At 39.3% G+C, this 144,179-nt stretch overlaps 2 protein-coding genes and 1 long non-coding RNA gene across 4 annotated transcripts; 1 reads left to right on the top strand and 2 right to left on the bottom strand.

Moving 5' to 3' along the window:
* Positions 1-17,999: 17,999 nt before the first annotated feature.
* Positions 18,000-31,425, bottom strand: LOC116787107. Its single transcript, XR_004357171.1, has 3 exons — positions 31,286-31,425; positions 18,898-19,057; positions 18,000-18,052 (listed from the first exon to the last, which is right to left on the bottom strand). It is a non-coding gene; the product is annotated as an uncharacterized LOC116787107 (long non-coding RNA).
* A 13,372-nt stretch (positions 31,426-44,797) lies between these two features.
* Positions 44,798-109,136, top strand: LRRK2 (leucine rich repeat kinase 2). Its single transcript, XM_032688374.1, has 51 exons — positions 44,798-45,000; positions 45,106-45,191; positions 49,378-49,484; positions 52,690-52,778; positions 54,044-54,178; positions 55,738-55,872; positions 59,099-59,230; positions 61,717-61,836; positions 62,953-63,077; positions 63,616-63,695; positions 64,493-64,599; positions 66,205-66,334; positions 66,899-67,023; positions 68,428-68,561; positions 70,186-70,330; positions 70,818-70,957; positions 72,298-72,426; positions 72,512-72,682; positions 74,439-74,694; positions 74,903-75,091; positions 76,510-76,631; positions 77,362-77,431; positions 77,881-78,101; positions 78,638-78,888; positions 80,049-80,197; positions 81,870-81,963; positions 83,090-83,276; positions 83,661-83,842; positions 84,333-84,562; positions 85,579-85,706; positions 86,961-87,179; positions 87,908-88,109; positions 88,720-88,808; positions 89,379-89,566; positions 90,432-90,586; positions 91,572-91,718; positions 91,873-92,064; positions 92,787-92,933; positions 93,226-93,326; positions 93,502-93,692; positions 94,518-94,678; positions 95,471-95,641; positions 97,435-97,535; positions 98,155-98,349; positions 99,330-99,523; positions 99,806-99,878; positions 100,670-100,854; positions 101,653-101,805; positions 102,538-102,746; positions 105,374-105,448; positions 107,385-109,136. The coding sequence occupies exons 1-51, from the start codon at positions 44,835-44,837 to the stop codon at positions 107,504-107,506; spliced, it is 7,605 nt and encodes a 2,534-aa protein (XP_032544265.1). The 5' UTR covers positions 44,798-44,834; the 3' UTR covers positions 107,507-109,136.
* A 6,789-nt stretch (positions 109,137-115,925) lies between these two features.
* On the bottom strand, positions 115,926-140,347 carry ERGIC2 (ERGIC and golgi 2). Of its 2 annotated transcripts, none has more exons than XM_032688411.1 (14): positions 140,238-140,347; positions 134,863-135,008; positions 131,974-132,082; positions 130,492-130,538; positions 129,432-129,502; positions 128,650-128,690; positions 127,783-127,884; positions 126,178-126,273; positions 125,356-125,411; positions 124,297-124,395; positions 123,032-123,129; positions 119,634-119,796; positions 118,697-118,776; positions 115,926-117,904 (listed from the first exon to the last, which is right to left on the bottom strand). In XM_032688411.1, exons 2-14 carry the CDS (start codon positions 134,966-134,968, stop codon positions 117,839-117,841), a joined length of 1,134 nt encoding a protein of 377 aa, XP_032544302.1. In that variant the 5' UTR covers positions 134,969-135,008; positions 140,238-140,347; the 3' UTR covers positions 115,926-117,838. The 2 variants fall into 2 exon arrangements, with proteins under 2 accessions (XP_032544302.1, XP_032544301.1); XM_032688410.1 differs by lacking the exon at positions 140,238-140,347 and adding an exon at positions 137,072-137,187.
* Positions 140,348-144,179: the final 3,832 nt, after the last annotated feature.

The raw sequence follows: 144,179 nt of genomic DNA, 5'->3' as shown, positions 1-144,179 counted from the left end.
AGGACTTTGGGTGGAACACCATAATTATTTTAGAAAACTGACTAATCTCATTTTAAGTCCCTAGACAGTGCAGGTGTGCCAGCAAATTTGCCTCTCATGTAGAAATCTTCATCTGCTAGATTGCAGCTTCCAAGTGGAAACTTCACCTGCAAGCTATTATGCTTTTGTCTAAAACACTGAGAAGTTTGTCACTTGTCATTCCCATCAGCATTTATACAACATCATCAATCACCTTCAAAGATTAAGAGATCATACTTCTTAAATTTCATATTGATTTATTTTGCAGCTTCTTATTTCTTCTGGCTTTTATCATGGGCAATGACACAGTTTTCAGTCAATATACAGGGCCGTATTTCTTCATGGATAAATGTTTCTCCAGTGCTTACATTTCTGTCTTAAGATGACACTGAAAACATGTTGGGAGTCAGTATAGCCAAGAAGTTGTGAATGGGTACGTACCTATAACAAAATTTTAAAATAATATGTAACTGAAGTAAGATAGTAAAAGCATGAGGATCAAGCGGCCCTAAACAGGTGTTCTTGAGCATCTATCCAGCAGTTTGAATGTCTATTGAAGAAACAGAGTGTGCCCATGACATTGAATATCACACCATCATGCCCAGTAAGAGGCACCTGACTGTAAAACTTCTTCTTGTGTCCTTCACTTCACCATTTATAACAGTTATTTTGAATGAGAAGACTAAAAAAGAACCAACAAGAGTTCAGGGGCAACATTTTTGTAATTAGGAATCAGCACTCAGATTTGAAGCCTTGAACCTCTACCATCACAACTGGCAGCCTTCAAAACTAGCTGTGCTGGCTGGTTGTTAACACAGCAGTCCAGTATGGAGCTCTGGCTGCTCCCAGGGGCTGGGAGGGTGACAGCTCAAGACAGTGCCCAAAGGCAGGCAGGCAACAGACATAGGGCCTACTTGTAAGTTTGGCTTGGCTTTAGGGGTAAGAAGGATGTGCTACACCTATAATCTATACCTTTGCCTTAAAGAAGATCCGTTCCACACTGTATCATTTTCCTTCACCTCATTTGGTACAGCTGCTGTGATTGGCAGGCTGGGAACAGGGGAAGCTGAGCACTTGCGAGACGTGCAGCACTCCTGTGCAGTTGCTAAAATTATCAAAGGGACCGAAAGAAAGAGAATGGAAATAGCAGTTAACATCTTATAGTTCCCCAAATGCTGATCAGCATCCTGTGTGACGCAGAAGAGACGGTCCTGAAGCCCAGTGCATCTCCCCTGCTGGACATCAAAACCCTGTTGCAAACTGAAGCATTATGAGGGCTTCTAAAGGAAAGGCAGCAACGACCCTTGGAACTTATATGTCTTGTTGATACTGATATTCTCATCTTCACTCCTCTTCCTCCAGTTTCCTTAATAAATGGTTTAAAATATTCAGTGTTTGAACATACAAAGCATTACATTTACACTGAAGTCACTAGGATTATCCTTTTGTCCAGCCAGAGCTTCAGCAAGGGCTCCCTGGTAACAAGCTTTCAGACAGCAGAGAACTCTACCCACAGGATACAAACAAAAGCACCTTCATGGTACATAAACCATCTTCCTAAAGAAGACTTTGCAGTGTGTTCAGAAGGCAGAGATCTGGCTCTTGCACAGAAGCTGAGGGATCTATTTCAAATCATAGGACTCTTGACCTGCTGATGTACAATCCCTTTTAAAGCAGGTAATTTCTAACTCACTACTTTGAATCTTATTTTGATAAACAACTCAAAGAAGGTGATTTCACAGAGAAACAGCCTCTGTTTGGTTTGCATTCTCTCCAGCTATTCAGAGCTAGCACTTTGCTGAACTTACAGTTTACACACTTCTTAAACTTGCTCAGCTTCTTTTAGGCAGCTATTAGTGACAATTAGTCCTTGTCAGCCTCAGGCATAGACACAACACCTACCATGCATCCAGATGCTTCCTTGTGCCTTTGTAGGCATTTCTACCTCCCACAAGAGGCTGACAGACACAAACACTGCTCACATCACATACCTACAAAAATGCCTCAGGAGGAAAAATAGGCTCTCAAGTAACATGTTTGCAGTTTGTGAATAGTGAACTACACAAAGAGAAATATCAAGTATAAAAGAAAAGCCATGTTTCTTCTCCCATTTTCAATTTAATTTTTCTTCAAAGGAAAACTTTACAAAGATTGCATTCTCTTAAGTATGTCCCATGAGATATGGATTGTCTATTTCAACCCAAAATTGTACACTGCCTCCTAATTGCCTCATCTTCTGAACATTAAGAGCCCAGAGAAATAGAGGCAATAATGTGCAACTCCCTCATGTCCCTCATTTCCTGGAAATGCAGGAAGACTACTGGTGAGAGAAGGGGATGTCCTGAAGGTCTTATAGGAGCCAGCGGTTGATCCCCTACAGGCAAATGTCCCGTGGAGGTAATGCCGGTGACACAAGGAGCACACCAGCCAGGCATCTTCATCCCAGGGCTTCAGGGCCTGGGTCTCCCTCTGGATGCTCCTGTATGCTTCTCCATTGCAGTACACCTTCCAAGACCCAATACTGCCTGGTCTTTTGCCATTTGCTATATTAATATGAGCATTTCTGTAGAGGGGGTCCTACAAAAGCAAAGGCTGGTTTGATGTGGGGTTGAAAATGTCTGTTCAAAGAAGGGTAAATGTTCTGATGAATGTTAACATAAGTACTATCCTCCCAACACAACCTAGCTCCATAAAGGAACTCCTATCACCCCATCCAGGTGTGCACAGACATCTGGGTAAGAATAACAGACTTTTCTTCCTCGAGAGACATCTTTCTCTGTAACCACATGGAGGGTCACAGAGAAAGCTCCCCCCTCTCCAGTACATGCAGGAGTTAAGCTTTCCCATCCCTGTGAGCGTAGCCATCACTGTGCGCTGCTGGAGGGACAGCCAATCTGGAGACCAGAATTGGAGCCCCTTCCAGATTTTCTGGAGCAAACTCCCATAGAGCCAATAGCTTCTTTAGCACCAGCTTGATGAATGCCTCTTGAGAAGGAATACAATAGGGCAAAAGGCAGCATCTGGTAGCGGCTCATCCTTTAGTACGTTGCTGTAAATGATAGCAAAGAGGGGCCCAGGAAACATCGTTGGGAGCTTGATATTTATTTCATTTTTTTCTGACAAGAGGCAGGTATCAAGGATAGGTCTCTCTTTGAAGCAATCTGCTGTAGCATTTTAAATGCAGCCTGGGATCATGAGCTGCAGCCTGGTTAGTAGCTAGCAACTGGAAAGAGCACACTTTTAACTTTGCAAACATGTAGGTCTCAAACTGAGAAGAGCCATCACATTAATTCAGAAACTTAGAACTGAAAAATAGTAATGATGTTTGAGGTACTGCATGAAGCCCAGTACAGGCAACAGCTTCTGAATGTCCACCCTTAGAAGAAGTTGGAACCAAACCAGTGGGTTTTAAGATGCATTCAGACCCTCTTTTCCTGTCATATTTACATAGGATGAAATTTCACAACATCAATGCCCACAATGAAACAAAGAATAACTTTTCAAATAACCACTTACTAAAAAGCAGTTCAAGCCTCCCCACTGCTCTTGCCTCAGCCTGTTTCCCAAATTGGAAAGGACCATTCCCAGCATCTGCATCCATGCCTTCAACATGGGCAGAATTAGACCATGGCAGGGAGTGGAAGAGAAAAAACAGAAAGGATCATTTGGCACAAAGAATCACAGGAACTCCTTATTCAGCTCTACTAAGAGTGATATTCTAGATTTGCAGTAATATAGATCTATGAAAAAGTTGCTTTTGTAAATAAAATATCCATAGCTATTTGTGGATAAGTGTTAATGAAAATCTTGCAGCAGTGACTGGGTATCTTTAGGTTTCAGTTTCTGGTCACATAAACTAATTCAGCCTTACTAGTTGCTTCTCAAAATCTGACAGTCTCAAAAGTGATTGATATTAAAGTGAATTGCTAATGTGGAAAACAGCCTGTGATGCAAAGGAATTAAACATTTCATAAAAGAAAAATGTGGAAATCAAAATAATGGTGAGATTTAATGTACAGTCAAATATTCATTGCCAGAAATAAGAAATTCCCTCCCTAACCAGCAGTATGGACAACAACCAGGCAAGAGCCACTACAAAGAGGATTCTGGGGAGTCTTTCCCTGTACCTCTGTGACTGTGCTAACATAGCCCATGGGGGATCACCCTGGTCACTAACCTCTCTGTGGGGAAGGGTAGTCAGCCTCTGGCTGGCAGGAATAAACCCTATTTGCAGCTTTTCAAAAGGAGCACGAGTTCACATACTGGAGTCAGAATCATTTCCAGGGCATTTCAGGGACCTGTGCTTATTTCATTTCTGGGAAGTACCATCAAGACCTGGCCTCAAGATCAGGAAGATGCAAAAGGAAAATGGCTGGGACAGGGATTTGCACATTGCAGCACGGAACAGCCGATGATGCAGTTTGTCTTCTGTACCCAGATGGGCAGTAAAGTAAGACACAAGGCACCATTCTGCCTCCGTGCAAAACCTTGCCAAGCTCTCATCTCAAGCACAGATATTCTCTACATATCAGGAAGGAAACAGCAAAGGGAGGTGTCTCAGTTTGAAGAGACTGGAATGTTTGTTAAAGAGGATGAGTTATGAGACAGACCAAACTCCTCTCTCTCAGCAATTGTAAATTCAAAAATTAAGGGGGTTTAATCGAGGAAGTGTGGAAGAAAAGAAGAAATAACAAGTCTTTATTAAGAGATATTTGTATATTGGCAAGAACAGTAACAGAACATAAAAACAGCTAAACAATAGTCCTGTACCTAGAAGTTCCCTTCAAACAAAAGAAAAAGTCTGAATACTTCTCTGTCCTTTAGCGCAGTCCTAATCGTGGCCTGCAGGGGGCGCTGTTGGATCAATGGAGGTGCAGGGTCTGCAGTCCCCTGTGTTGGCCTGCAGGGGGCGCTGTTGGGCTCTGGCGGTCACCACACGGGCAGAGGGGTCTGAGGGGATGGTCTCGGGTCACGGGAGGAGCCGAAAAGAAGATGGGACACCCTTCCCCCAATAGAAGGAAGGGGAAAGGAAAGCAGTTCACCCCCAACAGGACTGTTGTTCTCAGTTGATGGCGCCCCAAAAGCTCTTCCTCTTCTCCCAGCGAGCACAGAGACTCTCTGATGAAAGCACAGCAGGTCCGGGCTGGAGACAAAAGACAGCTCACGGGCAAGTTGAGGCCAGCAGTCAGGGCTGACCAGGACTGGAAGCCAGAAAGACAGGCTTCCAGGCCTTCTCTCCAAATGCACCGAACATAGATCCTGTCTCCATCCCCGAAAGAGAAACCAGCCGTCTTACCCTCTCCCCCCCCAGACCAGCACCAGCCCCCCCTCCCAAAACTCCTCCCCTCTACCCCCAGCCCCTGATGGGCCATCAGCGAGGAATGCAGCCTGGCTAGCTAGTTCTTTTGTAAGGGTAATTAACTCCCTTCCCCCTTTCCATTCAAACTCCGTCTTTTCTACAGTGGGGGGGGCGGGGGAAAGAAAAATTCTGCTGAATTTCTAACCTATAACAGGAGGGAAGGAACACAGAAGGGCAACTAGAATGATGAAAATGAGAGATCAGCTGCTTTGCAAGGAGAACTAAAAATGCTGAGGGGGCACACAAGTAAAGCTTACAAAATCATGAAGCAGGGGAAAAATTACACTCATAAGTTATCCACCAAATCCTTCAAATATCAGAACTATAGATCACTCACTGAAAATAGCAGGGGATCAGTTTATAATGTATAAACTGCTTTTTCTTCCATAGGTTGTAGTGAACTTGTGGAATCTGTTGCCATAGAAAGCTGTAGAGGCAAAAGGTTAAAGCAGGTGTTGTACCAGATCCTGGTCCACAAAGAGTTGCTGAAGCAACAGATCAGGACTTTCCCCTCTAGCATCCCTCACACAGTGAATGTGGGGAGTGCAAGTGGAATGGATGGCAGAAAGCAGCTAGATTTGTGTGTTGTCCCTAAACAGCATTTCCGATTGCCACCATCAAACACTGGTCTGACCCCACAAGGCATTTCTTGCACTCTTGGAAACCCAATGAGATTTCCATCAGGCTTTGACTGATTCCTGCCCAGTACCCAATAATAGCATTTGTTTTACAAAACACTACTTTTTGGGGGTTTAGTACCTGAGAAAATACTGTATTAGGGCAGATAGCAAGTCCTCAAATAGTTGTTTGTGGCTTTCTTAAACTCGAGAGTTTTTGAAGTTATTACACCAAGAAAGTTCATCTGTAAAACAAGAAAAACAGACTAAGCTGACATTCAGGGTTACCTACTCTGCTCAAGACAAATCCGTGATGAAAGGTATGTTAATCCCACTGTGAAATATATTGCAGTAATATCACCCCAAATATACTCTCTGTCATTGCCCCCTCCTCATCTCAGTTTGCTACATGTTTCTCTTTTACCTGTTGTTTAAGAAAGTGGCTGACATGATCTTTCAACCAAGTCTACTTCTTTTGGGCTTTAAGCTAAGACCTAACTTAGACACAAGGTGAACCTTACCTTCTCGGTCCTATGCCATGAAATTGTTCTTCCATGAGTCCTTTCATCATCCAGTAGCCTTTGGGTTGAGTTTATTTTTTGTTATTTTTAAATTCTTTCTCTCACTCCTGTTTTTAGTAGTTGTTTGTCCTTTTCCAGCCTTGGTAGCCACAGGTTCCAGGCTTGTCAAACCCAAATAACTAGGCTGTCTGTACCACTACAGAAGCTCCTTTACCTTTTCCTTTCCATATGATCCTGTCATGATGCTTTTTCACAGACCTCTCCCAGCTATGTCTGCCTCGCTGAACCACAGGCTATGGCCAGAAGCTACTATTACTGTTCCAGATCAGGTGCTCCTTTGCCTCAGCAGCTATTAGTTTAGCCTAATGCAACCATATTTGCAACTTCATAAGGACAGCTCATGTTCTGATGCATGTTCCTTTGTGCCCAGAGATTTGCTTGTCTTCTTAACTGAATTTAGAGCCAGAGAAATATGTTTATAAATAATGTAATAAGTTAGAAATATATTTTATATTGAACTGAATTTGTATTTCACTCTCTGGTAATGTTTATTAAACACTAATTTTTATAAATATCATAAACCACACATGACATAAAAAGTAATAAAAATAGAGAGAAAGGAAAGTTAATATCTCAAATAAAATGTAAAGAAACACAATGCATATCCTTAATTCAATCTTATTATTTATTTCAAACTGCCCAAGAAGTCCACCCCAAATTGCCTACACTATTAGTTATTACTGAAAAAGTTGTTTTCTATTGTAACTATGGTGGCCACATCTGCAAACCTAGATTTGGAGTGAATGTTAATAATCAGTCCTGAAAGAAAGCGAGCTTAGTCACTCTCAGGGCTACTTGCAAATATGGAGATTAAACATGGCATTTATTAAAGAAGTATAGGGTTTTTTTCCTTTAAGCTCAGCGTCACAAGGAAAGTTTAATTCTACAGTTGACTTGTCTCAACAGAACATTATTAAAATTTCATAGTACATGAACCAAGAGATGCACTCAAGTCCTGACAGAGCAATGCTTGGTGTGAAAAGCAGTCAGGTTCTTAATAATATGGAGCCCCATGTGCTTTCCATAGTATGAAACCAACCCAGTAAGTGCTTCAACTTCCACAATTTTTTTTGGTAATAACATTCTGTTAATCCAATCATTTTATATTTACACTGTACAATACTATTTGTCAGATATTAGAAACTGGCTTTGAGAAACTGGCCTTTAATTGGGATTTTATTTTAATCACATGACATTTAAGAATAAAAGACGTGAAATAGTAATTTAAAGCAGCAGATGTGGCCATGCAGGAAAGCAAACCCTTTTTAAAAACTTAGCTGCCTAGTAAGAGCGTGGTCAGCTGTTCAGAAGTTTAAGCTAAAACAGCAAACTCAAGAAACCCAAAAACCCATCCTTCATTACCTACTTTAATGCACAGTCATAGCCTGAGCTAGTTTAAGTGCACAGGAATTATCCATGCAGCATAAATCTTTTCCATCTCATTCCAGAACCGATCAGTAAATGGAAAAAAAAAATCATTTTCTAATCAAGACTGCAAGATGATTCCAAATCAGGTTTAACACTTCTGGTATACCAACTGATGTGGGTAATGTTTGGCATAAGATAGCTCTTAGATTTTCACTTGCAGTTGTTTAATAGGTTTTCTTCTGCCACTGACAGATATTTTAGATTACTTTAATTTTAAGCCTTCAGCATATGCTATTAAGAAATAAGTCTGACAGCAGAGTAGCAAAGAAAAGATATGACAACCTTATGTTACACGTTAATGGAGATAGGTCTGAGGTCACAGCTTATTTTGTGCCCTCGTGCCCCTCAATGCAATGGTTCAGGAACACTGAAAGTAGAAAAACTGAAAGAAAAGAATATGGAATATGAAATGCAGGTCATGGTAGGATAATTCTTCTGGTTTTTTTCTCACCTTCATAACTATTTCAGCCATTTTGATGCCAGTTTGCCATCTATTACAGAACAGATGCAATTCACTGAGAGAATAAGGGCTATATGCTGCCAGTTAAGATGGAAGAAAAGGCCACAAGAGCCATTCTTGCATGGCTGTAAATCACAGGGCTTTGATATGAACTGTACAAGTCCCATCAAACATATGCTAGAAACCGTCTGTGTATGAAAGGAAACAGAATGAAGAAAGGAAAAAAATGTACTAGAACCTAAATTTCAGTGATCTCAATTACATTTTCATTTTAAAATTTCCTCTCATATGTCCAGTCAAACTATTTTGTAATACTAGAAAAGAATGCTAAAAATGGATAGTTTTCTGTCTACAATCAGTGGGTGAAAATATGAATATTGAATATCTAATTGGATTGTTCAAGATAACCTCTACATCAGCAAAATTAATTGTGTGTGATTAATCTAAGTCTGAGGAATAATAACAGCTGCACTCCAAGTTCTAACAATACAATTCATTTAACAGATTTACAATCTGTTGATAACACCTGAACCTAACAGCAACAACCAAAAATCAATGTGACTATTAATGATTCGAATTTGACCTGACAAGAATAGTATCTACATAGCATTCGAGAGACTATCAGTTAAATCATGCAATCAAAAAATTACCCAAAAGAAATAGTGTATTTCAGAATATGTTGTGTTAATGCATTGTAGACACCTTGCTGTTCTCTGTCAGACAAGTCCTGTGCGAAAGTACAGGCTTCACTATCTGTATGCAAGTAAAAATCCATCAGGTTATATATTTTGAATATCCCTGTACCAGACCTTAAATTGAGAGCAAAACATCTCAAGTGGAAAGGTGTAGCTTTTCTTTTAATACTTAATCCATCATTCTCTACGTGACATATGCAACATCTCCAAAAATACTGGAGTCTTTCACAACAGAAGGTTGATTTTTTACTTTATTTCCATGCACTTAATCAAAAGTCCCACCTGAGAACAGATTCACCAGAAACATTTCACGTGGCAATAGGAGCCAGAAAAAAAGCTCCTGCACAAATGCAAATAGGGCTGAGTGAAGCAGACACCCAAATTTAGGAATCTTGTAATTTTATCTACTTGGAAGTGATTGCTTTTACAACAGTCAGCATTCAACTGCAATTCAAACAGAAAGACTGTAAAAATATTTAGAGTGGTGACAGCTTCAGATTCAACAGATACAGGAATTCAATGTCTGTTTGAGATATGTGGTTGCAATTTCAGCTGTGATTGTTGATGTAGATAAGACTATTGCAAGCCAAATGTCATCTTACAAAAATTATGTCCAAAAGAGTTCATAAATATCTCAGTTCGCTCACCCAAATTGAATTATATCCTCTATGCAAATACTGCAGTTAGTAATGATGAAGATGCTTTCATCAGCTCACTGCTAAGGCAGTATACTTCTGTGCTCTCCATCACTTTACAATCTGCCTTTTAACCCTAACAGGACAAATAATGCTTGGCTGATAGGTAAAGGAATTAGCAAAGGAATTAATTTAAGAAACCACAGATTAACAATCGTCATCTGAAATCTTCCTAGATTTCAGATCTACACACATCTGGTACACATCTACACAATTTGTATTGGTACAAATTGTGTAGATGTGTACCAGAACTCAACTTGTCTACTGATTGAATGAGATTAAAGCCCTTCTGTTACAAACTGAGAGCTTCCTTTCCTTAACAGGATAGTAAGGAGGAAGCTGACAATATACTCTGCAATGTCCAGTACAGATAGGCTGCAGAATTAGTGTTATTTTAATCCTCCCTACACAAAACCACTCCATATGCATATGCACTCTGAAACATGTCTGGCTGGGAGCCCCCAGCTATCAGTATTCAGTGGGGTTCAACATATTCTTTAGGATAATTCGTATGACAATTCTTGCAACAAGTAACTTTGCAACAGCTCAGAAGGACTTTCAGTTTTCTTTCTCCTTTTTTAAACAAGTGATGGTGTTGTGGTTTACCCCTGGCCAGCAACCGAACTCCACACAGCTGCCTGCTCACTCCACACCAGTGGGATGGAGGAGGGAATCAGAAGAGTAGAAGTGAGAAAACTCGTGGGACTATTTAATGGGTAAAGCAAAAGCCATGCACACAAGCAAAGCAAAACAAGGAATTCATTCACCACCTCCTATGGGCAGGCAGGTGTTCAGCCATTCAGCCAGGAGAGCACAGCCCCATCACACTTAATGGTACTTAATGGTTACTGGGGAACACAAATGCCATTACTTCAACCATCCCCCCTTTCCTTCTTCTTTCTCTAGCTTTATATGCTGAGCATGACACCATACAGGATGGAATATCCCTTGGGTCAGTTGGGACCAGCTGTAACAGTTGTGTCCTCTCCTAACTTCTTGTGCACCTCCAGCCTCCACACTGGTGGGGTGGTATGAGAAGCAGAAGAGGTCTTGACTTTGCGTACGCACTGCACAGCAGTAACAAAAACATCTCTGTGTTATCAACCTTGTTTTCAGCACAAATCTAAAACATAGCCCCATACTAACTGCTATGAAGAAAAATAACTACCCCAGCCAAAACCAGCATAAATTGAAAACACAGAATTACTTTCCGAAATAGAAAACCTCAGAAAAAGTAATTACAGTTGATCTGAAAACATTGTAAATCAAAAGATTAAGAAGAATCTTTTCTCAAGTTTTCTTCGCTGTCCTGGTGAATTCAGATTAAGAAACAAAACCTCTTGCCTATCAGACAGTCAACTCTTCTATCCATAATAAATATGTTGTTTCATTATAAAGTAGCTTGGCAAGCAAAGGAATCCTACTTTGGCATATGTGGCCCTGAACACTACCAATCAGACAGACATGTCTCAGAGACAAAGACTTTTAATGCACCATCCCTGCAGTAACTTGAAAAGTAGATGCTTTCTCTTCTTGCTGAGTTTGGTTCCAGGACTGGATAATCCTGCTCAACTTTGGACTCCTTTCAAAGACTAGGAGGGACTCAGTGCCTCTCAAGGATAGAAGAAGAGGTATCATTCAAAGACTAAGGCTTAAATTCCCATTCTTTATCTCCCTACATAAGCAATGTTTTATCATAGCAACTTAGAAGGCTTCTAGGTAGGTGCAATGCTTCTTCAGCAGCAAGAAAGATGACGGGCTCTGAATACAGGCAGCCTGTTTTAGTGCTGTAAGCATGGTCCTTGTAGTGTACAAGCTATCCAAGTGGTCTGTGAGACCAATCTTCTAATGATCTGAAATATGATGAAAGTCAATCTTCATCCCATGCACTCCTTCAGCACCAGGTGCTGCATCACTTGACAGCTGGTATCCCACTCATTAGTGTGATCTGCTGTTGTCCTATGAGTCCACTCACTTGTCAAGATCCCTGGATCCTCTGTTATCTCAAGCATTTAATGATTGCATGCTATTTAAAACTGCTCTCTCAAGAGCACAGGAAAGTAGAAAATCATGACTCAAGATGATTAATTCACAAGGAAAATGTTTGAGTGGTACATTTAATTACCTAGACATTCTCAATTTATACCTATAGGGAAATAAAACCATAGTCAACACTTCCAAGAAATGAAAACTTTTCCTGGGTTTGTTCTTTTTTCCTTTCAGCTGATTTCAATTGCCAAAACATTCCAGTTTTCCCAAAGCTGGATAATTCTAGCACACTGTCAGCCAAAGTACCCACTACAATGCCAGTTTTTTTGATCAAACTCAAGAATAATTCAGCTGACACGTCAAGATTTTCACCAGCTTTAAGCCGAATGTTACTTCACTAAAACATGATTTTGCATCAAACTGAAAGCAATTGCTGCTGCCTTCTGTCAATAGTGTGATTTTAACACAGCAAAGTCAGTAACTACCTGTCCCCTAGTTTGACATAGAACAAGTAGAACTTGGCAAACTGAATTTGCCACTATGCTTCAACTATGTCATAGAAACTTTTAATATACTTCATAGAATCATAGAATGGATTGGGTTGGAAGGTTCCAACCCCTCTGCTGTGGACGGGACACCTTTCACTAGGCCACATTGCTCAGAGCTTTGTCCAGCCTAGCCTTGAATAGTTCCAGGGACGGGTCATTGTATTGGGTTTGCTTGGCCAGGTTTTGGTAGTGGGGAGCATTACAAGGGTGGCTTCTGTGAGAAGCTGCTGGAAGCTTCTCCCATGTTCAGAAGAGCCAATGCCAGCCAGTTTCAGGATGGACCTACTGCTGGCCAAGGCTGAGCCATTCAGGAATGATAGTAACGTCTCTGTGATAACATATTTAAGGAAAAAAATGTCCTCTCCTGCCCCCGTCAGAGGGAAAGGAAGCCTCAAGCACGGGCCACATGGTGAACTCTGGTTCTTTCTGTGTGACCAGGGGGAAGACATGAGGAAGTGGGATGGTGAACCCACCTCTAAGCTGGAAGCCCGGGTACGTGAACTGAGAGGGAAGAGAGCTGTTGAGAAGGGGTCACCCAAGAAGGCTGTCCACGTAGTTGCCTCAGAGACACAAGAAAGCAATGGGCAACCTCTCAGACATAAAAGGACTGAAATCAATTCCTTTTTATCCTGGTGAGGGGACCTCTGGTCTGGCATCACAAAGGTCAGATGGTGAATACTCTGACCAGGAACAGGAATAGAGAATCCCTGCCTTCAGCCAGGAGGAGGAAAGGGATAACTGGGCATACTGGACTGTGTGGATTCGATGGCCTGGCACATCAGATCCAAAGAGGTACAGAGCTTTGTAGATACTGGTGCACAGTGCACACTGATGTCATTAAGACACAGGAGTGCAGAACCCTTCTGGATGTCTGGAGTGATAGGGGGGTGCCAAGAGTTGCCTGTACTAGAGGCTGAAGTGAGTTTAACAGAGGACTGTAGCAGAGGCAAGGACCCAAACTGCATTGGAGGACACTCTGGCTAAGATAGGGACTCAAACCACAACAACTATAGTCATTGCCCCAGTAGTGAAAAAAAAAAATTGATAAGGCAAGCTACAGGTCCATATCAGTGATTAGTAAGGGAGGAAGAAGAGGAAGAAGGAGAATCAGGAGATGAGATTAAAAAGCTGGTCCTTCAACAAAGAAAATGAAAGGAGTGAGACAAATCAAACAGGAAACTAAAGTTAGTTGGTCCCTGACCTCATCAGAATTTGGGGACTTGTGGAAAGATTACAGCTGCCAGCCAGGTGAGCAGATTCCCACCTGGCTGCTTCGATGCTGGGATAATGGGGCTGATAGTCAGCAATTGGAAGGTCATGGAGCCCAGCAGCTGGGATCTCTTGCTAGAGATCAGGACACTGAAAGAAGAATTGGGAAAGAAGGAGCAATTTACAGTCTCTGGAGATGGCTCCTCTCAATTGTGAGGGCAAGATATCCATTTAAGGAAGATCTTATGAACTCCCCAGGAAAGTGGACCAATGCAGACAAAGGTATCCAGTACTTGAGAGAATTAGCAGTGCTGGAAATTGTTTATAGTAATCTAAGAAGTGGTAACACCCCTGAAGATCTAGAGGATGTCCCTTGCACAATGGCTATGGGAGGAGAGAGGGGTGGGGGGAAGGTGTTTTTAAGATTTATTTCATTTCTCATTCTCCTGCTTTGATTCTGTTAGTAATAAATTTAATTAATATCCCCACTTTGAGTCTGTTTTGCCTGTGATGGTGATCAGTGAGTGATCTCTGCGTTACATTTTCTCTTTTCTGTCCAGTTGCAGAGGGGAGTGAGAGAGTGGCTTTAGTGGGTACCCAGTATCCCACAGCTTCTCTGGGCAACCTGTTCCAGTGCCTCACCACCCTCACAGTAAAGAATTTCTTCCTAGTATCTAGTCTAAACCTACTCTCTTTCAGTTTGATGCCATTCCCCCTTGTCCTGTCACTACATGCCCTTGTAAAAATTCCCTCTCCATCTTTCTTGTAGGTGCCCTTCAGGTACTGGAAGGTCACAATTAGGTGATCCCTAAGCCTTCTCTTTTCCAGGATGAACAAACCCCTATATTTATATACAGTAGGGTAAATATTAATGTTATGTTACTTCAAAAGTACTACTCAGCAGTTATATGTCTTTGCTATAGTAAAATTTTGCTTTGCAAAGGAATTCAGAGCTGAGGAAGAATAATATAAAGTAGGTTAGAAGAATTCCCTCTCAGTTTGATTTAATAGCATACAAAGCTTAGGCTCTAACCACAATTAGTTAGCTATTATCCTTTAGAGTATACATTTGGTTTGAAAATATAAGATAAACAGAAAATAATTACACAGGTTTATGCAGCTCTTCGAGTTGTCTTGTCTGACTCTAATAAACCAAACATGCAACTGTTTTCCCCTGCAGCAGTATCACAAACAAGTACTCTAAAATCTGTTTATAGAAGACAGACATAAAAAGGAACAAGGAATAGCTCTTAAGGGGAAGCTTTCCAATCATTTTCCAATTAAAATCCTAGTTCAGAATGTAGATAATGAGAACACTAAGGCAAGATCTTAATTACTTTTTATTTCTGTAAAAATTGCAAGGTATTTTCAGTGTAATTGGTATATCTCTTCTACAATATTGTTCCAAAGGCACTAGGAGGAGCTCTAATTGTTCCCCAAAAGAGACTAATTACCAGCTAATAGCTATTAAAGTAGGTTCAGTTTACTGGGTTTGTTAATGCAGATTTTGCATAAAAGGTTCAAAATACATCCATAGCACAGAAACACAAGTTTATTACTGGAGTTAAAAAAGACCTCCTAGAGAACAAATGTTATCAGTGATTCTTGTTACTATGGTCTCTCTCTCTACATATTTATCTATCTATATCTGTTCACACTGTTCATCCTGTACACATACATTGTGTGTTCCCATCAGAAGTTGAGTGGTGATGGCTACAGGTGACTTGGCCTCCCAGGCTCATAACACATGCCTGAGTGGATACATAATGATGTACATATATTATATACCATTTTTTTTGTTTATTTTCAACAACACTATGCTGACCAGAGGTAAAAGGCAACACTTTGTAGAAACCCGGTTTGAGATAGGCATTTTAATAATGTCTTTAACTCATTAGACATGCATATTTAAGCTGGATGTGGTTAGGTACCAAAAACTGCATTACAGTTACCATAAGTTGTTACCTCTACACAGCCACAAACACCTCCTGTGGTTAGCAGTTTCCTCCTTGCAGCCCAAACATCACTATACAGACCACATCTACAGTGTCATGTCCACACTGCACTTGCAGTGCTCAGTATCCATTCTATGATCTCAGGTGTCTTCATCTCACCTGTGCACTTCCTTAGTACAACACATGCACTGCATGCACCATTTGCCTGCTCGTGTCACAGAAACAGACACCTAAAGGATGGCTCCTACCTCTGTGCAGCACTCTCTGCAATGACATCTGCACTCACTGATCTGACTTCTACATCCACTGCATTTGTTCCTTGTACTCCTGCCAGAGAGTCTCTGACATCTTCTCCTCCCAGTTTGTGGGCCTGGCTTTTTCCTGCAGATGGGATCACAAGAATTGCTCCACAGGTCCTAGGTTTTACTCCAGGTTAAGGACCTGAGCTGCCTATCAGGTACATGGGTCTGCTGTGGTAGGCCAGCTCACCTGAGCCATCACCATTCTATTTCTGATGGGAATGACTAATGCATACACAGTGGATGAACAACAGTGGGATCACAAGGTTCTGGATGTCAAAGAGCCTAAAATACGCTATTAGAACTAACACGCCCTTTCCTGGGACACCATACTGCTGGAGACAAGGGTTATCAACGCCCTCCAGAGTCATGCCATCACTAACTCATGAAAGAGAGTAGAGAAATCTGTGCACATCCACAATGAGCATCTTTGGTGGGGAAGACCGAGTAATTTGAATTTTGGCATCCCAAATATGTATAAAATAAGGTTGGGCAGGCCCTGCCAGCCAGGGACCCCTCAGCGTCATTGGGGCCATCAACAAGAACTGACTCCCACTTGTTATCTCCCATGAGGTTCCTACCAAGAACTCAGTTGCAAAGGTTACCTCCCCATCACACTTGGAAGACCACTGAGAAAGATGAATACAGCAGCTGCACTTGTGACACCAAGGTCTTTAAGAATTCCTCTCTTTACCGGAAAGGTAAAGTCAAGATCCTTCTCCCAGGCACAGACACCAGCCTACCCAAGGTTCAAACACCAGCCTAAGGCTTGGCAGATACTGTATGTCTCCCTCTAACATAATCATGCAAGTGCTCACTGATGCACTTCCATCAGCCTTGATCACTTGATCACCTTGACCAGTGTATGCATTTGTCAACCGACCACATTACGGCAAACCTTAAGGGACTGGGTGAATACCAACAGCCCCAATCCTGAGTGCATCCGCTTCCCCAAATATGCAGAAGTTCTGCAGTAGTCCCCAGGATAGTTTCCTAGAGGAAATTACTACAATTTCAAATTGAAAGGTCAGCACCATGAAGTGAAGAGCCATTTGTACACAACTCAAATGCTGAAAGAGGCAGTTGTCACAAGTATAAAAAAAAGGTTTCAGAGGTCCAGTTCCAGATGTAATTTGTACCTCGAAGATTAAAAACTCTGCAGCTGGCATTAGTAACAGTCCGGCAGCCACGAAAGCTGAACAGAATCCTGACAGTCCTGCAGAGATGATATTTCTGCCTACATTCAGAGGCAGAAGATATTGCTACACAGATCTGTGTTTAAGGAACTGAACTTTAAAAAAACAGTCTTGGCAGCTGTTATAGACAAGGCTGAGAGATCAGTGAGGTCAACATCTGCCCATGCAGCTTGAAGAGGTCAGCCCAGTCAATAACCCTAATTCTGAAAAAAAATCTCCTCTCCAGCTGTTGTACCACCCATTTTGGGAATTTACAGCACAGATCCAATCACCTCTACTTCAAAAGATGGGCTCTAAGACATCCCACCCTGTACCGAGTGTAAGAGAATCTTACAAGTGCAATGAAATGCCAACATCAGGGCATTTCAATGGCTGTATCATTCTAAGTGTATCCATTCAAAAGCTCAAGACAAACATTTTCTTTCTTCAGTCCAGCTGATGATCACTAAATGCTACTCCCTCAGCAATGTGGTTTTCCTGCATTCTACCTTCATCTTGACATCAGGTATCTCACCTCTGCATCTGCCTTCAGTATCCAGAAGGAATCTTCGCATGCATGAGTGACTTGGATGTTTCGTCCAATTCTGTGTTATCTCTATGTTTTTCTAATCTGCAACTTCTTTGGCTAGATAAGGCTACAGAGAGACTGTGGCTCCTGCTTCCACTCAGCTTGAGTGTCTTGATCATGCTCAACATTCCCCCAAATAAAGAGGAAAAATAAAGCTGCTAACATGCCACCTTGTCATACATCAAGGCAACATTCTCCTCCTCCTTTGCTACAAGTCCTTGAAGCAGTTAACTTGACAAATATCTACAAATTCAACTTTAACTACATTCAGTAGACACTACCCCAACCCACATTGTTCCAATAATTCTGAAAATATATGCGCAGGAGAAGTTAGTCCTCTTAGGCAAGTAAGCCTTTCTTTATGTACCTTGGAGTCAGTGGAGACAGTCCTTACAGTCTACTGATTTCACACTTGCAGATCTGTTTTTGCAGCATCTGGAAGAACATGGCCATCATCAGAAGTCAGGAGCTAGTACATGTCAATGAGTGATGCAAATTTTTATTTTGTCAGCTGAATTGTTATCTACGGTAGCACACAGTGAGGAAGCAGAGAAATGGTACTTCCCTAAAGAAATATTTCAGATGTTTTGGATGCTTGTGACACTGAGCAAGAGCTGGAGAAAGGGAATTAGAATCACTTTGTGGTGTCAGAGCTGTCACATAAAACTGAATTTCAGGCAGGGGAATTTAGGAATGGGAAAGATAAAGTGAGCTGTTTGCAGGCAGGTCAAAGGATAACACTCAGAATATCAACAGTATGAAACTGTAGAAAATTACAGCCTTTGCCTCCATCTGTCCAAACAGATTTCTGTGCTGAGTTTGGTTTTGGCAGGGAATAAAGAGCTTAGACAGAGACTCTAGTATTAAAACCTTTTCTCTTAAGTCCAGAGCTGCACTTGAAGTCTGTTGATGAGCAGAAGAGGATAGCCTTTCCCTCCAGAGCGTCATTGCATCACCCTTTGAAGCCAAAACTTGTTGTAGCTGGCAGTAACACAGTGCATACATACAAATAAAGCTAAAAAGGACAAAGAAATGAGTTTTCTGTGTTGACTACCCATGTCTTCAGTAATATCCAGGGACTCTACATGGTGAACTATTGAGTGGTTTGATGCTGTTTGACTTCAATAGCAATTTTAGCACTAGCATCACACTTATCAACTCCAACTTGAGCTGCTCAGCATCAGCTTGACTTGTTACATGTCAGTTATTTTCAAGCACTAGCAATAATCTCACACTACTTAGACTTGCTTCAGTGTTGCTTCTTTCCTCCTTCAACTTACCAGACAGAACTGCTTCCGGACTTCCATTTTAGATATTGGCTGGCCCAAACATCATGGCTTCTGTTCCTAAAAACCAATTAGATTCCACAGCATCATCACTGCAGGTTTTATCCTGATGTCTGGTGTGCAATATGGCACAAAGATGGCAGCACAAATCTGTCTGAAATCATATAACACCATAGAAGGTTTATATGAGTGCTACAAGGGTATGAATTACATAAAATATCTTTAAGAACAGCATAAAAGACAAAGTCTTCAAAATGGTCATCACAGCCTTGTAGGTGTTCTACCCTGGCCTCTCATGAACAATTTCATGTATCACTAAGTTCAACTGATGTAATGATGTAACTTTTTATTGATTTGCAGGGGGAAAAAAATTAGATTTTCAGACTATTTCATACTATGCATTAAGTATCAGCTGAATTTTGTCATTGACTGGCTTATGTTCATTAGTCTGTGCTATACACAGCTGCCACAAAATCATACTTGCTGAAAAGTTATGTAATTAGATTCTGTTCAAGCACTGCTGGGATTCTGGGTATCTTCACACTATCCTTTTCTTTTGTACAGTAGATAAAAACATTAAATAACTTCAAACTAGTGCTTGACCATTTATTTAGTATAAAACCATTGTTTTTCTATTTTTCCAGATTGTGGTGCCCTCTTTCATGTCACCAAGCTGTTAGCTTTTTCAATTTTGCATTGGGGTCTCCATAATAATATTTGTTCCATGCTGACATTGAAGTGCCAAGGCCTGAGACAGGCCAGAATTAACTTACAGATGAATCCTGTGCTGTCCCTACTTGATACAGAAAAATGGGTGAACCTTATACATAGCTTAGTTAGACTGCTTGTGCTAAATATGAACCTTATACATAGATTAGCTAGACTGCTTATGATAAGCATTATTATGCCAAACCATATATTTAAGGAACCTTTTGCTAAATTTTGTCTGTTAAACTGGATGCTTAAGAAATTGTGGTATACTCTTGTGACTGTCTGCAAGATATTTTAAGGACCTTTAGGAACCTCGCCCAACCGAGACCTGGGTTGTGGCCAAACCCTGGTCTTGGGTAATTGGGAAGACTGTCACCAGATGTTTTCCCATAACAAAATATACAAGTCATTCTGATGTGCCAATTCATCCCTATAAAAGCTGGAGCCCCTCACAGCAAAGATGGAGACCTCACCTATGAGTGGATGCACTGTGTAGGACTTCCCAGTTACCGGGAGTGGTTCTCCAACCCTTCGCTGTGATTGGGGCTCCCCAGTGAATGAAGTGGTCTGGATGATGGTAATGTATTAATGGGGTAACTGGTGATGTGTCTTTCTTAATCACTGTTCTTTGCTTATATAGTAATGTTTAGATGCATTACCTTGCTTAGTTTGTTTGTTGCCAAAATGGTGCATGTGCTAAGCTTATTGCCATATTAAATGCATTATTTTGGGTTTGTGTTGTCTTAACACTGCTAGTAAAGTAAGACCCTTCCCTCTGTTGCTGTCTGTGTCCTCTCTATCGCCCATCAGTTAGCAAAATAGGCATTAATACAAATGTTTTCTAGTTTGGAAAGGAAGAATTCAGTGACTTTTCAAAATATAGATAGAGACTGGGATATGCAGTTGAATGAAGTCTGTGTGAGGAAAGCAGAACAAAATAAAAGTATCCTTTTTTGATTTTATGTTCAGCAAGAGGCAATGCCCACCCATCACTGCCCAAGAATTTAGCTGCTCTAGGATCTGCCTCTTAGACATCCATAAAATTAATTACTTCTCCAGTGAGGCTGGATATACCATTGCTGCCTCTACTAAAGGTTATGTCCATTGTGTCTGAATCACACAATGCATCTGCATCGGCTTTGTATCTGTGTGTGCTCATGAGCTGAGATAGTCCTTCACAGGCTACATATCATACAGTTCTTATTCCCATACCTCCACAGGAACAAGACTCTCACATAGTTACCATCATTATATTGCCACTAGTCAGATATCAAAAGCCACACAGTCATTGAATAGCTGTACATTTCTAGCTTTATGCAAGCATTTGGAATCAATCCATTCAGCTGTGTCGTCCTTAACCAGCTATTAGCTCTGGAGAAGGTGCAAGAACCTGAACATGTCCATAACAAGCCATTAGCAAACTACAAAGCTACCTGATACTGTGTACACTATTCTTGCATAAGCAGGCAATTAACGTCAGTAGGAGAAAGTTTGAAAGCTTTCTATAAATAACACCAATGCTCCAGGAAGCAAGGATCAGAAAGTAAGTGCTCAAATGCATGTTCTGAATTCAACCACAAATACATTTCACCTTAACAGAGATGGAAGCCTCTGTACTGCTAGTACAAATGTCAGCCTTTTGTACTGATAGACTTTTACACCCACTTCTACCCCAGTGCATAGAGATCATTGATATTATTGACATTTCACATCCAGAAGGTGTTTTAGGCTTAGCCAGTTATACTCCAAATATCTCCTCACCCCTTCAGAAGAGTGGGGAGTGACTCAGTCAATAAGCAAAAGCTGTGGAGTTTCATGAAAGAAAGGATCACAAAATCAACAATACGGGGCTTAGGCATGGTCACCTCCAGCACTTACAGGTAAGGCAAAGCAGTTCCTGCAAAGCACCAATATGGAGAAATTCTCACAACCCTTTTTAGTAAGTCAGCATGCTGGGGTGCCTCACTGAAGTGCTTCTATGCTGATGCATACAGTAGGGGAATAAATGGGAAGAGTTATAGATTGCATGCAGTTACTGGACTGTTACAATGGTGGAATACATGCTCCATAGGAAGAACAAGCTGAGGAGACAAGGGAGAGGAGTTGCCCTTTACGGGAGAGAGGAGTTGGACTGCATAGAGTTCTGCCTGGGGATGGAAGATGGACCTGAAGGAACTGGCTGATGTAATTGTGAGGCTACTCTTTATAGTCTTTGACCAGAAAAATTGGGAGAAGTGCCTGAAGACCAGAGAAAAGCAAATGTCACTCATACCTTCAAGAAGGACCTAGCGAACTACAGGCCAGTCAGACTCAATTTGATCCCTTGGAAAGCAATGGAGCAGCTAACCCTGAAAGCCATTTTCAAGCACATGAAAGACAAGAATCATAAGGAAGAGTCAGCATGGATTCACCAAGCAGAAGTCATGCTTGACAAGCTGGATAACCTTCTATGATGAAATGACTGGTAGACAAGGGTAGAGCAGTGGATATAGTCTACCTAGACTTTAGCAAGGCTCCCAACACTGTCTGCCACAAGATTCTCACAGGGAAGCTGCTGAAACTTGAGCTGGATGAGCAGCCAGGAAAATGGAATGAAAACTGGCTGAATGGCCAGGCCCAGGAGGTGGTGATCAGTGGCATGAAGTCTAGCTGGAAGCCAGTAACTAGCAATGTATCCCAGGAATCAATACTAGGTTTAATCCTGTTTACTATCTCCAGTAATGATCTAGGTGGTGGTGCAGAGGGTACGCTCAGCCAGTTTGTATGACACAAAAGTGGGAGCAGGGCCAATATGCCAGAGTGGCATGCTGCCATCCCAAGGGACCTTAGCAAGCTGGAGAAATAGGCCAACCCAATGAAGTTGAGTAAGTGCAAAATCCTTAAGCTGAGGAGGAACAACCATATGCACCAGGACATGCCAGGGGCCACCCAACTGGAAAGGAGCTTTCTGAAAATGACCTGAAGGCAGCGTGCAAAGGGGACAGAGTCAGAGTGTGTAAAGGGGATACAGTCAGATTCTTTTCAGATGTGCCCAGGACCAGAAGCAATGGGCACAAGCTGAAACACAGGTGACATTGTTTGAATATCAGGAAACACTTTTTCACTATGAAGATGACTGAGCACTGGCACAGGTTGCCTGGAGGGGTGGTAGAATCTCCCTCCTTGAATACATGGTCGTAGTGCTGGGCAAGCAGCCCTAAGTGGCCCTGCTTGAGCAAGGTGGGTGTACCAGATGACTTCTAGAGGTCCCTTCCAATCTCAACTATTTTGTGATATTTATTGCTTCCTCCTCAGCTTAACTGAGCTATTGGGACTTTTTCTCATTGTGGTGATACCTTTCTTTTCCTCAGCTGCATAGACACTTTGGGACAAATTTGTCCCCAGCATTTGCTCAGTAAAGCCACAAGTATCAGATTATGGCATCACACAAATGAGTAGGAACAGATCTGCCAGATGGTAAGGTTTGATCTGAGCAGTGCAAGCTTTAGCGCTGCTTCCAGGAATTATTGTCTCAGGGACTTTCTGAGTCAGAAGCGAATCTTTGTACTTTACTGTCATTGACATATCTTTCTTCTATGAATTAATCCAATCATTTTTGGAACACATGTAAATCTTTAGCATCCACAATGTCCTGTGATGACCAGTTCCACAGCTGAATAGCATGTTATGATGAATTATATTTTGCATTTGGTTTAAACCTACCATCGGTTATGTGGCTTTGACACCCACTAATTCTTGAACAGAACGAGGATGCAAGAAGTTCCCTATTCAGTTTGTGCCATTCACAGCTTTATACAGGCATAACCCAGCCCGGTTCTCTCTTTGAGACTGAAGAGCCTGGATGAAGATTCAGCAAACTGTTCCTCACACAGGAATCATTCCATTACTTGGTCAGAAAATCAGCTACCTATTAGATAGAACATTTGCAGTGTAACTATGTTCTTCTTGAGATTAGAGGACCAATTATAAAATGTTCAAGATGTCAGTACACCATAGATTTATACAGCAATCTATCCATTTAGTGATGAACAGTTCAAGAAAGAAAAGAGCACAAGAAGAGGATGTTGCTGAGAGAGGATGATGTTAATTGCATCTAAGCTTCACAATGGAGCATGATGGCTTTAGAGCTGTGAATAAGCCTGGGAAATGCAACATTTCTACATAAGACAGTGAAAAGGACTCTTAGGACAGAAACAGCAGCTGCAAAGAGAGGAATAAGTAGCATCCAGAAAATTTGTTTTAACCATTCATGAGATAAGTCACAGCTACAGTGTTAATGTTCAAGACCATACAAACAAAAGTTACAGCTGAAATATTCAGTGACTTTTCAACTGTTTGTACAACAATATGTGAACATGTGAACAAAGACCAAGTGAACTTTTGGTCCTCCATGTAGAAAAAAAAATGTATTACAGTCCTATTTCATCAGCAAATATAACAAACAGGAGACCAAGAAACTTTATTCCTCAGTTACTTATTTTCAGAAGAAGCCAGAAAGACTTCAGATTTTTAGGAAGACCTAAACATCCTTGACTCTACCACAGTACACAGGCATGTGCCATTTACAAAAATGCTGGCTACTCCAGTGTGTAGCAGTATTGTGTTTGCTTAAAATTTGGCAACCACTCAAAATTTCCTTATTCTGATTCCAGAAGAATAGGTCTTCTCATAAAATTTCCACATTTCTTGTATTTTCAGATTGCTGCCTTCATCAGCTCTATGCTTCCACTGTTTGCCAGAGCAACTGAGGCCTGTAAAATATCATGTTAGCATGGAATAGCAGGAGTCACTGGATTTTCACGGTAACTATCTCCAAAACAAGCTCATATTATTCAAAGATGTATTCATCAGCAGGAAATGCAGACCTGACAGCAAACACATGGTGCATGAAGCTTTTCCAAATAAACAATGATTTTAATTTGCTAAAGATAGCTCAACATATTGTGGCAATATCAGGAAGCAATACTCACTCTGATTATTTTCAATAACATCTGTAAGCAATGTGCACACTGAGCATTTTTGCCCTAATGACTTTCAGGTCTAACACAAGAAGTAAAATAGAAACTGAAGATCTCAAAACAGAACCCCTCAGGTTCACCTCTGATGTTTACAGAGGAAGTGAAAAAACAATGCAAGATTGAACAACAAACACAAGGCCAAATAGAGGGATTATTGCAGTGAGTGTAGTGAGGTTGATAAATGAGGATGAATTCAATGAACTTTTTTGTTAACCCTCTCTGCACTAAGAGGATAATATGGATATGCTAACATGGGATGTTTAAGTTTCATTCATGAATTTTTCAATAAGCAAATAAAAAAGAAGGAACAATAATAATTTTGCCATCAAAAACAGACTTTACATATTTTTTTAAAATTCCTAAAGAAAAGGAAACTGACAGAAACAACATAATGTCAGATCATTGTGATCATAAATATTTTATTAAACTCTTCTTGCAGCCCTAGCCTTGTAAAACCTTGTACTTGAATACTGAAATTATTATTTTTTTGTAATAATGACTGAATTTAGTAATTATATGATTGTTATAGAGATTTGGACAATTTAAACTGTTAGTCTATAGCCCACCAGTTGTGCACACAACTGGTGCTCTGCTAAATAAGTTTCATTTGCAACAAAGAGATCTGTTGCATACTGATTTAATCTTAACAAGTTAAAACATATTTGTTTTCTGTGATTTCTGACTTCATATAGGGTGAATTGTGCCTGACTAACCTGGTGGCCTTCTACAACGGAGTGACTGAATCAGTGGACAAGGGAAGAGCAACTTATATATCTACCTTGACTTCTGAAAGGTCCTTGACAAGTCCCACACAACATCCATGCTTCTAAATTGAAGGTATGGACTCTTCTAAAAATAAGGAGTTGGCTGGATGGCCACATCCAAACAGTTGCAGTCAACAGCTCGATGTCCAACCCCAAATCAGTAACAAACAATGCCCTGGACGTGCCTGTGTCAGGACTGGCACTGTTCAATACCTCAATTAATGACACAGGCAATGGGATCGAGTGCACTCCCAGCAAGTCTGTGGATGACACCAAGCTGAGCAGTGCACTTGATATGCTTGAGAGAAGGGATACCCGGAGAGACTTTAACAGGCTTGAGGAATGAACCCATTTGAACCTCGTGAGGTTCAACAAGACCAAGTGCAAGGTCCTGCACCCAACTGAAGGCAATCACCAGTATCAATACAAACTGGTGAATAAACAGACTGAGAGCAGCCTTACAGGGAAGAAGTCAGGGGTACTGCTGGATTAAAATTTTGATATGACCTGGCAACGTGCATTTGCAGCCCAAAAACCCACTCATATCCTGGGCTGCATCAAAAGAAGCATGACCAGCAGATCAAAGGAGGCGATTCTCCTTCTCTACTCTGCTGAGACCCTACCTGGAGTACTGCATCCAGCTCCAGAGTGCCAGCACAAGAAAGACATGGACATGTTATTCTGGGTCCAGAGGCAAGCTGTGAAAATGATCAGTGGGCTGGAGCACCTCTGTTATGAAGAAAGGCTGAGAGAGGTGCAAAGCTGGGAAAAGACAATTTGTCAGGGTGACCTTATTACAGCCTTTCAATGTATAAAAGGGGACTTATAGGAAAGGGGGAGAGAGACTTTTTATCAGAGCCTCTAGTGACAGGACAAGGGACAATGAAGGTAGATTTAGATAATTTATAAGAAATATATCTTTATATACTTTTACTATGAAGGTAGTAAGACACTGAACAAGTTTCCCACACAAGTTTGGATGCTCCATTCCTGAAAGTGTTCAAAGCCAGCTTGGGCAGGGCTTTGAGCAGCCTGATCTCGTGGATGGCAGAGGGGTTGGACTAAATCATCTTTGACTAAATGATCTTTAAAGGTCCCTTCCAACCCAATTAATTCTATGATTCTAAGACAGGAACAAATACTGAAGGACTGGAACAAGGACAGATGTGAGGCAATGTCACTGCTGTAGAATCTATATCCTCTGGGCACAGAACGACTGATAGAGTTAGATCTCCCTATGGGTCTGTGCATCTACCAGAAGGTCACTTCTGGACCAGAGAGCATAAAAATCTGCATTCAATCATAGGCAGGCCAAGCACAGAGACACCTGGAAGGGAGGATGTGCTCTGCATATCACCCAGTGCAGTGTCAAATGCTTGTCCTCAGATCAGATGTGATAACCAAACCTTGAGCTATTTTCAAGTTAAATCTGGGCTGGCCTTTGAAAGCTTGAGCTTTCTGACAAACAGGGGTGAACTCCTCAATCCTGCAAGAGAAAGTATCCTTCCTTTTACCTTAGTGCTCTCTAACTGACCAAATAATTTTGGAATCCTTGTCCACAGGGCCATGGGTCAGAACTCACATATCCACAACCAAACAATTCACCACAGGATGTGCAGATATGTGTGTTTACAATGTTGCTATAAATATCTGCACAATTACAAATAAAAGTAATGAACTGCTATTTAAATCCAATCACTTCAGTGTTTTTGTCATCCTTTGGCCAATATCAGAGTAAATCACTGCCTGCAGGTAGTTTTGGATTATGATGTACCTGAAACAAGGTATATTTCATCCAGAAGTGTTTGTAAGTAGTTTATCTGGGGTTAGTTCTGTAAAATCAATCTGAATTTTAAGAATTTACTGAAGACTTTGACAGGAAAATGAGCAAGATTTACACGTGCCATGATCCAGATCTGGATCTGTAGTTAATGTTCCACTACAAATATTCTGCCCTATATACTTAATTTTCAAAAAATTCCATTTTTGGTGGAACTATGAGAAAGATAGCTAATTACAGTTTCTTAAATTAAACTAGCTCTGCAACAGATATTTTGGAGGAGTTGGCTATGATACATAATGCTTCATAGTCTCTCTTTATGACTCTGTCCAAAGTTAAAATCTGATTAATTGCACAGTAAAAACCTTGAACAATCTCCAGACAAACAGAAAATATGATATGCCAAAATTGGTTGAATCCAAAATCTTTCAGTGCACATATTTCAAAATAGCCCAAAGCACAATTTTTTACCAATAAAAAGACTAAATCAAATTATAATTGATCAAATAAGGACAAGACTTATCTACAGCCATTGACAACCACTGTGATCAAATGCAGAAAAGTAAAGCTATAATAGCAATACGGGGGATTTTAACTTTATTTCAGTGGGGCAAGCATTACAGTCACATGAAGAAATGTATTTGTAATAAGAGTGAAATCATTTTAGCTAATGAGTATTAAAATTAACTCTCAGCTTCAAAGACTTCTTAATCATGGCCAATACATTGACATAGTACCTTCTATCCACTGTTTTGTGGGAAAAGGTTAGCAAAATGCAACAGCAAGAAGCAGCACAAAACAAGGCTTTAATATGACGCATGTCAAAAAATGAACCAAAAATGAATAACTTAAAGATGGTGCAATACATTTGGAAACTCTGACAGACTGAAAAGCAATGCCATTCAGCAAGACTGGACCAAGATATTGTTGCCTGGCTGCTGACCCTGCAATTTGGGTGACTAGGTGAAAACTACACAGAACTGAGAAGCAATACTAAGTCTTTGAGTATAACATCAGCAGACATTAAGACTTTCTGAAATCTGTCAGCCACTAACACACATTAAGTCCATGTGAAAGAGGCTTTTTTTTTCAGTGATTTTCATAAATATCCTAGTAGCTCTTAAAACTTCAATTATTTTTGCTTCACTGATACTTTAAAAAGAGTTCTGGCAATAATAATTTTTACTAATCATCTAGTTCCAAAATCATTACTTATGCTCATTCTTACAGAATCACAGAATATGCTGAGATGGAACGGACCCATAAGGATCAATGAGTTCAACCCTTAGCCCTCCACAGGACCATTCCCAAAAGTCACACCATGTGCCTGAGACTATTGTCCAAATGCTTCTTGAACTCTGTCAGCCTTGTGACCACTTCTCTGGGGAGCCTGTTCCAGTGCCCAACCACTGCCCAAAAGGTGAAGAACCTCTTTCTAACATCCAGCCTAAACCTCCCCTGACACAACTTCAGGCTATTCCCTCAGCTCCTGTCACTGGTCACCACAGAGAAGAGATCAGTGCCTGTCCCTCCTCCTCACAAGGAATTTGTAACTGCAATGAGGTCTCCCCTCAGTCTCCTCTTCTCCAGGCTGAACAGACCAAGTGCCCTCAGCCGCTCCTCATACAGCTTCCCCTCAAGGCCCTTCACCATCTTTGTTGCCTTCCTTTGGACACTCTCTAAGAGCTCAATATCTTTCTTATATTGAGGTTACCCACATTGTCATGAAACAAAAAAATCCAAAAGCACATGGGTTGGACACAAGCCCTTACTGTGCATGACTGCTGAGAGATCAGGAATGAAATGCAAATAATTAATGAAAGCCTGAGAATTTTTAATCTACAACTAAGGGATGAGATTATCCAGCTGTGAGTTTGGGACTGACCTCTTTTAATAGAATGGATATATTTGAGATTTGGGCTTTGCAAATGAGCCATAACTAAGGAAAAGAAACTTCTGCTGTGAGAGGAGAGGATTATGGTGATTTGGCTGCTGTTCATGAGATCCTCTCCAGCACTGTACAATCTTTGGGGGGACTAAATTATTCTGGGATGAAAAAATGAGTTATTATTCTGAGAGTATTTATTTTATGGAAAGTACAACTGCTGGTCAATATATTGACAGCACAGGAACTTCTGGAATACTCTTGCAGTCTCCAAATACTTACTCCTGTCATTATACCCTCAACTCATGCATCTAAATATGGACTAATTTTAGCTTGATAATAGACACGTAGGGACAGTATTCATCAAAAAGCTGAGGCCATACATCAACAATAAGTCACACTTCACTTAGTGGAACAACACCTACTGGACAACAATGTATCCTCTGGAAGAACTAAAAACAGATCTATTAAACCTAAAAATATTTGTAGAAATTAGAAAGCTCATGTTTTATAATCACTGGCCAATAAGATATTTTTTCTGTAAACTGCCAAAGTAAATACTGAAGTAATATGAATAACTGTCTATATAAGGGTCAAGAATCTTCTTCCTTACTAAAACCAGTGTATTCAATCGACCAATAACTGAACAGACAGAGAGGGGGAAAATTACGTTGCTGGATTATGATTTATCTTGGTGCCACATTCTTAAATTCTGCTTCAGGGATTTACACTCATTTGCATCCCTATCTTTATTTGTGCTCTATAAAAGCTGACGACAGATAGACGTTATGGTACAATAAAAGAGACCCATAAAATTAAATTAAAAAAGACAGACAAAACTCTAGACACAGGCAAAATGCATCATACCTGTAAACCCACTGGTGCTGTATAGTATTAGCTCCAGTTATTAAGAAAGAAGTGAAATAATCCCAAGATGAGCAGTGCTACTCAGGTCAGACACAGTGCTGGCATCTATCTGGTGAGCAAAGCCACTTCTGCAGGCATTGTAGTGTACATGGGACTGTCTACACTATAAGAAAGTAGCATAAGTAGAGGTAGTACCTTCTAGCAGACCAAACATTATGAAGTTGACCATATTGCATAAACCAACAGCCCTATTATATCCTATTATATGCAGGGTCCATACATTTCAGCCACTCTGAAAGTGCTGATTCTTTCTTACTCATTTTCACATGCTCAGTGCTGTTTTATCTCAGCCACAGGGACCTCCTTTTTAAGCCTACATCACCTTGCTAGTTATCATGGCCAAGTGCTACATCCCCACAGATCAGCGGCTTCCTCTGGATCAGGTGGCCCTTAATCCTCCTCCTCCCAGCTCTCTTTAACATAACCTTGAAACCAGTGAACCAGAAATTTAGGTTTTATGTTGCACCTCCTGAGAAACCAGCAACAAGTCCCATTTACTAATTTTCCAGTTGTGTTTTTTTATTTAAAGGTCTGATCAGCTTTAGGAAAGCAAAATTCCAGCTCTTCAAGGAGCTAGTCAAGATGATCCCTGGGGAAACTGTCTTCAGGGTCATGGCAAATTTTTAAGGACATCTTCCATAGAGAACAAGAGTCAGGGATCCTCAGGGACAAGAAACTGGGCAAGGAAGGCAAGAGACCAGCATGTCTGAATCAGGACCTGCTGGTCAAACTAAAGGGCAAGAAGCATATGTGCAGGTAACAAAAGCAAGGACAGGTAACCTGGGAAGAATATAGGGACACAGTCTAGTTGCATAGGGATAGGGTGAGGAACGCCAAGGTGAAGCTGGAGCTGAACTTGGCAAGGGATGCAAAGAATAACAAGAAGGGGTTCTGTGTGTATGTTAGATGTGTATGTTAGTCAGAGAAAGAAGATCAAAGAAGGTGTATCCCCCGATAAGCAAGGCTGGCAAACTGGATAGCAGATGAGGAGAAGGCTCAGTCTTCAATGGCAACCTCTCTTCCCACATCTCTTAAGTGCATGGACTGTAAAAGGAGGACTGGGGAAGCAAAATGCTTCTCACTGTAAGTGAAGATCAGGTTCATGACCACCCGAGGAATCTGATTGTACCTAAGACTGCACCCGATCATTGTATCTGATGAGATACATTCCAGAATCCTGAAGGAATTGGCTGATAGTTGCCTGTGATATGGGAGGCAGGTGAAGTTCTAGCTACTGGAAAAAGGGAACATATCTACTACCTTTAAAAAGAGTAGAAAGGAGGACCCTGGGAATTACCAAGCTCTCAGCCTCACCTCTGTGCCTGGGAAGATCATGGAACAGATTCACCTAGAAGCTAAGGCACATGCACAATGGGAAGGTGATTCAGGACAGCACAGCTTCACCAAGGGCGAGTCCTGCCTGAGTAGCCCAGGGGCCTTCTGTGATGGAGTGACTATATCTGTGGACAACAGAAGGCTACAGATGATTCCCATGAGGCCTTAGAGATGATCCTTCATGACATCCTGGGTTGTAGGAGTCGGGTTTCAGGAAGGTGCCGAACAGCACCCTGGGAGATGTAGTTTCCCAAGTACTCCATCACATGGGCAGTGAGATACCCATGGTGATTGGTTGTTAAGGTCACGTGGTGTGACGTGTTAACCCCTATAAGCTGTTGTCCCATTTGAATAAAGAGGCTTTGGCAGTGAACCCCCAAGCTGGCTGGGTCCGTATGGTTTATTTACTTATTATATTAATAAGCTATACTGGGTGGACTGTTTGGTGGATAAGGAATTGGTTGGACTGTCACATCCAGAAGGTAGTGGTGAAGGGCTCAGTGTCCCGATGGACATCAGTGACAAGTGGTGTCCCTCAGTGGGTTCTGTACCAAGACCAGCATTATCTAATATCTTCATTAATGACATAGACAAAGGGATTGAGTGCACCCTCAGCAAATTTGCAGATGACACCAAGCTGAGTGGTGTGGTTGACACACCTGAAGGATGGGATGCCATTGAGAAGGAGCTGGACAGGTGCAAGAAATGGGCCCATGGGAATCCCATGAGGTTTAATAAGACCAAGTCCAAGGTGCTACACCTGGGTCAGGACAACCCCTGGTATCAATACTGGCTGGGGGATGGACAGATAAAGAGCAGCCCTGCCGAGGGGACTTGGGGATGCTGGAGGATGAGAGGCTGGACATGAGCCGGCAGTGTGAGCTCACAGGCCAGAAAGCCAAACGTGTCCTGGGCTGCATCAAAAGAAGGGTGGCCAGCAGGGTGAGGGAGGGGATTCTGCCCCTCTGCTCCACTCTGGTGAGACCCCACTTGGAGCACTGCATCCAGCTCTAGGGTCCCCAGCACAGGAAGGACATCAGCCTGTTGGAGCAAGTTGAGAGAAGGGCCACCAAGATGATTAGAGGAATGGAACACCTCTCCTAAAAGAACTGAGATTGTTCAGCCTGAAGAAGTTAAGGCTCTGGGGTGACCTAACTGCAGCTTTCCAGGACCTGAAGAGATCCCACAGAAAAGATGGAGAGGGACTTTTCACAAGGGCATATAGTGACAGGACAAGAGAAAAATCGCTTCAAAGTGAAAGAAGGCAGGTTTAGATTAGATATTAGGAAGAAATTCTTTACTGTGAGGGTGGTGAGGCACTGGAACAGGTTGCCCAGAGAAGCTGTGGATTTCCCACTCCTGGAAGTGTGCAAGCGGGATAGGGCTCTGAGCAACCTGGTCTAGTGGAATGTGTCCCTACCCATGGCCAGGAGAGTTGGAACTAGGTGATCTTCAGGGTCCTTTTCAACCCAAACCGTTCTATGATTCTATGAAGTGAAAGCTTTGTCCCTTTAACAGAAGCTGTTTAATCAGCTGGATACTGGCAGAAAACATCCTGAATATCATCTTCAGTTTCTAATTTGGAACCACAAAGTGCATCATCAGCTGTTCAGCAGGAAGGAGCTGAAAATTTACTTGGGCTTTAAACTACTCATTTGCTCTGCTAACATATAGACGTATGGCAAAGCAGTGCACCCCAAAGGATGACGAGAGGGGAAAAGCAGGCAGAAAGAAGATGAATTTCAGGAAAGATAAAGGGAAAGAACTCCAGGGACAGCTTTTCTTTTGAGCGAATCCAAGTCTTCTCTGGCCTTCCCTAAGAAAAACACAGTTTCAAGCAGCCTTAGTTTAACTTGGAGGATCCACAGAACCAAAGTATACCTAGACTGTATACTATTGTATTAGAAGCATACCCACCACTAGGTGTCAGCCCAATTTAAGATATGTACAAATTTCTTTAAATAAAATCTCGCTTTCGTTATACTTTAATCTTTTAACTATATAATGGAAATCTTCATGCATATTTATATAACACATGTACATTTATAACACTCAAGCTGACTTTAAGGAACATACCTAATGACAATTTCAGAAAAGCATGTCAAAAACCTTTTTGAAGCTGAAGCAGTACACCTGCTTTCACAAAGCTACATTTCATAGAATCATATAATCATTTAGATTGGAAAAATACTTTAAAACCATTGAGTCCAACCATTAACCCATCCCTGCCAAGTCCACCACTAAACCATATCCCTAAAGGCCACACCTACATGTCTTTTAAATACCTCGAGGGATGGTGGCTCCACCACTTCCCTGGGCAGCCTGTTCCAGGGCTTGACAACCCTTTCAGTGAAGAAATTTTCCCTAATATCCAATCTACAGCTTGAGGACATTTACTCTTGTCCTATCACTTGTTACCTGGGAGAAAAGACCGACCTCCACCTGGCTACAATCTCCTTTCAGGTAGTTGTACAGAGTGATAAGGTCTCCCCTGAACCTCCCTTCCTTCAGGCTAAACACCTCCAGTTCCCTCAGCTGTTCCTCATCAGACTTGTGCTCCAGACCCTTCACCATCTCCATGGCCCTTCTCTGGACACGCTCCAGCACCTCATTGTCTTTCTTGTAGTGAGGGGCCCAGAACTGAACACAAAATTTGAGGTGTGGCCTCACCAGTGCCCAGTACAAGGGGACGATCACTGCCCTGGTCCTGCTGGCCACTGTTGCTGATATAGGCCAGGATGCCACTGGCCTTCTTGTCCACCTGGGCACAGTGCTGGCTCATGTTCAGCTGGCTGTTGACCAGGACACCCAGGTCCTTTCCTGCTGAACAGCTTTCCAGCCCCTCTACCCCAAGCCTTCCATGGGGCTGTAGCATTCCATGGGGTTATTGATATCCTAGTGTAGGACCCGGCACTTGACCTTGTGGAACCTCATACAATTGGCTTTGGCCAGCTTCCTCTGCAGAGCCTTCCTATTGTCCAGCAGATCAACACTCCCACTTTGGCACCAGCTTGTTGCAAACTGACTGCAGATGCACTCGATTCCCTCATCTATCATTGATAAAGATATTAAACAGGACTAGCCCCCGTACAGAGCCAGAGGGAACCCTACTAGTGACAAGCCACCAGCTGAATGTAGCATTCACCACCACTCTCTGAGCCTGGCCATTCAGCCAGTTTTCTACCCAGCAAAGAGATGCCTGTCTGAGTCCAGGGGCTGTGAAGATTATGCACCTTCATGTACAGAGAACAGTGAACAAGCTTAGGCCTATGGACAGTACTTCATCTTTTTAAAATTTAAAGCCCTGACAGTTAAAACATGAGTTGAAAAGGTTAAGATAGAATATCTGCTCTGCCACTGTTTTCTGAAGCAATGAATCCATTAACACCACAGAGCCCCTGCTGGTTATGAGATAAAAGCAGATGGACAATTTATCAGCATTTTGTCCAGGAGAGAATCAAATAACTGTCATATCACTTCTGAACAGGTTCTGCCTGAGCACTTTCTGTCATTCAACTTAATACCACCCACTCTCCAACTGCAGGGTTAAAACAGACACAGTGGGGATATAACACAGGAAAAAAAAATATTCAAGGTATTATGCCTTCAGTCATAAATATGCACGGGATCTTCAAAGCAGACTTCAAAAACAAAAAAGGTGTTTATGAAGTCTCCTGTAATTAAATTTTCATTCTCCTCTCTAGGGAAAGTATGATGACACAAAACTGAATGTGGAAAAATGGACCTGACTGACATTGCTTTCTGTCAGAAAGAGCTTGCAAAGAAGAGTCCTCAGAGAATACCTAACACAGCATTTGAAGGCTCATCAGGTGATGTAAAGCACTGCAAATAAAATAATGGGAGAGCAGGAAGAGGGGGAAAACAACAACAAAAAAACCCCAAACCAACAACAAAAACAAACCACTCAGAACACCACCCGCCCCCCCGCAAAAAAACCCAAATTCATTCCCATTCACCCATCCCTGCAAAACAAAACAGAAAGAAAATCCAAAAAGAGTCTCCCCCAAAAAAGCCCAACAGAACTAGAAATGGTCCAGGGAAAAGAACTCTTCCAGAAAAACACCTTCCTCTCCAGCAATGCAGAAACAACAGCCTACAATCTTTCCTTGCACACAGCCTCCCTCTCCTGTCAAAAAGATGAAGCTTCAGTTCTGAAATAGGCTTGTATTACACTGCGACACACAGTCCTTTCACAGCTGACCCAGAGTCTCTCTCTGCTTCCTGGTATCTCACCCTAGCAGCATCCTAAAACATTCAAATCAGTGTCAACACCAAAGCTAGGAATGATGAAGAACTTAGGGAAACGCCACACAATTGATAGCAAAAGCCAATCAGAGATGGCTGATATCAAGGACAGACTGAATTAAAACATGAAGTAGAAAATTTTATTTCAAATATGATAACGGGTGTAGCCAAGAGGGGGAGAAGGGCCAAAGACAAGAAAATGATTTTCAGAAGAGACATCAGAGATGACCAAGAACAGAAGGCAAAAATGGCCCCTTTACAATCCCAAACAATCTGGAGCTCCAAGTGGGATTTCATTTCTAAACCTAATCCTAGGAATGGGATGAGCCTCATTGCCAGACGTGGGCATAATCCAGACAAAAAAATTTCTTGTGGGGCTTCAGGTGTGTCTTCTAGAAGCTTGCCCTTTCCTTTGGAGTCCCCTTTGCAGCCTTACTCCCACAGAACCTCTAGGATTTACCCTTCTGCTAACCCTAGGGATGGGCACAGACAGAGCTTTAAGCCATGTTCTCAGAGGTGTAAAGCTGTTGGCAGCCCAAGCCTTCCCTGGACAGTTCCCTTCAGCCCACACCAAGTGTAACTTGAGGCTTTCCTTTGCTCCTAACCCTAGCCCTTCTCTCAGCCTCAACCCTCAGACTCCAGCTCTGACTTAGATCAAGTAGGTCTTAGGAGAGAGGTCTTTTAGCAGCCTAAACCTTCTGTTGGTGCCCTCTTTGCACACATAGTCTAAATGAAGCCCTAGACTTTGTCCCTCTCCTAATTGTGTGCTATGAACAGGCATAAAGGTGGTCTAGTTAGGAGGAAAGGAAAGTTACTAAACAAAAGAAAATGTCTGCTGAAAAGTACTGACAGAGAAATGCCAGCCAGCCTGGGAAACAAGAACCAGCTGCTCTGCAAGGAGACCTGAGCCAGGAGCTGAGTGTGAGGCAGGCAGCAGTGACCTCCCCAGCAAGGACAAGGCAATTCAGTGCCAAATGGCATCCAGAGACAGATCTGGGCCAATACTGTCCAGTAATCACACAGTAAGTCCACAGTGGTAAGGCAGGTCCAAGGCCAAGCCAGGAAGCCAACCTGCAGGCCCAGGTCAGGATTAAGGAGCTTTCCTACACAGCTGTAATGCAGAAGATGCAGGGGTCAGCAGTAAAGCCTCAGCTTAAAAGTAGGTCCTAAGGGAAAGCTTCAAAGTGCTTTTCTGATGGGGTACTGGAGATCTTACAGATGTAGAACAGCTGAGCAGGACAAAATTGCTGAGAAATTGTGATGGTCAGGAAGATAATACTAAGTGACTGTACATGTTAGTACACACATACTCCTTCTGAGCAGAAAAAAGTCTGGGGGATTTTTTAAGTCAAATAAATATGTAACTCAAGCCCATCCTTTCCCTTATGAACATTACTTGAGTGTTAAAGATGTCAGAGAGGTAGGTGAGGCAATAAACTTTTGTAAGCATTGTTTATATATTGTGTGGTCACTTTCCCCAGCAGAATTATAGCCCACTGTGCACATGAATATGCAGTCCTAACTGCAGAACAATGTGCAGGTCTGGGAAATATTTACAGAGGCACAAGGCTTTGGCTATTACAAAACTGGGAATTTTTTTTTCACTAGCATCAATGCAAGTTTTAGGCGAAAAAGCTTCACCTGTGTAAAGACTGGAAGTGCACAATGTCCTATGAGCAGATCTGGTACAAAAGTCCAACACCAGTGCTTCATGTATGTGATCAAAGACTGAGAAGGAACACAGGGCTCCCTGTTCTATGACAAGATCTATACAGAAATGCATTGGTGTATATCAAATTACATTTTTGCTGGGTGGTCAAGCATGGCAATGGACTGTCCAGAAAGCCTTTAGTCCATGGAGATATTCAAAACCCAACTGGACATGGGCCTGAGCAACCTGCATTTAGTGACCCTGCCCTGAGCAAGAGTTGGACTAGGCAGCCTCCGGAATTCCTTGCCAACCTCAGCTCTTCTGTGATTTTGAGATTTATTATTGTTGAATATTGACTTGGTGATGAAATAACAAATGTTGAAGTCTGAAATAGGTGTATAAAACTCAATGGTCAACAAGAAAGCACTTCCAGATCCATTTTACATAGAGATAAAACTTAAGCTTAGTCACAAAATAGAAGTCACAATGCCACATTGTCTGGTTAGATATATGGGAATTAGCTGTAACAACTGAAAAAATATCAACGCAATATTAGTTAAATGTTAGTAAAAACATACAGCCTTCATAATAATTTCCTTTCTTCTTTGAGGTTATGCAAACTAAAAAAAAACAGAAGTAAAATTAACAGTTCAACTGTCACAAGAGGTCAGGTCACAACAGTCACAGATCTGTTGAACATATCAATATGAGCAATTGTGTTTACTTTGCTGACTGCCCCATAAATTCCACTAAAATCAATTTAGAATGAAGATCAGCAACAGAAGGGCAGTCTATTTCTCACCATCACCAACTCACAGTCCTGTCTGGACAAAGCCAGAAGCAACCTGCTGACAACTGCACACAGTTCTGTTCTGTGTACTCCAATATGATGTGAAACAAAAGATGAAAATCTTATTATCACCAACTGGTTTAAAATGACAATCTAATTTGGAATTTTGCCCATCCACTAATCATACAGTCATGTGCACTGTAGATTTTACTACCATTTATTACTGAGAAATGCAAAACTGCCTGATTAACTATTGTATTAGCTCTTCAGAAATTCTGTCATCTAACACAACCATACTGACAGATGTCAGGAATCTCAGCATTAAGAATTCTAAATTCGACAAACAAAAGCTTGTCATGTGTGGTCTGCAGCTGAACAGAAGGGAAGATAATTCAGATTGGAAGGGATGTTTCTAAGTCTCTAGTCCAAGCAGACTCCAGATTGACTGCTCCAGGCAGTCAGCTCTGAGGTTAGGCCAGTTTCATCAGGGCTTTATCCAGCCAAATTGTCAAAGCATCCAAAGACACAGACCTAACAACCTCTCCAGGCAACCTGCTGTACTGCCTGACTTGTCTCAGTGAAACAGTCATTCCTTATATCCAGTCTGAACCTCTCATTTCAGTTTATGCCTGCTGACCTTCATTCTCCTACCATACACCACCTACATCTCCTGGCTTCACCTCCTCAAAGGTACTGGAGGTTGCTCTTAGGTTCCCCCCACAGCTCCCTTTTTTGGGCTGCAGACATTCCTTCAGTCTCTCCTCACTGGGCAGGTCCTCCTAGTCCACAGCTATGTTGCTGGCCCAATGCTGAAAACAGATTTCACTTAGATTGACATGCTCAGTAACCTTCTACTGTGTGTTCATAACCCACCTGTAACACAGAGACCTATTTCACACTGTAAAGGTACAACAACCAAATAGTAAGGGGATCCAAACAAACATCAGTTTCTATTCCAGATATAAAAGGCAGAAGATAAATAGATTATGTGGAAGCAGGCATATGAAATCAGCAGAAAATAAAGAGCTTGTTTAACCACATTTGTAAATAACAGGAGTAAAAATAAACAAAGACTAATTACTTGCTTATGCAGACAATAGCTTCTTGCCCTCATGCCTTTAAAATTTTTGCTTCTGGACATCACAAGAAGGAGACTTGATATTTTTGGCATTGCACTTTGCCATTTGGGACTCTGGGGTAATTCTTCCTTATTCCAAACCTATAACCCCCAAAATATCTGAGAGGACATTTTGCTATGTTTCAACCAAGTTTGTGTTGCTCACAAGGAGTGTGTAATGGGAATTTTCTTTACTATGAGCAAGCTACCAGCTGAGAATGAAACACTGAAACTCCTAAGCTTTGTTTGGATCTGTGACCCTACTATATGCACCATTTTCTAGGGGGAAAACAAGCTTAGTCTGGGAAAAATTCCTCATTTATGTTAAGTATAGTTAATGCTTAATAGACACCTAGTGGTAGTCTCAAGTAAGATTAAGAAAACTTTAATGTTGCATTGTCACTAGTTAAACCCAGCCATCAGACTCATAAAAAAGATATTGCAGATGGTTAAAGTTGCTGTCTCTTCACTGAAGGCAAAATGAAAGAAAACTGAAGGTCAAGGAAGAATGGAATTCGCTACCTGGGAATAAAACTGCATAGCTCCCAAAAGGCTGAAGAGCAGCTCATCGTGGCAATGCTTTATAGAAGAACAGGAAGTAAAACAGTATCACTTTGATTAAAATTTATTGGGACTCTCACTTGCATAGGTACAGTCAGAACCAAAAGTGTGAGGCCAAATCCATATCACACATGAATCGGCTTCAGAAAGGGTCAATTCACCATATTGACAGGTTACTGAATATGAGTAACTAGTCACCTAGCATAAGCATACAAGGCTAGTACATGCAGACAGTTTCATCAACACTACCTCTTTTCTCCCAGAGAGGAATACCATAGGAAAACATGGGAACTATCATTCCCTCTGGGTCGGATGGCAAAGGACCACTATCATACATAACTTGTAAAAACACTAAGGTAAAATGGTATCAAGATCAAGCCTATGAATTTGTTTGCAAGATTATTAGGCTACTGTTTATGAATATGCTGAGCAGGACACTGTCCCTTTCTAGTCCTACAGCTGAGGACAGTAAGGAGGCACAGTTTAAACCAGATGTCAGACGGTCCCATGACCTGCAGTCCCTCATCCCATAGACCACACACTGACTCATTATCCCCATGCTCTCCTGTCCAGGCAGCACCAATAAACTTTTTGAAGGTTTTCTGAATTCTTACCCCCATCAACTACTACATGGAGATAAAAGAAAGTTCAGTTACAGCAGACTCAAATTTATCATTTCATTCACTTAGGAAGTTTCTGTGTGGGTCAATGTCTTCTCCATTTATGTGTGACATTATGCTAATTTCAAGAAAGTATAACAATATGCATTATGCATTGGATAATGAGGCCACGGAAATTGTTCTATCAAGCCAGAAGACTGGCTGATCTGGAATTATAGCCTGTGGCCAACAAGAAATGCTTCAGAGAAAAGAATAAAAAACCTTGAGTGAGACCGGAAAAACTGATTAAAAGTTCATTCCACAAAGCACAAATCTTTAGTTCTGGAAATTTTTTTGAGTATCCTGTGTTCCTTTAACTCTGCTGTACAGTTGTACTGTAAGGCAATGAGTCCTATTGCCCCACTAGGATATTATGAAGTCATTGTTCCCTTTTCATTCATATCACATACCTTGACTTTCAGTGTAGGGCTAGAGTAATAGCTGTGCTTAAGCAAATGAAAATAGGTAACATGCAGAGAAATAAGAATGTCCTGCAGGAACTGCTGTGAGGCAAAAACACAGTCCACACTGATGAAAAAAGTGATAGGAGATCAGAAAAAGGAATCAGAGTTGCTTCTAAGCATGAGTGGGTACCAAGCTACACAAACTTATGCAAAGAAAAATAACTGTTCAATGTTTACAAACTGGTAACAGTGAATACTAATACAACACGGAATTATAAATATATTTGCTTGTAGATTTGAGACTGAACGCAGAAGTCTTTGTATAACTTCATCTTTGCTAGCACTCATAGAGGTTTTTTTGATCTACACTTTACTCTGTCATAAGACTCTTCCCAAAAGTGTGGCTCCAATAAATATACCATCATAGTAAGAAAATTCCTTGCTGCTTTTATAAGGGAGATGCTGTGTTAATACTTAAGACACTGCCACCATCCATGCCTAAGCCACACCCCAAACCACACTGACTCAGTGAACAAAACACACAGATGATTCTGGCCACCATTTTCACTTCAATGTAGATGTTTAATATTTTTCTTCAGGTATCAGACTGACCTTAGAGAACACATTGTCCTCTTCAGGGGAGCTCATCTCCAATTCCTTCTTTCTCTACCAGATCATTGTAACGTGCACATCAGTTCCAGGGTGCCTACTTGAGGGTACAGTCATCAGTCTCCTGTGAAAGGCTGCAGCTCTCAGGATGAGATGATGCACACAAGTCACAATCCCAGCAAGCACTTTACATCCAACCACATTAGAGGTGCAGCCGCACTACAGCTTGTTCCAGTTCTCCAAAGGCATCATGGACTGCTGCAAATCTCACCACACCTTCCTAATACATCACTGTGGCCAAGAACCAACATTTGTTCACACAACTGCAAAATACTAGTGACATAACCCAGATGAAACAACAACCAGAAATCATCTGCAGGAACCATAACTTTATGTATAGCCAATGACCCATGTAGACCTCTGCACAAACTAGAATATTCTTGAAGGTGGTTTTAATGTGTCCAAAAGCAGCTATTTTGTGTTCTAGAAAAAAGCGGAACTAATTAAGGACTAATTAGCATTTCCTGAGCAATAAGTTAGACCAAAACCTTGTCATTTGTGTGAGTTCTAATAAATTTTTTACGACAGACTAAGATTTGGTTATCTTTTTTTTTTTTTTTAACACAGCACAAAATTCAGGTCCCACCAAAGCAAAACTGCTAAGAGTAACAAAACTGACTGGAATGTTTGCTTAAAGTTAGTAATCCTCACACCAACTATATGACACAAACTGTAACACAATACTAAAGCCAGTAAATCCAGTGTCAAATTCAGTGTCAAAGAACTGCAACTACAGGTGTCCCTAGCTGTAAATTATTAGAGTGCACTAAACATTTATTCATGAAAAGGAGGTTTTAGATTAATTTTTTAAGTCTATTCTTAAGTCCCATTTGAGTGTAAAATCAAAGTTAGCTTCACTAGAAGCAGAATTCATCTTCTGTATTTGTGGTACCACTTCCACAAGCTTTATACTTAAGCATGATGGGGAAAAATACTATTATATTCCACACCATTCCCATTTTGGGAAAACAGCTCTGTGGCCTTAGTGATGCAACTTTCTGTTAGCCTTCTTTGAGTGCTATGTTTTCCTGATATACTACATATTTATATCTATATAATACTACATATTTATAGATACTGCAAGATAACTCAAATTCATTCAGTTAGCAACTCCATCTTTCAAGACTTAGGGTACACAGCTGCTATCATTGCTTCTGCTGACTCCTATGAAATGTTAGATCCAGCAAATCACAAAGTCTTTGAGCCATTGCAAGGAGATGTATTGACAAGTCAGTCTACAATGAAAACCAAGCACCAGTTAGAGATGGAGCGTCCCTTTGTTGGTCTTAATGGTTAGACAGGACATTCACACTCACAGACGGAGCATTAGAAAGAGTGCAGAAATATATGGAACTTCCAGAGCAGAAAAATATTAAAGAGGTGCTACAGAGGTAAAGGGCTTTGCCCTTTTCCCATATTCTGATAAGAAAGACATTCAGACAATCACACTTTACTATCAGAGCTCAACCCTTCTGCCAAGACATCAAGACACCACCACTCAGTCTATCACTTCTAATCACTTCTACAGATAGGAATGATACCTTCACCAGATTTTCCCAGGAAAGTCCAAGAAAACTGGACGATATAGATGCTTACCAAGACTACCTTGTTCTTTCCACTTTCCTCTGATCTAATTAATGCACTGCAGAAGTGCATTAATTCCCAGATTCATAGGAACTTATCAGAATTTGGCATCCTCTCCAACCAGTCCTCCAGGGAACTACCACCTGCAGAGGAACGAAGCTTGGGAGACACATTACAAGTCTGGGGCTTGAGACTCCCAGTCTCAAGTAGCTGCTTCCTTTATTTTTTCAGACACCTCAGAAACACTAGCACAGTTTTTTGTTCTTTACCAACACAAACGGAAAGAGGAGAAAACATTAACCCAGGCCTCAAATTGTCTAGCTCAATTCAAGCGTTGAATCTACAATTTCAACGAATTATTTACTTGAGGAGCTACAAATGGTCCAAGACAGCATGCCAGCTGTCTACAGCACCATGGAACAAGCTGGGAGACTGCAATTACACAACATTTATTATAAAGGTGGGTAGAAGACACACATTGATGATTTCAGACATCTGTTGTTTCAGGCAGGAGTAACAGGGTAGAAGCAAAAAACGACCGTGTTTGACTGACTCTGGCTGGCCACCAGGTTACCATCAAAGCTGTTCTATCATTCCCCTCCTCAGCTGGACAGGAAAGAGGAAGCATAACAAAAGGCTTGTGGATCAAGATAAGGACAGGGAAAGATCACTCAGCAATCACCATCACAGGCCAAACAAACTCAACTTGGGTAAACTAATTTATTGCCAAACAAATTAGATTAGGGTAATGACAAATTAAAATGAAACCTTAAAACCCCTTTACCTCACCCTTTGAACCTTCTTCCATGGCTCAACTTCACTCCCTCCCACAGGATGCAGTCCTTCAGGGACAGACTGCTCCAGCACAGATCCCCTGTGGGGTCACAAGTCCTGCCAGCAAACCTGCTCCAGCATGGGCTCCTCTCTCCACAGGTCCTGACAGAAGCCTGACCCTGCATGGGCTTCCCATAGCATCACAACCTTCTTCAGGAATCTTCCTGCTCTGGCATGGGGTCTTCCCTGGGCTGCAGGGAGAAAGCGTGCCTCATCATGGGGTCTTCCCTGGGCTGCAGGGGGACAGCCTGCCTCCCCATGCGGTATCCCCTGGGCTGCAGGAAAATCTCTGCTCTGGTGCCTAGAGCACTTCCTCACGGGTCCTCTGCACTGACCTCGGTGCGTGAAGAAGACCGGGTATGTTCCTGTCACATATTCTCACTCCTCTCTTCCAGCTGCTATTGTGCAGACTTTAGGAAGAATAGATCAAGCATATGTGAAGCAATGAACATACGCAGGGAGAGAACCACCTCAATTCCAAGCAGCAATCCCTCAAATCTCAGCTTATCGATACCGCCAACAGTCCGGACGCTTTCATAGAGGGTATGTGCACTGCTGGGCGGACCCCGGGGTCCGGCTCGGCAGCTCTATTGGGCCGCTGTCTCGTCAGTCACCGGGAAGGGGGAGCTGTCGGCGGCTCTGTTCTCTTTGCCGGGCGCTTGCGCGATTCCCGCGGGCGTTTCCCGGGGGGCGCGCGCTCTGCCCGCGGGGCCGGCCCTGGGCCGCTGCCGTGTCCATGGAGCGGCGCCGTGGGAGGGGCCGGAGGCCGCGGCAGGGGCGGCTCGGCGGGGCCGGGTGACGGCGCTGCGGGCGCTGCAGAGCGGGACAGGCCCGCACCGCCCAGCCCAGCCCAGCCCAGCCCAGCCCAGCCCAGCCCAGCCCAGCCCAGCCCAGCCCAGCCCAGCCCAGCCTAGCCCAGCCCAGCCCAGCCGCGTCCCCGCGGACGGGCGGATGGGGTGAGGGCAGCGGCTCGGCCATGGCCAGCAGCGGCCCCGAGGAGGAGGAGGCGGCGGCGGCGGCGGGGGAGGAACAAGCCCTGAGGAAGCTGGTCGTCCGGCTCCAGAACGTCCAGGAGAGGAAGCGGCTGGAGACGCTGGTGCAGACCCTGAGCGACCTGCTGGAGCTGGCGGCCCGGCAGAGCGGTGAGCGCCCTGCCCTGCCCTGCCCTGCCCTGCCCGGTCCCGCCGAGTGCCGCCCGCCCGGCCGCCGCTGGTCTCTAACGCGATCTGTCTGTCTGTCCCCCACAGCTCCCCGGCTCTTCAGCGGCAAAAACGTCCACGTGCCCGTGCTGCTGGTGGTGGATCTGTACCCGGGAGCGGCGGGCGTGCAGCAGGTCAGGACCGGGCAGGGCGAGGGCCGGGGACGCTCCGCAGGATGCGCCGAGCGCTTCGGCCCCTTCCCGGGTTAGAAGTTGTTGTTCCGCTTGTTGATTTCTCCTTAACTTGCTTTCTCATGGGCCGCTTCTTGAAGTGTTGTGATCTGTAGAAGGGCGCTGTCACCGCTGGCATTTAAAGGGACCAAGTGCTCCAGGTCTTTGCAGACGCCACTTGGCTGCGTCTCTGTTTAAACTGCAAAAGGAGGCGAAGTAGAAAATAAAAATTAAGCGATGTGAATACTGTGTACTGTAGGCTTCTGAATTACCAAGAATGTTATCTAATATAACATTGACGTGTCAATATTGAATTTTGCCATGGTTAGACAAAGTTCCAAAAAGCAGAATTTTACAATATGTATTCATGTATGTGCAGCCCTATCCTAGAGACTTGTACTAGCCCAGCTTTTTAAAGGGAGGAGAGAATCTTTTAGCTAAGAGTAGGTTCTGCAGTTTAAGGTTCTGCCTGCTCCTGTAACTCAGCACTGGCCCATTTGGATTAGGTGTGGCACTTGCACGATTTTATGTTGTACTTATGGTACAGCTGCCAAACTTGTCATACAAAACAACTCCGTCCTGGCAAGCATTTATTAAATTTCTGACTATGATATGTTTAGAGGATGTTTATAAACTCCAGGCTTCTTTGCAACTCTTTTTTTTTTTATTATTATTATTAAGCCCATTTGTATGGTAACAGTATTTTTTAACATGTTTTGTTTTTTCAGTTCACCTAGGAGGCAAAACATAAATTACATTGCAAATGCCTCTTAAATATTTTTGTTTGGTTGGTTTTTTTTTTCTAATAGACCTTAGGTCAAGGTCAAAAGCTCAAAATTCAGATTAAAATATGAAGCTGTGTTTGTGTAGTGGTTAATCTGGAATAACAGTGATTTGAGGTTTTCTTTTGAGACTAAATATTTGTGCAGTGTCTGGAGTTTTTACTTATTTTACTATTCAATTGTCAGGTTGTTAAGAAATACAGAAAAATGAATCAGCAGTTATTTTCAAGATAAAGCATATTATATATATAGCAATTTACAAAACCTCTGCCCAGAAGTTTAGACTAGGAAGTAAAACATATGAAATCCAACCACACCAAGCAGTAGGTGTGAAATGACAGCACAAGACTCTCAGAATTGCATAAGGAAGATAGTGATTGTTTAATTTACGTTTTAACTGTGTTGAAATACCTCATTCCAAATTAATGCATTTAAAATTTATTATAATCTTCTATCTGCCTACATTTGCAGTCAAACAGTGTTTCAGTTTAGAAGTTCTGGCGCTCCTTTGCATTACTGTCTTGTATTGGAGTATGAAATTCATTGCCAGTGCAAAGCTCAAATCCTGTTCCTCATAAAAGGTCTTAGGCAACTCTTCCTTCACATTCAGTTCTGCTATTTACAAACATTCACAATATGTTAGCAGAGCTCTGTCTTCTTGCTTCATTCACTGCTATTTGTTTACAGTCTTTGTGAATACACAATTCTCACTTTACAGCAGTGATGAAGTAATGAGGTCCTGATTACAGTGAAGTCTCTTTGCACTACCTATGAATTTTCATTGAATAAATGAATTAAACAACCTCTTTTGCTTTCAGCATTGTAAAAAAATTGTCTCACATAAGAGAATAAAAGCAGTAAGAGACAGACCTGAAGCGAGAATTTTCTTTACCTACCCTCCTTAACTAGTTACAAAGCATAAGGTGGTGCTGCTGCTCCACTGACTTGTACAAAGTAGGTTTCCATAGCAGATCAATATTGCAATTACTAGTGCAAGTCAGACTGCAGGCATAAACCCTGCAAGCTTCTTCAGAAGTAGGAAGGTACTGGTCTGGAAAGTCAGTGGTGCTTGAAAGTAAAATAGGCGTCCTTAAGTAAATATGGTTGTTTTCTGCAGTTGCTTTGGCAATGACTGGAGCAGCTTAGAAACTCTACAGCAAAATAAGAGTACACTTGAGTAAAGAGCAGTCAACAGAGCTTTATTGTCTCACATAGAAGGGGTGACCTAATGTAGTATAAATTCATTGCGTGCTAGTAACAGAAGGGGGCTGATTTAAAAATAAAGAGTTTCAGTGCTGCCACCAAGTGTTTCTGTGGGACCTGTTTAAGTGTTTATAAGGACATCTTTATTTACTTTTCCCTCCTTCCCTGTAACCTTTAGGATTTCTATTATTTAAAAGACTCTGGCTTTCTTACATAGTTATTGAACAGCTAATAAGTTCTCTGTTATCTCAGGTTGTGATTGTAATATTGAAAAATAGACTACATATCAGCAGGGCAGATGTTTCCATTGGTCTTCTCTAGATCCACCATTTTTATAGTTGTCAATAGTTGTGAGTCCTAACAATCCAAATAAAAATGTTCAACGGGAATATGAATTTCATCAGAAACAGTTTTAATACAAAAAGGAATCTTCTAAAGTTATTAAGCAAGTTTTCATCAGTTAGGATGTCCAGAAGTGGGACACTTTTAAAAAAAAATCTTTTCTAAGAAACACACAGTTTGTGAATTAATAGTCACCTCTACAATGTTTCTGAGATTTGTACCTGACTGACTGTCACTGATAGACTTTTATCTTGGGGAGGACTGCTGCTTGGCAAGACTATTTGTTGTAGCTACATTTAGTCAGGGCTCAGTTATGCAGACTAGCCCTGTCATCCTGAATGTCCATAGTACATGTAGAGCAAGCCAGCTTGCTTTCCAAGGAAGCAAAGAGCATGGAAATTGGCTTGTGGTAAAGATCAGTCTGTAGGCATTAAGATTGCAATTTGACTCTGCAAATCTGAACTCAAACAGAAACAAAACTACTGCAGATAGCATGAGCATAGCCCATGTAAACAAGTACGTAAAAGACAAAAGCAGAATTCTGATTCCCAGGGAGCTACATCAGCTTTTTCCTACTCTCCAAAGCTGTCAGCTGTCTAGATTGAAGCCTCTGCTGTTCCTTTGGGTGACTCTACACTACCAAACCTGTAATTCCATGTCTCTAGTCTTACTGATTGCAGGGTTAGGGATCATGCACTTTCTGTGAACTTCACTGTTAAACTCTTTGAAGGTAGCCATTTACATTCCTGTTGTTGGCTGTCCCGTCTTTACTCCTTTGCTTTACATAACTCTTCAGTGGAAAACTGATCCAGTTACACATATAGTTTTTGTGCCATACTTATCTTCTGTTTTGACCCTATTCTTAAAGTACACAGGCCTGCTTCCACCTTTTTATTTATTTATTTATATGATCAAGGAAGCTTTTATGCCTTATTATAATTCTTCTTTGTAAAATCTGCTTCGTCTTGGCTTTTGACATTTCACTACTTCTCTTTCAATACAGAGCAGATTTCTTGCTCATCAGTTAATTATTTGCACAGATTTTGCTTACTGTGTCCTCACTGCAGCCCATTCGATCATATCAACCTGTAGGCATTCATAAGGCAGCAGCTTTCTCCAATACAGAAGATCAGAGAGGAACATTTTTAGGTTTGGCATTATTTACAGATGTTTGAAAGTCAAAGAATTTGCATAGAATGAAACATGTAGTTATTAGGAACAAATATATTGGGATTAGTATTATTTCATTCCTTATGAACTCAAAATTTCCACTGCCTTCATTACATTTTGAAAGCACACAGTATTGATGATTGATAGCAAGCATATGAAATATGTGCTATTGTTTATGTATCTCATCCCTATTTAAAACATTGAACACCTTTAAAAACCTATACTTTATCCTTATAATTTGCAATTAAATAGCAAATTCTTATGGAAACTCACATTCTTCAATAAAGGTGGACCTGTAATAGTGCAGAGCTCTTTCCTAGCCTGTGATGACGTACCATGGATTCCATCATATTTTCTGTCTGTCAGCATCTCATATAACTGTGTTCCCTTTATCCTAAAGCAGTGCTGAAGCAGATTGAAAGTGGTGTCTTCCTACAAGCAATGCATTCAGAATCATTATCTTCTATGTTTTACCTCCGTCTTTCAACTTTTGATGCCGTTTGTCTTGTCTTGTGTCAATTAATTTTCCCGTAGGGCTTTAGCTAGGTAACTTTTCAAAACAACTGTCTTCCAAAAGTCAAGAATATTAGAAGATAACGTTTAAATTCCAAGCAGAGTATCTATTCTAAAATAGCTGCATTTTCATTTTACAGATGGGCTGGTCTCTTCTTTGTAAATTAATAGAAATTTGTCCAAGCACTCTACAGAACCTAGCTCCTAAGGATGTTGGGAAGGACTGGGAAGTCCTGGGTGTCCACCAGTAAGTATTTTGTATGCAAAGAGTCTGTCAGAATGCTTGATTATTGAGGCAGCATATATATATGCAATGAAATGTGTTTATATATCGTTATTACATCAGCTTCTTTTTTTGTCAGTTTCTTCAGCCTTCAGAATGGGAAAGTCACTCAAGCAGGGACCTTATCTGTGTATATAAATACTTGATGGACAAAGTAAAGGAGACTGTGCCAGGCTTTTCTTAATGACACTCAGTGACAGAATGAGAAGCAATGAGACCAAATTGAAATACAGGAAATTCCACTTAAACATAAAAAAAAACCCCCAAACAACCTTTTTGACAGATGCAGTATTGCCTGGATGGTTGTGTGTGTTCTTTCCAAATGTGAGGAATTGTATCCACAAGCCTAAAGTAGGCTTTGTCACACCTAATATTATTGTTTAAAAATCAAGTATTTAAACTGATTGCCTGAACTACTTGTGAAGTCAGTGGACATAATAACCTTTGTAAGGGATGATTTGTTCCATCTTTTTGTTAAATTATCCTGGAGAAAATTGTGGTTTGGACTTGCTCTTTTCTGTCCTTTAACTGTCAAGGGAAGCCTAAGCAAGTGGTTTCTGGATGTTTGTGGTTAGATGGGATGAAAACCCACATAGTTTAGCTGAGTGGTTGTCCAATAGCACAAATGCTGATTGTAGGTGTAGGTACGATACAAATGGGGGTTATTTTGGGCCTTGGTTTGATGTTCTCTACTTGGACAGATTGCTTCCTTCAGGGCTGATAATGACAGCAAGCTGCAGCCTTATAACCAAGTGAACACACCTCTCCAGTCTTCACCAGACCCTTCCTTGGATAGGATAGCATGAAGATGCATTTTGGCTTCTTGGGGTTTTGTTTATTTGTTTGTTTTCTAGTGGCTAGAATACATGGTTGGTAAGGGGATGAACTCCCTTGAAAGATGTGTTGGCAGTTTTTGTTGGAAAGTAAAAGCCATTTGGGTTGCTTTTCATGAGCAAGAAATAACTGAGCTGAAGCTGTACAAGCTAGTTATAATTTCTTTGAGAGCTTAAACGCTTGTTAATTGACTGAAAGTTATTCTGAAAGCTGGAGATATTGCTGTTCATTCTCAGGTCCCGGAAAAATTACATTTTGAGGGCTGATCTTTCCCAAAGCCTCTTCAGAGCCTGCACAGTGCATGTGGTTGAACAAAGCATCCTTGTCAAACTTCACTGAAGATCTGATGTACACAATACCTTCCCACTACCAGTTTTTGCCAACTGTGTATCCCTGTCTGACATGTTGACAGTTTTACTGCTGTGGAGAAACTTATTCTTAGTGGGGGAGTGGGCTCAGGTGTTTCTGTCAGTGCTAAAGGCAGAGCAAGCCAGCTAAATTATATCTCATGTTCCCAGTGCATGGATTGGACCAGAACTGTAGTGAAACAACACCACAAAGAATATGTGCTGTTTGCAGCAAGGCAGGAAACAGTTATGATAGAGAAGAAAAGGTCATTTTTTTTTTCAAGAGATTTTACCTTTTGTGTGTGTGACTGTTTTAGGAGAATAGAAATTTTAAACTAGAAGAACTGTTTCTTTCTTGTGTCTCAGCTATGATTATTGCAGTCATGTTTACAAACAGTAGTTTGCTATTGGTTTAGGTGTTCTTGACAGACAATGCAATAAATAATTAAATAGTTGCTGTCACTTGAAGAGAAAGGAAGGAAATTCCTTTTAGTGTATTTGCATCCTTTCTACAAGTTTAAAGAGACTTCCTGTTTTGTAATCTCTTATGTTAAACTCTCATACAGTAAAAGAGTTTAGAGAATTTTACATCCTCCTTCTTAGTTATACTTGAAATGGGAGGGTATATGCAGGGAATTTTCTAAAGATAAAGGATGTTAAATCTCCCATCAGATTTTGCCTTTTGTGTCTCCTTTGGTCATCATAACTACCACACTAGTGCTACAACAGAGGAGAGATAAACTAGCAACATCATAGTATGAGGGGAAAACAGTGACACATTAATTCCAGCTTATAAAATTAGACTTCAGCAAGACAAACATCATTGCCAGAGTTGGGGAGTGAAATTAGAATGAAACTTTAAGTGCTGTTTATGCTCTTCAAGGCAGATCAAGATTATGAACTGAAGTATCATGAAGTACTGCACAATCCATTTTTATTAAATATGATATATACGACTCACATTTGAAGTTTATTAATATTGCAGTTCTCTAAAATAATGAAAACTAAAAAAAAGTTTCTTTAGGTGGTTTTTGTGTGTGTGTGTGTAAATCTGTTTTTATTTAGTTTTTAATTATATGGTCTCTTTTTTTTCCCCTTCTTTTGAGATATGCTTCGTTCAGTGTGAAAGCTAATCTCACTGTTGCTCTTGTAACATTAAAAATTTTTTGAAAAAATATTGACTTTGCTTTTAAAATTTTATTTATTGAAGAGGTGTTACTGATTTTTGGTCACTGTTTTACAGGTGGTAGTTTGAGCAAAATATGTTAAAAATATCAATTGAATTTTAGGTGCCCAGTTTGATACATGCCCTGACTTTTGCAGTACTTGGCATTGTTTGTCTCTCTCTGTTTAACAAGTCAACTGTGGTTGGCTGTGCTGCAGCATTTCTGAGGTTTATGTTCGTGAGTGTCAGGCACAGAAAGCAGGGCGTGTGAAATCAGCAGTGCAGGAAATGTTTCTTTTTAGTGATTTGTCCAGCATCATGTAAATGCTGTATGGTTGGATCCTTAGGTAAGGTAGAGTTCTCCAAGATGCTGTTCAAGTTCTTTAACTGGGAAACTGCTACTTCACTTCCAACCAATCCATGATTGTTCACTGTAACTGAGCTCTTGCTACAAACAGAGCAGTGCTGTACTGTCCACATCCCAGTGCTCTGTAGAATAACCACCTCATGGATGACACTTGTCCACTGTACAATTAATTTATAACTACCTGAAAATGAAAATAAATTTAAAAAATTATACAGAATTATTTTAATGAAGTATGATCATAGTTAAAATTTCAACATTATTTCATTGCTAACTTAAAAAAATATAAATCGAAATAAAAGTTTTTTTAAAAAATTAATTAAAAGCTTTTTAAGCTTTTGCTAATTTCTGTAATTATTTCTGGATTTATGTAAATGTTAGATTAAAAAATTGTATATGTTAATGTTTCTTTAACCATAACTCTTTCCCCCCCCTTTTTTTTTTGTTTTTAATTTTTAGGCAGATTCTTAAAATGCTTACAATCCACAAAGGAAATACAAATCTTGCTGTAATAGGACTAAAAGCATTAAATCTACTCCTCATGTCAGGTATTGTGTGTTTTACTTTCCTAGTTTGTCTAAGCCTTTAAAACACAGAACTGTGATATAAAGTGTGTGACATGTCAGACCAGAATTTCCTCTCTGTTTATTCCATGAAATCGCTTGTCATTTGTACTTGTATACAAAATACAAAGTACTGTTTTGCACCTTTTTTACCCAGTTAAGTGTGATTTCAAGACTGTGAAGAACATGACCGATTAGTTATTGATTAGAACTTGTTATTAGCACAGACACAAATACTTGCTGTTAACTACTTAAGTAAAATAAATAAGAGCGTTTTCTTACCAAAGTACAAATTTGGTGACATTCTGACTTACTTCCTTTAGCACTGGCTACTACTTTTGAAAACAGTAAATTATCTCTGACTTTTCTGTTTTTCTGCTCTGCAGAGAGAGACCCAATCTTACCATTCTTGATCTTCTGTTGTAATTAAAGAGACAACCTAAGGGAGAGATTCTGCTCATTTTATTCAAGCGAGCATATAATATTATGTGATACAGATCTTGTTATAAAGCATTACAATAATTAATAATAACAATAATAATAGCAAAATCTGGCTATTGATGAGTTAACTGTAGTCTTTTAATTGTGAGATATTGAAAAGGGTCTGGCTGCAGCTGAAACACTGAAACAGGCATTATGCATGTTGTTACTGCTGTAGTTTGAAAATTGTCATGAAATGGATCTTTTTGCCTACACGTGCTATAGAGTTAATATTTTTTCAAAATTTTTTTAATATTATAAGAGCAACAGTGAGTTTGGCTTTTCAGTCCAGTTTCAGCCAACAAAGAGGGTGAGAGTGATACAGATGGACTGATTTCATGGTTCACTGTAGTTGACATGCACATTTCAAATCCCGTATTGTTTTCCTCACAGTGCAGTCCTACCCCCTTTCTTCCATCAGCTTTACTTAGTGAAACTTCTTAGCTGCAAAAGAGGGGGGGTCGATGGGTTAATTTTATACCAGTTTAGAGAGGTGAACTGGCTCATTGAAGAGTCAGAGAAGTACCAAAGCAGTGCAAGGTGGGAGCAAGAGTGGAGAGGGGAAACTGTCTTTTTGACAATAAAGTTTTAGAACATCAGTTCTGTTGTAAAATACTGCCTTAAAAGATAACTTTGTCATGGGTTATGGATTTGAACAGGTGAATTTTAAGGACAGTATTACAGAATTTTAGATTTTAATGGTTAAGTACAGTGCTTCAATGAAAGTTGAGAACTAATCAATGCAACATGTCGTCTCTTCTGCTATTCAGACATAATTGCTTTCCTGCTCTTGGAAGAAGAGGTGGATGTCTTTTCCTTGGTATTTAATGCCATGCACACCTTCCCTAAAAATGAAGAGGTCCAGCAACATGGATGTAAAGCATTACACAAACTTTTTGAGAAAGGTATTTATATCTGGTAGTTTATCAAGTTAGAAAAATGTATGGATTGGGAGAGGATGGCAAACGTTGAAATGCACTAAATGAATTTTTGCATTCTAAATTGGTTTGTGTATTATGTGTGTTCTTTAAATGAGTTAACACAAAACAGACTTTCCAAGCAATATCACAAATTTACTAAATTAGAGCAATGAATATAACATCTTTTTAAAAAATCAAAATGTGTCTTTATTTCTGACCCTAGATTTAACTGAAAAGCGAGGATTCAACACTGTTCAGTAACACTGGGATAAAGAGTAGTGACATTTGGTTTTAATTCTCAAACCCAGGATTTAAAACAGGACTGAGTATTTAAAGACTGGTAAATTTTAGTAACATGTGAACAGTTCTAAAATCAAGCAAAATATTTGTACTTTAAAAAATACTTGGTTCTGCTTTTGATCATGATAATGCTAAAAGATGATTGTGTATCCTTATGATATTCCTCTGTTTATTCTGAAAAATGAAGGCACCATGTATTGAATTTCTGCAGAATTCTCAGAAACTGTGTGTGTAATGGCCAGCAGTCCCCTTGTATTGTCTGAATTGAGTTTCTTGTTTCACAATAGAGGGAAATGCCATCACGTGCTGTACTCCTTTGTTTCAAAGATAGTCTCCAGTCCTTCAGATTGGTTCTTTTTGGCACCATTTTGTATTGCTTTTTCTAAGTTTTTGTCCCACACATGTGTGCTTGGAATTATCTTCAGTGTTCCTTCCCCTCTTCCACTCTCCCTAAACACTTTCGTCCTGCTGTGTTTTCTCTTCAGCCTCCATAAAAGGCTGACTGTGTTAGATTTTGTGTGCCTGTTTTTTGTAAGTGGCTGATTTTTACAGATCTGCCTGGTCTTTTCTACTTCTGTGACACCTTGTCACAGTATAATGTGGATATTTGCCTAGCCTTAGCTTGAACCAGACTCAGAAAATGATCCTGCTTATGAAATTTAAAAGGTGCTCTTTCTCAGCCTGGGTCAGTCCCCTTATCTGGCTCATTGCACAGCCATGCAGTTATGTCAGTGTGAATAACAGGGGCCAAGAATGGAAAAACCTGAAGCCATTAAAGTAACATACTACTGAAGCACGACTGAAGCCTTTTGGGAAGAAGTCCATTATCAAAAAAAATTTGAGAAATTAAATAAAATCATGGAGTATGAAAAATGACATTCCATCAATTTTTTTTCACTGTATGCTTAGCTTTTCCCTCACTTACATACTGTCTTGGTTTGGAATATCGGATGTTCGTTCCATGAAAAAAGGTAGAAGACTTTTTCTAAAGTACTGATTCACAAGGTAGCATTTAAAAGTCAGGACTCAGTCATATGAAGTGTAGGTTAAAAAGAGGACTTTATAAAGTAGTTCAGTTTTTAGTAAAAGGAATTGTGCAAGATGGTGTGTATGGAGAGTACCTTACTTTTGGTGAAACACAAAAAATAAATATAAGGAAACTTGATAAAAACAATTGTCTTTTCTCATTAATCATTTCCTCTTATTTCCTCAAAACACACTGTATCTCTTGTTTTTCAATTTAGTTCCAGAAGAGCAGCTGACTGAATTTGTGGAAAGCAAAGATCATACGATCATACTGAAAGTATTTAAAGAGTTTCCAGAGAAAGAAGAGGTGATTCTTCCTGCACTTTATTCATTACATTCCTTAGCTGGTCCACGTAAGTGTATTATTAGAAGTTATTTTCAATTCCTCATCTCCCAGAGCATGCATCAGCTCACATTGTCTGTGCTTTTAAACAGTAATCTTTGTGATTGCAAAAAATCGGTGAGAACTGGTTGGGAGTTGCCAGACAAGTCACTTTTCTGTTTTCTTTGGGAAATTCCTTTTTTTTCCATGGGATGTTTTTTATATTTAACCATTAAAACAGATATCTCTCATAAATAACAGACAAATACTTTCTTCTACCTGGAGTAAGTAGTAACAGAGATGCTTATCATGATTGTAGAGACTGAAGTTTAAGATCCTGCCCTGTCATCTTTTAATACTTGAAAAGTAAGATATGTTTATTGACAAAATAAATCTTCAGTGAGTTTGAGTAACAGGTAAAGAACGCTTTTGGCAAAGTCTGTTCCACAAGGGGAAAATTACCTGGACAAATTCAATGACCAGGCCTGGGAAAAGGTATCTGAGCTCAGACACCTGCTCTGATCATTCAGTGGTGGCTGCAATGTCAACCATTGGTAGCACTATGCACATGACAGTCTTAAAGTGTCCTCAGGTGTTGTGCAGTAAGACTGGAAGAAAATGTCTTTGTTATGTTTTGCCTCTGATAACAGCAGTCCCTATTTCTGGGCAGAATTGGATCCTGTGAAGTGTACGTGATTTGCGTCAATTTGTTAACAGCAATTTGATCTTGTTGACACAGAGGCAGTTTTTGTCAGCTTCCTGCTGGTAGTCACATTTTTGAGAAGCATAGAGCAGAGTTCTGCTCTCCATGTCTTTCATGAAGTACATAATATTGTGCCTCCTGCAAATGTTTTTCCTTACAAAGCCTTGCTCATACATCCTGTTTGGCTTTGTAGCAACTGTCTTGGCCCTGTGGATGCCACTAAACAAGAACCACATTTCATCAGACCCACATTTCATCAGACTCCAAGATAATTAGTTTCTGTTTCTCAAACTTCTTGCTGTTCCAATCTGTGTTTAAAAAGTTAGGTATTTTGTGAGTTAGAAATAATTTTACCCTAGCCCAGAAGTTATTGTTGTTTTCTGGGAAAGAAGATGCCAGATTTTAAGTGCTTTTCAAAACAGTAAATAAAAGTAACAATTGAAGGGCATGAAAAAGACCTCTGTAAAGTAGATATTTAGTACTCTCATTTCTAATATGAAAGATTGAAAGTAGCCAGAGAAACAAAGACAGCTTGCACATGAATGTGCAAAGCAAACATTCATACTCTTGGTTTGTGGCATCCCACAAAAACTCAACGAAAAATATTTCTTTAAGGCCACAATGGAGAAGTTAATTCACTGGAAGTACACACTGTAACTTATGCAGTAGTAAAACATCTCCCCACACCCCGAAATTCCAAAAGAGTACCTCACTATGCCTTCTTTCACTACTACATACATAAACTTTGTCCCAGCTTACGTGCCTTGAGAAATTGAAGGGTAAGAGTTTGTTCCAGTGTGGTACAAGAACTCTTTTAAATCTTAGTAGCCTTGATGGCATGAGAAAATTTCTTTGCTGCTGACTGTCCTCCAAAGTCTGTAGTGGAGTGATGGGTGACAGAATGTTAGCCATCTAAATGATAGGCATAGGGAACCAGCCAGGCTTCTCCTCTTTTTCGCAGGGAGGAGAAAGAGGCACCTCAAGAGGACATTTACCTAACCCTAAACAGGCTGTATGTTACAGCTGGGATGATACACTGTACGGAGTGCTCAGATCTTTTCATCACTTATTGGGAGAACCTAAATTACCACGTTCTGGTGGTTAAGATTAAACTAAATCTGTTCCACCTCCTTTTCTCTAACTTGTTCTGGGAAATGGTGACTCCCTGCAAATGTACCATTGCTTGACTCTTACAGAATTTAAACATTCATTTCATTTTACTCCCTTTGTAGTAATAAGTTTTGGAATCTTCTAAATGTTTTAATATGTTCATAATTGTCACCTGCGAAATTATATTTTACTGTGAAGTGATGAAATACTGTGGAATATACCTTTAAAAAGGTGATTTCAGTTGAGAATGACATGATAAATCACTGTCATATTAAAGCATTGTGAAAGGTACCTTCCTTCACTATCAAATAGAATGCTTCAGAAGTGCTTCCTTCTCAGCTTGCTTTTTCACCTTGAAGGTTATCATTATTTAATATTGAGAGATATATTATTTTGAAGATCTTTAAAAAGACTAATTATCTTTAATAATACAGTTGTGAATATTTTTCTCATGTTGCATCCAGGAAAACCAAGCTGTTGAAAGAACAATTAAGAAAGTTTATAGACCTCAGCAGAATAATGCTAGCTGCCTTGGAGTCAGTGACAGGACTCCTTTTCATTCATTGGGGTCAAGATTTTGGCCAAGTTTTTTTGGGTTCATAGTCTTCTCATGTCTCCCTGAGTAGACATACTACAAGGATGTTTTCATACACTGTGTTTTAACTACCATGATGCTATTTTGTCTTGAAGTAATACATACAGGATCTCTCTGTCCTCAGTAGGACTGGATACATTCTGTCTTTGTACTGGCTCGTGATTATCCTGTTGGTTTCTGTATCTGGCTTGAGTAATAAGCAGTAAATAGGTTGAGAGTGACCAAGCACTGACACAGTTTTCTTGGAGGGGTTGTGAAATTGCCATCCTTGGAGATACTCAGAAGCCATCTGGCTGTGGTCCTGGGCAACCTGCTCTAGGTGGCCTTGCTTGAGCACATGGATGGTACAAGGTGACCTTTAGAGTTACCTTCCAACATCAATCCTTCTGTGATTCTGTGAAATACAGGATTTGCAGTGACTTTCAAAATATTGCAGGAACAGTAGATGAAAATTTCTGTACCCTCAGTACACAATAGGTGAACAGTAGAATTAATTTAAATTAAAATAATTCTTTTTTTTGAAGAAAAAAGTTACATAAGATTAGTTGTGAGGAGGTTCCTGTTACATGGCCTGATATAGAATAGAAGAAATCCATAAATGTTAATACAAACTTTGACCTTAATGAATTATTTCCAGATGTTCATGGTTATTAATATCTTCTCTGGCAATACCAAGAAATAAAGCCACTTTTCTCTCAAGTTGCAAGGCAAAAACTGAAACATAGTTGCAGTTTTCTACATAAATCATTTAACTAGGTCTGAATTATAACTAAGGTCTGAATTAGAATCCAATCAACTTTTTTTTTTTTTTTTAATTAAGAAGCTATTTTTATTTGTTTCTTTCTTTAGCCAGCAATGTTGAAGTGCTCATGTCTGGAGATGTTCGCTGCTACAATGTTATAGTGGAAATGATGGAAAGTTTCCCCAACAGTGAAACAGTTCAGGAAGTGAGTTGCTGTTTGTTGCACAAGCTTACTTTAGGTAAGTTCACAAAGTTGTTTATAGTCAGCTTATTCTGTGTAAGAGTTGGAGTTTAATGGCAGCATTACAGGCAACAAGGCTACTAATATTTCAGTTAATCCTCAGGGTGGTGTATAGATCCATGTCTCTAATGATGTAACTGAGGTAACACTGGCCACAGTCAATATGGTATCCTTTTGTGTTAAACATTAGTTAACAATCAGAAGATGCCATAAACGACTCAAGTGGAGGGGAAGTAAAGAGGCAAAAAAGGGAGAGAATATAAGAATAGGAAATCAGCAGATCCCATTCTGTATAAAGTTACTGTAGAAAGGAAGAAAGTTACTTCTGGATTTCTTTTTTTGAAGTGGAAATGCTGAATGTGTGGGAAAACTGGTGCTACAGAATTACCTGGAAGGTGTTCTTCAAGTCTGTATTTTTCCTTCTGGCAGTGTATTTATTTTCAGAGACCTGTGCTGCATTCCTGACAGTGATGGTGCCTGTCTTGGGGCCCCCTGTGCTGCAGCAGTGAAAGAACCACTGGGTCCTGGACTTGCCTTAAGTACTTTGGTTGTCTGGGCTTACATGGGCTTGTGTCACATCAAGAAAAATTATGCCAGTGGCAAAATATTATGCCTCTTAGCAACTCTGTACTCTCACTTGTGAATGTAATAAAGTGATCTGAGCAGTTGCCAAGAACCACGTAATAGGAAGTTCAAATAGGAATAAATATGTTTTCCCCCCTGCTGCATGCAAAACCACTGTGAGCAGCTGCCTGAGCAGCCCTCACTCCACGACTGGTTCTTCATCAAGGACTCGGCCAAGGTCTTTCTCATAAGTCAGACTTCCCAATTCTTGCAGGTGGTGGCCTGACGCTATTGCAGATGGTGGTACCAGTGCATGACTCCCCTTAAGCAAGTTAGTCTCATCCTTTCACCATCTGTTTCTGCTTTTTTGTGCAGATATTGTAGAAAATACAGATCAGACTTAAGTGCAACCCAGAGCAACTTCCAGTTCCCCTTCAGAAAGCCAAATACAATTTTCAAGGAAATGTGGTGGCTATTCAGGTGGTATTTGCAGGGTTTTTTTGGCAAGAGGTGATGCTGCCCTTGACTAGTTTCCTGTGCCAGGCTAACTGAAGATAGGCAGGGAAACCAAGCACTTGTGGGGACACAGCAACTTGGTTGACATACCTTGGTCTTTCCCTGTTTTCAGCCTGTTTTTAATCACACATCTGTCATGTGTTTATACTGACCAACAAGTGAGAGTGGCAGAAAAGCAGCCACAAGATCCATTTCTTCTTTCAGTGAACAGATGCCCCTTATCTTAATAAAGAACAACTTTAGGAGAGTTATGGAAGAGGTGTCCACAGCATCACATAGTTAGGGAAAGAGGTGTGAAATTGCTAAGTGCTCCTGGAAATAGTCCAGAAGATTTCCATCTAGCCAGTGTGAATTCTCGAATTTTTCTGGTGGACACTGTCTTCCTAAACCCTTGTTAACTGGCAGTGAAATGGTAAAGTCAGCATCTACCAGCTTCTTAAATCACCATCACTCAGTTTTGCTAAGCTGGTAATGACTATCCTAGATTTGACTCTCTTTGGAATTTTAACTGGCTGATACCTGTTTGACCAGCCACAAGTCCAACAGAATTACTCATCAATTAGCCTAAGACTATTAAATTTTTTTGGTAAGTAATGCATTTACACAAACATACCATTTCCATTAAAATACAGTAGGAAACAGCAATGCTGATATAACATGACCACGCTACTGATCTTTCACATTGCTAGTGTGATTTTCATTTTGCTAATGAAGATTTAAACAAAACTGAATATCAAAATAGAAACTATAGCTATCAAATTATATTTGAGTGTTGCTCTGGTTTTTTATGCATGATACATGTTTTTACAACAAACATGGAAGATATTTTATTTTGCTTGCTTTTTGGAGAGTTCCTTATATTCAGCCTATAACAGAATACTGTACAACAGGTAATAGTAGTTATGTTTTATATATATTTATCATCAAAAGGTAGTGCTTTCTGCTATTCCAGAATGTATGTATTTATAATGCTGACCTTGACCTATTTAATGAGGAGGGCTAAAACAGAGAGTAAACCACAGTTAAATGACTTGCTTCATAGGATAAATCAAATCACTGTAAGAATTCAGGACCAGGACTGCATTTCCTTCCTGGCAGGAAGTCTGCAAGTGATACACTAACTGTATTTTTCTTATTTTGATGACAATGTGTACTTCATTTTGCATTAAACCTCTATCTTTTGTAAAAAAAATAGAAACAAAAACGTCAAAAAGAACCTAGGTCCCAACTGTTTTTTGTCCTTGACCTGTTCTTTCCACAAATAAAATGTCGTGTTGAACCCTGTAATAAGAAGCACAGTGTTTGCTACAAAGTTTGTGCATTGTGTGCCAAGAAATTTATGTTAAATGCATGTAAAGCTCTAGAAATGTGTTTATATTCATTTAATATATTATGTGTTTTCAGGAAATTTTTTCAACATCCTTGTGTTACATAAGGTTCCAGAAGTCATTGTGAAGACTGTTGCAGCATATCCTGAAAATGCAAAGTTACAAGCTGCAGCTCTCAGTTGTTTAGCTCTTCTAAGTGAGTAAATCTCTGTACTTTTAGTTTTTTCATTCTGGTAGTTTCCTGTAATAATTTAAACTCCATTTCTTTAACACGAAAGCCTCAGGCAAGATAGGTTTCACAGAGCTAGATTTCCTACATGCTTACTGTTTGTTGTTTTACTTTGAGAAGGCTGTGTTCATATCATATGCCCAACATCTTCACAGTGTTCAGAGCTGGTAAGTTGTGTTGACAGATCTGAACAAAACAAACTGTTTATTCCTAGGCAAATATTGAATAATCCCTAGTTAACATAAAATCTCTAGTAATAGTAACACTGATTTGGTGCTGTGTTTGCCGGGTATGATAGCACTCATGTTGTGGCAGTTGATAGCAACACAAAATCAGTCCTTGTGCTTGCATTCTGAAATCAATTAAAAGATTTAAACTTTTCCTTGAGTACACTTCAGGTATTATTTTGAAACAGAGGTTAGATAGTGGCAAAAAGCTAAGAATCTGATCCTTAGTCTTTGACTAATTGTCCCATACAAAAGTCAGTAGAAATTCTGTTTAAGAGTCCCCAGAATAGCAAAGATTAGAAATCAGTACACACTCCATTATGCCTCAGATATTATGGTCAGTGTTGGTATCTTTTTCTTCCCTTAAATGCTGAGAAAATCACAGGTATGAAATGATTTATTTTAAATTCCCTTGCACTTTCTGGGATAAGATATTTCTCTCTTATCAACTACAATTTGCATTTTGTTTTTTAATGGCATTCCTTCAGAGTGCTGATGGCTCTGTAATAAGTGGATACCTGCAAATGGTTCACAGTTATATTCTGCGTTTGTGGTATTCTGTATGTAAATACACGGGGAAAAAAAGTACATGCAGGTTTTTTCAGCCAAAGCCTTGACTGATCCATAACTATGCGACTCATTTACTTCACTAAAGTTTTTTCTCCCTTTATAAAGACATTTTTCAAATCTGTCATAGAGCTTATGTCAAAAGACTTCTCCGTTCCCAGAAAAGGCTTATCTTCCCACTGATTTTTGCACTTTGGCAGCATGAGCACCTCCATGACTACAGGAAGGTTTAACCATAAGTGTTTTGTTTTCACAGTAAGAATTTATTGTAAATATTTTATATTTCAAGCTGAAACAATATTCTTAAACCGGGACTTGGAGGAAAGAAAAGAAGAGGAGGAGGAAGAAAAATTATGCTGGTTGGAAGCATGTTACAGAGCGTTAGAACTGCACCGAAAAAATACAGATGTGCTGGTGAGAGTTTCTGGATGATGGGAGTATGGGAAGACTACGTTATATATTGAATAAAATGTTTAGCAACATCCTTTTCTCACATATATTCTCAGGCAAAAAAAGCTTTAAGAAGTGGATTAGATTTAGAATAAATCTTACCTTTCTTGCCTTTTTTATCTTTGATCGTCTTAAGAGGTTTCAGTTACTCCTTTGGATCAAATGTTGGTAGTTAAGATAAAACTTGTTACCTGAAACTTTGGCCATGCAAAGATTATTGTTTACATGCCTCCTGTGTGTCCAGCAGCCAAATACAGGCCCATCAGCAGAAGAATTAGTTTTGGCCTAAAATAGGTATCAAAATGAAAATCAAATAATGAGAATGTGGCACATGTTTGTAACTCAGGCCTATTCCAGCTCTATACATTTTGTTCTGTTTCTACATAAAGCACCTGATACCTTTGTTTTGGACTGAAAAGCAGTCAAACTATTTAAGTTTTTTCATATGTCTTAATCTTCTAAAGGTATATTTTCTTAATATTTTTTCTCTGTTTATATTTAGGAGGCTGCATGCTGGGCTTTGAAAAATCTGTTTCTATATCAACGCAACCTTCATGAGAAGATTGGAGATGGAGATGATCAGTCAGTGTTATCTTGAACTGGATTTTTGGAAATGAAAAAAATGAGTGCCTATTGTTAGGCAATTCGGGGGTTCATGTTTCAGTTATTTTTAGTTTTAGTTTTGTTTCCTGTTTTCTAATATATGATTAAATGCATGATGATCTACAAAGTTTCTTCAAAAGTGTGCTAACCTTGGCTCAGGCAAAACTGCTGGTGTTTTAGTAAAGATTCAAAACACAGCCTATTAGAACTAATTTTTACAGTTTACAAGGAATTTTGTCTTCAGTTGCAACAAGGATAAAGAATGTAAGAATTGGGAAGGTAGACAAGATTAAGATATCTAGCAGGTAAGGAGTGTGGAAAAGCAGTGCTCTTTTCCACAAATCAGATGAAAGGGCATTGTAGAGGGAATGGTGTCTCATCAGGTAGAATGTAGGCATGGATAAGACACAGATTTCCATTTTACTTTTTTTTTTTTTTTTTTTTTTTACTTTTTACATTTTCCATTTTACTTTTTTTCTCAGAGTTGCTTAAAATTTTAGTCATTCAATTTTTAGTAAGCCTATTTTTACCCCTTTCTGGCCCTCAAGTCACTTGGAAAGCATGATTCCAAGTGAAATCAGTGAGGTTCAGGCTAGACAAAGTTGCGTACATTACAAAGGGCTTTCTGTCAACTGTTGCTCTGGTAACATATTAGAAGCCAAGAACAATCATCTGAAAAGTTCATTATGTCGCATAATACCTTTTCAGGATACTGCAATTTTGAAGTAACTTCTGTGATGCAGTCAATGTGCAGTGATATTTTTTCTCTCTGAAAGGTTCCCAGTAGACAGAGCAGTGATGCTCTCCATGCTGATGCACTCCTCTTCAAAAGAAGTGTTTCAGGCAGCTGCCAGTACCTTGGCAATTCTGTCACAACAAAATGGTAAGGGACTTTCATTATCTTTACTTTCTAATTCAGCAGAAAGTTATTGCATTTATATTAAAGAGAATTTAGTGTGCTGTTGAATGAATACAATATTCCCTGTGATTAGACTATTACGCTGTTGTGTTCAGTAGGAAGTTTGTTCCTTGCTTTGAAAAAGCTGTTGTTGGCTAGTATCAAAAAGTATGTGGAAGTAAAGAGTTCTCTGCTGGTTCATGTGTTGCAATTGCTACTTTTTGGAGCAGGAGACATGAGAAGAGTGTGTTCTCTCTGTATGCTTGTTTAAATATTTATTGTATGTTTGAATTTCGTCACGAGCAGCATTTGTTGAAAATCACGTGAATAAGGAATACAGCCCAACAAATACCATCTTCTTGCCTATCGTGGGAGATTTGAACAGTCCTGTGGACTTCAGTGAATCAAATTGTGTAGAAAGTTAAGCATGTGCATGACAGTTTTCAAGATGGCTTTAGTCCTGATTGTGTCCCTAACATGGTTTCCTAACTTTTTTCGGTTTGCAGACCCCCTCAAAATTTTTCAGTGGAGATGTGGACCCCTGGGTAGAGTATTTAAGCCTATTAAGACAGTTGGCCTGCTTTTATTAGCAGAATCCTTTGAAATGGTTATGGACCTCAAGTGGTTTGCAGACTGCACATTGAAAACCACTGGCTAGATAGGAAGAAAAAGCCTAGCAGTTAATTTCCATTTTCTAGGTGAGAAAGCACTGTTTTATCACTAGTTTACTGAGCCATCCACATAAAACCTAACACTTAAAAGGTTTTATAGTTATTTATGAGATCAATATCTATCTGTATTGAGAACTAGATCTCATAAATGTATGCATACTATTATCATATAGCAGGTACATATACATGTTACTGACAAGCGGGCCTCTGATTCCTTTTGGAAATCTAAAGCAAGTTTTTCTTTTGTCTTTTTTTATTATTCCTTTTTTACCCCTAAATGAATGTGCTTACAGCAGAAATGATAAAGAAGCTTAGTAAAATGCTCTGTTGATTGAACTAACCATTTGAAATTAATGTACTGGACTGGGAATAACAAGATTTGGTGGTAGTTACTATGATAATTTAGAATGTTTTTATAGTGTTCTGATTTGTGTTGGTTAGCTATGACATGTGCTTGGATATTTGAATTTTAAAAAATGAATTAACAAAGTCAATTGAGTGAAATAATTTCATTTTTGAAGCTTTATTATGGAAGTTTGAAGGTTTTTTCAAAGTTTTAAATTATAGCTTTCCTACATGATCACAGAGTGCAATTACAAGGGAAAAGTATAAGAATAAACATTTTTGAAAATAAAAGTGGTCATACATATTCTCCTTCCAATATGCTAACTTTATGTATGTAAAAATAGCAGATGTATAGAAACTTATTAGATGATTGGGAATTACAATCTGCTTGAACTGTGCAAACAGAAGTCAACTTCAGCTCAAATTGTTTCCCATTCTAATTTACACTATAATATGTGTGTTTGGTGAGGGGAAAAATTGAAAAAAATTAGGGGAAAAAAGCAGTTCTGTTGGTTTTGAGAACTGTACATAAAGAAAGATTTACTTATAGGATGCTTGCTATTTTGTGTTGTAGTAAATATTAGGAAGACACTTCTGGCAAAAGGCATACATATGAATGTTTTGGATATAATGAGGAAACATCCAAATTCTCCTGAAGTAGTTGAAAGTGCCTGCAGGATTCTCAATTGTGTTTTCGAAGGAAGGTAATATAATTAGAAATGCGTGTCCAATCCCAAAGCAAAGGTTTGTGAGCTTCAGTGCTGTAAGCAATTGCATGTAAATTATTGACTGTTTCACTGATACTAAATTGACCACAGGCTGACAGCCCTATTTAAGACATGGAATTTTGTAAGCCCTGTAGTCAAAAGCCCAGGTGGATGTGTGTAGGGAGAGGCACGTTCTTCTCTTCATGGTTCTTGAGCAGTGAGATTTGAATAGACTGTCCCTGGGTGGTCTCCCCTCCTGTTACCCACACTGAATTCCATTGAGAGCTAAGAAGTTTCCCACAATATCAACTTAATAACATTATGTTAATATTACTTTTGCATTGGCTAGGATGGAATTATTTACATAGACTGAATTAATGGAATGGCATGAAAATAATTTGCTATGATGAAGAAAAATGCTGTAGCTTAATTTATATTTCGTAGCTGAAATCGCATTTGCAGTATTCTAAAGGGTTATCACACAGTATTAATTGAGGAAGCCAATACATGTACAATTTAGAAATGCATTCTTTTTATTCATTTAATAAACAATATTTTCAGTTTTCCTCATCTGGATATAATGACAGTAGCAGTATCAGAAGTTGTAAAAGCCATGAGGAAACATGAAAAATCACTCTCTGTACAACTGGAAGCACTTCGAGTCCTTTTACACTTTATGATGCCTGGTAAGTCATCCAAAGTCATACACCAAATCAGAGAATAGAATCAACTGGTTTTTAGTCTTTCTTATCTAATGGGACTGCCCTTAGCGGGACTTCAGAAAAGTATTACCGTTTCTGTACATGGCAGAGAAGAGCTTTAAATCTTTAGGAACATATAAGATGGAGGTAAATTTTTGAGTTATTGAAGGTAAGAGACCAAAATTATCAATGCTGATTTCCTCTTGATTTAAAGATATAAAATATACAGTTGTATACTATTTTGTACCAAAAACAAGAAACCAAACTGACAAGCTTAGAAATTCCTTTCCAAAAAAACCTCTTTAATGGCAATCCAGAGGGGGGAAAAATGTTGTTTGGTAGAATTCAGGTATAGTTTTAAATCTTTTTATCGGTGTACTCCTGTATATCCTGCTTTTTTCCTCTGATATTAAGCATGAGAGTACAGACATGGATACTGATTTTTTTTTCAGAACAACTTTTTGCAAGTATCACTCTGCAGTTTTAGTTGAACATTTACAAAACCAGTTACTCTGAAAATAGTAACATGGCTAATATGCACACTGATGGCAGGTTTTCAGATTCCTTCTATTATTTGTGTTATAATCCTAATACTTTCCTTTTTTTTCCAATGAAAAGCAGGATTAAGACTTGATATATATATTCTAACATGTAGGCAGCGTGATTTGTTTGCCAGTATCCTGGAAGGGGGGCCCTTCTAAAGTGTAATCAGACACAGAGAGAGCCAACTGGATGTTGGAACTCGCAGGTTAATTAGGGAATAAAAAAGTAATTTATAGGAAAAATAGCAATCAGAACAAATATGAATGCTGAAGTGACTTTTAAAGGATTTCTGGGTACTTTCTCTAGTGTCACTTGAGTGCAAGTGCCAAAAGCTACAACAAAGGTAAATCTGAAAGACCTTTTTCTGTTCTTTTATATGTGGTCACATTCCACTTAATGTCATCTGTGTGTAAAATTTGTCCTATGATGTGCTGCCAAGTGAGCAAGGACAAATAGTTCATAGCTTCTCCATAGTGTCTCCTTTCCAGAAGGAAGAGGCATTCTGAAGTAGGTATCAGGAACACCAAGAAACTCCATAACTCAAGAAAGTAATATATTGCAAAGTACCTTAGGCCAAATTCTTTGGCATGATTTTTTATTTTTATAGTAAGCAGTGAGCAAACATGTGGTGAAATCGTCCCTTCAAACTGAATATACTCACATTACAGTGTAAATCTGGAGGGACTCCAGTCTCAGATACAATGTTCTGAAAATGTCATAAGATCTGAAATACGCCCTCTGAGTCACCTCTGTGTTCAATTTGATTTTTAGGTTGTTATATGGGGTTACTACTGGGAAGAATATGAAATCTGCTGTTCTGAGGAAGGCTGTTTTCTGTTGTTGCAGATACAAAGCACGAACACCAGAATGGTTCTTCCAGAGACGTGGGAGATGCTGCTTTTGCACTTACAGTGAAAGTCATTAAAAGCCAGTGTCTCTTGGAGGGAACTCACTCATTGGTGCTTAATGCTTTGAACAGGGTATAGTTAAAGCTTTATTCTAATGGATATTGTCATTATTTTACATTTGTAATGGTGAAGCATTTGTAAGTTTTAGTTCTGCATTGATTTTCCTATTGATTTGATAAAATTAATCTTAACTCCTGAGTTTTAATGATCTTCTGGAGTTTCTTCTTACTTTCTTTCCTGGAGTGTATTAGGTGATCCTTTATACAGTAACTCTAAAGGATATTTATAAAAACAAAGCTCATTTTTTTTAAAACATACAGTTTATTTGTGATTTATTTCTTTTTTTAAGGGACTAGTGTATACATGAAAAGTGTCTTCATCCCTACACCTCAGCTACACATAGAACTGAGTGGACAACTCAGTTGTCTCCATTCCTTTCATTAGCCAATTCTATAAATTTTTCCAGCCACTGGAAACCAGAATGCTCACAGTGCCTTGAAGGGGAAGCTGAAAAATGAAAGGCTGAAGCAGACTCAGTCTATACAAAGGAAACACTGGGCAGTTTGCGTGGCAAATAAACTTTAAATCCTAGTGATTGGAAAGGTTTAACTTCATGGTCTTCAGAAGAATCCCATCTCTGCAAGGTTTTCAAGCTTCATATAACTAAAATCAAAAAGTATTAATTCATAATTTTTTAAAAGTCTCTCAAGAATTTTAAGATTGCCAAACAGCTTCAGTCAAGGAAACTTATGTCTCTTATATTTTTTACAGAAGTCAGAGCAAGTAACGTATCAGTGAAAGAGTTCTAGAGTGTCTAAAGGACATTTCTTGACCTGAAGATATCAGATATAGGAATTAACAAGGGAGGTAAAATAATTTTTGATAAGGGAAGGTATTACAGTGTTCAGTGCTTTGTGACCATCCTGATTGCATTTTCCAGCCCAGCTGGTTTGTGTTTTGGGGTACTGCAGTATCAACCAGAAGAGCTAAAAAAAAATTAATGAAAACTACAGACAGAATAAGGAGGAAGATGGGCATGACTCCACTGAAATAATTTTGCAGATTTGCAAGTCACAGTGACAGCTGTGACACTCTCAGCTCTAGGCCTCATCTAGGTTTCCTCCATCTAGAAGTGGGGGGAAATTGGGAAAAAATATCACAAATAACCTATTGAATTGCTATATAATAAACCCAAAATACTAAAAATCTTGATGAGGTGTGGTAATAGGTATGTTGTTTCATATCTTTTTATTTTCGTATTTTTTCAGTTGCCATCATGTTAATCACCTGTGCTAGTTCTGAAAAAAAAACCACCACATTTTTGTTCCTTTTTAACCACAAAAGAAGTACATTTTCTCCCTCTTCTTGTCCTAAAAAAATGATATGAACTTATCAACGGTTGTACTGAAAACTTGAGAAAAAAAAATCCCACTCTTCGTCAGAAACCTAGCTAGGGAATATTTTCAAAATCAAAGGTGAAAATCTGTGGGTTATGAGCAACTGAAACTGATGGTTGATAAGGAAATCTTTTTGAGATTGTGATTATTGTTATTTATTGTCACATCAGATGTAATTTCACATACTTATGAGGAACAGTCGCTTGTTCTTATAGAACAGCTTTAAGAACAAGCAACTCTTCTGTTACCATTGTAAGCAGAATAAACTTCATCTGATTTTATATTCCTTTCTTCGTTAGTTTATTGGAAATCCTAGCATTCAGAAGTGTGGATTAAAACTACTTGCTTCTGTAGCTGAGTGCACTGGTGCCCTAGAAATCTTAATCCAGCAAGGAGCTACTGACACTGTGCTCCACACCCTACAGATGTATCCAGACGAACAAGGTAGGGAAGGTCCTTTTGTCAGTAGAATGACATGGTAGGACGGTCTGATTAACCTTAGAGGCTGTAACTGGTCTATTGCCCTCTTTAGTGCTGGATGTCATGTAGGTTGTCTATTGCCCTCTTTAGTGCTGGATGTCATGTAGGTTGTCTATTGCCCTCTTTAGCGCTGGATGTCATGTAGGTTGTCTGTAGCTCTCTTTAGTGCTGGATGTGATGTAGGTTGTCTGTAGCTCTCTTTAGTGCTGGATGTGATGTAAGTTGTCTGTAGCTTTCTTTAGTGCTGGATGTGATGTAGGTTGCATGGCAAGAAAAGGCTGCAGTACTGCATAGTCTTCAGGTTCACCCACATTGTAGATATGCCTGACCCTGTAATAGCTTGTGCCAATAACTTCATGGAATATTACTAAAAGACTACTTAAATCATGGGTTTATTCAACTTAGAATGTCTGAATTATCAATGTCTGAATAATATTTATTTCCATTCCAGACATACAGTGTTTGGGTTTGAGTCTTCTACGCTCTTTGATTACAAGAAAGAGTTTGTGTATTGCAACTATGCATGTCCTGTCAGCAGTTCTGGTTTCTACTCTGCGACGATTTAAAGAAGTCACTGAAATCCAGATGCATGTACGTGTCATTTCTATGTGCAAAGATGAAAACAAAAGCCAAAACCTTAGAAAATTATTTTAATATAGTTATATTTTAAGTATAATTCCTTATTTTACTTCATTTTGATTGTACTGCAATTACTAGATTAGTGTAAACCTGTGTCATTAAACTGGTGTGTTTGTTGTAGAGGTGGTTTTCTTGGAGACATATATTCAATCCAGAATATGTAAGCATAGATTAAATGTTTATCTAAAACTTCTGAGATCTGCAAACTAGAACAAATTTCTCAGTCATGATCCATCATTCTGTCAATCTTTAACCATTTAATGAAGTAACCATCATTATATTGTTGATTGCCCTTCTTTGAGAAGTCATAGAAAATAACTTAGTTCCCAGCCTTGTCACCAACAATAAACTTAGTGTAGGAATGGTGTATTTAAGAAAGGATATTACTGCAATACTGTGTCAGACTTTGGACCCACATCTGTATATGGAAGGAAAGTTCTTACTCTGTCTGCAAACACACATTCAGTCCTCCCTATGTGAAAGTTCTGTTTCTTCTGCTTCAGAAGTTTTCCCTGTTTGTTGCCAGTTTCATTTTTCTAGCAGAATGGAGATTGCCCATGAGATCAGCTTTCTGTGAGAGTTTCTGTACTTCTGTTTCAAATCAGTATGAAAATATCAAAAGTACAGCCTCCCATCTTCGCTGCTATTTTTCCCCCAACCATTCCCTGTTTAGCTTAGCAACCAATGTAGAGAGAAATAATGTGCTGAAATAAGGAACTTACTTTAAGTGATTTAGTCTCAATTAGATTTGGACAGGGTCCCCAGTTTACCCAGTTCACCCTTCTAGGTGAACTTTGCTTGCAGAACTGTGGGATAATTTCATGTTTCTTCTTAGTTTTTGGACACACCTCTTAGGTTTTTCATTTAGTCCATGTATTTTTTTCAAATTCAACGGTTACTGAGCAACACATGGAACGGGGATGTATCTTCGTTCCCTATCTTTAGAAGGAGATTGTTTCCTCTCTACATTTTCAGGAAATCACGAGTACATTTGTCACTGCCAGTGTCAGATATTATGGTGCATATTTGGCTTTTCAAAGTGTCAGTTAATATATGTTTAAGAGAGTCAGCTAAACAAGCATGAAACTACAGTTATATAAACACAGAGACACCTGGTGTTTCTGCCTTCTCTCCTGATCTTCTCTGATTTGTGAATTATTGCATGTTTAAAAGCAAGACAAAAAAATTAAAGCACATATCTTTTGGTTGAAATTTGATTTTGTTGCCTGACCTGTTTCAAAATGACACCTTTTAACACTGTACTTCTTTGAATCTTCTCATTGTGTTCTTAGGGATTTCATGCAATCTTGTCAATTCTTGGTTTGTCACCTTGTTTTGCAAAGCTACTGGTAAATGAATCATTTGACACAGTCATTTTCTACCAGATGTCTATGTGTTTCACTGACCAGCGAGATCAACAGGTATCTTTTTCTTTGACAGCTCCACAGCTAAGAAATGTTGGTGGGTTTTTTTGTCCTAACTTTTATTCTTTGTCTTCCCATTCAGTTTCAAAGCCTGTGTTGTAAATGTTTTGCTAAAATAGCTGAAAATGATGATTTAAAAAATATGATGCTGGAAAAAGCATGTATGGAGTGCAATAGTATTATGGCTGAATGTTTACTTCTACTGGGAGCTGATATTAATAAGAAGACAAAGACAAACTCTTTGATCTATCAGGTAATATGTGGAAATATATATATAACTTTATTACTTTAAAATTTGTACTTTTGGGTTCTTTTCTATTTTCCTTGATTTGGCAGAACACAGTAGCAATGTAACTGTGACCCGAGTGTTGTTAACTGTCGTTACTGACAGTGACTTCAGGCTCAGTCTGATGTTCCCTGAAACACCCTTCCCTTTATTGAACCTCACAGGGCACTGTCACATAGAATGTGCCCCCACTGTCAGTTCAGTTCTCCTGCAAGTTCACTTTAAATCCGTGCTTTCCGACTGTTTACCCTGTTCTTGTGCAAACATGTGTTCAATCAGGTACTGATTTAGCCTTATCTATGGAATATTTTTGAAGAAGACTTAAGATCAAGCTTTGCAAGTTGGCATTTTTTTTAACTACTTAGGTGTAGAATGTATCAAGCCATTAAAGCCCAGGCGGGAAACTGGTATTCCAAATTCAGCTCTTTCCAAGCTCTGTGAGGCCAAAGTACCAGTGGACCATCAGCCAGCCTTATCCAGACAGCAGCCACATCCAGAGCATCAACTGTCTGAAGTACATAAGTATCTTAAAAAAGGCCATAGGCAAACATTCCATCTGGATTCAGCCCTGCCAATGTAAAGGCTGTTCCCACATGCAAGTACTCCGTGCTTAATGTGACTGCCTTTAAATTTGGGGGGTTTTTTGAGAAGTGGTATGCATAAGCACTTCTTAATTTTACTTCAGTGTCAAAGTTTTAAATAGTCTGAGAGAATCCTGGCAATACTCCTTACAGGAAATTAGGAAGTGTTAAATTCTGCTGGCAGAACTGGATGAGTGATGAAATACAGATTGATTTGGAACCAATCATCCATCCATTAAATGTGAAGTTGGCAAGTCAGCGTTAGCAAACCACAGTGGACAAATTGAAGTAACTGGAAATATTGCTAAAAAATATTTTTAATATTCACAATCAACACTGCTCTGTGTAGCAGTGCAGGCTTGGAGATTGGGATGAATCATAGAATCATTAAGGTTGGAAAAGATCTCCAGGATCATAGAGTCTGACCTTCAACCAAAAACCACCATGGCACTAAGTGCCGCATCCAGTTGTTTCTTGAACACTTCCAGGGACAGTGATTCCACCACTTCCCTGGACAGCCCGTTCCAATGCTTAACTACCCTTTCAGTGAAGAAATTCTTCCTGGTGTCCAACCTGAACCTCCCCTGACCTCACTTGAGGCCATTTTCTCTCATCCTGTCGCTTGCTGCCTGGGAGAAGAGACCAGTCCCCACCTTGCTACACCCTCCTTTCGGGTAGTTAAAGCCAATAGACCTGAGCTCCCTAGCACTAGGCAAGGCTTGATGAGTCTCACTGTTTTTGCCTGTTCATCAAATATCCAGATGATATGGCAGAATAACACCTGAGTGTCTCTTTTCCACTGGACAGATCAATAAATGGAATTGCCATAGACCACATGCTATAACCACACTAGATAAATTGCCATATATTTTTGACTGAAAATTGTGTGCATTCATGGCAATAATTACACTTGCAGGACTCAAACATTTGATACATTTTGGGCAAAGACTTCATGGAAATGGGAGTTGGTACTCAGATGCTGTAGGCAGGCATATGCTTCAAGGAGTAAGAAGCTGTGTAATTGGAAAAGAGTCACAGTCCTAAAGATAAAGTGAATCTGAATTTGAGACAAGCCTCTTAATGCAGTCTGAGGTGTTGTTTAAATGCCTCACATGATTTTTTTTTAATTGCTTTTCTCCTAGGTTTGTGACAAAGGAAATAACCCTAAATTGGTGGAATTGCTATTAGCCAGTGGTGCTCGAGAGCAAGATGTTCGGAGTGCTTTAACCATCAGTATAAAGAGAGGAGATAGCCAAATCATCAGCTTGCTCTTAAAGAAGCTTAGCCTTGATGTCACCAACAGCAGTATATGTCTTGGAGGATTTGGTATTGGAAGACTAGAACCCTCCTGGCTCATTCCTTTGTTCCCAGATAAACTTACTCCAGTAAAAAAACAAAGTGAGTATGTATAGAAATTGTTACATCTCTTGATGGTACTATGAAGGTGTTTTAGATCAAGACTTTCAGTTCAGGCTCTCATAGCATTCAGCTTGTTATAGAAAGTCTGGCAAAACTTGAAAACAAATCAAGACATTTCAGTTATTTTTTTAAAGCTATTTGGATTTCTTGGAGAATATTCTACAGTTTCCGTTTCTTATACATACAGATGCAGGTTCTGCACTGGCAAGAATGGTGCTTAAATTCCAGATGAAGAATATTTCAGAGGATAGGTCAAGAGCGTCCTCTGATCCAAACTTCTCTGAAGATGGAGTGGATAAAAACTATGATTGGAATTTCATACCCGACCCATTAGTGGACAGTATTTTTCCTTTGAGTGATGATATTGATAGTGAAGGTAATTGTATTTATTTTCTTTTTTCTTTTTATAATCCCAGTCTAGTGTACCAGGGAAAGACTATAGCCACAAGTCAGTTGCTTATTTGTATTTGAGACAGAACACTTCCCATGAAGAAAAAACTTGTTATGTAAAATTTCATTTGTGGTAACATTGGAAAATAGTTTATGATGAGTATGTACTTTATCTACAAAATTAGGACCTTAAAGAATTTTATTATCCATTTAAAATCAGTTCTTCATGCATTCAGTTTTTTGTAGAGAGAAGGAGTTGGATGCATACAACCACATTTAGATTTTGACTGTTTTAGATAAACACTTATTTATGAGTTGCCTTTATAGTCTATAGCTAAAAGCAATTGTTTCAAGAGCCCAATTTGTCTTGTCATGAAGTCAGGTGTATTGCGATATAGAAACCCCTGTGTTCCCTGGGTTGTCTGTAAATAAAGTTTACACAACCACATCTGATATAGAGGACTATACTATTAAAAAATAAAGTAGGTGAAACAAACCCTATCCCAAAGATAACTAATTGATCAGCAAGTGTAAAGGACAGGTTTATGTTCAGTCCAACATCGTTCTTGGTAACCATGTCAGGACATCTGAATGCCTTTAACTTCTAAAAAGACAGCATTTCTGTCTATGGTATCAGCAACTTAATAATGAGTGACCTTAATTTGTAACATATCTTTTTTTGTTCAAATGTCTCTCTTGTTTTAGAACAGTTGACTACTTAAAATCATCACAGATGAGGAATTTGAATTTTAGAATCAGAGAATCCTAAGGAAGTTTTTTGTCCTGTTTTATTCTTTTCCCTTATATAATTCGGTACTACTTTTCATTTCTGTAGGTCTTTTTGTTGTCCCACATAAAAAAGTATATTCTTATTATCTTAAGAAAATACATTTGTTACTAACAGGAGTGATTTTAGGAGTTTTAAAAGTAGCTTTGAGAAGAGGGACACCAAATGGGTCCAGATAATCCTAAATCACCAAATCCAGAGTGGTATTTGATGTTTCATTCTCAAGAAATGTGGGAGTAAAAATTCATCTATTAAAATACAAACTTTTTCTATTTTCAAAAGCTATTTACACTGCAGTAGCAGAAAGATGTGCTGTGAAATGTGTATAGTAATCCCAACATGATGGAAATTTTAGATCATAAAGCATCAGGGTAACAACCTGGAGGTCATATTTGAAACATGTCAGGTTAGTATGGCCCATGTGCTCTAAAAAACATTGACAACATTCTTGGCCTGTTGCACACACAATTCACCAGTGAGATCGTGCCAGTATTGATGCTTTTGAAATGTATCTCTCCTTTGTATATCAGCATCCATATTACAGTTGAATTCTGAGCCTCATTTTTAAATACATTTTTCATATTTATTACTTCTCCTGTGTTATGGTTTTGTTCTAGGAAGTGAAGGTTCATTTTTTACAAAAAAGAAGTCCAATTCCATTGCAGTTGCTGATGTATATTGTAGGGAAATGGCTTGTCAAAGAGGTTCTCCTACTTTACCACGACATTCCTATTCTGTGGTAAGTTAGATTCTTGTTCATTCCAGGCTTTTAAGTCCATCTGCATTGCCTACTGCAAAATAGTCAAGTGTTAGGAAAGGTCATGTAACCATATGGGCTTTTGTCTCACTGTTGCCATTCAGTATTTCCTTCTATTGCAGTGCACTTTACGGATGAGAGTTTACGTCAGCAAAAATTTATGATCACCTAAAAGTAAATTATTCAGATTTCCAGTTGTGATTTTCAAACAGAAATACAGGAACCATGGACCTATTCACAAAGACTTAACTACCCCTTAATGAGCTGATCTTCAGCTGTAATCAATGGAGACTGTTCCATAAGACATGAGGACAAATCGGCGGAATGAAAGTCACATTCCTTTGAAAGGAGCTTGTCTTCTTCCACTGACTTTTAAGGGGAAACTAGAGAAACTGACTTCCCTAGAGAAGGTTATGTTTTGTAATATCCTGCTCCATCCTGTCTCCCCACCCTAGTGAAAGTCATTTTAGGTTGTCAGAAAATGCACTTCTTCTATTACACTTTAACTCTACCATTCTTCCATATTGCATGGATCAGTAAGTTTTATAAAGATGCGATCTATGCTTATTTTGAGTTGAAGTGTACAGTTCATTTGTGTTGTCCCTATAAGTTCTGATAAAAAGAAACCACAATAAAAAGAGATTACTGAATTTGAATAATTTCAGATATCTGCATATGTTTGTAACTGGTTTTTCCCTTTGGGATTTTGCAGGGACCTGGCTCAGATTATGAACCATTTATGAAACAAAGAAGAAAATTCTTGCTTTCAGATGAATCCCTCAGTAAGTAAACTATGCAATTTAACATATATAATGGACTTTTTGTCCTTAATGCTTTCACAAGCATAGCATGCAGATTTTAGTCCAATTATATATTTGTTTACAAATAAGAGGATACGTTTTGGAAATACTACAGTGGAGTACAAATAATGAATATATAGGGATTTTTTTTTTCCTGGGCTTCACAATTAGAATTAAATGGCCAATGAAATTTCAGAAGTGCTCTTATTAGCTTTCAAAAACTCCTTCTCTTGTGCAGTGCATGAGCATGCATCTTTCCCCTACTGTCTTATAAATTTTTGTGGCTTAATAGAAGTCTTCATGGATTTGGATCTTAACCAGTATTCAAACATTCAATATCTACTGGATCTTGAGATCCCAAGTTGATTGATCTTAATTTTACTGAAGTGATAAATGAAATTATGCTGTTTTTCATGTTTTTGTTTTAATAGAAGGCATCTCAAAATTTTCACCACATATAAGACCATCAGAGAGTCTTTCTTCACTGATCTCAGAGAAAGAATATATTAAATCACTAGATCTTTCATCAAATGAGCTGGAGAACATTGATGCCATCAGCCAGAATAGCTGCTTAACTAGTCATCTGGAACACCTTGAGAAACTGGAGCTCCACCAAAATGCTCTTACGAACATTCCAGAACAACTGTGTGAAGTAATTCTGCATAATTTTATGTAATACAAGTTGAAATTAGTTAAAATAAATTGTTTATATCTAATAATGTAATCCATACGTATTATAATAATGTATCCATAGCAATATTACTCAAGAATATGAGTGTATATTTTTGCATATTTCATACATTCACAGAATTTTCATTCAGTGGATTTATGTTCATCTAGAAATAAAAGTATTTTCAGAGAACTGTTTTAAGTCGTTTACTGCAGAGAACTGCTTTAAAACATTTTATATTAAGTAGCATATGATGTAAATGGGACTGAGAACTGCAGGCAATTAATATTTGTTAAATTTTAAGAAACTGAGCTAATTAATTTTAAGTAATGATTTATATTTTATATTGTAATAGAAATATTATAGGTTACATTGGTATGATTGCTATTTTCTGTTGTTTTTCCTAGTGAGATAAATATAAGTAGATTAATAAATTGCATAAAAATATAACTCAGTTATAAACTATAAATTCACTTTTTTTTTCAACTTTTTAAAATCAAATTATCCTTTTCTTTCAGAACTTGAAATGCCTGACTTACTTGGATTTGCACAGTAACCGATTTACTTCTTTTCCAACTTATTTACTGAAAATGAATTGTATTGCAAATCTTGATATCTCTCGAAATGACATTGGCCCTTCCTTTGCTTTGGATCCATACCTCAGATGTCCAACTCTAAAGCAACTTAATCTTTCATACAATCAGCTGGTATGCACTCCTGAATTTCTTACAAATGTCGCTGAAAATCTGGAACAGCTGTTGCTAGAAGGGTGAGTAGCATTAGTAAATAGGCTGTAGCACAACAAACATAACAGGAAATAATATATTGGTCATCCAGAATGATGACTATTGTAGCATGGAAAGGATTATTTAGTCACCAGCGAAACGTTGACATTGTCTTCCAAATGTGTAAATTGCTCCAGTTTTCAGTGTTGTATTGCAAAGTACATGAGAATATCTTTGGGCCTTGTTAGAATCTAAGAGCATTGCCATTCCAGTTACATACTAAACATGTAATTCATGTAGTTCAGTATCTTTCTACTGCCATACTATTAATCCACAGGCCTGTCTGTGTGGTATGACATATTCAGCTAGGATTTCTATATACACAATACAGTTTCCACTGTATTTCATATTCAGAAAAGCTTTTTTGGAAGTAGTATTCATGGAATTTTAGGTATGGGTATGGATATGTTTTAAATGACAGAAATATGAGAAAATATGTAGTTTTTTGTTTACCAGCACTTATTATCATATTTGTTAGTAAGTGAGATAATTCATACCTATATAGCGTTCTGAAGAATGTAGCTGGTTATATTTCTGTAAACTGCAGAAACTGTCCCACTTATTTCCTACAGTTTATGCTAAATAAGATGGTGAACTTTATTAGTAATACTACCCTTGCAAAACAGTACTGCATGATTCTTTTGTCTCTGTATTTTCGGGATCTTTGTCTCTTTCTGGTGTTCGTCTCCCCAGAATACATTGTTTGTAACATTATATACTCATCCTGAATTGTATTCCCCACATATGGAACTCATTTTTTTTAACTTTTTTTGGGTTGATAGTAATTGTGTGACTGTAATCCTGCAAACACGTATCTTAAGTACACAGAACCCCTCATAAATGCAACAATCTTCTTTTGTGTGGGATTGAGCTCCAGTATGTAATCAGAAAATGACACCTTGCAATATATTCTGCCACTTGCTCTCCAAATTAATTTAATCAGTCTTAATATTTGTCATGTTATTCCATGTTGCCACATGTGCCAGTGTTTTTGCTGACTGGTCAATGTTTATATAGCTAAAGTCTTCTTTTTGTTTTGCCAGCATAAGGATGACATTGTCAGATCAACACTATTTATTTTCATGTTCTACCTAATAGTTTCTAAATAAAACATGGATTATTGTCTTTCTTTTTGTTATCACAGAAACAAAATTTCATGCCTGTGTTCACCCATATGCTTGAAAGAATTGAAAATTTTAAACATTAGTAAAAACAACATTTCATCCCTTGCTGAGAATGTTTTCATGGGCTGTACAAAACTGGAGCAGTTCAACGCCAGGATGAATGCTCTTGGTAAGTACTGTGAAAATACAATCCACCTTCTAGAAACTGCTCTAAGTCACAAAATTCCTCTGCCACAGCATTTGGACTCTTGTGACAACAGGAAAGAATACCACATATGCTTGTCCTTGGTTATACAGTTCCTTAAGCTTCAGCTTTTCATCATTGAAGGATGGAGTATGCATCCAGTCATTTGATGTGACTCAGCTAACTCCTCTTGTTTCTACATTTGTAGTGGATGCCGAAAAAATGATGGAGTGTAGCTGAGATTGTACATGCTGTTGAGGAAGGTTCAAGAGAGCGGAAATTGTTCAGATTTAGCTTGCAAATCTAGTATTAATACTGTACTGAAATATATAGAAGCATCCTGGCTTGTACCAGGAAGAGTTTGGGGCCCCTCACTACAAGACATTGAGGTGCCGGAGTCGGTCCAGAGAAGGGCAGCAGAAATGGTGAAGGGTCTGGAGCACAAGTCTGATGAGGAGCAGCTGAGGGAGCTGGGGTTGTTTAGCCTGGAGGCTCAGTGGAGACCTTATCACTCTTTACAAATACCTGAAAGGAGGTCATGGCCAGGTGGAGGTCGGTCTCTTCTCCCAGGTAACAAGAGATAGGACAAGAGTAAATATCCTCAAGTTGTGCAAGGAGAGGTTTAGATTGAATATTAGGGAAAATTTCTTCACTGAAAGGGTTGTCAAGCCCTGGAACAGGCTACCCAGGGAAGTGGTGGTGTCACCATCCCTGGAGGTATTTAAAAGACATGTGGATGTGAACCTTAGGGCCATGGTTTAGTGGTAGACTTGACAAGGCTGGATTAATGACTGGAGTCAATCATCTTAGCGGTCTTTTCCAACCTAAAAAATTCTGTGATTCTAAGTATTTACCACACTATATCCAGCGTTATATTCAGAATAAGACAGAATGTTTGGTTCAGTTGCCTGAATGCAGGTGTCATTTGAGAAGCCCTGAAGTATCCCACTTGGCTTGCAGCTTGTGGTCCAGAAAAAGCAGGTCTTCCATAGCTCTTGTGTTTTATCTTTAAGCTTTGTGCAGACAGCTCAGGTACCACTAGGCAGATCCCCTTCAGTAGAACCCAGTGTTAAGGAACTGAATTGAGTCCATCTAGAGTGTGTGTCAGTAACTTAGCTTATTTTATGCAAAGGTGTCAAATCGATTTATCTATGGAAATTACAAATTGCACAACTTAGATTTTTAATGATACTGTTGGAGTTCATAAGTTACTGTCATAATTTATTCTGTCTTCAAGGCATAAAATCTTCCATTTTGAAATTATTTTCACATTAGTTCAGAAGGTAACTCTTATAACCGCATTAAACACAGCTGAACCATTAGACTCGTTTTTATATGAATAAGACCTAACACATCCTGAGTCATATGGGAATCTTATGCATACTGGCAATACAGTAAAGTGTAAGTAAGATTATTTCAGTGCTTAATGCCACTATGAGATGAAGGATAATAATATGTAATGTGTTAAAAGCCAATATATTACTTAATTTGGGGAGTTTAGTTTTAAATGGGCTTTAAAAAAAAGATCTGAATTCTGCCTTGATAGATGGTACAAAGATCTAGGTATGAAAATGATAGACTGACATTTTAGTCTGTCTTTGATTCTGGAAAATTCCAGTCTTAAAAATAATAAGGTTTTCCTCTTTTTCTGCTCTAGAAAGAATACCTGACTTATCATCCAGCATAACAAGTTTAAAATTATCCCAAAATTGTTTTGTTAATGTTCCAGAAGCAATACTTCTTCTACCACAGTAAGTTATTATTTTATTTATTGAAGTTAACATCAACTTCTTGATGAAGAAAATCTTGTGGCAAGACCTTTCTTAAGCAGAAAATTCTGCATGACCTTTGTTAAGCAGAAAATTCTGCATGCACTACTGATTCTCAGGAAATCCTTTCTAACGGGTTAAATCCAGAACTTAGTAGCTTTTAACTGAAGACAAACCAGTCACATTTTCTTCATGATTTTGAGAAATTCTGTTCCTCAGATTCAAATCACTGTTGTTGAAAATATATTGCTTGATAGTTGAAGCTGACAATTCTTGCTGAGAAGACCAGAATTAATTTAATATTTTCTTGTAACCAACAATAAAAAGATACTGGCAATTTTTCCTTTTTGAGTTCTGCAGACTTTGCACAAGGCTACTGAGGTTGGTTTTTCACTCCCCAAATAACACAAGATAGTTATTCTCAAAGAATAACACTTCCTTTAAAGAGAATTGTGATAAAGATGCATGTGACATTTATTTTGTTATACCTTCAAAGCATTACTCATGTGAAAATTGCACTTCTGCTTTTTTTTATAGAAGTTCATGACCTTAACATATCACTAGAATCAGATTGTGGAAGGAGTGCTTGGAAGAGTTGATCAGATCAGTTATGTGATAGGAGTGGGTAGATGTGAGTACTGGTGGCACCATGGAGAGGGCAGATCCACAGATTTGTGAACTTACATTAATGAAATTTACATATTTCATGTCATTATTAACATGATATTACACAGTTTCAGTGTGCTAACATTTATATTCATGGCAGCAGATTTAATGGATGTGTTGAAAAAGCTGCAGCTTTCAGGTTCTACATCTCCCAGCTCAGACAAATCAATAAGGCATTGCATGGAATTTTGTATGCTTCATGTTTCACAGTTACATAAACAGCATATTTGTCCAACAGATGTAGGAGAACTCTATAATTTATGCACATACATCTATTTACAAACATGTCTACTTCAGTCTGCATTTCTGTCAGAAAACCATCTGTTCTGACAGCTAATCCATTTATTTGTTTATTAAAAACTAATATATTTCTGATTCCAGTTAGTCTGGGTTTTATTTTTTCATTTTCTAACTTCTCTCTTTTTTATTTTCATGTTTTTAGTTTGCGATCAGTAGACTTAAGCCAAAACAAGATTGTAAGCCTGCCTGGACCAATGCACTGGAAATCATTAAACTTAAGGGAGCTGTTATTTAATCATAATCAAATAGACGTCTTGGACTTGAGTGAAAAGGCATGTGCATGGTCTAGGCTAGAAAAGCTACACCTGTCCCACAACAAGTTAAAGGAGGTAAAGTGTAAGATTCCGTCTAAAGAAAATTAAGTCATTTTTCAATTGAATGCAATTTTTTCAATGTTCATTTTATTTTCGTGTGACCTCTCATACCATTGTACATTCTAGAGTGAAATGGTATGTAAGTGCAAATACTACTTCCTGTGAATGAAAATCACCATATTCTATTCAGCTTTTCTGCCTGGAATGTGTCCTATAATCCGTTTGTATAATGAATTACTTATGCATCCTTCCTCTATTAGTGTGGGATATTAGGCCTGTTTATGAAAAAAACCTACACTGCAGCAAAAGTAATACCTAGTTTTGTTAAATATTTAATGTATTCATGCTAATAACTTTTTTTTCAATGTATAATTGTCCATTAAATGTTCTTTTATTTAGATTCCTCCTCAGATTGGCTTCCTAGAAAACTTGGCTTCTCTGGATGTAAGTCATAATCCCGATTTGAGATTCTTTCCAGATGAAATGGGAAGACTGTCCAAAATCTGGGACCTTCCTTTGGAGGGACTCCATCTTAATTTAGACTTCAAACATGTGGGATGCAAAGCCAGAGATATTATCAGGTTTGTTGCCCTATTGTTCTTGAATATTCCTGTTTTGCTTTCTTGGGATATGCGGGAAGCATTAGTTTTGAAAAGACGTGCTGGTTTGTCATGTGAAATCCAGCATGCTGCTCTATGGAAGGTTTCATGTCATATCAACACACACACAGAAAATAGATTAGAGTGATTTAGACCTCTTGATTATTATCTCTTGAATTTGATGCTTCTAAAAACTATGCAATAAATGGTGCTTACCAATTATTTGTAGTACATTTCTTGTGTTTCCCAGTACATTGCACAGAATACAATTTTGGGGTAATTACAAAACAAAAAAGGACACATTATGAACTAAACTTTAGCTTTCAAATCATAAATTAGAATAGAAGATTAAAAGATGTTGAAAATTTGAAGAAAATGGTATGGTTTTAGGTATTTCCTTGTTCTTGAGTTCTGTTGATATTTTTCTCTATTATACATTTCTGTGAGTTTTGCAAACTTTTTTTTATATCAGATTTCTTCAACAACGACTGAAGAAGGCTGTACCTTATAACAGAATGAAGCTCATGATTGTTGGAAACACTGGCAGTGGGAAAACAACCCTGTTGCAACAACTAATGAAAATCAAACGAATGGAGTTGGGCTCTCCGAAAGCTACAGTAGGCATTGATGTAAAAGACTGGATCATTCAAGGGAAAGGCAAAATGAAGAAGGAGCTTATATTAAATGTGTGGGATTTTGGAGGTATTTCATGAGCTTATTGTCCTTTACTTTTCTAACATGTTAATGCATTACTTAATCCTAGAGTCAGCCTGTGGAAATTTGAACTGGGGACAGTATAATCACACAAATTTACACCTAAAGTCCAGTGACCACTTACAAATTCGTGAATTCTGTAAATTAGCAGCTAATCCCTCAAATTTAACTAAAGCCTCAGGAATTTCTCATCACCAAATGTGGTCTGACCACACATTTCAAACATAGCACTTTAGAATAGTCATTTCAAAATAGTAAGAAACAGCTTGTAATCACCAAAAGAATCTTCCACTCAACTCTGATTCTCCCTTTTATAGTCTGGGTCTCTCTAGGTAGGCTCTACCGTATCACAGGTTTGTAAGGTCACAGAAAACAAAACACTTAGGAAGAGTCTTTGAGCCTTGGATTTTTGGGAAACTTTCTAAGTTTGGGGTACTACAGAAACACTTCTAAAATTCAGGTCTATTTCAGGCTATAGAAAAGTTATTTTTAAACAGTGGACTGTCATCATTTAAATAGAGTCTGTTATCACAATGCACAGATGAGCAGTATTCAAGTTGGATGTCCAACTTCAATTGTGATGTTAAATCATGTGAATTTAGGAGTCTTATTTTGAAGTTGCAGAAAGGATAAGAGAAAGGGAAGGAAGAAGACAGAAGGGATGGGAGGAGTGAGAGGGAAAATCAGTACTGGAGTTTTAAAAGAATCATGACCTTTCAAGCTGTCTCTGCAGCGACCATGTTTATCCAGTTGTTAAATCTTACACTTCTTGATTTAAAACTAGCTTATATGTTTCAAAAATATACTTCAGTCAATGAGCTACCACAGAGTACCTACCTAAAACTCATAGTTACTGTGGGTTTTCTCTCAATTCAGATAAATTTCTGCAAATATTAATTTCACTGATAAATTGGTGGTCTGAGAGTAAATGTTCTGCTGCCTTTTTGTGATCTGAAGATGTTCAGTCAAGGAAGTACTAAACAATGGAAATTTTTGATCATTAGGACAAGAAGAGTTTTACAGTACCCATCCTCATTTTATGACCCAAAGAGCTTTATACCTTGCCGTTTATGATCTTAGCAAAGGACAAGCAGAGGTGGATGCTATGAAGCCATGGCTTTTTAACATCAAGGTAAGCCATACAGAGTGAAATTCCGCTTTCCAGGGAGCTGTATGAGGACAGCAAATTAACCACAAATATTTTTAGATAGGGGAAGAGGAAAAACCCTCATCAGAAAATAAAAATTAAGGTTAAACAAGAGCTGAAATACATTGTGTGTTGGATATGAAAATATTTTTAAACATAGGAAAGCATGATCAGCACCATTTTTTATTTAAAATGGTGCAAAGTGATGTGCAAAAGAATAGTTTGTATATTCTGGCAATATTTTTAATTGACTGATAAAAATAAGAAAGGGATAGTATTAAAGGAATGGTGAGTCAAACCTGCTGTTTTCTTTTACAACAGTGTAAATTCTGGTGAAATCAGAATTAGACTAATTTAAAACTGACTAGATGCAGGTTTTAAATCATGCTATTAAGTGTATATTAAGTGGTCTGAATAGGAATGATTCCAGAACTATGGTAGGGAAATTGATCTGAGAATCTACCTATATATTTTTCCTTTGCTCTCTGTGTTTTCTGTGTGCTCTATGTGACTCATTTGATGGAGTCACTCCATGGGGAGTGAGCATTACTTGTCTTTTCCTTTTGAAGGATGGTTAGCCATGACTGGGCAATACAATCACATAAAGAGTTTTTATACTGATTGTGTTTGGTAAACTTGCTTTTTCAGTCTTTGCACCTTGAGAAGAGATACAGGACAGAGGGTAGCAGTCAGTTTAGTGTTGATAAAGAACATTTCTGATGTGTTCTCCTTTGTTATGCAGTACTTGCTGATGTTTCATCACTGTACTGTTCCAATGACAACTACAAAAGTGACATTTCTTTTAGCTTTTCCATTTTGTTGGATGTTCTCAATGAAAAGTGTCTCTCCTACTTTACTGGCAATGCTGTTAATCTGCAAAGAATGAAATCTAGATCTACACTCCTTCCATTTAGAAAAAAATGATTTTTTAATATTTCTGTTTTGACATAGACTGCTCTGTCAAAAAATATGTTTTGGATTTATAGGCTAATGCATCCTTATTGTCTTATCCAGTCAAGGCTATTATATGGGATTGCAGTTTAAACTTAATCTGAATAAAGATATGAAATAGGAGATTTCAAAACTTAGTTAAGAGAGGTATATTTAAAAAGGGAGAAACAGTAGCTTTTTTCATTTTATGGATTGTTTTTACTAAATTGCTCACGTTTTATATGGATATAAAACACTAAAATCAACATTCACTATTGAGTTAATCAACACTATGGATCTTACTAACAGGCTCGAGCTTCAACATCCCCCGTCATTCTTGTTGGCACTCACTTAGATGTTTCTGATGAAATGCAACGTAAGGCCTGCATGAGTAAAATTACTAGAGAGCTGTTGAATAAGCGAGGCTTCCCAGCAATCCAAGATTATCACTTTGTGAATGCTACAGAGGAATCTGATTCCATTATCAGACTCCGGAAAATAATAATAAAGGAGAGTCTTCATTTCAAGGTAAGCTACATACTGTTTGTAATGTTGAAAACATTCTAGTTTTAGTTAAGTGAATAAATTTTTAAACATTGACACATAATTAAAAACATTTTATTGTGATAGCAAACTCATCTTGCTTTCATAAAACATTACGCAAAGCAAAATAATGAAAGAAAATCAGCAGGTTTGTTTTAATTTCACTTTCTACCAAAAAAAAATCAACTTAGTAAAAATCCCAGCTAAATTCTGGTTTCAAGCACTAGGAGCATAAATTGAATACTTAATTAAAATAGGCCATCTTCTCTTACAAAGAAATTTAATTAAAAACTGGTTTTGTTGGGTGTATTAAACATATAAAAGTAAATGTGTTAATAAGTGCAATAAGTGTTGCAAGATTTCAAGGGACCAGGAAATATGATTTTGTGATTTCTGAAAACCAGCTAATTTTCCATTACTGATTTAATTTTACATAGTGTGAAACTATTCCTAGAAAGAGGAAAGTGAATTAAAGCAGGAAAATAAGATCTTGTGCAATGAGTGATCCTCCTAAACTGGAGAATCTGCACTTGTAGTTCTATTGTCTCCGAAGTCATCTTACCCCCTAAGTCATGTTACTCAATAAATGAATGTTCCTGTTCCTTCTTGCTACTACTATTGAGTGGACATACCCACCTTACATCTTGGGTTTATTGTCTGCAATTCACATGAATAAATTATTACATTTAAGATTACTGTTCCTAATTTTACAGATCAGAGATCAGCCAGTGGTTGGTCAGCTGATTCCTGACAGCTACCTGGAACTGGAAAAGAGAATTTTGCTGGAACGCAAAAATGTCCCAGTTGAATTTCCTGTGATCGATCAGAAACGCTTACTGGAATTGGTGCAAGAAAACCAGTTACAACTGGACGAAAATGAACTCCCTCATGCAATTCACTTTCTCAATGAATCAGGTAAAATGCTGTCTTCAGTGTGTGTTTGTTAGCACTTTTTTGCAAATCTGCAGCAGACAGACTTGTACACGTTTTTAAATCTTTCACAAGGTTGCCACAAAGTGGTGAGCTGAAATGTCTAAGCTTGGGTAACATTAGTGTGTTAAACCAGGTTGTTAGGAAGGGAATTCCATGGTATGAAGGATCACTACTGTAACAATTTATATCTCTTGTCCCTATTTGAAAACATCATACCTGCTTGTTAGACAGCACAGTTGCTGGAGAAAGATGCAATTGTTCCAATAGCTCAAATACAATGATGGTTAGAGGAATACATGTAATAGCTTATGTCAATGCACTTCCTAAGATTGAGTAATAAACCCACACAGAGCTTGACAAAAAAGCAAGTCAGATTACAAATCTAATGAAAAGTCTGAAAATAAATGTAAAGCTGAACAAACCATTATTTCATTCTACTGTTCTGAGATACTGACATAAATTCAATAGCTGTTTTTATTATTCAAATTGTTTATGTCAAGTCACATAAGGAAAACAGCCCAGAGTGGGGTGTTTACTTTGCTTAATATGGAGCTTGAGCAATGCATTGCTAATTACAGTATTCTTTATGCAGGTGTTCTCCTTCATTTTCAAGACCCAGCACTACAGCTAAGAGATCTGTATTTTGTAGATCCCAAGTGGCTCTGTAAAATCATGGCACAGGTTAGACTCTGATTACTTTCTGCGTATGGATTCATGGTATATTTTCCCCTGCCTGAAGCCACTGTAACTTGTCAGTGATTCTTCTTTACCTTTTCACTATTGGTTCATGATCTAGAATTTTCTCAGGGCCCAGATTGTTTTATCCATCTGTTTCTGTTTCTCTTGCCTTCTGGACAAGTAACTATCTCATTGCTTCTATGTTCTTTCACTCTAATGTCCAACATAACTTAAACTGCAAAGGACAGAAGAATACTTGTAGAATAGAAAGACCCCATGGATGCAAAGTAAACATACAATATGTTGTGACAGGTTGAGATGAAAGCTGGAACTTTGGGTTAAAGATGTAAGAAGGGTTACCTGTAGACAGGTTACATTCTGTCACTGCTGTTGTCATGCTGTTCTAGCATTATGGAAATGTTTAGTTTCACTGTGAAAGGGAGTCTTTTTCTAACCCCCTTCCCCCCTCCCAGAATATTAGGCTATACCAAATATTTCAGGGAACAAAGTTTGTCAGGAAAATACAATCTAATGATGAATGTACACCTAAAATTTTTTTACTTTTTTTGAAAGATTCTGATGGTGAAAGTGGAAGGCTGTTCTAAATATCCTAAAGGAATTGTAAAGCGTTCAGATGTAGAAAAATTCCTTTTAAAGAAGAGCAAGTTTCCTAAGATCTATATGTCACAATACTTCAAGCTTCTGGAAAAGTTTCAGATTGCTTTGCCATTAGGAGAGGATCAGCTACTAATCCCAAGCAGGTAAGCAAAGAGTTAAATCCACAAATGACAGCCATAGAGATAGATCAAAATAAAAACTGATCATCAGAGCAATCTGGTGTATGAAAGCATGATACATACTTTGTATAGTACACTTTAGTAAATGCTTTTGGAAGAGGCATGTTAAGCTGATCTTGTAACAGATAAAGCTTACACTTTATCAGCATGGTGGGTAAATGGAATCTATAAAGCTAAAATGCTTCATGAGGATAATATTTCTTTACAGTTACCATGCTTCAAGACTACAGCAGGGAGATTATAATTTAGCTTCACATAGCAGTGTGCCAGCATTACAGATATTTATTGCAATATAAAAGATAACCATGAAATTCTATAACCTATTTGCTTGAAGTGAGAACCACAGACAAGTTTTCATAGGCAGTATGTCTTCCAAACAGTGCAGATATTAAATGTGGTGACTAAAAAAAAGCATTATGACTTTGAATGTGGTATTTTTGTTATATCTGAAGCAGATAACACAGTTTCTCTGCCTCAGTTACAGATTTCCCTGGTATGTTTAATAATGCTTATGTTGCTGATTAGGCTTTATATGTCCTTCAAAGTCCTGGGATACGAAGATTTTATCCTGCCTTATATATGTCTCAGATTTTTCTCACATTTACATTCAATACCTAATGATTGTTAGTGAGGTTCTGATGGGTTTAAATTACAGCAGAACTTCACTTTAGCACAAACAAGCAGAATAAGCAGATACACTGTCAGCTCCCTGATCATCTGAATCATATATTCAGTAATAAATAATACATTTTACATAATGAATAATATATGACAGTAGTCAGGATAAAGTACATAATCAAATACTGTCTTAATATTTTTATTCTTTCAGTTTGTCTGATCACAGACCTGTTATTGAGCTTCCCCACTGTGAAAATTCAGAAATTATCATCAGGCTTTATGAGATGCCTTACTTTCCTATGGGATTTTGGTCCAGGCTGATCAACAGGTTGCTTGAAATATCACCTTACATGCTGTCAGGAAGAGGTACAAATCTTTATCTTCAAAAGTAATAGTTTCCTTTGAATGCCAACACCTGCATGTTAAAGCTCTAATCCCCAACATTGTTTTGCATTAGCTAATCTCTGACATTCATCACATTCACAAATGTGATGAAAGGACAGGGGTCATTTTTGTAACTTAGAAATATCTAGGAATATATAGCACCTGATCTTCACAGTGGTGTGCAAAAGAAAGTGAAGGTTGTAAGCAGCCTATTTCTCTCCTTCACATGCTAGAGGAAATCCTTATTTTTATGCAATACTGCTGTTTGCTTCCACAAAGAATACTGGAAAGGGTGCATCTTCCACACAGAAAAACTAACTGCTTTTCTTCAGGTTCATTGATCCTCCCTTTATGACAGTCTAAAAATAGAAGGAGGGAGGGCATCTTTAGTGTTTTTCCAATAATTCTGTGTTTTGTGTAGACCTATCTGCTGAACTTTGCAATTTCATTCAGCTTTGTTTTCTTCATGTGTGATTTTTGAATTTCAAGTGGGAAAAATATGCATTGCTGATGCTTTACAAATATCATTTATAACTGCCTGCTGTCCTGGCATTCAGATTTCTTCTGAGTGTTAAATTCCAGATGCATCCTGCAATTTCATGAGTCTGTGACAGGGGAAAAATTTAAATATTTGAGTTTTTTCATTTATTGCCTAAGATATTCTGTGCTTGAACCTGAATGTACTTAAGCATTTCTGTAATGCCTACCTGCTACATGACTTATCATCTGATTAAATATTTATAGTTTGTGGATATACCTTATAGAACTGAGCACCAGTTGATATATATTCAGCTTTTGTGGGGCTATGCTGCCTGCAAAGTTTTAGCCTTTATTTTGTTTGTTATTTGGGTAGGTATTATCCTACAATCATAATTTAACATTCAAAGTGCTATGAATTATTCTGAAAATTTTAAAGTTGACATTCATATTTGAGATCAGATTTTTAATCTTATTTCATATTTTCTAGAGCGAGCTCTTCGTCCTAATAGAATGTATTGGAGACAAGGCATCTACTTGAATTGGTCTCCCGAGGCTTATTGTCTGGTGGAATCAGCAGTATTTGACAACAACCCTGACAGTTTTTTGAAAATTACGGCACCTTCTTGCAGAAAAGGTTAATTATCCCTGAGCCTGATTTTTGCTCCAGTTTGATTGCAGCTTGGCATTTTGGTCTGTTGTGCTTTTGCCTTTGGAATGCAGAGTTTATCTTCGTAATTAAAAGTATGGCAGATTGAGTCTGTAATTTCCCTTCTTTTGGTTTCTTAAAGGGTGCATCCTTTTGGGGCAAGTTGTGGATCACATAGATTCTCTTATGGAGGAATGGTTTCCAGGTTTGTTGGATATAGATGTATGTGGTGAAGGGGAAACACTGTTGAAGAAATGGGCTCTGTACAGCTTTCAAGATGGTGAAGAACACAAAAAAATACTACTTGATGACTTACTTAGAAAGGCTGAAGAAGGTATGTATTTATGCCATTTGAGGTATATAGAGGTACACTTGTGTGTAGACAAATATTATGCAACATCCCCTTTATAACATTTGGGTACTTCATGTTATTTAAAAATGTTTCATTTCTTTAAGAAATAATTACAGTATAAGTCAAAAGTAACTTGTTCTTCTTTTGTGTAAGATCTGTCTAGTATATATAAGTATAGAATATGAGACAGATTGCAGCTACTCTGTGTAGTCGTGTAAAAGTGGCAATAATGAAAAGAATCATTTTGTCGTAATATTGAGAATGCAGCTTCATTCATGGAACTGAATCTTACACATTGTAAAACTGATACTTGATCTTTTGGTTGGATCATGTAGAACAGTAATTTAAAATGCAGTATTCAGGGTGACATTCTACATACAGCATTCTTTCTTTTTACAGACAGAAAAATAATCTCTTGGTTAGTTTGGTGTTGTTAAGTAGCAACAGTTTTTATCATATTTAGTTGGTACATATACAGAACCTTGAAAATATTTAAATGTGTAAGATCCAAGAATTTGAATGGCAAAGTTAATTAGTATTTATGTATGTGTGTGCATGTGTGTATATATATATATGCACATGTATGAATCTAATTTTAGGTATGTTGGTCTTATGCACTCACAGAGATCCAGTGTACCTCTCAGTGCCTTTTGAATGATGACTACCCTTCTTTTTTTTTCATTTTCTCATTTTTTTTTTCTTAGGTGACCTTTTGGTAAATCCAGATCAACCAAGACAGACCATTCCAATTGCTCAGATTGCTCCTGATCTGATATTGGCTGATTTGCCTAGAAATATTATGTTGAACAATGATGACCTGGAATTTGATGAAGCTCCTGAATTTCTCCTGGGTAAGCATTATTTTGTAGAGTTTGTTTTTTTAAAAGAAATTATGTAAACAAATCTACTCGGTTCTGCAACATTTTATAGATTTCTGTTCTGAAGAAATGTATTATCGAGTTTTTAATTTTCCTTTAACTTGTATGCTAGGATACTGTTTTTTATGTGTTTAGATTACTGATTATGAAGCTTAACACAGTACATGATTCACACATTTTAAGACTGAACCCTTTCAGGTATTTTTTTTGAGAAATGGTTGTTGTCTCTGTTTATAATAGTCTTTTCAATTTTATTGTTCAAAAGGTGATGGTGGATTTGGATCTGTGTACCGTGCATCCTATGGTGGAGAAGAGGTTGCTGTAAAGATTTTCAATAAACATACTTCCCTCAGGCTCCTAAGACAGGTAAGAAATATTGCCCTTTTTTTCTGTAGTGCTGCTCTTGGAATGCCCACCCTAGTAAAGGGCTTTAAGCGTTTAAGTAAATTGCAAGTCTTCACTCCAGACCATTCCCCAGTTTACTTCAGAGACACAGAGGTTATGATATTGGCATTATTTCATCTGATTTTACAATTTACAGGAGCTTGCAGTGCTTTGTCACCTCCATCACCCCAGTTTAGTGTCTTTGCTGGCTGCTGCAATCCGTCCCCGGATGCTGGTGATGGAATTAGCCCTTAAAGGATCTCTTGACCGTTTGCTTCAACAAGACAATGCAAGTTTAACTAGAATACTTCAGCACAGGATAGCTCTACATGTAGCTGATGGCTTAAGGTAAATGTGACTTCTGCATTGCTGTAGAAACAGGGTATATAGCTGCTTATAAGATACATTGCAGATGAAAGGCTTGTATTTTCTCATATCCCAAGCAGAATATTCCCTGGGTCAGACAAATGCTTGTATTTTTATGGTTGATTAGCTGATATATAATACAAACTTTTGTTACCTGTGTTTTTTTCTGCTGACAAATAATCCTGAGATTAGCTCAGTTGGTTAGAGTATATTGCTAATAATACCAAGGTTGTGGGTTTAATCCCTGTCCAGGCCATTCATGTAAGAGTTGGACTCTATGATCCTTGTGAATCCCTTCCAACCGAGAATATTCAGTGATTCTGATTCTGTCATGCTCATATAAGCAGGAAAATTGCAAGAGCTCTTGGTGCAATTTCTATGTGGCTGTTGATTTTATATTGAAATGTCAAAGAAATTAATTTAGTGCATTTCTAAAGTTCTGAAAGTTCCTGAATGACCTCGGGATCTAGTGCAGTGTGACTTTAAAATTACAAAACCTGCAAAGGGACTCAGGAATCAGTGAAACTTAAACTTCTAAGATTCAGTTTTCAAACTGCCAACAACTCTTCAAATAAGACTTGGTACTAAAATACTGCAATGTGTATGTGCCAGTAAATAGTATTTCAGAACAATTCTAAGTCATCCTGCAGTAAAGGAGCATCATGTTAGTGATGTTTGACATTTTTAACACAATAGTTCACATCTGAAAGCACGATTTACTGTTGTGAGAATATTGCACTCAATGTGTGTGTACAGATGAATCCCTGACTTATGGATGCTTTCAATAAATATTTTTTTGATTAATAGGTACCTACATTCAGCAATGATCATCTACCGTGATTTAAAGCCTCACAACGTGTTGCTTTTTACCTTATATCCCAATTCAGCTGTTATTGCAAAAATAGCTGACTATGGCATCGCCCAGTATTGTTGCCGAATGGGAATAAAAACCTCAGAGGGCACACCAGGTATGGAAATATGCTTTGATTTATAGTTCATTATGTCCAAAAATAGCTAATATGATTTTTATGTAGTCTGTCAAAAGTAACTCAAATCTATACTCTAGTCATAATCACAATAAGTAGTCCTAATCATATTACAAGTTGTGATGCCAGATTTATACCTCTTGCATTTTCTTCCTGTTCATGTTTTAACCCCTTATCAAGGAATACACTAAAGGTTTAAAAAGAGAACAAATGAAATTACATGCCTTCATCATCATTTTTTGCTGTTTTCATATGGTTACTGTGATATTGAAATTATACTGCTAAAATTTGTTGTTTAATTTCCAGTAGTCCATATGTAGGTTATAATGATTTTTAAAGGCAATAAATACTTGCACTGTTCCCCAACTTTAGAGAGAATCTATTAGCATTCATTCTAAAGCACTGAGCAATTCAACCACTCTGAAAAGTGCCTTTATGTCTTTTAAATTGTGCGTGAGAGTGTGACCTCAAGTGTGAAATGTTAGGCCCTCAGTAACAACTGCAGACTTGCCCTTCATTTTCAGCATTCATTGATAAAGTAATTATTTTATGTAATGGTTCAGGAGCTCTATGATTGATGTACTGTCCCTTTCCTTTATACTTACTGCTGATATTTTTGGATGTCTGCCAAATACAAACTATTGCCAGCCCAGAAATAGTGTGCTGGTTTTGGTTTACTTCCTGTGACGTTTTCATCAATAATTTACTTTTTAAAGTATAAAGACGGCTTCATCTTGATATGAACATAACTGTTAATGAATGATTTATTTGCAGGATTTCGAGCACCAGAGGTTGCCAGAGGAAATGTTATTTACAATCAGCAAGCTGATGTTTATTCATTTGGCTTGCTGCTTTATGACATTTTAACAGGAGGAGGTAGAATAATGGAAGGCTTGAAGTTTCCAAATGAATTTGATGAATTAGCAATTCAAGGGAAATTACCAGGTATGCCTTGTTTCTTAAAGTTTTAACATTTGTCCTGCCTCTTCCAAAAATAGCATCTCTTTTGAATTGTGTTGTATCTGGCAGTGATCAGAGAAGGAGACTAAATAACAGCAATTTTTAGAATCTTCCCCTAATTTCATATTGTCTCAAAATTGTGAGAAATAGGCATATATTCAGCATCACATTGATTGTAATTCCATTGCAATTTCAAAGAATCTAGCTGGTTCACTTTGTAAAGAAATAGAGATTTTGTGTACTTGGGACTTCATCCAGAGCCAGCTAAAATGGATTTTGCTGAAGGTACCATCTATAATGCATATCATGCAGAATGAGAAACACAATTCCACTTTTGTTCTTTGATTGAGATATATTACATTAAGATATCCATTACTTGAAAGCTGTATATCTTAAAATCTCTAAAAAAACCCTTGAATTCTTACTTAAAAAAAAAAGGCACCACTGCCTTAAAAGAGCAGCCACCCCTAAAGGTTTTAATTAGGAATTTCCTTTTAACTTGTAAAGATTGTGAAGTCACTGCCCAACTCTGTAACATTCTTCATATTCCATCTGCATTACAACATGTAGTTGTTGACTGCTGGAAGGAAGATTAAACAGGCTGTCAGGCTGGACATGATGTAGTCATCTGGACAGTGTAACTCAGTCTTTGGCAACTTCTACCAAAGTGTCAAGAGCTGCTGAATTTTTATAGTACTACAAGCTTAATATTTGGTGTTCTTATTTATTACCTGCAGTAGTGCATATTCTCATGGAACATTTTTTAAGAAATGTCTCACTCCATCTAGGAAAGAGCAGCATCACTTAATCTGGCATAGCTTCTCCATTACAAGAGACAAAGAGTTCATACATTTTCAGCTCCTTAAGGAAAATCGTCCAGTTCTAAGCTCAGGGAGTTTCAATGCCCTTCCTGAAGGGGATATCCCAAGAACTGATGACTAAGTATCTCTTGAGTGCAGCTGTCCATTTGACTGTATTATGAGCCCTATGAAATAATCAGAAGTAGTTCTTTCTGAGGATATTACAGTTCCATCTGTGCACATGCTCATCATTTATGTATTTCCACCTAAAGAGGGGCCGGCTGATCTCACAAGTAAATAGTGCCTGTCGTTTGTTGAACTGAATATGTTCATTTTCAGGTATTTATCATTAACATTACCTCTGTCTAATGTAGGACTGGAATATCTGCTGTGGATTGTGATGAGCTAAAAGGAAAAGCAATACAGGCACCATTTTTCATGAGTGATTTTTTTTAGGTCAGCACCTATCATAAGATACATATTCAAAGTACTGAGTGGGGATTTGAACTTCCATATTTCATAAATACTGTATGGAGTTGTTTATCTAATTGCTATATGTTTTATTGGAAGTTTGTCTGTATTCCATATATTATGCCCAGACACAGAAGAATAAATGTGGATAAAAGTGTTCACAGGAATTTGAAAGACTACGGACTGACATGACGTGTCCTTGAATGGTCAGAATTGATCAAAACACAACCCACATACATCTGTGATTCAGTCCTAGGTACAGGGACATTAAAGAAAAAGATAAAGCAAAATCCATTTGCTTTAACTGCTATTAATGAAAAGGACTCTTTCATGCTTTAGTATTTAATGGTAGATGAGCAATTCCAAGCTGTTCATGCTGACATTTTACCTAAGAATGTGATATTTCTTAGTGCAGCTCAGGAATAAGTTAGATGAATTATTAAAATAAGAAGTTACTCAGACCTATGGTAAATGCTGGTTAAGAAGTTATCTAATTTTACATTTTAGATCCTGTAAAAGAATATGGGTGTGCCCCCTGGCCTAAAGTTGAGAATTTAATTAAAAATTGTTTGAAGGAAAACCCCCAGGAACGACCAACATCTTCCCAGGTATTACTTGCTGTATTTATTTATATTTTTATGACAGATGATACTACAAAGTTGTACTTTCTGAAAAAAATGGGGCATTAAGTTAGTAAGAGGCAAAGAGTTTTTTCTGTTCTTCTTTTCTGGAATGGAAACAGACATGAAATATTGCCTGCTCTTGCCATCCAGAATAAACTGTTCCATTCAAATCTACCAGCCACTAACCTCCTGTTTTCCCCTGTGTTGCTGTATAGTGATTGTACTGAAACATGGTTTGGGTTACTTCTTGGTCTTATATGGTCTCATACTAGAGCTATGCAAAAAGGACTTTGTTATATAGTATCAGTGCAGTTACACGCTGTTCCCTGCATGTGAGAGGAGGAGCAACAGTGTGGATCTGAAACCTGCTGTCTATTATCACACATTGCCTTGCTCATTGAAAGGAGTTTTCAAACCTGCCTTAATCTCACTGCCTAGAGTTGCTCAGTGCACAAAGATTGCCCATCAGTAGTGGCAATACAGATGACCAGACCTGCTGAGATACCGCACCCATATTCCATAAAATATTGTTATCCATTGCTTATTATTTATCACTGTACAAGCCATTGTTGTGACCATGTGCATGCTGTGGCTTTCGTTCTAGGTTTATGAGATGCTGAATTCTGCAGAGCTTATCTGTTTGATGAGGTATGTCTCAATACCCAGCACATCTACAGCAGAGTGCATGGTAGCTGCCAATCAAAGCTGCAAGAAGGCAGGAGTCTGGATAGGCAATGGGAACACAGAAAAAGCACAACTTTCATTTGTTAACCTGAATACAGATGGACATACTTGTGAGGTATGTGGGAAAGCTGCCATTTATTCTATCTTTTCTGGCATCTAGATGCATTTCAGAAGCAGGATATTACTTCTGCAAAGCTAAGCTTTGAGAGAACAAATATCATAAGTGAGTCATCATTGTATCCACAAAATGAAGTAGAAAAGCAGTTGCTTTTTCCTCTCTTCCTGCCATCCAGACTGAAGTTTTTCAGAATACTGTCTTTCCACTACTGGATAACTTTCTTCCACTCAGATGGAAGCTATTTCTAGCATGGAGGCCACAAAAAGGAGTAGTATTTAGACAAGCCTTCATATCTCTATCTCCCATAACAACTCAGGTAGTCTTTTAACAATTCCTCACTTCCTGTGAATGCCATCTCCTTTGTGCCATTTTGGGTGATGCCCTCCAGTTCTTTTAATGTGATTTTTGTACATCTCAGTGCCGTCAGAAAAGGGGAAATGTTTTACCCAGGCTGTGATGAATATGTGTGCCAGAACCGAGCATGACTCATCATCAAAGTTGTCTAAGTTCTATTTCCATCTGCCATCTGTTGACCATGATACATCTGAGTTTGGTAGCTTTGGTATAAATTACGTGGGTTATTCTTCTACAACTAAAATGAGAAAAAGAAATATTCGGCCAGTACCTTTACTGTTCACAATTAAACTGAATGTATATTGCAGTGTACTTCCATTTGCTTAATTCTCTCATGGCTTTGAGACCTTGATTAGAATAGAGAGAATATTTTTTTTCAGCATTCAGCTTAGAGATTTTCCTGTGTACTATTTGAGGAGTCCTTCCCAGCACTTTGAAGATAAATGGCACAGGTGAAAATGTTCTGCTAATAGGGAATTAGGTTTTTTAAAGGGGATGTTAGGCCTTGGGTCTGTCAAGGATCCAAGAAGATCATACTTTATTTTTATCACCAGTAATTTACTACCATTTACCCTTACTGAAATTATGACTAGGTTGTTTTTCTTCTTTTTTTTCTGACTCAGGATATTGCAGATAGTAAAATTATAAGTTTGGCCTTAGTGACTCTTCCTACTGAGAAAGAAAACTGGATTGTAGCAGGAACCCAATCTGGTTCTCTATGGGCAGTTAACACAGAAGATGAAACAAGAAGGCATCGTCTGCAGAAAATGTCAGATTCCATCACTTGTTTATACTGCAATTCTCTTTCAAAGCAAAGGTATAAATGAGTTTTAAATATTTGGGATTACATTTCGAAAATAATACTTAACAGAGATGTTCAGAAAATTACATCTGTAAACTATGCTGCTTTGTTCAGACAACTGCTTATTTTACCTATATTTCCACTTAATTTTACACCCAGTGTAGCTGGGGACTACACTGCTGATCACAGGGGTTGTGTTTGCTTTTACTGTTTAATTGAATACTTGCAATACTAGAGACTTCTTGTTTTTTATCTGATTAAGACATTTCTAGAATTCATTATTTTATTTTATTTCAGCAAACAGAAGAATTTCTTCTTGGTAGGCACAGCTGATGGCAGACTGGCAGTTTTTGAAGACAGAGCAGTAAAGGTAGACTTGTTCTTTGGTGTTCTACAAAGTGCTATCAGGAATATCTAAAGCAGCTACCAAGAGTAGCTTATTTCATGCTGCTTATTTTTTGATTCCTTCTCTAAAACTAAAAATCATTTTCTACTGCAGTCTTAGAGGAGCTGCACCTATTTTAATGCGTAGAAGTAAGAGGCAGAAAAGGCCTGGCAAACTGGCTAGAGACTGACATTAATGGTTGTTCTTAAGAATATTCTAACAGTTTTAATCTCCTTTATTTATTATTGTTATAGTTCCTTTTTCTTCTCATTTAGTAAATTATCTTAGAACAGCTGTGTTCAAAAAGAAAGTGTCGTTTAGGTTTTCTGTAGGTCAGAGTTCTTCTCACAGAACAGATGAAGAAATACTGGGAGCTGTTTATATCAGCTGGTTCTTGGGGGTTAGCTCCTGGCCATATGCAGTTTAGAGCAGTTATGGAATTGCAGTGCATTGCAGAACTAGAATATGGTCCAGTGTGAGATGTCTCCAAAGATATAGATGTGACTTTCCATCCAGTTCTTTAACTGCTCCAGGGCTTGCAGAAAGTGTCAGTCCCTGTTCTATCCTGTTTCCACTCACACAGGCTGTTTCCCTATGAGACATGTGCAATGGGAATATTTTCAGTCTGTAACATTCTGGAAATGTTCTGAACTATAATGGGTCAGAAAATCTGGATGTGTAAATTTAATTCAGCAAGGCTGTGTGGCCTTGTTTTAGCAGTTTCTAAGTGTCTGCATCCTCCTTGTTTCTAATGCAGAGTATATTTTTTCTTGCAGTGTAAGGGTGCTACACCTTTGAAGATAGTGACTATAGGAAATGTTAGCACACCATTGATGTGCTTAAAAGAATCCTCATGCTTATCTGAAAAAAATATAATCTGGGGAGGCTGTGGAACAAAAATCATTGCCTTAACTAGTGACTTCTCTGTTCAAAAGCTCATTGAAACAAAGACAAGTCAACTGTAAGTTTTTCTTATAAGTGATATTACTTGGCACTTTTGTTGTTTTCATTAAAGATTTCTGACAGAACTTTTTGATGTAATGTCTTGGTCTAGAGCTCGTTCTTTGAATTTGCTTATTTCTGTTCTTTTCCTTCCATAATACAGATGGAATATCAGTGAGTAGTGTTGAAAGTATTCGCTGCTGCTTTTAAACAAGGGTTATCCATTTTTTACTCTATAAAGGATTTATGAAGTCAGTATCTATTCAGAAAATGTATTAATGCAACTGATCAGTTTTTCTCCTCCAATTGCATTAGTCCAGGCCTTGTTTGCTTTATTTAGAATTATGCATATATACTTAGCATAGTATTTGTCCTTCCATGTTTGTCAGTATGTGTGCATATCTTTGTCCTATATATAATTAATCATTTATGATTGCTGACTTCTGACTATTTAGAAATTATTGACTGATGCTTTTGGACTATTTGATATAATTCTCACATGGACAAATCCTGCTTTGAAGTTAAGGGGAGTTTTTCCTGAGTAGGGAAACCAGGGTTTGATGAGAAAGATTTATTAATAGCCTTTGAGCATTAATGCACTTTCCAGGATATCATCAGCCCAACTCTGTTACTTGGAAAATTGATGTCAAACTGTAGCAAGATTATAGCAAAGCCTTTCAGTTTTATCTTAGCCCAATTTGGTTTTAAGGCTGAATGATTCTCCAAGAGTCAGAGGGAAACTAACCTCACTCGTAATAGTCAAGTTTTTCTACAAGGTATTTTCTTTGCAGCTAACAGGAGTTCTTCTCTCTCCTAGGTTCTGTCATAATGCTTACAGTGATGCAAACATTATTTCAATAGCAGTAGACAAATCCATCTACTTGGCAAAGAAAAACAGCCATTTTGTGGAAATTTGGGACAAGAAGACAGAAAAACTTTCTGAACTAATTGACTGTGCACATTTTCTTAAGTAAGTGTTTTATTGCAGATTGTTGGCCTGATGGATAGAAAGCTGAATATCAGATTGCCTTCTGTAGCATGGTACCTTAACCTGCCAGAGGTAAGGGATTTGCCCAGCTCTTTGAGCAAATGTGGATTTCCTTTCCTCTCCATTGGCCCAAAACTTCAGAATATTCCATGCAGAATCCCGGTTTTTTAAAACTCTTATATTTCACAATTTTCCTGATATCAAGAAGACCCATTTAACTCAAGAAAGAAGAAAGTCTTTTGCTGTCCTTCAGGTACTAATGCTTTTACATGCAGTTACTTCCTGCATCCCCTGATTAAGAATGTCTGATCTCTCCAGTGCACAGATTCAGTAGGAGATCAAAGTTTTATTAACGGTGACAGTGATTTTCATTTGCATTTAAGTTGTTCCTCTCCTTTAAAGTGCCACATCCATTTTTTTTATGGTGAGGTTAGGAGCAGGTGTAGGTGTGCTCTTCCCATTTGCAGTGACATTAATCTCCTTCAGACTGGGAGAGAAGAGAGAAGTATACCTGGCTTCTATTTATGGGCCTTCTGAAGCTGACCAGCTGGCTCTTAGACATCCAGTAGTTTTCATCCCAGTTTGTTAGCATGAGATTTTTGTTGCTTGTCTGGATGACTGATTGTTTAAAAGTCTGGTATTGAGAGAGTTGTTTTATTAGTTGTGGAATAGTGTGCCACCAGATTTCAATACAAATTTTCTCCATACTCTTAGGAACAAAGTGGAAAAACTAAATAAGGAATCAAAACATAACCTGGCTTATTCTGGAAGAGTGAAGACAATTTGCCTGCAGAAAAATACTGCACTGTGGATAGGGACAGGAGGAGGACATATCTTGCTGCTTGATTTATCAACGCGTCGTCCTGTACGAGTTATAGACAACTTTTGTGATTCTGTTAGAGTCATGATAACAGCTCAGCTGGGTAAGTAGAACCATCAAATGACAAGTACTTTGAAGTCAGTGCCAAGTTTAGGTGTGCTGTGTCCTGTTTGTTGTGGTGTTCCAGGAACAAATTAGCACTATCCATGATTTGTTCATTCATTTTGTTCTGCTGCAGTCCTCTCCGGTCAGTGTCAGACACTGGGGTGTTAGCAGATTACCAGCAGGCTGAATACCTGTGCCCACATAAAGCAACAGCTCTTCCCTGGCTTGTCACTGATCAGCACATGGACAGACCCCCAACTTCACTGCATCCCTGTGCCGTGTTTCAGCACACACCATCTTCTGTCCCATAGTCTTCTCTTACACGGGTAGCCCGTGTTCTTTCTCCATCCTAAGTGTTACACGTCTGGCTTCTCTCTCTGTGGACCGTGTTAGATTTTAATAATTTTTCCTTAATTGCTTATTGCCTTGTTTTCTTCTCCTGTCCTTATTCAGGGATGGTTCTTTTAGATTTGGGTCTCGGGCAGGTCACAGTAAAGCTGGGAAAGTCTACACACCTGAACTCAGGGTGTGGACTTGTACAGATGTGCTGCTCCTGTCAGGGACAGGTGTTTTGAGCTGCTGTAGGCAGACAGGAGCTGTGGGGTTTCAGTGGTAACCACAAACAAACAGCCAGAGGAGTATAGTTGAGTATGGGGTACTCCTTGGCTCTTGTACCTTCCTTCACCTGTACACTTCCCTGCATCTCTCCCAGAAGTAATACAGCCCATGTCGACTCAAGTTCATGGTACTGCAATGGGGAATACACTCAAAATGCACATTATTTCAAACAGTGCTTTGTGGCACAACGTGTGGATTCCCATCACTTTACACCAAGTTTTGAAAACAACTCTGGAGTTTCCCTGTCAGTGTAATTTAAAGTGGGTTTGCTGTAAAAAACCAAAAAAGACACTGAAGCTGTTGCTGTGGATTCAGAAGCACACTGTAATCCCGCTACCAAATTTCTTAGTTGCAGGCTGTATATGTATTCTCATTACTATCATGAACTTATTCTGGAGCTGTTTTTTTCCTTTCTGGCACCACAAGAATCTGTAGACTGCAGTTAGCTCATAGTGCTGGCAGTGTTGTATGAGTCAAAAAACCTCCATCTTCATCTGACTTGCCTGTGCCTGAGACAGCAAGTTTGTGCAGTCTGTTCAGTCCTCAGCTGTTATGATGCCCACTATAGCATAGCATTTTCAGTCCATCTGGTCCTGATAGCTACAATGCTAGTACTATAAAGGGACATTTTATTTTTAGCATTTTGTAAATAACAGTTACTATGAAAATGTAATTTCTGCCTCACTTATCACTGTCATTGATAGGGAAAGTATATTGTATAGAATAGTACAGTGTGATTTTAAAAAGCTTTGAATCTCAGTCACCTCAACATTTTTAATAAAAATTTTATGTATAGAAAAATTATTATTCAGGAAAAGGAGTTTAGCTGTGTTTGCACAAATCTCAAGATGAGCAAATAAGATTGATATATGCAGTTTGATGTGTACTTTTCTCTTTTGATCATCTTTTCACAGCAATTATTTATAAGGGCTGGGTGTTTTTTCCTAAATTCAAGGCCTTGGTTTCTACTGGGATTTTCACAGAATCGGTGAAAATAGCACTGAGACTGCTGAGCAGTTCTTCAACAGAATCACATTGCTTCTGTGAAATAAGAGAAGATAAACGGAAATATTTTTGTATGAAATAGTTTCATTTAAGGTTAAAATATATAATGTCAATTAGATATAAATATTTCAGGAAAAAAAGATTGCCGGACTTTGAGACAATAATTTTATCTGTGGTTCATATATGAATATGAAATATAATACCATTTTCCAATTCTGTCACCTAACACATTGATGTTTAATAGATATGAGACTTCCCATAGAGAATAATTTATATGTAAATCTGTAGATCATTTTGCAAGTACGAATTTAGACTTCTATATAGTGAGACAGGATCCAAGTCTAAATAAGAAACATTATACTCAAGTTCCAATCACTTTTGTAAGGAGTATGGATAGGTCTGGTTGCAGAAAAAATTAATGAAAAATCTGAGCATGGAGGATGTGTATGCTTCCCACCATCCCTCATCTATTATAACCAGTCTTTTTTTGCATTATTCAGTAGGCATCCATCCCCTATTTCCACTTCCCTGCTAACTCCCACCTGTGTGCCATCATTAGTTAAGAATATTTTTACTCAGTTTGTGTCACATTTCATGGGTTTGTTTTTTTCGTAACCGAACTGATAACTGGTACTTTCTGCTGTGCACTGGGACTTCATTTGCCACCTGTCCCTTTGCTGTGACATCTGTTTCCTGTGAACCTACTACCTCTGCCTGTGCTATATAATAGGGTGCTTTGTTCTTGGGCTTGTTCAACAGGTTGGTTGGCTGATCCTGTGCTTAAGCCTTGGAACCCGGATAAACCCCGACATTAAATGGAGACATGAACTGTATTGTCTTCATGTCTGGGTTTGTCATGGTCAATGATTTTGAATAAAGGGTCCGATTGACTGTGCTCTGCTTTCTGTCCTCTTAGTGCCATGATGCCATCTACTCTTTCTGACCTTAAATTAAAAATTTCCCATTAAAACTAAAATTTGTCATTTTATTTCTTTGAAAAAGGGAGTCTCAAGAACGTGGTCCTAGTTTTGGGATATTGCTATAAAAGTGACACCGAAGACAACAAATACCACAAAGGTATCTGAACTGTGTTTCATTAATTTGTATTAGTGGAGTAGACACTATTGTGCTTGACTACCCACTGAGAGTGTAGAGTTCACGATCATCATTTGACATCATTTTATTGAAACATTATTATTATATACTTTTTGTTTTCTTTTGCATATCTGGGCTCCATACAAACCGACAGTAACTCCAAAAATGGATCAGAGGAAGCCACTGTTGAAGTATATAATATAATTTGTTGGGAAACTGTATTGGAGAGTAAATATCATTGCCTAATCTATCAAATAGATTTCCAGAGGGGTCTGTGCTAGGTCAGGAATTCTCAATGTTTTTATGAGTGATGTGGATGAAAAAACATTAAAGTGCTTTTCAGATTTGCAGACAACTCTTAGCTAAGACACAAGCCCACTGGAGGGCAGGATTAGAATTCAGTGACCTTGACATATAGAACAAATGGTCTGGAAGGAAATAGGATACAATTCAGTAAGAACAAACACAAGACCTTTTACTTAATTAGGAATGATCCGTTGTACCAACATGAGGAGATGATCACCTTAAATAGCAGTGCTGCAGAAAAATGGTTATAATTGATAGGAGGCTGATCATGAGTCAGCCATATCGTGTGGCTGCAGAAGAGGCAAACACCACTCTCACACCAATTAAAAAGTGCTGCATGTAAGACATAAGCTAATTCTTACATTCTGCTCAGTGCTCATATGGCCTCTGCTGGAGGAGCATATCTGTTAGGGACATTGCTGAATGATCTGGACTATTTGGAATAGTTCAGAGGAGAGAAATGCAACCTGTGAGGAAATGCTGTGGGAAGTGTAGTTGGTTAATATAAATAAAGCTTAGAGAGGACATGATAATAGGCTTCAAATATGTAAATAAAGAGTAAAAGAATAAAGACTTCTACATATTCCTTGTGGGTACAATAAGAACTAACCAGTTTCTGTTACAGCAAGGGAGATTTAGGTCAGACATTGGTAAAAGCTTCCTGACAATTAGCATAGCAAAGTGCGGGAAGATAGAAAACCTCCATCTTTGGATTTTTCTAATAACAGTTACAGTTGGTGCTTTGATCAGTGCCCTTGTTCACCTTTATCTCATTCCAGTTTCAGTAACTCCTAAAAATGTGGCAATGACAGTATAAAGTTAAGGGTGACAAGTGTAGATGAGCTGACTGAAATAAAATAAGACTCAAGCTTAGAGCACTGGGTTTTATGTTATGGTATTCCCCAATTCCTGTTACCATAAGAACACTTACTGCCTTTTTAGCATTTTTGTTTTATTTAAGAGTGACATTATTGTAGAGAGGAATCAGAGAGTCACAGAATCCTTGGGGCCTTAGTTTGTGAGCCCCTACTTATGCAGGTGTTCTCAATTATCCCCATTCCACTAAAAGCACTGTGAATTCTTCATGAATAAAGAGTTGTTTGCATGAATGGAGATTGAAGAAGTGACCTTTTCTCAGTATATTCACTGGCTTATGAAATCAGTTTTTAGTTAACAGTGAATGGGATTTGAGTCTCATAAGCATTTAAGATATATATGCTTGGGAAAATAGAGATGAAATTTTATGCAAGCACTTCAGTACAGCTCAGTACAGCTACATTAGCTGTAGCTCAGGTCAGTACCTCATGGCCCACAGGCTCCAGAAATGGTATTTCAAGTACTTTTAAATGGGGTATTCTAAATTTAGGAACTGGAATCCAAGCCATTGTGAGTACAAGTACAAAGAAGCAAGTACAAACAGCTTGTAGCCTATGACTGCATTCTCTCACACATGAAGTGTCATGTAACTTGTCTTCCAGGTCCTAAGGATCCTGCTTCATTGAATGAATTTACAAGTAATTAAAATAAGCAGATAAGCAAAACCACTGCTAATTATGCAATAATTCATCTCTGTTGCAGTTTTCAAATTTTCTTTATTTTTTTTTTTCCCCAGAGTTACAATCTTGTGTGTCAGTGTGGGACATTAACCTGCCCCATGAAGTGCAAAACCTGAAAAAACATATAGAAATGAGACAGGAACTAGCAGAAAAAATGAAGAGCTTTTCTTTGGACTGAAAAGTCACCCTGCAAGTGCCATACTCTTTTCTAGTCTTTCATCCTAACATACTGTGCAATAATTACCACTTCTTGCTGTTGTTTTGAACTAAAACCAGGAAGAAAATTGCCATGTGAGTATTTATAGGATACCAAGAAGAAAGAAGTTATTTGTAGTATTTGAAAGGAACAGAAAACTGTTGAGAATTTCTGAATCTAAAATGCTATCGTGCATCCATTGTTTACTTGTGAAGTTCTGCTCTCAGCAACTACGGCTCAACTGCAGCATAACGTTGTTCATCCGGTTTTTGATCCCAGCTAAACTCAGAATAAGCCAGGAGACTATAAACAGCTCTAATTTACTTCATTATCTCTACTGAGTTGACCCTCTAATAAGCAAAATTTAAGCCTCTGTGTGTTTACTGCAGTTTGCATGTATAAGCTTGCTCTTATGATTCATGTTTCAGTAGTCAGTCAGAGGTCATGACCCTGAGTATATGAAAAAAAATTATAGTTTATCTAATAGCAGTGTTTAAAGGAATATATAGTGACTACATTACTCTTTGAAAACAACAGGCACAATAGTCTTTATTTCTCCCATGAATAATTGACTGTTTTTTTCATTATGACCAGAAAAAGCCCATTGTGCTACAATAATGGAACAGCTCAGAATTTAAATACACTGACAGGCTTCTGCAAGTCGACGTCCTCTTGCAGTCCTGCAGTCTGCCTGGTTCTAGGAGATGTAGTCACACCACTGGGAACGTTACCACTCACATTGATCTCTTGTGTAGCTCACTTGGAAAAGCAAGGAGAAAGCACGAGGTGAAAGCTCTGATCCAAATGCTGCTCTGACTTGTGCCACACAGAGAGCAGCATCCTGCTGTAGGCAGACCACTGGCTCTTGGTCCAACTTGCTCATTCACTTACCTCAATCTAAAAACAAAAGGGAACTTTGATATTTCAAACATACAAAGTTTCCACTTATTAATTCTTGGTTTAATTTATATTGTTATTTTGGGGGGTAATCAGGGGAACCTTGAGGAGTGTAAGAACTGGCTGCCTCTTGCAAATTTGTTGCCAAACATCATTGTTCAAGAGTCAACTTCTGCTGCTCTCTGGCTACAAGTCCAAGCTGCTGCTTGCAGCCAGCACTGACCTGCCCTACAGAAGTGCCTTATTTCTGTCTATTTGAAGACAGACATCAGTTTCTTTTTTTGATACCAAAAGAATCTACAGGGTGCTCCTGAAATCTCTAGGAGTGGAGTATCCAGAGCCATTCCTGAGTCCATGGAGCTGAACAAGGTTGAGCAACCAAAAAGTTCTCAGTTTTATTTTTTTTTTTTTAAGAAAATAACATGCTGGGACAACAGCATTTCTTGTGTCCAACTCTACCATTGTTCTATTTTCTGCCATTTTTTGAGTGCATACTCAGGATTCCTTTCAGATGTACATCCCAGTTTTTATGTGTTCTTGTAATCTGCATACTGAGAATAATTTGCTATTTATATGGGATTTTATAACTCAGAAAATATATATTATAATGAATAGGGTTTTTTAAAAAATATATGCATTGTGATTAAGTTTATTTATAAGTCATTTTGAAATGTAAGCCTTAAACATTTTTATTAAAACTGTGCTTTGTTAATAACCTGTCTACTTTCTCATCACCGAATTTTCAAGGAAAAGCTTTTGTGTGCAGCTTTTTTGGCATTTAATTCCTTCAGGCTGATGCAATATCCCAGTTCTGTAGGTGGTATTGACACAGCTGCATTCGCACTTGTGCTCTGTCTCACAGTGCACGTCTTGAGCCCTTTTCTATTCCCCAATTTGTCTTCTACTTGGTGTTCCATGCAGCCTTCTCCCAGAGATGGGAGGTGACCTGTAAGCAGCACTGTCCCTGTGGTCATTCCTTACCTCTCCAAGACACTCTGGATAAGAATGATCTGAATCAGGACATGTATTGGGTATTACAGGGAGGGCAAAGAACAAAAGAGACAGCAGCAGCCAAAGTAGAGTCGGGAGCTCATGGCAAACCTGACTCAACTGACCACTGTGGTGGGAGAGAAAAATTCTGTGCTGGTGTAACCCACGGGGTCTGTTTAGCAATACAGCACTCATTCCCATGGAGCACAGTGATCCAACTACACCCTCACCAGATGCTTTTTAGTACTGGAAGAAAATGAGAACATCCTGTGTTGGTGCTTCTTGTTAGAAGTGCTCAGGGACTGGCATCCCCTTCCCAGCTGGGACCTGCCAGCAAGGGGAAGAACAGTACCACTGAAACCTGCACTATAAGGAAACCATTTCCAAGAAACATCTCTACTGACAAACTATAAGGAAAGAGAAAAAAAAGATCCATAACTTCATGTTTGCTCTGGTTTTAGTGGAACTGTTTGGGAACCAGTAGAAGCTGATCACATAAGAGGACAAGCTCTATGAGCTGTAGCTTCCTGTATACTTAGGATAATATCCAGTACCTGAAAACAGAGATAGCCATTATTTCAAAAAGGGACTGTTTGCTCCTGGGAAAGAAGCATGTGGTGTGGCTGTGACTGAACACCTGAGCTGTGACAGGTAATTAACCCTGTGTTCCTCAGTGCAGGTAAAGGGCACTGGGGTTTAAACCTAAAGACAAGGAGGAAAACTGCACAGAGTGAGCTGAATGCTTGATTAGATACCAATTTGTTTGGTTTGTTTTAAACGACTCTTTCCCTCCTGTGCTACTGACTTTAATTAGAGTCATTCTTTTTTTATTGGTTGCTTGCTCTGACACATTACATATGCAGATTCACCTGTTCATTAATTTTAACCTCATTTCTTTTACAAGTGGTTCCTGGTCAATCCTACTGTAAACAAGTAGGATTGTTAATCCATTTATTAATCCATTTTCTTTATTATATCCTGGCTTTCCTTTTACTCTGAAATCTCATACTGCCTCTTGTGTCCCATATTATTACCCTATTACTTCTTCATGCACCACTTTGGGGCAAAACTGGGACACATAAGGGAGGAGAGAGAACGAGGCCTCTTAGGTGTATCTTGATCCCCAAACACAGGCATTTATCATTACTGCCACTTACTAACTATCCCCATCCACCTGCAGCAAGCAAGACAAATAATCCATTTTATGATGAACACTTCACATACCAGAGACATGGGAAAGTAATAAGGGAGAAGAATGAGTCTCAGTGCATGAGGAAAACACAGTGACAGTCACATTTTTCTGTTAGTCTTTTAAGTAGAAAAGCATATGAACAATTCCTCTTCTCATTTTTTGCCTTTTAAGTCATTCATTAAAAGAAATCTGAAAACAGCTCCTCAGGTTTACCTACCTTAAGAGAACCAAATTTTTGATCAGAACTAGCAACTGTTATTTGTGTCTCAGTTCTTCATCTATATTATGAACTCATCCCAGGACTCTACTGACCTGCAAAGTCTCTTATATAAAGCCTCCTTCATGGCCTTTGAACAAGTATAATTCATTGACTGGCCAGCATACCATTTTGGTAACTTTTCCAAATTATTTCTTTTTAGTAGGCATGTGTGTTCTTAACAATTAGTTTATAAATACAAAGTGGCATAATCACGTGAAAATGGAGAATCATACTTATTGCATATCTGTATTTTAAAATTAATGATTTTATAAGGAAAAAATGCAAGATATATTATTGTTGTATTAGCAAAGGGAAATCTCATTTACCAAAAATTTAAAAGTGAACCCAAGTGAAATTTTTAGCAGGAATCTTTGAGCTTCAGGAATGTTCTTTGCTGTATTAGTGAGCTGTGCAGGCACTGTGTGAGGACAGCTCTGCCTCTAGCTGTAGGTACCTCAGTAAGACTCCTCAATACTTACACTAGTTTTTGTTCAATTAAGTAGCAGCATTATAGGAATGATCAAACTGTGAAACAATTTTTTTACCATGCAATGACCTTATGCTGACTGGTACCTACCTTTTACATGGGTTACTTCGACAGAGCAGTAAACTGAAATTATTTTTTAGAAGTTATTAAAACTTATGATACATTAATAGATCTATTAAAAAATAGTATTTTTTTTAAATCATCCCAATATGACTCTAGTAAAAACGAGATGAAAGTAAAAAAGCAAGCAATAGCCTTTTCTTTTTTTCCTTCTCCTCTGTGTTGTTTTGCTTTTCCTGCTGCCAGAGGTTGGTTAAACCCAGCAGTCAGTCCCCACAAAGGTTGTCACTAATTACTGAGGGGAGACTTAAAAATCGATGTGCTGCCTCTGGCATATGCGATTATTTACTTCACTTCCACCACAGCCCATTAATGTCACTGACCTGAAAAGTTAAAGCAGACAGAAAAGGCAAAAGAAACTAAAACCTTCTTCTGTGGCAATTCCAGTTTTATTTTTCGGAACCATTTTTTCCCGTGCCTTCTGCTGTGCTTTTACTACGCTCCCTCTTGGCACTGCAGGCCCTGCTTTTCCCGTGCCACCTCTTGGCACTGGCTCCTGAGGGCACAGCTGTGCCTGGGAGGGGGGCTGGGCTTTGCCGTGGGGGGCCGTGCCCCTGCTCCAATCCAGCCGAGAAGCACAGAACGGTTTTACAGAAAAGAGAAGAAAGGAGAGAGGAAGAGAAATAAATAAAGAGCAAGAATCTGGCAGCGCGGCAGTGCTCAGCAGCCGAGCCGGCAGCGCTGTGGGGGCCACTGCTGCCCCCGAATCTCAGGGCAGAAAACGTGGCCACACAGTGCCCAGTCCTGAATGAAGGACTCCCGGGCAGGAGCAGCAGGCTGGCAGTGGCACAGGGCCGACCGGTAGAATCCCCTCCAGGGATGGGGGGGCTGCATCCCAGCAGGTGCTTCCAGCTTCTCCTGCGCCATCACCTCCCGTGCCAGGAGCGCCGCGGCTCGCCCCGGCCTCAGCTCCCTCAGGGGGGCCCCAGGCCCGGCTCACTCTGCACCGAGTCCTGTTTAACGAGGCTGCGGAAGCGAAAAATCGTTCACCATGAGCTCCCTTTTCGCGTCCTTTCTCAAGGAAAGGATGACCCACAACGGAGTCACAGCGGGAAAGGAGAGGCCTTGGGCTCGCCCGCAGGCCCCGGGTCAGCCCGACACGGTGACAGTGCCGTGACTCAGCTCAAAGGGTGACACAGCTCCACATCGCCTCCTCCTCCGCGCTCCAGGTTTCGGCAGAGCCCAGCCAGCACAGCACCACCGTGCCATGAGGACACAGCATGGCAGGACAGGCCTTTACATTGCAGCAAGTGATTCATAGAGTGACAACAGAAACACCTGGCTCTTTTTACTGTAAATACAATAACCTTAGGTCAGTGATTCTCAGTTCTGCTTTTTCTTGCCTTGACGTCTCTGCAATTGCCTTGAAAACATCTGTTTTCTGCGAAGCTACAAGAAACATCCCCCCCCCCCCCCGCCCCCACCACCACCTGCCAGGCTCCTGGGCTCTGCAATTTGGACTTCAAATCAACTGAGCTAAGGCGGAGGCTCGAAAACATTGATTTCAAACCAGTATCCTCAGAGGTCACAACAAATACATTTTTTTAAAAAGCTGCAGAACTGCTCTCAGAGCTACAAGCCCTTGGAAGAGCAGCAGCAGCAGCATTTGCAGCTTGCCATGCAGAAGGTGGGGAGGACCAAAAGCCTGTCCACTCCCCCGTGGCAAAAAAAGGTGTTTCCTCTCTCTGCAACCCTTCACAGACTGCCCCAGTGACAACTGTTTTGCATTAGTCGAACACCGTCAGGTTCAGGCAAAACTCAAAGGACTCTGTTAAATCGCATACGCACAGTAAAGGTTTAATGAGTTTCCTGTTATTCCAGTGAAGTTCAAAATTTGCAAAGTGAGTTTCTAAACTTTTAAGGAGAGGTGCCCACTACAGCCCACACTCCCAGGTGAAGCAGTGCAACAGCAGCTCCTGACAGACAGAGATCTCGGGCCACCCAGCCCTGTGCAGCAGCCCTGCTCAGTTTAAATGCCACGGTTGTTCACAGTCAATTCTAATACTCAACCACCAGCCTGGGAATTAAGCTTTGGTAAACAGTAATTTTCAAATATCATCCATGCGTCAAAACTCACCTCCTCCCCTTTTTTTTTTCCTTCTCCAAAATAGTAGTATCTGCTGAGCACTCTGCAACTAGAAAATTTCATGGCAAAACACACTCCCACCTCATTACAGGAAAATGTGCAAGGGAAAAAACACAACCACCCCAAAACTATTCAATTCTGGTTTTTACAGCTATTACAGCTAAACCCAGGAAGGGAAACAAACACTTGCACTCTGCAGGGGCTCAGAAGTAGCTGGTGCAGAGCAATTACTTCTGCTGAAGAGTCTGAAATCCCCTTTGCTCCAGCAAAGGGAAGTGAGGTGCGGGAGGTTTTTTGGCTTGATACGGGCAGGGGAGCACAGAGGAGCATCATGACAGTTCCAGTCTGTGATGGCACAGGCAGAGACACAGGCACGGCAGCCTGGAGAAGTTCTGCTCATCCAGAGCCTGCCCAGCATCTGTTTGCCATGGCCTCTTGCCCCCACACCCCACCAGGGTTCTCCTGACCTCAACCTAGTCTGGCTTCCTGTTTTTCACACTTCAAATTGCTGGTCCTGGGACTCTGTACATTTCTATCTATATACACAAAACAAAACCAAAAAGCCCCAAAACCAAGCCACAATGAGATTTTGTTTGAATTCTGGTATGCAGAAGCCACAGAGAGATGCATGTTCTCAGAGCATGCCTTCAGCTCTCCCCCTTAGAAGGCTGCACCATCCAGCCTTGAAGGTTCCTGTTTTGATGAATTTATGGACCAGCTCTCAGAAAACTCCTCTGGAAGACAGGGCAAAGTGACACTGCCTTTCTCCTGAGCCAGCAGCGACCAGAAATGCTTTGGAAAGGACACTAAGCCATGTCAGAAGAAAAGATGAAACATTTCATATCCCTTTAACTAAGCCATCTGAAATGAATGCCAGTGCTCTAGCAAGGTGTGCAAGGGCAGGTGGACAGACCTACAGCATCAAACCTTGCCAGGGCACTGAAGGCAGAAGGCAAAGTCCCTCAGGGCTTCTTGAAGCATTAACTGCTAAACCCTAACTACACATGCAGGCATGGACATTTCTTTAAACAACAGACCACCACCAAGGCCAAATACTAGACATCATTTACATTAACTGAGCGTTGATAGGAAAAAAAAGTGTCTTTACAAGAAGTAACTTTGCACCAATCTGAGTAAGCAACACGTAAGTAAGTAAACCTCCCACACCCCCACCTTCTGGGTGCCTTTTAAAAACAGAGATCTTTGCAAGTATCCCCAAACAAGCTGTTCTCATTTCCTATCTTCCCAGAAAAACAGGCTGCAGCACTTGGCTACCTCTGAAGAAATAGAGAGCAGAGAGCTTTAGTATCATCCATACCACCGGAGGTGCAATCAAGCTGATGACATCCCTACTGCTTCACTGTTATTGCATCGTAACACCAGACATCCTGAGCACCAGATCTTCTCACAGAGAACTCAATAGCAAAAGGATGAGGCAACAGCTGCCTCCCCGGCCTTGGTTTTGTCTGTACAGTTAATCACAGCTGCAGTTAAACACCAAATATATATCTGCCTCTGACCGTTCCTAAGCAACTACACCGACTACTTAGGGATGAGTTTGGCAAATCAGTCCCTGAAAAGCTTAAAAAGATCTTAGGCAGGGCAGGAGGGAAAGCCCTTGCCTAGCTCCATGCAGGACTGACTCCACCAGCACATGTCCTTTCCCACCATGATGATTTTACGGCATCTTCTTGTCAATGTTGTGTGATTCTGGCTTGCAGGCAACAGGGCCAAGGATGGTCTGGTCTGTTAAAAAACACCACCTCTCACGGGAGAGCAGGGCAGGAGCAGAGCACAACCCAAACCATCCAGCAGGGAGTGGGGAAGACTTTTTGGCCAGAAAGACAGCAGCCACAAACGGCATGCTATGAACACACCTGATGCAGGTTAAAACTTTCTTCCCCTGTGCTGTTGCCAACAACAACAAAGAGCAAAGGATAAAAATATATAATTTTGACCATCTTTTCTGACCCAGAAAATGGTATTTTTCATCTGCTATCCCCCTTTCAGAAAATATACATCACATCAACATCTGGGTTTCTGTTTCCCTTGGGACACCCATTTCCTTTCATTTTTCCGTACTACTCTCACATTTACACAATGTAACAAAATGTAACCAAAAAAGTCCCTGCAATAAACTACTATTTTCTCTGGGACACCCCTGCACATGCTGGTTAAGCCAATGACATGTGCTACAAGGGTGAGCAGCACTGCTCCAACAACCAAACCCACTGTGGAAAGCAAGCAAACAGCACAGCAACACTCCAATGCAGCACCTCACATCTGAAAGTGGATCCCAAATTTTCTTCCATTACCAACCACCCATCACACAAGCTTTGTTCTAGGTAACACAAATACACCACACAAGGATTTATGACACACCAAGCTGCTTGGCTCTTTTATGTGAGAATAGAAAATAACATTTAAAGTTTGGTACAAAAAGTTAACTGAGATCAGTCTCTCCCACCTGTACAGTCTGTTCCAGGCAGGTAAGAAACAAGTGTTAGGACAAAGCCCAAAGCAGAACCAGTCTGAGTAAAAGTAGGGAAGAAACCTCAGAAGGAAATGCTAAGGAGAAATGGGAAACAAAGAGTTTCTCAAGTTGCTGGAGTTTTAATCAGTGTTAAAAAAAGCATAAAAGAGAACCCCCCAAACCTGGCTGTCAGCCCCAAGGACCCAGCTTCCTGAAACTTCTTTCTCAACAGTCAAATTCAACAAAGGTCTTTCCTTACTTCCCACATTTTATTTACTATATTACTTCTGTTTAGGAAGCCCTTTGCTTTGCATAGCAAATGACCTGTGTTATTTACACTATGCTCATCACCAAGATCCAGGTGTCCTGTAAAGTACATTAACAGAAGTCAGCAAAATCTGACACCACAGATATTTTTATTTTTCTGTAATTAGTCCTCTCAATTATAATACTCATTCCACAGTGAGTAAGGCCAGGACCAGCATCATCTCCTAATATATTATTAAATCAGTTTTGCCAAGAAGGAATCATATTATTATTGATTTTTTACACTGGTGGAGTAACTGTTCAACCACAGTTGTGTACCAGCAGTTCAGCAGTAACACAATGTTCCATTTCTCAAAGCACCAGCTGCATTAATAACATTCATTCTCAGTAGCATATTTACAATATGATATTGCTCTCTTAATTTACAAAAACCTTCATGAACAATACAGATTAATTCTGCAGATCCCTTCTCATCACTTGTTTGCAGCAATAGGATTCAGATTCCCTGAAGTCACCTACTTCAACTCCATACTCCCTGGCCTAGCAGACCTCCCACCTGCCCTGAACTGGCAGCTTCTTGCTCTTCCCCTCTTCCCCCTCTCCATTTCCAGGATGTAGATGCTCCCACGGCTCACATACCACCAGCAGGGGTAAAACAAAGGTTCCATCCAAGCAATTTCTTTACCCAGAAAGAGGCGTACAAAGATTTCCTGATCTTTTACTAGGGAGTCTTGCCTTTTAACAAAACTACAGTCAAATGCCTTATTTAAAAGCCTTATTTAAACGCCTTATTCCAAGTTATAAAAACTGTGCACACTGGAGGGCATTCTCAGAGTCTTTAAGCACTTCCACACCGATGCCAGAAGTGACACTCTCACTGCTGGCACAGTGGATGTGTGGAAACAGAGGAACTCCTCTGCTCTGCAGTGTGCTTCTTCCACTAAGGAATGGTGGGACTGCAGAAAGGCAGCAGCTATGACCAACATCATGGCTTGGAGTCCACCTTACTCCAAGTTCTCTCTCATCCCCCTCTTCTTCAGGATTCTCTAGGATTGCTCCCCACCTGTATGAGGCATCTTAGCCCTCAGCCCCAGCATTACAAAAGAACAAGAAGACCCAATCCCCCGTTTGCATACCTAAGAGAAACCCCAGCTCTACTGCTGTCCCTCTGTGCCTTCCACACATCCCACTTGTTCTCTTCTCTCCTTGAGGACTGCAGCCTTCCCAGGCATCACTAAGATGCTTCAGTGGTCAACGGCAGCCACCACGAAGACGTTCAGCTCGACCACAAATATTGTGTTGGCAGTAACACTCCTTTACTCTCCACATGGTCCACCTCACTGGTCTCACAACTTTCTATGACTCCATGTGCACTCAGAAAGACAAAAAAATTACACAAATTGTTTTGCTGTCGTTGTTGGTTTTTTTGTAAAGGCTTTGTTTTTTTGCTGCCCATCAGCACTGTCTCAGCATATTGCACAATGTTTATTATAAAAAAAAGTCTTCTGTATCAGGCAGGAAGAAAGAAAATTTTCTCAGGAGGCTAATGTGTACTATTGTCTGTAATTAGAGGTAAGTGGTTGCTTGTGTGGCCATCAGAAAGTGGGACCTAGTGAAACAAAAACAAGGTGTTATTAATGGTTTATCCACAAACAGAATCTCCACTCCCTCCCCCAAAAACACATACTTGGGCATTTCTTGGATGTCTTTTACCCGGTCTCTCATACAACAATTATACAAATCTGCTTACCTTCCCTCCTCTCTCTCCACTCACATAACCTTGCCAGCTGGCAAACATCAAGTAAATATGAGAGAAATGCAGAGATCTCAAAGGCTATCTACAGGCTTAAATGGGAAAAATAAAAGTAAAATGAAATCAAGTATAGTTGCTAGAGGAGCAATCCTATTAATGACCAATGAAGGGAAAGGTGAAGACAGCTCAACTTTTTCACAGTGCTTGGCAGTAGCCTGCAGACTAATAAGGAACACCACTGAACACCTGCAGCACACAGTGTGTCTTCTTCAGTCTGCAGGCCAAGCAGAAGAAAATGTAAAACCAAAACCAGGACAGGGAGGCTGACTAGGCCTGGGAAAACATGTAATTTTTGGAGCAATATGAATAAAAAGAATAAAAACAAAAATATAATACTAAAGACAATGGAGGGAATGTAGGAGAAAAACCTCCACGAGACTCAGCTGCATTGATTCAGCTTGTTTCCTTGCTTCCTTATGTTTTAGGTTTTCCAACTGTTTTTAAAAGCTGTTGAATCTCTGCTCATATGCATGTCAAGGGGAGGGTTTATTGCCAACATCTTAAAACTTCCTGAGACCAAGTCCCAAAGCTGACTTCATCATCCATCCTCAGCTGTACCACTTAATACTTAGAGGAAGTTTTCCTTACCGATGTGGATTTGTAAGAGCCCAGCCTGAAACGGCAAAAAATAATTTCTGCTACAAATCTTCCAAAGCCATGTAAAATTCCTGCAACGTCAAACAAGATTTAAATTGTCATCAGTAGTAAAAATGTATTATCTATGAAAGCATTACAACAAAACTCTACACAGGATACAGTGCAGTAAACCCACACATAAAGCACTGAGAAATTAACATACAAAAAGGAAACATCAAGGGCAGGGGAGAATTCTAACATTCTGAAATGCAATGAGAAAAGTAAAGCTATCCAAGTAAATGTCACCCTCTGCCAGCTTTCATGGGTGAAAATACATTCTGTGGGACAGAAATATCTACTTTGAAAGGCAGCTCTTAGTTCAAGGTCTCTTTACTAAAGCTCTCTTCAAATGAGAGCCAAGAAAAGAAATGACTTGTGATCAAGATGTCTTGACTAGTAAGTGGATTGTGCCTTTTCAACTTATTTTCTTCGAAGGAGAAAATCCTGCAGTACATTGACAACGAAAATCCTCCCAATTACTTCAGATGGAAATTTTATCTCAACTTTTGTCCCTGATTTAACACTGGATCCCAACTGAAGGAACTACACAGAATATCAGAAGTCAGGATGTGTCTGTACGTATGTGTGTGTGTATATATATATATATATATATACACACACAAACACAGATATATCCTTGCTCTTCCAGAAGTAAATAAACTATGCTATAGTTATCAGAAAGGAAACAACAGGCTCTCAGAACAGCAGAAATGCAATAGTGGGACACTGAAACTGAGTAGCTTCCATGGCACATTTCGGTGCACACAAAATGAGCACTTCATCTTAAACCTATTAGAGGTTCAGGACTCCCCTGTAATTTATCCATAACAATCACCATGAAAAAAAACCAATTCTGATGGAACTTAAGAGGGAAGGCTCTGATAATCACCTGTAGTTGAAAAAATTCCCCCAATAATGCCACAGAGCCTCACTAAGAACTGCCAAAAAGGCATATGTTCTTCTGTCACTGTCACCATGAGTGAACTGATATCATATTTCATGAATATTCCTGACACCCCATGGCTGCCAGCTGCATGGTTAATTACTCTTTCCTGAAAGAAAAGAGAGAAACACAAATTAGTCACTTGTTATTAGTCACAAGAAAACCCGTCTTACTAGATGTGGTAACAAAGAGCTGTTTAATCAGAGTTAGCAATCAACAGAAGGGAACATCAAGGTAACTTTGACCAGTACCTTCTAAATGTCAAACATCATTAAGTAAAAGTTTACTTTCCGGGTCACTGGTCTTCTGTGCTGCATATCAATGCTCACTATCATACTCTGGTACTTTCTCCCAAGACTTGCTCATGTGGTCCTTTAAACAAGGATGTTTATAACTGGATTGTTTTCAGTACCTGTGATAATAAGTGCCACAGTCTTGGTCTGGCCTGTGAACTCAGGGGACTGCACTGGTATAACAAGGTGCTGCAACTCTTCCTTTATCCACTGCTATGAATGACATCAGGGTGAGACCTTCAGGAGACATTTAAGTTGTTGTACAGCCTTGACTACGGCAGTTTCCCCGGAGGGTGTATATAAATCATAGAATACCAGGTTGGAAGGGACCTTGAGGATCTTCCTTGGCAAAAGCCTCTTTTCAAAATTTTTAACTGTTATGTCATTTCAGACCAGTCACACAGCAAAAAATGCACCTCAATAAATAGAAACCCTAAACTCACTAGGACTACCGGGCACCTCAGTCCTAATCCAAGAACTTCTACAGTTTCTTCTCATTTGGTCAAATTCTTATACCAAAAGACCCCAAACATGACAGTGTGGCTGCTATAAATACCTACTTTTTAAAGGAGAAAACACCTCAACACAGCCTTAAGCTTCTTTCAAAAGTTTGCTATCCTTTTGTTGTTAGGGAAAGGTGTTGAAAAATGCACTGCCAAGTATGTCAGACTGAAAATATACCAGGGGAGCAGAAAAGAACATAACTGACTGAAGACAAACTCAGCCATGTCTAAGTTAATAAGAACAGAGAAGACAAGACAAGTAGGACTGAACAGAAAAGCAATATATCACAGCTCCATTTCATTTGTAGGTTTAACACTGTGCTCAAAAACCGTGCAGAATACAGTACAAAATAAAAAGCAGAACACCACTTTGTTGAGGTAGCAGAAAAAGCAAGTTGGTTTGTGTCAGTGTTAGCTGACTGAAGAAGTTGCCGATCTGAAGGAATCAAAATAATGTATCAGTAATGATACCAGGTCGCAAAAACTTCGCAATGGTTAAATAACAAAATGTAGAACATTTTCCACATTTCAAAAGCATGACAACAGTCAGCATTCAAAGACGGATGATGAGGCACACTAAGAAGGAAGACTGAAGGTAGTTAAACAGATCCTTGCCATTGGCAAGTGACACAAAAGCCTTTGTACTGTTTGTTTTCCTCTGTTGTTTCCCTAAGCCTTACTGGTCTTTTGAGGTCAAATGGTAAAAAAAGAATATGAAGTTAAATAGAACACACAAAATTCCACCCTCAAAAGATACAGAATTCTTCTTCTGCAAACCATTTTGGTCTGCTTCCAGCTTCTACTGCTGCAGATTCAACTTTTCATTGCTAAAACCTGCTGAAAATAACTAACCCTGCATCAGATAGCTTAGTGAAGCCTTGCTAGAATTAAATCTTTTCAATATAGATAAACACAGTATCTCAAACACCAACAATAGTGGAGATGATTCTGCCCACATCTTTCAAACTCTGTTTCCCCATCTGCTCACCACTGGTAACTAACTGCATTCAACTTCTAGCCATGCCTGCCTGACCACCTTTTCCCACATCTGCATGTGTCTCTACTCTCATAAAATAAGTGCACTAAGTTGTTCAGTCAATAGCTGTTCTTAAAAGCCTTCTCCAGCTTATCTGCTAGGAATATTTGGTGTCCTAAGATTAACACAAATAAGCTTTACAGGGCTACCTACTGAGCAAGAGCAAACAAGTACATAATGCCACTTTACCTCTGCTATTCCAAGCTTTTCCATTAAGCAACCTGTGGCTGTTGCAACTTTCATAAAAATAGATCCCCCCAAAAAAATAAAGAGCTAACTTAGACTGGACAGGTAATTGATAGTACCATCTTTACAGCAGGAAGAGAGAAAAACTGAATACAAGATAAAAAAAAAGGAAAAGTGTCTAAGACAAACTAGATGTCAGTCAACAGCTTAAGGAATGCCTTGGTTGGTGCAGAGATTGTGCAGAGAAAACACAAAGCAGATTGCTAGACCAGCAGGAGGTGGGAGTATACTGCACTATGAAATTCCTCTTCATTCCTCTCTGTAGTCCAGCTTTCATGAGTTTCAGAGTGAACCTTTCCCTTCAGTGGTCTGCACGCCCCAAGCTGAACACCAAGACATCACCTCTATCCTACTTCCCTTACCTATGTATTTTTCAGAAGCATAACATGGAATTGTGAGGAAATAAAAACTTTTTCTCCCTTGGAGAACACCACAAGCTGTAATTCAGTGAACTGCCACTCTAATCCCTGAATTTCCTTTCAACCCAAGGCTTCTTTCTCACCTCTTGCTTTATCTGTCATTTTTAATTAAATTTTTTACAGAGATTTTTTTATTTGGCTTTTGAATAGAAGATCAAAATCAAGTTCAGTCTCTGAAAATAAGACATGTAAGCAGTACACCCAAGGCTTTTTTCCTATTTACAGCAACCTTTAAAATTAGTACTATGCTGCACTAACTATTTTCAGTATGGATTCAGAATTAAATGAAGTGGAAGCTCTCTAGTCTTGAGAGTAATTAAAACTGATGTTTCAACAAAGGGTAAACAAGACAGCTGAGACTTATATTGTTAGATTAGTTTTTCATACAAACTACCTTTGTTTCCATTTCTTACACACCACAACCAAATTCATGATATTCACATGAGCTGCATTTTTTGTTTGCCTCCCACATGGATAAAAAGCTAATGGTAGATTAAATATTTGCAAGGCTACACACTAGGTTACAGACCTAACACTTGGAGGGTTTCACCACCACCACTATTAGCATCCAGTGAAGTGGAAATTACCAGATTATCAATAATTCTAATATCAGACTCCAGATCTACAGATGCAAAATGCTAATGCAAGAAGTTTGCACATGTCACCAAGCACATATATATTTCACCATCGGTACTGTATGACTTACAGATAAATCCAGTGTACTAGAATGTTCTAGAAAGAGTCTCTTCACTCTAGAGGAATTTTCACAACCATGGTACAACCAAGTCTCTGTTTTCACATTTGAACTTCTGTTATGAACAACCACTTCTTTACTACTTCTACTTACCCTTTCTGTCACTGAGAATTGATGAGTTTCTGCTGAAATTTTATACGTATGGAGTTTGGTTGGCACAACTGTGATAAAATACTGGAACATCTGGTTGTCTAGAAGAAAAAACATCTCACTTGAATCAAGTACAGAGTCAAAGACCATCTGAAACATTCACAAATAAATCAAAGAAATAATATTAAAGCAGTTAATCAGCTAAGCCATTTACACTAGGGACATTCTTCCATGAGTCCCAGCACTGCCAAGACTACTTCAGCACCATCTGCACGAACAAAGTTAGTTTCCATGGAAAAGGCATATGTCCCACTTGTACTCAGAGAAATTTATATTTTACCCATGTAATGAAAAGACTCATTAAAGTCAGGCCACTCAAAGCTTCAAATGAAACACACAGGTAGTGTTTTCTAGGGCACTAGAGCAAGTTTCACACTGTCATATTTTTCATGATATATACACATCTCACAGTGGTCTCAGTAGATTGAATTGTATATAAAATGCTGGAAGCCCTTCTAAACTGGTTATGATTCTTCTCTTGATTAGACTTTTGGAGAATTTTTCTTGAGCAATCAGCATTATCGTGCATTTATGATTGCTCTGTGCAATTCCCTAGAGAACAAACACCAACAGACTGCAGCAACTTGTTTTAACTACACTAAACCATTCTGGTTGTACCAGCCAAGGGACTGGCTCTGAGACAACAGCAGCTGTAGAAGGTTCTGGGGATCACTCTCACAGGTAACATCAGCGACAGGATGAGGCAGGTTATTACTCTCCTTTATTCATACAGGAGGAAACAAAGTGATACACAAATCCATCCTGTAGTAGCCTCACAAAACACAGTGGGAGACACAACCCAAATACAGGAATAGAATCCAAGACTCCTGGTGCTATTTTTTTAAATCAAATCAGACTTATTTTTCCCCATTATGACAACAATCAGATCTATGATTCTCCACTGTTACATACTCCTGCAAAATGCTTTGCAGTGTGTTCAGACATACTGTAACTTCAACATAATGCAAACCTGGAAAAAACTGCAAATCACCTTCAGGGAAACAGCAGAGCACAGTGATGCAGACATTGAAAAGAAATGCCCATTTAAATGCCATGTAGATAAATTAACAGGGCATTGCTCACTACCAAATTTAGCCTGACATGCTGCTTATAAATCACAACATTCATGAAAAAATGATAATATTTTAAATGTAACTATTGGGAAACTATAGAAAACAATATGCTTTTTTTAAACACACAACACTTACGATCGGATGCAATTTTTTCTGTTCCATCCAAAGGATTAATAATTCCTGGAATAAGCTCTCCAAATGACAAATGATCTATTCTATGGGAGAAGTTATAGGCTGAAAGATAATACAGAGGAATGAAACATTTTTAAACTATGAGATTCTGTACTTAGAGAAAAAAAATTCACCCATTTCTCACACTGACATATTCTAACTAATGCATTTACCAAACACGTCATCGGATTTGTGCCTGTGACTACACCAATATATCTACACACGCTTCAAAGAAAACTCAAATCCAAAATATTTAACAAAAAAGTTAAATTTCTCTAGAAAAGAGCTCTAAACTAAATTACTACTCTATTTTAAACAATGCCAGAGCTGAACAGTTATAATTTGATGACAGAGAATTTCTAGTTGGCCAAATACTTAAATTATTCAGGTTCTTGTATGCAATGGCATATAAAAAGACTAAAATTTCATAAGTCAAATTTACAGAGAAGTATAAGGCAGTTTCCAAGATACCACACTGCCTGATTTTACAAAGGTATCTAAGATCTATAATACAGTTGTGTTAACATAAATTCATGGGCAGACATCTAGAGGTTTAAGCAACCTTTACTGGTTTAACCAAGTTAATTTTTCACAGTGAGTCACCTTTGTCTCACATTAAGTAAGGCAGCAACACAACTTTAGCATCTAGACTCATAATCCAAAAATTAGGTTTCTAGGGACAAAGCTCAGAAATTTTTAACCTTATAAAAAGATTTTCCAGGAAATAGGTACTTTGGACTGAAATACAGGAATTTTACATGTCATCTGTGTTACAACAGAGTACATCTGAGATTCCTGTGTTATCATTACTGTAGAAGCAATCTCAAGATAGTCCTAATAGTGTTACATGTATAAAAGAAAGTCGCTACTGAATCAGATCATTGAAGAGAATATTCTTCACTGTTTTTTACAATGCAATTGCACAGCTAGAACATCTTTACAACAGCAACTTCACATGAATTAGGAGACAGCAGTCTGACTGAAATGATAGATGTTCGTATGGAGATGACAGAAGGAACTTACACTCATGGCTTACAAGGGCTGCCAAGTGTGCATGGCCTCGAGGGTGTGGTATTGCCCTAAAGAAAGCAAGAAGTGTTTTACAAATCCACACAGGACTGTGTAGAAAAATTACCTTTCCTCCTCTATTTCAATAAATACTTTATGTCTCTCTATATAAAATATGTATATATGCACATATGTATAACATAACATATATATGCTTAAATATATGTAATATATATATGTGTTTTAGAAATTGATATCTACAAAAATGGAGTATATCTATATAAAAACCAAATGCAACAGTTTTATTACTGCCAAGTACAGACAGCCTGAACAGTAAGTTACAGAAACCCTGGACTCACAAAAACCCTCTTACAAAAAATTACTGTCTCTCACTTTTAGAAATACCAAAACACATCAATTGTGCTATTAGAAGAATCACCAAGTTCTACTCCACAAAAAACTGCAGAACTGTTCAAGTGACTAACGAAAATTTGACCATATTTGTTCCATGACTAAGCAAGTTAACTGCACTCTGCATTTGCTCTCTGACAAAGCAAGTTTCAAGAGTTTCCATCCTGTAAGAAATGGAATTCATAAAAACTACATTACATGCAACAATGCACCGCACTGCGTTGTTTCAGTAAATTATGAAGAAATTTAATTGTGCAAGAAAAGGTATTACATGGAAAAGAATGCCAAGCATGAGTACAGAAAGGCTAATAAAAACCAGTCACTAATTCTGAAATATAAAAGCACAAACAAATAAATACATACATGCACGATACAGAACGTAGAAGTCAAAAGGTTTTTTATTTTCAGGAATTGAACAGAACATACTTGCCCACAGTTATGTGAAAGTTCCCTGCCACTTTATTGACATAGAGATGACCATGAATTCTGCATGCATCTGGAGACTGCAATGAATTATCTTCCCTGTTTAAGTAAAAACAACATTGAGAGTACTTGAGAATATTCACTGTCTAGCAGAAATAACAGCAGTACAGTTAGATTTCCTTTTCCTAGCAAAAGATACAGCATTATCATCTACCTCTCCTTACTGTATTCTTCTGGAATTATAGCAGAGATGTGGAAGGGGGAAAACTAGTAAAGGTCAGTTTGACAAAACCAATAAGCTTTCATCCCTACTTGTATTCACAGATCTGGTCTACAATGCTGGCTTACAGTACCTGAACAAGTGAGCAGAAAACATAAGACCGTAAGTATATCTTTTTGCCCTGGGGCTTTTTATTTTCCCACTTTGAACAAAAATGGTTCATTGGGAAAGTTTTAATGCTACAGTGAACAGAACCAAATACATTCTGGTCACATTAACAACACTGCAGCAAGAAGAGCTTTCAGCAGTTATTTTTTAGGAAACCTTCCTCTCCCCACTCTTGTTAGGGAGTCCACAACTCAGAACATATTTACAAATCTGCTCCTTAGAGGGAGATGAAAAAAGAACTTTTTTTTTTTTAATACATCTCCAGCATAAGTACCACTTTAAATACTGCACTAACAAGTAACATTGAAGCAAAGAAGGATTTAATTAATCTGAAGACATCAAGCAAATGGGAAAAAAAAAGATTTTTTGAGCTGTCTTTAGGCTCACCTTAGGAAGAAAGAATGTATTTGGTCCTCATACAGGCAGATTACAACATGAGAAGTGTGTAAGGCAGTTTTGGTGTTTGTTTTGTCTTACTCAGTTTTTTGTTTTAGTGGGGCTTGGGGGGTTTTTTGTGATGGTTGTTGGCTTGTTTGTTTTTAAGGGGAGAGAATTTCAGCTTTCATTTAGAAAGCATTTTCTCTTGGGGAAAAAATAATTTAAAAAATCATAGAGCATTTAGATTCAGGCAGACCAAGCATTCCATGCATTAGTCTCTCAGCATTTGTGGATAGCTGGAATAGAGTGAAAATAGCAAGGCTTCTCTACACAACCTCAACTGTTCTACCTTAGACACAGAATTTACTAACAAAATACATTTGTACTCAAAGGCTGATTCTTTTAAAACTACGAAGCTTTAAGTCACAGCAATGTTTTTAAAAGTTGCTGAACAGAAACACACTTTAAAAAAAAGACTCTCATTTAGCATTGCTCTGGCACTACTAGTTCCCATTAAGAAGGAAGCATCAGACAAAACAGAATAAAAAAAGTGTTTGCATATATTTCTTTGTGTGTCTGTATCAGGCACACATACATACAGATGTATGTATAAGTATACACACAAAACCTGGAAACTTTCTCCAAACTGGAAACAACAGCTCTCAAGCTGTATCAAGTAAGTATCAAGCATTTTAAAATGCATTCAAAAGCAGTGAAATCTTCTTTTCCTACAACCTTGTCTTCTAGGGGCAAGGGGGGATCATAACCACAATAAAATGTAAAGTCTAATTAATGGGGGGGGGGAAGGTGGAATAATGACCCAAAATCCCAGTTTTTCTTACCGTGGTGGCAGTGCTGTAGAAGCACTTTTAAATGCACTTTTGAATATCACATCTTGAAGAGAATGTTCTTCCTGCAGTCTACTCTGAATTAATTGCAGCATCCTAAAGATCAGGGACAAGAGTGAAAGCATGCAACAATAAAACAAAATCTGGCTTCACAGTCAATTATTAGCTTCAGCTGCAGGTTGCAAATCAAGAAGTTAGCAAAGCTGATGTAAGTATTAAAGCATTACTTTATTAGAAGTACTAATGCATAACTTTTGCATTACTTTATTAGAAGTATTAAAGCAAAACTTTGAGAATGATGTTTTATACAGAACTTAGAGCTCATGTGTTACCAAAATACCAAAACTAGCCAGACTCCCAAATAAGTTTCAGTTCTATTACAAAACTATCAGTGTATAGGGCATACACAACACCAAGCTATCACAGTTTAAATGATGAACAGTGAGTCAATTCAGTTATATGAATGACTCAAATTCTTTTGTTTTTTCAAGAACATGCCAATTTGTTACTACAGCTCAGCTTGGACATTTAGATATCTGTTTTATACATTTGATACCATAATTACAACTTGTGCTACCAAGCACTCATTTGGAAATATAAGCTGAGTGAGTCCATACATCTTGGCTTGCAAATGCATGACCCAATTCCACAGATGAGTCCAAAGCCAATTTTTTTCCATACAGAGGTATCAAATAATGAGAAAAGCAAAGTAAGTATTATCTTTTCACAGGTTTGCGCTCCTAAATTACAAACAAGAGTGGTTAGACCCAAGACATAGTTGTGTCATGTGACTCTGGTGTACCTCAGGATCACTTCCAGTACAAATAATACAAGCCATAAGCATGCATCTCAGTGGTTTACCTTTGCAATTCTTTTTGTTGTGGGGTGAGATCAAATACTACCTGAAACAAAAACAACACCTCTAATAAAACACAGAGAAAACTTCCTGCCAGGAAACCCAGAAGAAAATTGGGGTGTGGGAAGGGGTGGGGAGTTATAATCAACTTCACACTTAGTACTTCTAAGGGAAGTTTATGAAAGGACTTTGCACTTTAAGTAATACATTTAGTGTTTAAGTATAAAAGATTCTGTCCCTTTCAAGAGTTATTCACTTGCTTGCATTTATAACTACAGTGTCTTTTCCTAAAGCTTTCTTAACTTGAATCAGCAGTCACCTTCTCACCTTTGACTAACAGGGACTAGAAGCAGTGAGCAGCAATTTAATTCTAAGTGATATAACTGATTTGCGTGGCTTTGATGCAAACAGCAGTAAAACAAGCAGAGGAACAATCCTTGAAAGACAAGGGTCCAGGTGCAGATTGTTTATTTCTAGGGTCATCCCACATAAAGCACTAAAGACAAGCTACCAGACCTGCTGTACTTCATCAGCACAGGAGTATCACCAGTAACCTCTGTGCACAGACTTCAAATCTAAGTATTGGTTAACACTAATGTACTCCAGGCAGCAAATTCAATTGCAATTAAAGCTCAAACATACCCAGAAGCTATGGCCAAAAGAGATCAACTGCAACCTCTTTCTAAGAGGTTGGAGAAAAACACCACTTGCAAGCAAACCAGCCCAGTAGTGCTTCACACCAGGAGCAATTTAACTTTCAAACAAAAAAAGGTAAGAATCAGCTTACTGGCTCATAGATTAGCCCATCTGCAGAGGCAACCATTGTTTCTGCTAAATCCAGAACATCAGCCCCCACATCTATTTGAAACAGAGAGAAATATTAAGTCACACAGATGATCAGAGACCAACAAAAAAAACCCCTTCCAAGTCAAAAGAAAGCTTCACAGTACAGTGGTAAACTTCAGTATGTCATTGTTTCTTCAGCCTATCTAACCTTCAATTTGAACTGATGCACAGTGACCAAAAGCTCTTCAGATTTGCAGTATTTTCTCACTGAAGTAACACCTACAGTGATGTTGTACAAACCACACAGACAAGCTTTCTAGGATCTACTATGCATAAATATTTTCTCCTGTTTTACAAGTAGTGAATAGAAAGCAAGACTAGTCAAAAAAGAAGAAAAAGTTTTGTTTATTTCTAAAAAAAAATAAAAATAAACCAATGTACCATACAACTACTGCAAGGTTTAAGCTAGCCAAAAAAAGTGAGTCCCAAAAATTTGCTTGCATTCCTGGTAGAAGTAGTATTCTCTCTCTTTCTCAGTCCAGGACAAGCAAGACCACTGCATAGAAATAATGGTTCATTTGCTAAATGATGTCAAAATAATAGTAAGCATTGCCTTTAAATAGGAAGGCATCCCTCATATGTTCATGACGAGGATGAAATTACTTGATGGTTTCAGTATTGTTAAACACTAGACCAGGTTAATATATCTGAAGTTCATAAATAAATAAAAGTTGTTATAAATTCCTGCTGCTGAGTTGTGTCTCACAATGAGCTTTTAGAATATTCCAGCAAAAGAGAGTGGAACAGCAGACCCTTTTCTTGCTGACAGACAAAGCAAAGTTCTGTGAGATGCGAATGAGATGGCACAGATACTTTTCTTCACATCTCTTACCAATTTTTTCAGTGAGTCATAAGCCATCAAGATCACTACATGCCATCAAGATCAGAAAAAAAATCACACTGGTAGAATATTCTGAACAATCTCCAACTATATTGCAAGCAAATGCATACTCTGAAGAGGCCTTAAAATGTTTCAAAACTTTTACTGATGGAATACTTACACTGACACCTCATGGCAACTGTAATATCAATATTGATTCTTAATTTACTGGAAAAAAAAAAAGGCAAAAAGCTATTAAGTCACATTGAGTACAAGCATCAAGAGACATACTGCTAAAAATATCAGAGTACTTGCAGAAAGACAGTCAAATAACAAAATTTACACCAACAAATATAAATTTAATCTGTTCAACATTGAAGTGAAGCTAGATGGACTTCTGGAGCACATTAAACCACTCATAACTTAAGGGATAACCTCCATCTCACCAAAAGTCTGATGTGTGACATTCCCATATATTCTGGGCATTTCCTATTGGTTTTCATGTTAGTTTAACAAAAGCAATTCAAATTATAATGAATAAACCCCCTCGCTACAGTCACATGGCTCTACTACCTCCGGAGCTGCTTCTGGAACTTAGCTGACCACAAGCAAATCACGTAAGCAAGGGATTCCACACTGGCTCAACTTGGGATCAGAAAGGGTCAGCAGAGAGGACAAAAGCAGTAACAGTGATACCACTGTCCACTGGTTTTAACTGTCAAGAACCACAGGCTGAGTGATTAGCCCACAGTCAAACCAGGAAATCTGTGGTAGGCCATCTCCCAAATCCCATAATAGTCTCTTAACTGACAGACTACCCTTCCCATGTGATAGCTTCGCTGGGGATATAACCTACTTTAGCAAAGGCCTAACTGAAACTCCCATCTGTCTGAATGGATTTACTTGAGCTTTTGATGCAGCTCCTTTAAATTTTTCATATCTTTTTCACTACAGGACCCTTCGTTATTTCTGATGTACAAGACATCCAATTAATATATCTATCTTTAGCTTGTTACCACAGCAACTACTAAAACAGCTTTTAAAGTTATTTCAGTCCCAGACACGTGACATTTAAAGGTGCTCAGGGCACAAAATCTGCATTTATTTCACAGGGACTCATGGGTGCCTGACCACCTCTGGAAGAAAGGCAAACACAGCCCAGACAAGCACATGAAACCATCGGTAAATGTATCTTCATGGGGGCTGTAACTGGAGACAAGATCAGTAGCTACTTCTAGATAAGACAGTCAAAGTTTTGAGTGCTTCAGGTTCACCTCCAGCACACAAAATATAATGGCAATATACAAACTATATGAACTAGAGTAAGAATCATGCCAGTGTGGTGAGTTTACCTAGCTGATGTGGAGTTAAGTATTACAATGTTCTCTGAATTGTTAGCAAATAATTCCTCAGGCAACTCCTTTACCAGCAAACCTAAACTACTTTGATTTCCTCATTGCAGAAATCTCAATTTATCTTCCTCATAGATTTCAGAAAAGAAAAAACCCAAATCAATCAACAGAAGAAAAATCAAGTCCCTTTAGTATTTAATTTTTAATTTCAATCATAAATTTCTTGCAAGTTACATGACCCTTTTAAATTTATTCTTCCCTGAAACATAGACAAGTTAAGTTTTAAAAGGAATTATAACAAATAAAGTTACCTAGTAAAATCCTTGTCTACTTCATATTCATATTTCATCCATGTGTCCCGGTACACCATGAATTCCATCACAGTCAGGAAAGCTATTGTTGTAAATGCTATCAGAGAAACTGGTCAGAGGGAAAAAAAGGTAGAATTTTAGATTGTGAGAAATATTATTCAGAAACAAGCAGAACAAAATTCTGACATCCCAGGAATTGAGCATGACCAGTACAATGCTGGCATCTTTGATTTACAAATCCAGAAACTGCTCTTAGAAAGTTGTTTTTGTATTTACCGTATTTGTTTTTACACAGGAGTGGAAAAGAACAAGTCATACCTTCGCATCAAGAAAGTACTTTTTAAGTACAGTCAAATTCTAGAATGATGAGGAGGTTGTGAAACTCCTAATATGGAACATTTAGGAACAGGCTATATCCTCCTCCACATATAAAAAGCCCACAAATCACTGTCAGGAATGGTCTAGGCAAACTCAATCCTAAACTCAAGCATGCAAGAAGAAGGTAGAGCACCCTGAAATTCCTTCAAGTCTCCCCGTGTCCACAACTTAAGTTTTTATAATAGTTTTTTTCATATCAAGTTTGAGAACCAAGAAGCTAGCAGATAAGAGAAATAATATGCATTATGTTACTTATGTATAGATGCACAGTCAGGATTCCCACCCCAATATTTTGAACTATTCTCTCTCTGGTGATCAGCAACACGTAGCTATCCAATTGTACAAACTGCTAAATAAGTGAAGAACTGACTTGAAATTGTTTTTAGGATGAAAACTAATTGGTTTATTTTAGTGGTATATGTGCCTCACTTATTTCCAAAGCAGCCTATTCATCACAATTGCAAAGTTGTACGAAGCAAAAGGAAGATCTTCCTTCCTGCTGCACACAGTCAGAAATACAGTAACAGATACCCAGAAGCACCTGCTATGCCCCTTTTATTAAATCATGGTTTTTGTTAAGTTGAAAAAACTTCAGTTATGGAGCATAGTAGCGATTTGTAGAGCTTACTGACACTGATTACATTTTTCATTTGCATTCTGTGGAGCATTTCTATGGAGTCTGCAAAGGGCAACTTGAATAAAAACAAGTCCATTGTTGATAGGCTTCAACTCAATACACACTGGTCCACAGGCCAGAGGTGGGAGCATGGGAATAAAGGCACTGTCCTTCAGGATCAGGAAAGAAATCATTGACTGTTGCATTTATTAGCAACATTTCCAGCTCTAGCTTTCAGCTGACACGTGTAACAATCACACAAATGAAAACCTTCACATCAATGTGAACTGTGAAAGCAGATGCACTAATCATTTAATTATTCTGGCTATCAATATCCTTTTGGAGCCCAGTAGGACAGACTCACCCCAGCCAGGCAATAGGAAAGCTGGAACCATACTGACTACCCAGAGCCACACAGGAACAATTAGAGTCATTGCTGCTTTCTGGGTAATTCTGCGTGAAGGTATCTGTGGATCTGAACAGGCAAATAAAGTCTTGTAGAATTTCCAAAGACAGATCCTCTTGTCTCAAGGGTCTCCCAGCTCGAGAGCTGGAGTCTCAGCCTCTTTGAGAGACTGGTACTTCTTTCATAATAGGTTTGAAGGCACTGAAATTCTGAGAAGAGTCCTGGTATGTTTTGGATCCCTATCACACTAGAAAGTAAACCTGGCATTTCAATCCTGAATGAAACAGGAATACTATTTCAGATTTCATAATGGCACAGAATAAGATAATCCTATATTGTCATTTATAAGGTTACTGGGATAAAACCAAAGAATGCTGAAGTAATTTCTGGTGTTGAGAAGTCCTTAAGGCACCATTCACCAAAGTGAAGATCTCATGAAGGTGCTGTACTACAAAAAAAGGACTTTTTTAAGCATTTATTGTTTTTCTGCAAATTACAACATAGAAACAACTTTCTTTCTCAGGAACTGAGACATTAACAAAGAGTTATTTAATCACTTCTTAGGGATTATTTTATATGCAATAATCCTTTATCATTAACAGTGCAATTCAGGAAATGTAGCAAAGTAATACAGATCCTTGTGATATTTACTTCTACACTACAAGTGGTGTAACAACTTCAAAACCTTTGAACTTTTTACTCAACTGAGTTTCAGACATAATCACACAAGAGAAAGATTTATGTCCTCCATTTCAGACTAAGTGCTAGCAGTTTCCTGTCTAACTGCAAATAATTCCAATAGTCCAATAGTCCTTATTTCCAGATAAGGCTACCTCTAACTCAGCTCAACTTAAAAGCACAATTTTACGAGCAGATACATAAAGAAAATGTATTTTTTACAGCTACAGCTTTTTCAGAGAAGCTCGAGTGACTAATAAGGACAGTACAAGCCCATGTCCTGAAGTAAAGTGTTTAGTTCTTCAAAGGGCTTTCTTTATTCTTAAAATCAACTACACCTTTAAGAAAAAAGCTTCAGAAAGCTGCTCTTCATCCTGATGTTCAACTTATCTGCCTCTGGAGAATGTTTTTCCTCTTTTACAAAAGCACAGTGTTGAATCCAACCATCATTTCAGTTCACGCTCAGTCTCACCCAGAAACCTGACACCAAGAAAAGGGCTTAGTGAGACAACAAATGAGAACATTTTATGACAGCCTTGGCACAGTGCACTTCCAGTTGTAATGGGGTAGAAGTTTTTACAGTGAACCTTCACATCGGATTGACTCTCACCAGCTTTATACAAAAATCTCCCTTCAGATGAGTGATGGACATCTGTCTGAATAAGATATTATGTATTTACTTGAAGGGGATGAGCTCAGACAGTCCAACAAAGAAATCAAAAATCAATTTTGGCTAGTTTCAAGTGAACACAGATGCCTGTCTTCCTCCTATTGAAGCTGCTGTCAATGTCAGCATCTCAACAAGGCCTACCTGTGCCTCCACTGGCTGAAGTCTCCACATAGCTTTCAGGAACCTTTGGAAAGGCATCCAATTCTTTCATCAAATTCAAGGTCTTCTTGCGATTCAGTCGCCTCATCTTCAGCACACTCCTCCACCTCCTCCTTCATATATTCCCTCTGATTTGAGAATAAATTGTTGTGATTAAAAGACACAAGCAATACTGCTCAAACTGACTGGCTACAATTATAAAGTGATAATAAGGCAATGAAACCTCATAAATATGTTTTCAAGAAACACATACTAGACAACTGGATGGTCACTCTTGCTTCAAGAAAATTGTTAAAGTTGGCCTGAACACTGCTGCTTACATTCCAGTCACATCCAGCACATTCACCACTTAATTACTATGATTAATTTCTTTCTCCATGAAGTTCTGATTGGTAATGAATATACTGAATTTTAAATTGATTTAAAAAAAAAATAAAAACAACCTCCACTAACTCACTCCTGAAGTAAGCTTGCTAAACAGACCTGACAATGTGTGGAGCTCACTGATTTAGCAGGAAATATCTAATAGGCTGCATAAACTTGGGAGGATGTCAGCCTGCTCTGGGCCCCTATATTCAGCCAATACAGGCACAAACTATATCCTAAAGGAAAAAAAAAGAAGTGTATTTTGCATTTTTACAGCTGTAGAATATTATTATTATTATCATAAAATGAGCAATTTTTTTCTCTATAAAAATACCTCCCAAATCAAATTATGTATCAAATCCTAACTCCATCTTTCATAATCATTTCTGTCCATGACATGATCTTCGCTCTCTTTGGAGTCATGTTAAGCAGCAGGATGCCAAGAGAAGCAGCCTGCCCAGGAAATAGTGTCCTAAACTGTTTCCAAATCATGCAAATATGCTCACAACCTGGTCCTGCCAATACGCTGCATGTTTTAACAAGTTGACACTGTTGTTTTTCTTCTGAGAAACTGCTGCACTTCACCCAGAATTTCTGAAGCTACAAAAACCATCACGCAAAGCTTTATTGGAAATGGAAGTTCACACATTAAGAACGATCATTTATGCCTGCAACTTTCTCACTACACGAACTGACTTCAGACAGAGACTCTGCACTTGGTCAGGCTACAGAAATCAATAAAAAGGTACTCTGTGTGTGTTGCAGAAGATTCAAAGAAACACAGTTTCTGGAGTGGGCAAAGATAGGTGCTGGAACAGGCTTTTGGTTATACAGCATAAAAAGACCCCAAAACATCAGGGAAGCAGGGTTCTGTCCTTACTACACCCCATAATTGTGTTTTAAAGAATTATCTCAACTCACTCAGATTACCTTAAGGAAAAGCTGGAAAACTTTGGACCACAGACATGGCAAAGCAGCTGCTTGAACACAAGTGGAACCATAACATTCCTTAGCACAGAGGAAACACGGGCCAGGGTTGCCTGCTATCCTACACAGACAGGCACTGAAGCCAATTTAGCACCATTTTATTTTCCCCATATCTGCTCTGCTATCACATGTGTAAACATGTGACAACCCACCCTAAAGAGGCACAAGCTAAATACAGGAAATTTGTGAGCACTTTACTAGGAAACTTTCTAAATCATCTTTCATCAGTAAGTACATAAATTTTTGTAATCCAGCTAGAAATATCCAATCTGTTCATCGGTTTCTTTAATCCCATACAACATACAGACTCACTTTCCGTTACAAACCCAGATGGACACCTGATCCCTTCCCTCTGCCCATCTCAACACAAACACCGCAGAAACACCAAGTACAAAATTTGGAATGCTGTGAAAGTAAGATATTATGAACCCAAGAACCAACTGCGTTTAAAAAACATTGTTATTATTATTATTATTATTATTAGCTAAAAAAAGGACAAAGCATAGCACAAATGCCACTCGAGACCAGAGCGCCCACTCGAAGTACTCTGAACCCCAACCTGCGCGAGGGGTTCGGACAGTTCTCCCTTACTCGGACACCCCCGTAGTGAAGCCGCTACCGGGCAGTCCGAACACCCGCTCCCACGAGCGCGGAGCGGCCCCACGCCTGAACCCCCTCCCGGGGGCTCGACCCCGGCTGCCCATGCCGAGGGAGGGCCCGGCCGCCAGCCCAGAGCCCACACGCCCGTGCGGGCCACAGGAGCTCGGGGCCGCCGCCAGGCACCAGGAGCCGCGGGATGGGATGGGACGGGACAGGCCGCGCCCCCGCCCTCCCCTACCTCTCGGTTCTGCCGCCGCTGCCCAGCGCCGCGGGCGAGGCCGCACGGGGCGGACGAGGAGCCTTAGGGCGCTGCTCGGCGGGCGCCGCGCTGGGCATGGCACCGCCGGCGGGGCGGGCTCGCTCCGCCGCCGACACCCGCGGCAGCCGCGGGCCGACGGGAGCGCCGGGGCGCCCCGCCCGCCCCTGCGCGCATGCTCCGAGCGCCGCGGGCATGCGCCGCCCCGGCGCGGTGGGACGAGAGACCTGGCGAGCGGGAAGGGATAAGCAGAAAGACGCGCCTATGGAAGCAGCGGGTGTAGTTCCCAGCCCGTGCGCTTCGCATGGAGCGGCGGCTGCCGCTGGGTCCCCGCGCGGCCGGGCCCCGGCCGGAGAGCGGAGCACTCTGGAGCCGCAAAGAGATCGCATCCCGTGGGAAGTACGGCCCCTCTCCGGAGACTTTGGGAAGCTGCGAGGCACTGAGTGATCGTTTAAAGCGATGTGCAAGTACCTTCCGAAGCTAACTGAAAAAAGCACGATAACGTGGCCTGCAGGGATGATACTGTTTCGAGCACTATGGATATAGAAGCAGGCAGTGTTTGAAGAGAGGCGATATCTTGGGTTAACTACAAAGGGAAAGGATTTAGGACAGTGGGCTATAATACTGCAGAAGGGAAGATTTTAAGCTCACAAGCCAGTCTTCAGACCTGAAGTGAAAAAACGTAAGAGGCCTCACGTATGCCCAAATTCCCTGTTCTGCGCTGATGGAGTTAATAAAAAGGCACTGCTTCACTACAAGCCTTACCCCTTAGTAACAACATTAGTCTGTCTCCAGATTTTTCCTTACAATTCCAGCAACTCTCATTCTCTATGCCAGAGTCCCCTGCAGTCTTTCCAACTGTGCTGCTGCCAAAACAGTCGATTATCATGGGGTTCCATTATGCTAGTGCCACCCTGCCCACAAGTAGCTGATCAAACATAGACATCTTCTTACAGTCAAAAAGGGAGCTCTCCAATATCTTCTGGGAAGTACTAACATTTTAGGTGATATCAAAATGATTCAACAGAAGTTGCTCCATGTAAGATTTAATGAAAAGAAAAAAAAATTATACCGAACATTTTTATTCACAGATCAGAAAGAATAAAGACTGAAAACTCCAGTATTTTTTATAATGAGGCAAGCAAATAGAACCCACCCCCCATAAACAGATGCTGTGATGAATTCCACAGCATTAATTCAGATTTTCTCTTTTTAATGGTTTAGAGGAAAATGTAGATCCCTAAAAAAAGAGTTTCAACTAGCATGCCAAAGTATACACAATTTGAATTAAACAATTGTTCAGATATCTACAGCATTTGAGAATAAAAGAAACTTGAAAATCAGAAAGCAATAGGAACAGATTCAAAGAGTATATTTTGCTTTTTAGGGATAGGCAGACAGTGGGTTTCAAGGAAGGAAAGATACAGCAACCTGCCAATGTTCTCACTGAATTCTGATCAGTCTGTTTCCATCATTTTAGCATCTATAATAATTGGATCAGACAGAAAGAAAAAGGTGGTGGGAGGATGATACTACAAGAGATAAATAACCAGGCTAAAAATATGTTTCTCTGTACATTTGTTCCCTCATTTCAGAAAGAGCAGGCAGCTTTAGCTACAGCACATAAAGCTCTTACACTGACATGCCAGTGGCCCAGGCTGTAATTCAGCAGCCAGGGATTTTGCTAGCTAAGCCCTGTTTTCCCTTGACATGCTCTCAGCACTGAGTCCTGGAAGGAGAAGCTGATAGATCTGATTATTAGCTGTGCAGCAGAGATGCTCAACAGATGTTCTCACAGGCTATGAGCTAAAGCAGTCCAGTCTGCTCACAGACAAACATGAGCTCAGCACTAGTGCTCAACACCACATGGAGATGGCTCTTAGAGACAAGTGGCACGGGACAGAACTGCTTGCAGCTTTGCACCATTATAGTCATATTTGTAACTACAGATGTCTCCATGGGATTTTATGAGGGAAAACGCAGGAAATAGTTTTCAGAATTTAAGAAAAATAGAGAAAACTTATATAGTGATAACATTGTACGTTACACTAACAGTATATATTTGACTGCACTGTGCTAAAGCGACATAACAGTGATTGTATTTCACCCATCAAGTACCAGACTACTAATTCCTTTCCTTATGCCTCTGTGTGCCTGTTTTCTGCTCTCCTGATCACACTTCAGTGGTGGCAGCCTATGTATGTATGGCCAGTCTTTGCGAACGAAGATTTGGGAAGGGTCTTTACCCTTCGAGCCTGCGCAGTGGATTTTTTAGGTGAGACACAGTGTGCGCTGAGCTGAGCCCACCCTTTAATCCTGAGGTTCATCTGCCGGGGCCGAGCAAGCTTGGACGGTGGCAGTGAGGTCCTCAGGACGTAGGTTTGTATAGAGTGACCTTCTCTTAGATGGATGGCCTTACAGGGCTAACGAGCTCCATCTACCCGGGGGACTTATAAGCATCTGCCAAATTACCTTCAGGAGCCTGACGAGGAGGAAGAAATCCAGCTGCCAGCAGCAAGCCACGCAGGTGAGCCCAGGGGCTTTACGCGCTTTGTTTCAGTATGGTATTTAATAAGATCCCAAAGCACCCTGAGACTTGAATGCAGTCATCTATGAAAAAATACAACTGCCTTCCTAAAAAAACCAGCACTTCTTAACGCTGGTGATTTTCTAAAGTCCCTTGATGTGTGTGAAGAGAGGAAACCACGTCTCAAATCCGTACAGCTGAGCAAACCACAAAGCAAGCAGGACAGAAAAAAGAATCTCCCAGGAACGCTGGGCTACACAGGACATTGATATCAAAGACAATAACAAAGAGGATGGTAGTAGACTCAGCAAGAGAAGCAAAAGTAAACACGCACAGATGCCGCCCGCCTGCACTTCCACACACTTCGGCGTTAGTTAAAATGATGGAAACCGTACGCAAGGCACACAAAACTAAAAACCTGGATAAAGCACGTCGAGGCTTAACCCAAGCCCTCATCGTTTGCTACTGCTACTGTCGCCTGCACAGGTGGTTCACGATAGCTGAAAAAGCACTTTGTTAGCGCGAAAGCGCGAGGGAAAGGCCGGGAAGAAGGAGCGGGGATCGGCCGGGAGCGCCTGGAGGGGTGAGGCGAGACAGGGGTTGACAGAGCAGCCGCTTTACCTCGTGGAGGCATCGAGGTGGCATTTAGGGAGAAGAGGAAATACAGGTGCAGACGAGCAAATATGGAGATGAGAGGTGGGAGTGGTTGGAAAGGGGGCGGAGGGGTATAAAACCAGTCCCGCGGCCGCGCAGTGAGAGGACTGGAAGGGGTGAAGGTGGGTGGCTGTAGCGTCTGTAGCGTCTGTGAGGGCGGCCGTGAGGGAGAGCAGCCCGGCACTATGGAGCGGGATGGGGCGGGAGCGCCCTCGGCCAATGAGGGGGAACCACGCTCCAGGAACCGGGGAGGAGGTGGTGTCAAGGGCGGTGTCCCCGGCCCCGGGGCCGCGCTCGGCCTGCCCACGGTCCCGCCCGCGGAGGGGCTGCGGAATGTCCCCTGTCCGCGGCCGGAGCCGCTGAGCCTTGTGGCGGAGCCGGGGTGGAGGTGCCGTCCCTCCGTGAGGGGAGCAGCCGGTGCAGTGCGGTAACGCAGGCGGCCACTGCCGTGGTGTTTATTGATGGGCTTCCATTTTCCTGGTCCGTCTATACCGGGTTTCAGTAAAGACAAGCTGTTGATGAAAGGAAGCCGTGGTCTCCTTGTTCTCTCACGTCAGTTTTCCAATTCGGCTTCACTTCTGGTCTTTTGAGAGATCCTTTTTTAAATTATCTGAGTGAAGATTTCTTGTCATGGGGTCTCAAAAAGCAGAACAATCCAGTTCACTGAAAGGAAGACGATGCTAAAGCAACTGAGGCTATCTCAAGCAATCCTATTTACCACTAATACGTCGTGTAAGCAGAATGGCTTTATTCTGCATAATCACCACTCTTTTAATACATAAATATTTACGATTAAAAATCTCTTTTTAAAAAGATAATTCAATCCTAATTCTTATTTTGAATATTTTTGTGACTTAGCTAATGTTTAAGATGCAATTTATGCATCTGTTTCATGAAGCTCATGGGGAGCTCACAGGGGAGCAGGGATAAGTCCTAAGCCCTCCAGTGAAGTACTGTGAAAACTGTAGTTAAAAATGTTAGTGTAATCCCTAGGGTTTTTTTTTTTTTTCTTTTCCTAAAAGTTTAAATTGTTTGGTGTAGGCAGATAGTGGACTCCAAGTTGTGTCTTTCATTCAGCAGAGATGCTGTATATTGTTACTAGATTGTATGGTGTCCGTGGAGAGGAAGGGAACATCAGTCACTGAACTGAATTCCTGTCTAGATTACAGATGTCAGGTTAGTAATAAATCCTGCTCTTTCACCACTTGGCTATTTTTAGTAATTAGATAGTGATTACAAAACAAATATTTTGATAATTGATAAAGTTACATAAAAACACTAATCCTTTTGCATAATGCTCTTGAATTGTCTAAACATAGCAAAAGGCCAAATCAGGAAACAAAGACACACTAGTATTTTGTGACCTTCAGTATTTCTTTGATTTTAATGTTCTGGTTTCCATTCTTTGGCACACAGTTTTCCTGAAAAAACACATAACCATTAATGAATAGGTTTCTCAAAGCTTCTCTGAAGTTGTATTCACAAATACACTATTTTTTACTCATTTGCTACAAGTTTGCTTTGTCCCGGCATAAAAGTTAGTCTTGAGAAGTATTGCTAGTCTTAAAAGCCTGGATGGTAGGAAGTATTTGGCCTTTTGCCAGGCTACCTGATTGAGAATGGTGTTAGATGGCATAGTGGACGGACAAGAACCATTTGCCTTGATAGAGGAAAAGACATTGCTATGTGTTAACTGCATAAAAGACACTAAAGTCTCTCTGAGGGCTTGGGAAAGATCTGGGTAAGTCATACATGAGCTGATACTAGGATATTCATAAATAATAAGTTTGACATAGTCTTACGAGTATTTCATCAAAATTTTTCAGGTCATTGTGACCCTTGTGGTGTTAGAATTATACTAGTAGTATGCATGTAAGTTGACACTTAATCAACAGGAATCATCAGATTTCCCCAAACTTATAAACTTGTAAACTTTGTGGTGTAGGTAAATATGCACATTTGTTGTTTGGGTTCTATAAGAAATAAATCTTGTGAGTTTTCTTGAAAATTCTTCTCTTGCTGTTCTGTCAGGCCAAACAGGTTTAAAGAATTCTTGGCAAATTGCTAGAAAGGTTTTACTTTATAAGAATATTATTTTGATTTTAATAATAAAGAACATGAGCTTCTTCTGTTGGTGAGAGGTTTTATTTATTTACTTTACCATGCCTGTTGCTTTCTGTAACAATTTGAATATGCTTGGTGAGAGCTGAACCTTGCAAAAATAAGAACTGGTAATTAAGCTTTATATTTAAGCTGATAGTCAAAGTGTAATCTGGCAACCATCAGGATTTCCATTAATTTTCATAACACTTCTGCAAGGCAATCTGAAGGGGTCAGGATACTCTTAGGTGAGCACCTCAAAATATCCAGTAGGTCTAATGCATCCCAGCTCTTCAAACAACCATTGTATTTCTGCACAGACCTGCCCACGCAGGGAATGGAGACCCTGTAGCCACATCTGTGGAGTGTCCTGTTTTCTTTCAGCCTTTGTTTCTGCATGGCAATACTTTTTTTATGAACTGCTAGCACATGACACTTCTTTGATGCCCACTGACTGAGACCCAACTTCGGGCAACAACTTTCAACATACTCTCTATAATCCCCTGCCCAGCTCTCTCCCCATCTTCCTTGCCCAGTCCATGGCCCTATGATTACCGATGGACCTGTTCAAAACGTTAAATCTTTTCTCTGCCAGAGTTCTTGAATCAGCTGCTTCTCTTCCCTCTCCCACCTTCTCAGTCTCTAGCTTTAAATAGACCTGGCTTCCCCAAACTCTGGTCCTTTTCTACCCTGTCTTTTGTTGCAGGCTACTTACCCTTCAAGATACAGCAGAGACTCCGAAGTGCCATCTGGCTTGATATTCACAGACACAACTCCCTTGACTCCACTCTGGCAGCTCAGGGTAATGGTCACAAACTACCTAGTAAGAAAGGGCTGGCAACGTGTGAACAAACCAATTGCTGTTGAAATGTGCTCCACACAGGTGGTCAGCAAGGGAAAGATTGCTTCCTTCCTTCTTTCCCTGAAAAGGAAGTGCCTCAATAATAGCTTTTGAAAGCAAGAGGCATTTCCTTCTCCAGCTTTGCTGTTGGCATTTTCTGTGCTTGGCTGGGTTTCTATCATACCCAGCTGCTCCTGCCTAGTGGTGACAACGCTTTCCTTCCCTGTGACAAGGGGAGATCAGGAAAGTGAATTGAGACAAATTTTTTCTGCTTTCTTCCATCTGGTGTAATTAAATACTTGAGAGAAAGCAGAGTTTATGTATTCTTGATCCTGGGAAACTTATATAAATCTATCCAGCAGTCTCCAACTCACTAGCATGTAGTGTTCCAGCCATGCTACTGCTATGTTGATTATATCATTAGGATCATGAAAAATCTAATCATTCCCCTCACTTATGTGTGACTGTTGTGTGATGCTTCCTGTATTTGTACAGATTCCAGATGTTACAGGATAGACGCAAATAAAATTAAACAGCTGATAGTCAGCCAGCCAGCATTCTGTCATGCTTTTAGGTAATTCAAATGTATATGTTGATAGATTTAGATACCTCCAGAAGCCTTTGTATTAAATTTCATTTGGGACTGAAAATGGAGAATCTCCAAAATGTCAGTTTAGCTGTTTATGTTGCCAAGTTAGGCAAAAGAAGGCATGTGTCAGCTGTTGATGCTTTTGGCTGAGCTCAGATTCATCTGACTCCTGTCTGCTCTGTGCTCGCTGTCTTGTGCAACCAGTGACCTCATGGATGACCACAGGAGAGGAGCCGTGTAAGGGTGCTGTTATGGTGCACAGCCAGACACCACACGTCACAGGTATTGGTGACTTCAGATGGAAAACTTCAGATTTCCCAGTTACTTCACCCTGCAGGCAGACCTTTCTGAAGCTTCTGCAGCTTCCTGAAGATTTATT

Source organism: Chiroxiphia lanceolata, chromosome 5 (genome assembly GCF_009829145.1).
Source record: "Chiroxiphia lanceolata isolate bChiLan1 chromosome 5, bChiLan1.pri, whole genome shotgun sequence".
Classification (NCBI taxonomy): domain Eukaryota; kingdom Metazoa; phylum Chordata; class Aves; order Passeriformes; family Pipridae; genus Chiroxiphia; species Chiroxiphia lanceolata.
This window is presented reverse-complemented; position numbering and strand designations above follow the sequence as displayed.

Excerpts from the sequence above, each read along its gene's own strand:
- LRRK2 (XM_032688374.1), top strand. The coding sequence starts at position 44,835 with ATGGCCAGCAGCGGCCCCGAGGAGGAGGAGGCGGCGGCGGCGGCGGGG. Across the intron at positions 95,642-97,434 it reads AATTCAAGGGAAATTACCAG|ATCCTGTAAAAGAATATGGG; the intron begins GTATGCCTTGTT and ends TTTACATTTTAG. Across the intron at positions 102,747-105,373 it reads CATGATAACAGCTCAGCTGG|GGAGTCTCAAGAACGTGGTC; the intron begins GTAAGTAGAACC and ends TCTTTGAAAAAG.
- ERGIC2 (XM_032688411.1), bottom strand. The coding sequence starts at position 134,968 with ATGAGGCGACTGAATCGCAAGAAGACCTTGAATTTGATGAAAGAATTG. Across the intron at positions 130,539-131,973 it reads GTAGACAAGGATTTTACTAG|TAAATTAAGAATCAATATTG; the intron begins GTAACTTTATTT and ends TTTTTTTTCCAG. Across the intron at positions 118,777-119,633 it reads GGGAATTTTTTCAACTACAG|GAATTTTACATGGCTTTGGA; the intron begins GTGATTATCAGA and ends TTGACGTTGCAG.